This window comes from Poromitra crassiceps (assembly GCF_964638095.1).
Source record: "Poromitra crassiceps genome assembly, chromosome: 30".
Classification (NCBI taxonomy): domain Eukaryota; kingdom Metazoa; phylum Chordata; class Actinopteri; order Beryciformes; family Melamphaidae; genus Poromitra; species Poromitra crassiceps.
Window position 1 is genome coordinate 11,198,891 of NC_139652.1, and position 140,206 is coordinate 11,339,096.

A 140,206-nucleotide genomic window follows, 5' to 3' on the forward strand; every position below is an offset into this window, starting at 1 on the left:
GTTGGTTGGTTGATTGATTAATTGATTAATTGATTGATTGATGAAATTAAAGCTGCAGAGTTTTATATGAAAATACACCTAGCAATATTTCAATGATGTTCATCATGTCTTCATTTATAAATAGACGTTTGTGTTTTCTTGTGATCAGACATAGGTTTATAGATGTTATTTATTTACCTTGACAGTTTCTACGAGTCAACTCTCGTCTTCTTCAGAAGCTGAAAAGCAACTGGTTGACACACGTCATACCCAGCTGTCAGTGCGACTGCTTCTGAAGAAGACGAGAGTTGACTCGTCGAAACTGTCAAGGTAAATAAATAACATCTATAAACCTATGTCTAATCACAAGAAAACACAAACGTCTACCTAGCAATATTAATGAATGTTAAGGAATACTGCGGTAATGAAGACATCTTATCTCCCACCTAGATATACACTCTATTTGCTCTAAATAAATTCTGGTTTTGGGCAAGGAATTATCTAGGAAGAGAGGAATTGAAATTGTGAAATACAAACTGTCTCCTACTGTTTACTGACACCATTTTACATTTCTTGGTGTTGAAGTTCAAAATGTTAAAGCAGTTCTTTCCCTCCCATTTGGAGCTGTCAATGTGCAGTAATGTTGACTGGCTGTTGTTTGGAATTGTGTGTATTGCCATCTAAACATCTAATCTTTCTTATCTACTGGTCATATTGACTTTCTAATCTATTCATCTCCTCTATTAACATTCACCAGTGCCATAAATATCACAAGGGTCGTATCGTATGAGCACTCACTTCTGTAGTTGTAGGCCAAGGCTGAAACTGTCAGGATTGGATGGCTGGAAGACCTCCACTGAAGGTGCTGTGATGAGAAACATCATTTAATTTGGTGTCACATAATATACAACAAAGTGTGGAGAAGACTGATGTTGTTGCTCACCGGGTCCGTCCAGATACTGAGACAGAGAAAGGTGCAGGCGGATAACAATGGGCTCTGATTGGTTAATCTTCCAGGCTTTGGCCACTTCCTCCTTTGGACACACCCGCAAAGAGTGAAACAAGCCAAGATGTCAACATATACAATGTAGGCCTACTAGAGGAGATCTATCGTAAATGCACTTCCTGTGTGAATTGGTAACTTACATCCAGAAAGTTGACATTAATATGCAAGTCAACATCCATGCCATCAATTGTCCCGTACTCTCTAGAATAGATGAGATAAAAGCACGAGAAAATCAATTGTATAGGGAAAAGCAGAGATCTCCTCTTGACTTGTTCAGGTGGCCTGACTGTACCTGACAGAGACTGCAGTGTCTGAACAGAGAGACCTGACTGCCTCTATATCTGTGTCCAGTTGGGAGTGGCGATGCGGGTCAGTAGCACAGCTCCCCTGGCAAGGCAAACAGAAACACATGGTCCCAAGAGCTCAACACCACAGGGGGTTAATGGTTTAAGCTACTCACACACTTCTAGAACAAGAGTTGAAAAGGCCATTGTTCACATTATTAGAAGAAACCTCAAACACTCGAAGACACACTTGAAGACAACTTAATAATATAATATAATATAATATAATATAATATAATATAATATAATATAATATAATCAGACAGGCTTGAGCATATGCCATGTTACCCTGCCTTTTCTCTCCCACAAACTTAATTATACAATATGCCATTTCCATTCCAACAGCAACTGACCATTTGATAGTTTGTGTATTTGAGTCTAAAATTCATAATGCAACACATTCTCTAGTCTAGATGATTGTTTACTCAGCTATCAAGCTATATTGTATAGTGTCCTAGCAAGATAACGAAAACAAATGCTTACTTGTATTCCACACATGGACTCCTCTGTGTCACTGTCTTCATCAGTTTGGCTTTGAGTCCAGTGCTGGCACTCGATCTCCTGTTGGTTTCATGGAAAAGGACGCTCAATAAAGAGATCCTCTTATTGACACAGTTCAACTGGTCCTATTGGCTCCACCTGCCTACACACAACAGCCAAGTCACTGAGACTGGCACATATGTAAGGGATAATGTATATTGAGGCGGTGATTACGGGGGAAATAATGACCGACAGGTGGATTGAGCCCGACGCGCAGCGGAGGGCTTAATCGTTCACCTGAAGGTCATTATTTCCCAGTAATCACCGCCTCAATATACATTATCCCGCTTAGAACACGGCCTACAACTAAATCATTCAATAATCTGACAAAAATAATCATTCAAATAGATTTTTTAATAGGTTTTCAACGACAAAGCGGTTTCATTCGTAATTGGCACACAAGACACCACAGCTGCAACTGGTTGGCCTAATTAGTAGTGTCTTGCTGACAAAAGGCTCTTATCAACTGATTAATCCAGGTGTGGCAGAGCAGCGGTCGGTTGTCGAGAAATAATGACCGGTGAATATTGTTGATTGACCAATCAGAATCGAGTATTCAAGAGAGCCGTGTTCTAATTATCTACAAGGCCTTTAGGAAGCAAACAATACATCTCCACATTGAACTCTACAGTGCTTGTTGCCTATTTGTACTATGTAGTAAACGGAGTCCACAGGACAAGAATTTCACACGTGATACTTGTACCATGGAGTGACAATAAAAATCTTGAATCTTGAATCTTGAATCTTGAATCTGCTGAACATGACTGATATAATATAGTCTTTTGGCAGCCACCGTATCACATTTGATATTGGTAGTACAGAGAAGTAAATTGCCTGTTACAAATATACAGCCTTTTTTTTTTTTACATTCTACCATATCCAGACGTGTATCATGTAGAAATAACAGGGTACAAATGTGGGCTAATTGACTCACCATGTGTTCAGTTCATTGCCACCTCTTCAGAAAGAATCAACAGTCTAGTATTTCCATTCCATTGTGATTGATGATCAAATAAAAGGCTATAGGAAAAAGATGTATGATTGAAACATTAGTTTAGCTATCTCTACAATAACTTCATGTGGATGAGCATATTACTATCAATATTTTGATTCAATTCAAAAGACAGGTAAATACAAGGATGTATGGTAATGTCAATGGCACAAAACCATTCAGTTCTTACCCTTTCCTGGCTGAGAAAAACTGGAGCTTCCACATATCCCCATTGAACGAGCAAGGCACTGATAACTTGAACAAATGTCAAGAAAGAAAATCAACGGTCAACATAATAAGTTGTGAAAACAACAAACAGCTGTTAGATAGCTTGGCTGGCTGTCTGCCGCTCTTAGCTATCTCTCCCCCTCTGGATTTGAACAGCAGAAAGTCACACATGCTCAGTCTTGGACTTCGAAGTCACATGATACAGTAGGCTGCAGAGACTGAGCCAGATCAGCTGAATCTGATCCAGAGAGCACAGGAGGGATATGGGGTTTCACGGGGTTCAATAGTCCACCGGCGACAATCTTCTTCCTTACCATTTAAACTGTGGCTCCAGTGGTGTTGCTGTTGTTGTTTATTTGTGTGATATAAGAATGCCATCCCTCCACCGCTTATACAGTATTACGGGGGAGGAGGAAGGGGGGGGGGGGGTGAGCAGCCACGTGGACACTGGAGCCACAGTTCAAATGGTAACCAAAATTTAACTTTTTCTCTCTGCAATACATTTGATTAGTATCATACCATCCTGCAGCCTCTTAAAGAAGTCAGGTTAAGCAGATTCTGTTGAAGGTGGCAGGTTTGATGGATGGCGATGTGGATGGTGCTTGACGTTGGTCCCCAGTCTTCCTGTCTGTCTGGTGCGGTGCAGTCTGACCTTAATCTGCAGTTACCCTTGTTAGCTGCCGCCTGCTGCTCCACAATCTGGCCAGATTAGACCCCTCCAGGTCTGCATACATCTGTGCAAGTCTTCCCCCAACAAGTGCTTTACTCAATCTAATCTACTTAAGGCACGAGTGGCCGTAAGACGTTTCGGCCCCTACGGCCTTCTTCAAGATCAACAATAGTATTTGTCATAAGTGTTTGCCACTTGCCAGCATGAATGATTCTGAAAATCCAATTAGACTGGAGTAGAATAGAATAGAACAGAATAGAATGCAACAAACAAACGTACAAGGTAAACGAGCATCATACTGTAGGTTCTTAATATGGTGAAACCAGTCGTCTCTGTGCAGTAGGCTATCTGTTGCAGTAGCTGAGGGGATATTCAGGGAGCACAGATCCAACAGGTCACAAACTAAAAAACAAATCCCTGCTCTTGTAAAACAAACAAGTCATCGTGGTTCAGTTGTTCAGCCGGTTGTAATGTATATATCAAGCAAATATGCTTTGTATTGTAATTACAGTAACAGGAAACTTCACCTATCACCCACAAGGGAGAACTGATGTCGAAACAGAGGGAGAGATAGAGAGAGATGAAAGAGAGGAAAGACCACACACACATTGAAGTCACTTAACTGGTCTAATTCTGAGTGACTTGTGAGTGTATCCCCTCTCTCCTCTCAGGAGAGCGTTCTCATTCAGATATCTTGAGGCGAGAGATGTCACATCAAGGGACCCCTTTGAAAATGACATGGTTGGTACCAATAGATGCCTTAGGTCTTTAGTTTCTTACGATACCAGTATCTTCACTCTAGCTTATATTATTCACAATCCCGTCTTGTTCTGGTTCTGCAATCAGGATTTTTAGCGTAATGGGGCCACTGTGATTCATGTAGTACGGAGGCTTTGATCTTGTTTTCTTCTTTTCTTTCAGATCAGGGAGTGAGGTCAAATGGCGATGAATATCAGAATAATAAACACTACTAGGAGAAATGACAATTTCTAAAACACACTTCTGCAGATCCTAACATGAGGAATCTAACACTGGAACTACAATTTCTATGGTTTATCTTAGACTAAGACCATAGGGCACAAATTGTAGTTGCAATGTTAGGGACCCATGCTATGGAATGCAGAAGTGTGTGGATATGAGTCCTCTGTTTGTTCATGTGAGAGCATGCAGTAGCCTATCATTTCACCTTATTCTCTTGTGGCAAAAGTTTGAGAACAAAGATGCTGGCTGGCCTCCTGTCAATCCTTCATGCTACCAATTGTTTGCTGTGCTGTGTAAATTATCTATACATTTTCCTTTAGTTTACTTCATCTTTTTTTTTATTTCATCGATTTTATTTTCCCTATGTCCCCCCCCCCCCCCCCCCTTCCCGCGTGGTGTGCACCATACCATACCATACACTCTTACATACATTACATGCACCAGTAGGCTACATATTCCACAGAGACATTATTATTATGGACCGCAATGGAAACAAGCTATCAGCTTTTTTGCGTGAATCATTTTGTTACGGGTGGGCTGATGTGTATATGATGTTGGCATTGTATGTTCATTCTCAATACATTGGCTAATCAAGTGACGATTGTCTGAACCTTTATAGGCTGTATTCACTTGTTACCTGTCTTATGCCTGAAGAAGGTCTATGACCGAAAGCTTGCAATAAAGAAGATATTTCCTTTTTTCATTCATCTTGATACTTTTAAGCTCCAGCACCTCAGCAAAGTCTGATACCGGATGAGCGGTGGTAATTTTACTATTATGTTCATTCTCAATAAAATCTTCAATCAATCAATCAATCAATCAATCTATCAATCAATCAATCAATCTTCATTGCAGCTTTGGTAATTTATGATTACCGTCCGCGCTCGACTGCTCCATGGCCTCGCCTGCCCTATTGGCGTGTGTGTGTGTGTGTGTGTGTGTTGCTCACAAAATTGCATTGCATCAGTGATGTCACAATGCCTCCTTGTGTGTGTGTGTGTGTGTGTGTGTGTGTGTGTGTGTGTGTGTGTGTGTGTGTGTGTGTGTGTGTGTGTGTGTGTGTGTGTGTGTGTGTAGTCTGGGCACGCTTTACACCGCTTTTGGCCTTGGGGGCGTAAACCAAGGAAACGGGAACAGTACCGGAAACAAGTGTGCCAAAAAATCTTCTTTGTTGCCGTTAGCTTGACGCGGCGAGGTTCTTCCCTCGAATAATTGTCTGATGCAAAGCATCTGTATTGGCTTAAAATATGTGATATTGTGAATCCGCGATGTTTCTTCAAGAACTTCTTCAAAAACTTTGTTTAGCACGTCCATCTTTTGTTTTGTTGTTTGCCGTTTTATTTTCTTATTCTGTTTCCGCTGCTTGTTTCCTGTCTAGGGCGGGGTCTAGGCCGGAAACAGGCCGAGTGACAATATTCCTTGTAAACGGAGACCAGGCTCTTTCTCCCAGAGAAGAGCCTGGTGACAAGAGTTTAGTGTGTGTGTGCCCCATTATATCACTGATGACATCATCAGTGTGTGTGTGTGTGTGTGTGTGTGTGTGTGTGTGTGTGTGCCCCCCTATGACATCACTGATCAGTTTTGTCACAATGCCTCCTTGTGTGACATCACTGATCAGTTTTGTCACAATGCCTCCGTGTATGTCTGTGTGTGATTGTGTGTGTGCCCATATGACACCACTTTTGACATCATCACTGATGACATCACATCTTTAGCTAATTAGTGTAATTAAAAAATCCAGCTCCGCACAGATGCCCTTTACACACCCTGAAGGTTTCAGCCCGATCGCACGTAAAACAGCATAGGTGGCCGAACACCATTTGGAGATATGTAATTAGTAATTGTTAGGATTTAATTGTGGTTGGATTTAATTGTTATTTTGTTGTATTATCAATTAATTAATATACTTTATTATCTTTCTTATGTTGTCACTCACAGCAAAACCTCAGACCCTACAGAGTAAGTCACATTTTACACATAATAGAAGGCGTTGCCGCCATCTAGTGGTGACAAAATGTCAGCTCTCACTCTCTCTCATGTGGTGCGGCAAAATTGTCATTGCGATGAAAAAAGTAGCTTGCTTTTTCTTTTTTTATGTGTCAACATTTTATCCAATGGCCATTCAATCACATTTTCCCCCCAAACAGAATATTATCTGTAACACTTTTTTGTGTTACATAATAACAAAATCGATCCAAATTCCACAGGATCGATTCCAATCCTTAACGATCAATTATCGATTTTCGACAATTGATGAACATCCCTAGTACCGATATCTGGTCTGGCCCATGCACTATATACGACAAACACAGCACAGAGTTGTAATGTGAGGTTTCTTACTTCTTTGCGTCAATTCGGGCCTCGATGTCCTTACGTTCCTCTTCGAGGGCTGCAAGTAGATTCTCATATGCTTTCGTCTAGAGGGTGGGACACAATTTAACATTTTTGAACACCTAACTCGGAACTAGAATAATTAAAGAAGACATATTTGGTTTATGGGAGAATTGTTTACGGCACGTTTTCATGAATCCTGACCCCTTCGGACCATTGAGAGGACGCTCTTTTTTTCAAGGACGCCCTGATTAGTGCATACCACAATTAAAACAATTAAAATCATGAATAAGATTGCATCATATAAAACAATAAAACACTCAAATCACAGGTGCAGACAAATAAGAAGTCTATGTAAAACATCCTCAAGTAGTGCTCTGAATGAATATGGAGAACAGTCGGTCCAGTTTGAGAGTCTGAATCTTGTTTCATCATACAGCATACTGTAAAAGATGAAAGCTGTCTTTCCTGACTCACTATTCATACATGGAGTGACCAATCGAATGTGTCTGATATCCTGAAGCACTAAAACTAAAGTGAAGAAGACAAATGGAATGGAAGCTTAACACACTAGGCCTTACAAATAAATTACAATGCCGATCTCTACAAATGGTAAGAGAAGGCCAACCCACTTTTTCATATAAAATACAAGGAGCACTGTGAAATAGGCTCCTGCATCAAGAGGCTTCAGTGTGGACAGTGAAGCATAGTAGGCCTACATCACCATAATCAAAGACAGACATTATTAGAGATTGCACAATGGCCTTTCTACTAAATAGAGAAAAACAGACTTGTTTCTGTAGAGGAAACCAATCTTTCCCCTCAGCTTGTTGGTCTGAAATGAGAGCTTATTTGTAATGAGTCAGGATTGCACTGAGGCACTTTTCTCAATTATGCGCTTTAATGGGAGAACCGAACAGATACAGATTGTTGTCAGCCACAATTCACACTAAAACAAGCCCAAGAAACCTTACTCCTAATCAGTAACTAATGATTACGCACATAATTGCCAATACAATACACCTCTTTAAAATGAGGCAGAGAGTTTACTGACCTATTTTCAGATCAACTCATTCAATGAGGCAAACAATAATTGATCGCAAGTGAAGTGTCACAGTTTACCTACATAAAGGTAGCCTATGTCCACACGGCACCAACATCTGCTTGTTAAGAGGCGCTTTGATCTGCGCACTGCGCTCTAGCTCCCTCAAGTCATCTCCTCTCTGCCCCCTCCCCTCCTCTCAAATTTGGCTAGAATGCTGACTAAAATAAAGGTGTAAGATACATTTATCTGCACAAGAAGCAACTCAATCCAACTGTTTGCCATATACACGTGTAAAATCAACTAATTAACCAAATCAAAAAAGCCACACAGCATCGATAGATGCCTTGTTAACATATTGAAATCTAAACTGTCATCTCCTCAAATGCACACTCGTGAACACTATACGAGTATTAAAACAACATTATTGGGGACTTATATGACATCAGGAACGCAGACTTTCAAGAAAAAAGGGGAACATCCTCTGTCAATTAACTGCATGGACAGGCTTTTGCGTGTGCGTAATTACGCACGGTGGATCACATGTACACGTGACGTGATTGACTTTTTTACAAAAACTAATTTCGAATTTTAAAATGAAAAATTATTTTAATTAGACAATATATTAACTTTCAAAAAAAATGTTTAAGTCTCACTCAAATTACGTCTGCCTGTGATTTTTTTGTGGGTGTGCCATGCATGCGGCCTCACACCATTTCACACAAGGCCACGCACGCTGTTACAGACCTCGAGGCCACATCGGTACAGATTTTATGCATCAAAGTTGGTCACCATGAGCCAATAGGCTACAGGCCCTGGTGGTCATGTCTACCAGAAGACTCATTGTTCAACTACGTTGCCTATACATCATTGCACGTGCTCTCCATCCAGACTATAGTATCTTAGGTGAAGATACTAGTGTAGAAAGCCTGAGCCCCTTACATGATACTAACCTTCAACCGTGTACTGCGCAGCTTTACGGCGAAGAGAACTGTTTTCGGCTTTGCTCTTCCCCTCATATTTGCCGTGGGTTTTGTAGAGCAAAATGTCGGTGTACAGGGCAGGGTCCATGATGCAAATGTGTCAGGTATTGTTGCGCAGAATGCGCACTGAGAGCCACTCAATTGGGAGTACCATATATATAGTTCTTAATTGATGTGAGCTGATTGGCTGTGCCCTTAATTGATGTGAGCTGATTGGCTGTGCCAGAGGTCAGTGCACGCACTGAACGCATGCACTGAGCATGCATTCAGTGCTGGGAGGTCCATGCTGGGGCAAGCATGTCCTGCAGCAGCAACTGCTTTCTGCCATGGGCGGAGTTTGCGGGGGGCCAGAGGGACTTAAATCTACATGTCACTATCTGAAACTCCATAGTCTGAAAATGATGGATCATAAAATATAGAACCACTTCAACAAAGGCCAGCCCCCAGTGGCCACTTTAGATTTCTTTTGTACCACCATTGTTAAATCTCCATGCCACTATGAAATGTACATACATGTTTAAAGGAACAGCTCACCCTAAAATCGAAATTACATTTTTCTTCTTACCTGCAGTGCTATTTATCCATCTACATTTTGTGTTTGTTGTCTCTTGAGTTTTGGAGATATCGGCCCTGATGTCTGCCTTAATTCTCTATTCTCAATACCAATAGACCCGGATGGCACTCACACATAGATTAGAAAAACTCACCAGCAATGTCTCTTTCCAGAAATAATGACCCAATTACAAAAGATAAACCACAGACCTAGCTGTGATCAGTTTCATGCAAGAACCATAGCAGCTAGTGGCTGTAGTTCGTTCGAAAGAATATTCAGCAAAAACCACCCTGCCGAATCTCGCACCCCCTGTCGATTTTATCTGTGGGACAGTATAGGGTTAAGCCCAGTTACCATATGAGATTATAGGCTGTTTTAGAGTGACAGACTGAATTGCATAGAGTTAACAGTCTCCTGATATGTTAGGCTATTTTGACTTGGCATGGTGAATTACATACAGCTATAGGCTACTTTTTTTAGGGGACCCCATTGGAAGTCCACGTGACTCCACTTGGGGTGACCACCCCAAGGTTATAATAATAATATCGAACCAATCATAATCATAAGGAATTGCATACATATATACAGATATATATATATATATATATATATATATATACCGTATATATATATATATATATATATATATATATTATATATTATATATATATATCGGTAGATATACATACATGGGACTTGTATAACGCTTTTCAAGGACTTTTTTTTTTTTTTTTTTTTTATTAATTTTGATTTTTAAATAATAATAAATACATGCTAAAACAAGAACAGCACAAGTACAGGTGAGCTGACATCAAACAAGCATTGAGTTGGCTATAAATTAAATAATTTTCATTGTACAAATATAAATAAAGACAGATATGATAAATGAGTACATCAATTAGACTTCAGGGTTATCACATCATTGGATAATACACGCCTACAAAAAGTAGGCTGCTTGCTTTGCACCCTCCCCTTCTGCTCTCGCTCGCTGTTTCAATCAGGAGACTTGATGAATAAACAATGATTTTATTATAATGATGAATGATCTTTACAGAATATTATGATGAGAAAGTTAGTTAGTCTTTGGAGCTTGACACCACAGGGAGATATCGAGATCGAGCTGGGTCAGCTCGAACAGCACAGCCATATATACCCCCCTGTGGAGTCAGGATACTGGTGCTGGTGAAAGCTCTTGATGACTGATGGATCAAGGAACTTGGCGGAGACGGGGAGGTGGTGGGTGTGCGTCAACCAGCAGGGTTTAGACTGAGAGACTGAATGAGACACAGAAAAGCATATTTATGCACACAGCAACCATGTGATAGGCTGCCTAAAGGGGAGTGCCACAATGTGATAGGCTAGAAGTGCAGGTGAGCAAAGGTGTATGAGGTGATGTGTTGCTATGCTATTGGCTTATGGGAAACTGGGAGGCAACCACTGATTATTCAATTATCACCAGGAAGCTGACAGGTTAACAGGTGAGCAAGCAGGAGAAGTGCAGTGACTGTGGAACCGGTGAGGATCAAGATCATCCTGTCTGAACCTGCGTTAAAACTCCATAACCCGATCCCTATGTGAAACAAGCAAGCAGGCAGGCTCTGTTTAGCTTTAGTTTATTTATTTGCACTCATTTAAAACATAATATAACAAACATAAACATTTGCCTACATATTGTGCAGGTGAACATCTAAAAAACCCGAGAGGGCTTGTAAACATGATGTCACCTCTTATCAATACACAATCAATAAATTAAAAACAGAAATAAAACTAATAATAATAAAAGAAAAACATAAAAAGGTGTGGGTGTGCTGTGTGAAAGGGTATATGTGGGCGGTAGAATTAAGTTAGGTTCATCAGATAGATCTTAAATTTGTGTTTGAAATGATTGAGAGATTTGGACTGGGATACAAGATGATAAATATTGTTCCATAACTGGACACCCCTATATCTGATAGAAAACTGACAGAGTCCAGTGCGGTAAAATGGAAGAGTAGGAGGGGAGAAGTGCGCGCTCCCGCGAGGGGGTGCAGGTCCCGGCAAGGAGGCAAATCTACACCGGCCTTTCTCCCAGAGCGCGTGCATATATCGTTTGCGCTGCCACTTTCGACACAGGGGTGTACAGTGATCAATATTTGTACAGAAATGTCAATATGAGTGACCTCTGGGTGGGTTTATGAGTGACCTCTGGGTGGGTTTATTTATGAGTGACCTCTGGGTGGGTTTGACGGCCTGCCATGTTGTTTTTAGTGTGATGTGATAGGGGAGGTCTTCCTGAGCGTGTGCATATATCGTTTGTGCTGCCACTTTCGACACAGGGGTGTACTGTGTACAGTGTCCAATATTTGGACAAAAAAAAGCGAAAGAAAAAAATAAGAAAAAACATATTTTTAAGGAAGTAATCATTACTTACTGGTTCGTTAACATGGTAACTAATGGTCAGTTCTTAAGTAACTACCATTAAGGAACTACCTATTAACTATTCATGAACTAATCATTAACTATTCATGAACTAATGGTTCATTCCTGACTACTTCCTCAATAACTACCCATTTTTTGTGTTACAGTATTGTAAAGTGTTATCAAATGAAGTCTCATACGTTGATGTTGGCGACAATGGTGAGCTAAATCCCACTCATGTATAAGTGTACAGTATCATTACATTAAATAATAAATAAATCATAGTTAAAATGGGCTCAATATGTACTTTGGGGGACAAGGGGAAAAGAAGTAGCTTGCGACTAGTTTCATTTTTTGTAAGTAGCTCTCATCCTAAAAAAGTTTGGGCACACCTGCTGTAGGCTAAAGCATAGTATGCATGGCTGTTGAGCAGGCTTACCGGGTGGGGTTGGAGTGGATCTAGTTTTATGCTGTGGTACAGTATGTCCTAACTGTGTTGGCCATCATGTCATATGTGCTATCCCTACCAAGGCCATCTCCTAGTGACTCAACTCTTAAAATATACCATGAGAGAATGCAGCCATAAATTATGTCATTAACCCTTTACACATAAATCAACAGAATGTATCCAATAAACAAACAATGAAACGGAAATGCATTTATTTTATGCCCCATCAGACTCGTTTTGTTCATATATTTGTTTTATTTGAGCATGTACATAATTATGTGTACCAGTGTAGCTGATTAATTTAATTGCATCAGGTGAACATCATATCCTGACCAGGAATACGTGTTGTTATTGTGCTTAATTGCACTTATTTGCCTGCCTTCAAAATACTGTCTCAAGCTAATCTCCTCTATACAGTGTATGCATGAAGGCTGCCATACATTATGACTGCAAAAGAAATGCAGACACACCATACCTCCCCTACTGAGTTCCAAAATGGTCTGTGTGTGTGTGTGTGTGTGTGTGTGTGTGTGTGTGTGTGTGTGTGTGTGTGTGTGTGTGTGTGTGTGTGTGTGGGTGTGGGTGTGTGTGTTGGGGTCAGGGGGCTCGGGGTCTGTGTGTGTGGGGGGGTATCTGTACTTTTAAGGTCCTTGCATGCATACAGATAAGGGAAAATTCCAAAAGCGATGGCATTTGATATATTGACATTAACATTTGACATATTTCTGTTTATGGCTTTGGTTTAGAGTTGGAGGAAAAGTGAAGGTTCGATTTACGGTTAGGATTAGGTTTCTGTTAGGGTGGAGGTTGGGGTTAGAGGTCAGGGAATGAATACAGTCAGCACATGTCCTCACACGCATCTTATAATATATATAATATAAATGTATGTGTGTGTTTGATGTGTTGTGATGCACATTGGGGCCTTTTTTGATTATTATATTTGTAGGCCTATGTTTTAATCCCATAATGAACCAACCAGTGTCACACTTGGCTGTAAACCATAATTTAGTGTGAGCCACTGAAACACATTTTTCATTTTGATGACCCTGCCAGGCTCATGTTTAGACCACAGCAAAGCTCTGTGATTGGCCAGGCGAACAACACTCACATCTGTGCTGTATCCTCCCTCAATATTTGTAATAATTCTGTGGTTTATCTGGAAATTCGGGATTGAACTGTGATTCATCATGCCAAGTAAAATAAAAAACAATTTATACAAGATAAATGTGTGCTTAATTCATTGTACACATAGCGATAGTCAGAGCATGAGTGTCCCGCCCTATATCCTTATGGCGGATGCATACTGGTTGTTCAGACAGGAAAGTAGTCCCGGTTAGTTGGGGGAATAAAACCAGCGCGCAAGCGCCGACGTGGGTGCATTGGTCCCCTGCAAAGTTCCCCCAGTAGGTGAGTAGCAGCCTGGCATCAACAGGTGGACTGAACAATTGAACTTTTTGGCAGAGGAAAGGCTTTTCATGGATTGTGTAGATACTATTTGACTAATTAACTAATCTAAATTATTGACTGCATTAATTATCGAGTTCATAACAAAAACGTATTTTCAAATCACAATAAAATATTATGCTAACGTTGATTACTCAATTTACAAACTCAAGCTACGTTACCTAGACCAATAACGTTACTGCAGAATTAATTTGTCACAAAAGCGAGCAAATGTTTGTTGTGTTGCACTTTTACGTTTCTAACTTTCTCCTATACAATGAAATAAACAGTAATGAGCTAGTCCCTTTTATTGTCGGGAACACGTTGCTTCCTCTAAACGGAAAACTGGCATGCATCTATCTCTTGCAGGCAGGTAGGTGTAGCCCACTGCCTGCAAGAGATAAGTTCTGATAACTCTGTATTGTCATGTGTTGCCATTGTCATACTTGACTTTGAGCTTGCTTGCTGCCACTTTCTCTACTCTTGTCATGTGTTGCAGAATGTTTAGATTTTCAACCGGCTGCTAACATTCGTAGCGTAGGCTTTATAGATACAGTTTTCAGTAGGCTACCCCCCCCCTTCGGTTCTGAAGTTATTTTTGTGTGAATCACCTTTCTCTGTCAAAAGTGGCCGGCTCCTCTTGCTGCACAAGTCCCACTGGAATGCGTTAGTGTGCAGTCACGCAGGCAGGCAGGCAGGCAGGCAGGCAGGCAGGCAGGCAGGCAGGCAGGCAGGCAGGCAGGCAGGCAGGCACATACTGTCTTTGTTGCTCTAGTCTGCACAGGCTGTTCGGTCAGCTTGCCACATCCACTTTCCACTCTTGGCTCATAGAGGTTTAAAATAATTCACTGGGCCATCCATGGAGAGGTTGCACTTTCATCTTAAGCATTTACTTTCCCATTGAGAGAATGAATTGATCCTCATTTCATATTCCTTGGATGGACTTTCTGAACACACGATATTAATGTGTTCACAATCATTCAATATTCTGTAGCCGTTTCTGTGCTCTTTAATACTATAACTAGAGCCAATAATTCACCAGGTGTGTCACCATAAAGATGACAAACCCCAAGCATTGACCGGAAATGTAAAAACAAAACAAAAAATGTCTATGCTATTCTGTCAGAGGTGACGATTTTTCAACCAGATGCTAAATATGTCCTAACTGTAACCATTGTTTCCCTTTGTGTCTCTCCAGGACTTTTCCCGCAGACACTGATTCAATCATGATGAAATCAAAGGATTCGGGCTCTGCCATCATCCACACGCAGCAGCTGCATGCTGCCATGGCTGACACCCACCTGGAGCACATGTGCCTGCTGGACATCGACTCCGAGCCCGCGGTGTCTCGCAACACCGGCATCATCTGCACCATCGGTACAGACTCCATTCCCAAACACCACTGATTCCGTGTCTGATGTTACACTGGCACTTTATTCAAAAAGATCTCGGTATTAGTGCGTCTTTATTATCCATATATGCTTTAGTCCTGTATCTGTTGTCGGTAAAAGCTCCCTTCTTTCGCCCGTCTCCATGCAGGACCCGCCTCCCGTTCTGTGGACATGTCCAAGGAAATGATCAAGGCTGGGATGAACATTGCAAGAATGAACTTCTCTCACGGCACACACGAGGTCAGTGCAGGATGAGGAAACGACACAAAAATCATCCATTTCAATGGCGGTGCCTGAATATGATTTACTAAGCTTCCTGCATATAACGGTGCGACGGGGACAGCCCGTGTAACGTGACACTTGCACCCTTCTAACTGTCAGTGGGATGCAAGTTGATCTGTGAGCTCGTATTTGGCCCTCAGTGGGGGCACCAGTGTCTTCTATATGTTGCGGCTTGTCCAGCCAGCTGCATCATAGATCATATTCGATGTTTGAACTGACTTTTTAGACGACCTCTCTCCCCTTCACACTTTACCTTTTCCACCGAGTGTCAGAATGAATGAGCCTAGAGACCTGTCACCAGCTGTAGTATGGTTACGCACAGTTACCTTTGATATTTTAATCGTTGCCCTTCAAAGGTTAACAGCAGTGATTAGTTCATTTCGGTGCAACTCGACGCTCAGACTGACTCTTGAATGGCCTGCCTGTGCAATGGTGTGGTAGAGAATTGTAGGCACCACTTCAGGGTTGACAACGATATGAAGTAAAGCACAGCAGGAAAGAAGTCAGTCTTATAAACTATAGTGTGTCTATTTCAGCCTTTGCCCTCATATCTGTCATCGACCACATACATGAAAGTAAAAATAATAATAATCCATAACACTAAATGAATAAGCATTTTGTTATGAGAAGGGCAGATGAAATTTGACCTTTGTCTCACTGGTGTGTCAGTTGTCGCTACAGCTATAAATAGTCTTCTCTGTGTATGAGCCTCATAGCAACAGTGTCGACTGTATTCAGTGAGACCAACATGGGCAAGGCATTCGTTACTGCCTGAAGACAGTACTCAATGTTCAATAATAATATGTTTAATATGTTGCATGCCTTTAGTACACCCATGTAATGCCAGTGGATAGTATTGGATTTTTATAGAAGTTCTATTTGTATCTGGCTGTTGGTCAAACCTTATGACAACTATTCATTGAATGCCTCGTTAGTCTTTGTGAGGCTATTTATATTCACCGAGCTTTCCAAAGTGTCATGTGCCCAACATGTGTCGCAGTTGCCTAGTCAGGATTTATTGCATAGTAGTAACGTAAGCTGTACTGTCCAGTGTGTGCTACCAAGTTTGTCCCCCTCCTATCCTGCTGCTGTGGCAACTCAATGTTCCTCTTTGTTTGACACATTTACCCCCAACAACGTAACCCCCGTCTGCCTAAATTAAGAATCATTATTATTAATAATGACTTACTGTTAAAGGAACACTCTGCCCATTTTCAACCAGCTTTGTATCATTAGAACATCAGTAGTATATCAGAAAACTGTAAACTGTTTTGAAGTCTGTCATTTAATTTGACAGTTATTGAGTGTTAAAGTGTGGACCAGTGACATCACTGGTCCACACTAACTCAAATTAATAACTCATTAACTCAAATCAACTCTCAATAACTGTCAAACTAGATGAATGATGAATAGTTTGACAGTTATTGAGAGTTGATTTGAGTTAATGAGTTATTAATTTGAGTGTGGTTTAATAATTTTTTCACTTTTGATGCTATATTGGGTACAGTATATTTTAATATTCAGTACTGTTATTGTAGTATTCACTACTGTTTTTCTTTTTACCTGACTGTGTGCCGAAATGTCTTTTTTATCCCGCAATATTTTGATAACGCATCTTATTTTTTTCATGTTTATCTCATGATGTGTACCTTTTTGAACTAAATAGTATTGTGATGCTCAGGTATTTCAGATGACATGTCGGCTGCCATGTGATTACTTCATAAACGTAAGTGTAAATTAGAACACTTGTCTAATGCCTGATAATGTACCATACAGTACCATGCTGAGACCATCAAGAACGTCCGTGAGGCATGTGAGAGCTTTGGACCTGGCACTCCTGAATACAGACCAGTGGCCATCGCTCTGGACACCAAGGGACCAGAAATCAGGACTGGACTCGTCAAGGGAGTGAGTTACTGTATAGCCAAATAGAGCTAGATAAGGAAAGCTTTAAGGCCCGCTTTCTCAAGTATGAGCCTGTTTCCAATGTTATGAACTGTATTGATGATTTGGATCTTGTGCACAAATAACAACTCTCTCCTGGTCTTGTTTAGAGCGACACTGCTGAGGTTGAGCTGAAGAAGGGCGAGACCATCAAGGTCACTTATGACGACGCGTTCATGGACAAATGTGACGAGAAAACACTGTGGCTCGACTACAAAAACATCACCAAGGTCGTGGAGCTCGGAAGCCACATCTACATTGATGATGGTCTCATGTCCTTCAAGGTTAAGGAAGTTGGTAAGGAAGTTTGTTCCATCCGGTCTGTCTGTCCATGCATACAGATAGACTGGACTGTTTTGTTTTTGTTTTCATCTTTATGCTAAAATATGGTGGAAATCAAGCTTATCTTCATTCTGTACATCGTAAGGCGCCAACTTCTTGATGTGTGAGATCGAGAATGGCGGTATGCTGGGCAGCAAGAAGGGTGTCAACCTGCCCGGAGCGGCTGTGGACCTCCCCGCTGTGTCAGAGAAGGACATTCAGGACCTGCAGTTCGGTGTGGAGCAGGGCGTCGACATGGTCTTCGCCTCCTTCATCCGTAAGGCGGCTGACGTGCAGGCCGTCAGGAAGGTGCTGGGCGAGAAGGGCAAGGACATCAAGATCATCAGCAAGCTGGAGAACCACGAGGGTGTGCGCAGGTGGGTGGATGACCAACGGACCGATCTGAACCCGTCGATCATTTCTGCTGCACAGAGTTTTTTCATCCCGTGATCTCGTTGCTCTGTAGATTTGACGAGATCCTGGAGGCTAGCGACGGTATCATGGTTGCCCGCGGCGACCTGGGTATTGAGATCCCAACAGAGAAGGTCTTCCTCGCCCAGAAGATGATGACCGGCCGCTGCACCAGGATCGGCAAACCCATCACCTGTGCTACACAGGTCCGTGACATTATCAGTAAGAGGACTCGTTGACAGAATAGAATCCCTGTGGCGCGCTGTAAAAAAGTGTCTAAATGTGCCTGTGCAGTCGTTCTCTAAATGTGCCTGTGCAGTCATAGGCCTTTTTTCACAGCAGCCATTTGGTGTTTAACTCATTGAGTGCCAATGACGACAATTGTCGTCAATTCGAATACTAACGTAGAGTGCCAATGACGACGATTGTCGTCAATTGCGTTTTTTGACGGTGGGACGTGGATCAAAGCCAGATCCATCTCCTGTGAAAGTATGGTGGATGTTGAATGTGTAAAAGCTATTTTAGGGACCCATTAGGTGGCGACAGTGCTCTCCAGATTAGAGAAAGGCGAGGAAAAAAGAGAGAAGAAGTCATGGGGAAACGGAAATCGCATCGGTATGCATCGATATGCATCGATATGCATGAAGCATAACGTTAGCTGTGCCTGCAGCAGCCAATCTGCTGCCACAATTGAGCCCCTCCGTGTCCGCTGCGATAGCCCATCCGCATGATTAGTTGTGGAGTTGTTATTATTCTCAACTGGAAGCGATGGGAGCCGGTAACAAATACACGCGGAACGCTGTGAAAAAGCTGGATGTAGCGCACTTTTCAGTGCAGAGCAAACTCAGCAGAGAGCCACCAGAGACACACCCACGGACGGAGGAGGGGTTTGCAGTTGAGGGGGGGGGGGGGGGGGGGGCACGCAGGGCAGCATACAACACCGACCCAGACAGACCCAGACAGCAGGACAGGATTGGCAACACAAGCTAGAATATCTGATGCCCACCAGCAGTAAATCAAGACCAGCAAGAAGCTGCAACCAGCAGCGCACGCAGGGGCCAGCGCTGCTGGTTGCAGCTAAAAAATATTATTTTGCCAAACAAAATTCCTTTGTTTTCACTGTTTTATTGAAGGAAATTATTTTTGAGGTGTCAAATCAGAAAATATTAGCTTCAGAGTCAGTGAATATGCTTGAAATGCTTCATTTCACAAAAGGCTAATTATCTCAGCTTCTAATTTGAAACGTCTCTTTTGGCTCAAAACAACCTATCTTCTCCGGCTCATAACTAAAGAACGGAAAATGATATCAATAAACTTTTTTTTGCTAATGATAGAAGAGAGTCTCATCGTTCTTTGGGCGTGTTCGGTGTTTACATAGTAATATCACACAATATTCTGTGGGCCTCGAGAAATCACTGAAAACGCTCTGAAACTCTGGCACTGGGAGCGTCCGTTCTCCAAAAGTGGCTGGCACTCAATGAGTTAAAAGGCAGGAAGCAACACAGGTGCACCAAAACATTAATTAGGGTTCAGCAACATCACGTGACGTCTCTGAGGAAGATTGCAGGAAGCAGCAGTCGAAACTGTCAGCTATTGACAAAAAAACACAACTAGTCTTTTCATATGAACAATATCTTAATAAATTAGGGTTTCCAACTTCCAGTCCATTTAGGTGTTCCATTGCTGGGGCCCCTAATTAGTGAGATGGTTGCACCTGTCTTTACCCTGCCTTTTAGATACAAAATGGCAGCTGTGAAAAAGGCCCATTCTCTTGATGTTGTCCCCCAGATGCTGGAAAGCATGGTCAAGAAGCCCCGTCCTACTCGTGCCGAGGCCAGTGACGTCGCCAACGCTGTCCTGGACGGCAACGACTGCATCATGCTGAGCGGCGAGACCGCCAAGGGAGATTACCCCCTGGAGGCGGTGCGCACACAGCACAAGGTGAGAGCGCCCCCATCTGGTCACATGCACCCAGTGTGTCTTTATGTTCAGTCATTTTCCAGGTGCACGCCACGCATGGACAACGTACAACTGACCAACACATGAATGGAATTAACTTTGGATTCTTGACGCGAGGCAGTAAATGTCAACTCTATGAGATATTCTTTAAATCTAGTGTTGTAAGCTGTATGGTGTGAGTTATATTTTGTACATAATGCAGAATGAGTATAACACAAACAATAGCTTTCATATGTTTGGGTTTCGGCTTGGGTTCTACTAACTGCTTGTATATTATAATGTATGTTGAACTTGCTTTGTGTGTCCCTGTTTTTCCCCACCCCTCCCCCCATCCATCTGCTACCAAACCTGTCATCCATTCGTGTCTCTTGCATTTTGCTGTTAACTGTGTGATCATATCGCTCAATCAGCATGTGTCTGAGGATCTGCACTGCACAGCAACAGTCCCTGGACATCATGGCCGCGACGTCGCTGTTGTTTAGCCTCAGGTCTCAGTGTGCTCTCAGGTATGCAGACCACTGCACGTAGGGTGGAGATATACTGTCGACTATGCATTCGCGTGCGTATCCTGCGTCCGCTTGGAGCGTTGGTCATGCACGGCACGCCCTATCCAAATTGATGCACACTCCAAACGGAACACAGGATACACGAGGCCGCCATCAAGGGAACGTGTAGTTAAAAGCAAGTATATCTCCACCCTTTGGTTAACTGTGTTTTCTTACCCTTACATTCATCTTCCATTTAGCTTATACCACTTTCATACCAAGAACCAGGGTTGGACCAGGGTTAATTGACCATGTTTCGAACCCTTCTTTTGTCAATTCACACCAAGTCAGTCAACACGGGTTAATCCCTGGTCATGACAATTCAGATAGGACCCGGGTCACAACCCGGGTAGTCTCTCCCCAGACTCAAATATGACGTTGAATCGCTGCGCTCCGCATACTACATAAGTGAGTCTGTGCCAGTTAACAGCCACTGCTGGTTTTGAAGGCGGGTTGAAATGAACCCTTGTCCGAGCCTGTCGAGGTGGGCCGCCAACCCGGGCTGGGAAACCCGGGTTAAACCTTTCATACCCTAAATAAACATGGGGATAACCCTAGTAGTTGGACCATCGGTATGAAAGGGGTATAAGATTTAGTGCATCATGGTTGTCCTATAGCAGAGGTTTTCAAAGTGGGAGGCGGGCTTCCCTGGGGGGACTCCAAGCAGTTTCAGGGGAGGCTCAGTGAATGGAAGTGAAACAAATATGACATTAGTTATTAAAAGGAGATCTCATAGAATAGCCTAAATGTGTGTGATTTGGTGAAAGCGATAGTTCAGGTAGTTGTAAATTGACACATTTTCCCACTTTCCCCAGAGTCTGTATGTCAAACAGCAATACAGTATATACTGTATACTGTATATCAGGCTATCTTGGCTCAATTGTTGTGTGTCTATGGGAGTCAAACAACATAATCATGATCTCATAGGCAGGGAGGCCAAGCTCGGTCTTGCCCACAGTCTCAGACTTTGAAACCCCCTGTTCTATAGAATACAAACTAACTCCTGTAGGTATAAACAAGGTGTTTGATGCAAACCTGACACTACTCTCTCCCTCTCTTTTATTTCGTATTTGTCTTCACATGTTCAGATTGCCCGCGAGGCCGAGGCAGCCATGTTCCACAGGCAGATGTTCGAGGAGCTGCGCCGCACCTCTCACCTGACCCGCGACCCCACCGAGTCCGTGGCTATCGGTGCCGTTGAGGCTTCCTTCAAGTGCTGCGCCAGCGCCATCGTCGTGCTCACCAAGTCTGGCAGGTACGGACGGATACAATACATACATTTTTCCACAACAATTTGTAAAACAGTTGATTCCTATTCCAGAATCTTTCAATTGAAGATATTTGATAAAATGACCGCCACTAAAAACAACTTAACAGATTTAATATTGAACAATCATCACTATGCAGATTCTGTCATGAGGAAGAGGAAGACCAGATTCATTTGTTTTTTTATTGCCCATATGTGGCAAGCTTCTGGACCAAGGTCCAGGACTGGCTAAGCCAGCTCGGTATTTGTTTTGAATTTACACCCTTAAACGTTGTGTTGGGCGTTCTGGATGAAAATCCAGATAGTAAATACAGTTGTTCTGTTGGGGAAAAAGTTCATTTTTAAAGCTCGAACCCAAACAGACTTGAAATGGAAGTTTCTTTATAATGTAGCGAGAAGCCAATTTCTTTTGGAAAATACTATAGCTTGCAGGGTGCAACATGTCATGAAATGGGAGAGGGTCTGCTCCATTGAGGAGTTGGACATACACACATTTTTGTTGAAGGGATCCTACAAAACTAAATTGCATTTTGTGTGTGTGTGTGTGTATTTTATATATATACATACATACATACATACATACATACATACTGTATATAGGAAGAAATGGGTGCCACATCGTCTCTTCATTCACTGCTAACAGAACCCCCGTGCTCATAAGAAGTTTCACTGCACTCACAATCTGAGATCCACCTCTGACCTTTAGAGATCTGAACCCTGACATTTTTATCAGTTAAATTTAACTCCGTGTTCATTCCTCTCCACTTGGGAGTTCACATGTACAAGCACACAACACAGAAAACATACAATCAGAGGGTGGATTTCATAATGTGGCATTCACTTAAATCGATGATTTTCCAACATTTTGGATCCTTTTTAAGTGCTGTGTATTTACAGGAATTGTTTGATTGAACAGTGGAACATGTTCTTGCCACACCTGCAGGTCTGCTCACATGCTGTCGAGGTACAGGCCCCGTGCCCCCATCATCGCTGTGACCCGCTGTGGCCAGACCGCCCGCCAGGCCCACCTGTACCGTGGCATCTATCCCGTCCTCTACACCAAGCCCGCCAATGACGTCTGGGCGGAGGATGTTGACCTGCGTGTCAACTTTGCCATGGAAGTTGGTGAGTGGTCCATCTGATCGCTGATGGGTTTAGTTCAAATCAGTCGAATAAGGGGATTTTGCCAGGAAAGTAAAGTAAGAAGAGTGAGTGACAGAGAGCTATAGAAGAATTCCCTATGTTTACATATTAGTATGGTTTGGTAGATTCCCTGCACCACATCTATCACTAATTCTGTACTTACTCTTCTCTGTCCATAGGCAAGTACCGCAAGTTCTTCAAGTCTGGAGATGTGGTCATTGTTGTGACAGGCTGGCGCCCAGGCTCTGGTTACACCAACACCATGCGCGTTGTGCTTGTGCCTTGAACTTCACCAAAGGACATTAGCAACCAGTCCCCCTCCCCTCTCCTGTAACAGCCCTGCCCCTCTAGAGGTCATCTCCTTCCCACAAGACATTTCCTAAAGCCGTCTACACAACCAACAGAAAGATATAACACCTGGCCGCTTCTTCAAAGGGCTGTCGGGTGTTGTCGTTCATAGACTGTAACTCCATGATTCCTGTCACTGTCTAGTGATTCTTTTTTTTCCATTTACATTGCGAGTACCTAGGACGAACAGGTGCACTGGTCTTCTCCTGTGTGACATACACAACTCAACTGACATTTGGTACACGATTACACGGTGCCCATCTGGATTGTGAAGTGGTCTGGCGTGATTTTGTTTCCATCCATTAAAAGGTACACTTGGATAAAGCGTGTTTTTATTCTTCCCCGTCTTCTTCACCACAACTTCACCACACAAGAGAAGCATTTCAATTTCATTCAGTATTTCCCATCGTTGAGAAAGTTGAAAATGTATCATTGTTGTAACATTGTATCATCTGCCAACTTACCCCCCCTCATTCCAGTATTAAAGTGCAACACATTTAACATTATTGTTCATGCTGTGTACAGTATGTGACCCATGTTACAACAGAGTGCATTACATGTTACGTGCTGCTTGTCTTCCTGCTGTCTGTCTGCTATTGTGTGTACTTTAGAACAGGCATAGCAAAAATCAACTCTTGCCAACAATTTACTCTTACCCCGCCTAGCCCTATATAGATGTAACCCTACTACCTAAAGATGCAATGCGGGGGGGTTTAAAGCTTTAACTAATATACCACACACTGAATTTGTTTAATACAATGTAGATGCAAACATTTACGAAAATGTAAAGCATGGGCCACTATGCAGATTGTGTTCTCGTAGCACAAATTGCACCATCTAGTGGAGCTTTAGAGGAATACTATAGAGACATGGGGCTCTGTGTGTATAGCATGAAAATACTGTTTTTTGCATAGGGTTGGCCTGGAAGCTTCATTTCACAGTGTATCCCATATATGTGTGTGTGTGTATATATATATATATATATATATAATTATCTTTTTTATATAAAAAAGAAATCTGCCATGTACATACCTATATACATACATACATATACAGTATACCGGTATACATACATATATATATATATATATATATATAGGTACCGGTATGTACATGGCAGATTTTCTTTATTGACGAGTGAAAAGAAATGGCAGATAATAATCCTGACTATTTGAAATGCTGGCACACTGCAGTTACAAATGATTTATAATCTGGTTTCAATTCTGCGACAGCATTTGATCAGATTCTCCCTCACGTCACAATATGCGCCGCTCTTAAAAAGAAAACGGCAGTTACAAAGAGCATCTTTGACCATATGTTATTTTATTGCATTGAATTCAATAGCTAAAATAAAATACGCCTAACATACATACAGTACATGTAGGTGATGGAATAATTAAATTTGTTGGTTAAAAGGCAGCAAAATGATAAATATATGAATAGATATAATATATGAATGATGAAAACTCCCCCCGCCCCATTCCACATTAAGTAGAATGCACTCAACAACAAAAAAGTAATGTAATGTTCAACTCAAGCCAGCCTCTCTGCAGGTGCTGAGGTGGTTGGAGGAGAATAGTAATGAGGGATTGATCGAGCCGATTGGCTGTGGCTGGCTAGTGACTGGCTACTGGCTAGTGACTGATGGTATCTCTCTTCCCCAAGGTTCAGTAACCAGGCAGCTAAAGCCACTGGACAGGACCTCCATGTTGTGACCTGCTGACCAGCGAATCTCAGTCCCTGGCCGGTCAGAGGTCCGCAGAATGAATACATGAAATGATTAACAAGAAGAAGGATTCAAGATATTTCTATGTTTGTTGACTTAAAGCAATCAGTGATAGAGTTCTTATCGATTCAGCATAGCGTCACAAGCAGCAGTTGTTCAACAACAGAATGTCAAATTTTACAATCAAATAATGTACAATGAAAGAGGTAAATATGCAGCAATATGACCCTTCAGGGTTTCTCGTTAATGTGTCCAAGTAACCGCTTTTAGCCCTTTGATTGGTGCAAGAAACATTCGGATCAATCTGAGCGCATCGCTGGCTTTAGGATGTTTGATTATCCACAATTGCTTTAAAATCAACTTAGCTTTCCTTCTATTCTGATCTAACTAAAAGACCATCTCATTTATCCACTCCTCCTTATTGAAAAGGACAAGTGCTTCAATTCACAGTACCTTTGTATAGCCATAAAAAACACAGATTATTGCATACAGTGCTAATGGCACACAAACCTTGGCTCAGGTACTCGGACTGAAATGAGTCGGCATCGAGTTGTGCAGCTCTCCACACGCCAGAGCGCTTGTGGAAGGACAGGATGGAAAAGTGTGCATTGTCTCCCCGTCAACAGGCCCTTTACAGACTGTAACGTGTTATACTTCCCAATGTCGGATGAAAAGCTCCACTTGTTAAATAGCCTTCATGTTCAACACATTCACCTCCAACACAAGGATGGGTTTTTAAAGCAAATATCCCACACTTATGACAGAAGGACATTACATTACATTCTTCAGGGTTTTTTTTTTATTTTTTTTACGTGAACTGATTTGTGTTACCAAACCCGTTTGGGGGTGCAATATTGCTGAAACACTATCTTGGAAGACATACTGTGTACCATCCTCTATTTCAGTGGTTCTCAACGTGGGTTCCCGGGGACCACCAGGTGGTCCTTGAGGGTGTTCCAGCAGGGGGTCCCCAGCAAATTAACGAACTGCTACACTTTGCCAGTTTTTTATTTACAGGGAGAGCCAAAGCATATCTATGGGGGTCCATGGACCGAAATGTGCACTAAAATTAGGGGTCCTTGATATGTAAAAGGTTGAGAATCACTGATCTGCTGTACGTGATCTTTGAAAGGAGCAACGTGCACAGTCTGTTTCTCCTCGAATGCGTTAACAGTAACCTCACATTCACACAACACACTCCACGGTGAGGAAGGATAATCAAAAGGAAAGCAATTTTTGGTTTCATTCAAAACTGGATACAGTTGTTGTACAATTTTCCAACTAAACAGGTGTGGGTAAAAGGTGACACAACATTGCCTGGACAAGAGGGTTTAAACAAACAATGATAACATATAGCAAATCACAGAGTGTGGTTATAATGTAATAATACATACTGTATAACGATTGATATTCTCATGAGGTTGTGTGTGAGCACGCACACACAGGCACACACACACACACACACACACACACACACACACACACACACACACACACACACACACACACACACACACACACACATCCATCCATCATCAATAGGTTTTGGATTTTATTACTATATATTCAAAGTAGCAATGTCCTGTAGGGGAAAGAAAATCCAACATTGTCCCTTGCTACCCATGATTCATTCACTCTGAATAAAAAAGAACCCACTGATCTCCGATATGATTAGAATAACACACCCTCCTACTTCAAAATGAGCAAAGTAGTGGTCAAAAACAATGCCGATGAGGAAATGACCTCCCCATAGTTCAGGCATTAAAGGAGGGTGTGTTTTAACCTCACAAGTTGGAGGGAAGTCTGGACAGTTTGTGTTCTGTCTTTAACATTTTAGTAGGGGATCGAGGGTGGGGAGAGCGGACACCCACGGACTGGTTCTGAGGTTCAGGCCCTGACTGTGTCCGACTCACGGGGATGGCCTGTCCTGGGACAGGGCTGTAGGGTTTACTGACAGCCATGGAGGCCGTCGCCCCCGACCCCTCTGAGGAGCAGCTCATGGCCAAAGGCCGTTCCTGGTGTATGGAGCTGTGAGAGCCTGAGATAGTCTTTATTCCCTGCCTAACGAGATCCGCCGAGCACTCTGCCCTGCCTTTGAGGGCACAGGCCACCCTGGCAGGGCACAAGGTGTGAGGGGTCAGGGAGCTGTGAGAGCCCGTGGCGCCGGGGAGCTCGGCACCACGGTGCCCGGTCCTGCCCCTCACCGGGCTCTGAATGGTGGGACTGGGGACCGGAGGGGTGCAGCAGGGCGTGGCCTCACCAGAGCCATACTGGGCCAGGGAGGCGAGGGCGGAATGCTCAGGCAGAACCTGGGGCAGGAAAACTGACTGGAGGCCCGCCAGGCTGTGCTGCGCCAGAGAGGCCGAGGCCCCCAATCCGCCTCCAGCCACCGGCGCGTATCCACTGGAGGTGTGGGTGCTGCTGGTGAAAGGAAAATGGTGGAGGCTCAGAACACTGGATGTCCTGCCTGCTCTGTCATGACTGGATCCCATCTGCTGAGTGCTGGCATGAGAGGGTTGCTGCAGCTGGCTTAGGATGGGACTGACTGAGTTGGAGATCAGAGGGCTTATGGCGGAGGCCGAGGGGGCTGGGAAGCACCCGGCCAGCCTGCCGGACGCCGCCTGCTGGAGCAAAGCTGCTGGATGGAGTGAGGGGGTCAGAGCACCCTGGAGGGTCTGGGAGTGAAGCTGGGCGGTGCTGAGAGAGGAGAGGGAGGCCTGGCTAACAGGGAAGACCGAGGCCAAGCCAGACTGGAGAGGATGGGTTTGAGATTGATGTGGGAGCTGAGACAGAGCGGCCAGACTGCTGGTGAAGGCGGGCGGGGAGGGCAGTGTGGGCGACATAGTGGAGAGATGCTGCGCCCTGAGGGAGGCCAGTATAGGAGTGTCGACCCCGGTGCGAAACCTGGTGGAGTGGGCAGGAGAGCCGGGCTCTGAACCGCAGCCGCTGGACGCGTTCGCTCCGATATGGACTCGTTTTGGAAGGTCAGACGGGTCCTGGACGGAGCCAGACTCCGGGGCCAGAGGCTGGTGAAAGAGGATGGGAGGCAGCTGGGGATGGTGGGCCAAGGCCAGAGCCACCGGGGTGGTGGCAGCAGCAGCCTGCAGGGGAGCCTGGACCAGCGGGGCCCAGATGAGCGACGTGGGTGAGAGGGGAGCGGGAGCCGGGCTGGTCTGGATCAGCTGGGTGCACTGGGCCATGTAACGGTCATGCTGCACTATTCTTTGGATGATCTCGCTCTCCTGGAGATTAAGCGTGCCTGAACTTTGGTGATGTTGGACTTTATGCTGAAGAACAGAGTTCCGCTTCCCTGTTGAAAAAAGACAAATTGAAATGCAGCTTCAGACAAGAGTTAGTTGGTGGCTAGTCTCATAAAAGACACGTGTTGGCAATTTGCAAATGCTCCCACATTCTGTATTTCCTGCAGGAGGAAACTTGGTCAAAACAGAAAGGGAAACTCCGGTGGAAATAATGAGCTCTGATTGGACTAATGAGCCTTTAGACGGGACAGCCGCTCATTAGTCCAATCAGAGTCCAATAGTTCCTAACGGATATAAGGCGGGTACATCTGAAGGCCGGGCACATGCGCTAATTTCTCCAATCACCTCCCTCGGTTTTGTTTACATGTGTCGTGATTGATCGAATATCATTGAACTTCCTCTCTGGTCTGAAGTGGGTTTTTTTCTTTCTTTTCTTTCTTTGGCCAAATTTTAACCGGCTAAAGTACAAAGTGTCTCCGGGGCATTTGAAGATTGTGGAACAGACTAGCTTGAGAGACTAGTTGGTGACAATCTGGGCACCCAGAGACTATCAGTCTAAATCTCTATAAACGGCCAATGATAAGATAACTGCCTCCTGCGTTGTACACCGGAAACCCCAAAATATCTTCAGACTGAACTCTGGCTTCACAGATTGGGTTGATGGAGGATAAAACCTCACCAGTCACTGCATGAATTCATAAATAAATAAATAAATCTCATTAATATATTGTGGTAATAATGTAAATTCCAAGCCAAACACAAAGTGGTACATACTGGCCTCCTGCTCTCAGACTCCCAATGAAAACATATTTTTTAATCTCTGATGATCTAATCATGTTTTGTATTTTGAGGGCCTGTCATGACGTTCGCTCTTCCATATCTGGTAGTCTTCTTTGTCCACATAATGTAATTGATAGTGGTGGCAATCCACTTATCTGTAACCCATGAGTAAACACATGATATCTTCACTCTAATCCAACTTTTCTTCTAAATGTTAGTACAAACATTTTTTAACACAATGCCTCAACCTCAGTGCAGCGACACAGCCTTGCCTTTATTAAAAGCAGAGTATAACGGTGCTGACATGACAAATATTGTGCTCTGCATCCAAATTAATGCACACGTTTGAAATAGTATCACAATAGCTTATGGGTTGTTTTTATGTGTGAAGTACTAAACTACAATCCAATATGGCCGGCAGACTGAAGAGAGGTTTTTATCTCACCAATGCGGTCCAGGCGGTCGAGAGCCACGGTCTCGAAGGCTCTCCTCATCATGGGATACTCCTCCAGCACCTCGTTGAAGTTGTCCACCGACAGAGAGTACAGGCGGCAGTAGTTATCTGCTCTCACACTGGCTGTCCTTCTGCCACGAGTCAGCAGGCAAATCTCTGCAGGGAAGGGGGTCAAAACAAAAGCACACTCCTTATAGACCATTATGGGTACAATTTATTTTTAACATGCTGTGTGCATGTCAGATAGTAACAAAGGGACATAATATATTATGGGAAATATTATACACATGTATTTCCTGAGATGCTTAAAGAAGGCTGAACACACTGCTCAACTGACTGTTGAGCTATATGTCTATGACATCGGCCACTAATAAATAGCTGGCCCTAAAGTCAGTGATGTCACTTGAGGAATTGTGGTCATCAGTGATGTCACTCGAGCAATTGTGATGTCATCGGTGATGTCACGCAAACGATTGTGATGTCATCATCAGTGATGTCATAATTTGATGATGTCATAATGTCCACACACACACACACACACACACACACACACACACAGTCCCTTCATAAAGCCTTGCGTTTGAGTGGTACAGTGACAGAACTGAAGGAATGGATGCACGAGCAGCTGGGTATGACCACAGTCAGCTCCACAAGGCCGCCTGGGCAGGAGACCTGGACAAACTGAGGACCCTGCTGCAGGAAGACCGCTTCAGAAGGCAGATCAATGAGAAGACGCATACGGAAGGTGACGGAAGGTACTGGCGGTACAGCCCTCTGGCGTTCGCAGCCTTGCAGGGTCACGCTGCCTGTTTGTCCTACCTGATCACCCAGGGAGCTGATTTGTCAGACCACATGCCTCTCCGCTGTGCCGTGTGCTACTGTCACCTGGACTGTGTCCGGATCCTCCTGGAAGCCGGAGCCGACCCCAACAGAACCATAAACAATTGCAACCTGGTCAACTGTGCTGCCTTGAGGGGAAGGCCGGACATACTGCAGGAACTCATCAGGTTCCATGCTGCTGTTCCTGTTGACATGGACAGCGATCACCCCCTGGAGTCTCCTCTCTACAACACCAGTGCTGCCCTCCACTACCTGGACTGCTTCCAACTGCTGCTCCAGGCAGCTGGTGTTCTGACCCGTGACGTGGCTTCCCGGCTGCTGCATGAGGTGCTGGTGCACAGGTGCAACTCGGCCTTCGTCCAGCTGCTCCTGGACCACGGCGGTGACCCGGCCCTGGTGACCTTAGAGCAGGCACAGCTGGAGAAGAAGGCGGATCCAGAGGCTCTCAGGGTCTTTCTGGAGGCCAAGAGATGTCCTCGCAGTCTGTCCGACGTGTGTCGGATCCGGATCCGCCAAGTGCTGGGAAGACATCGCCTGAACCAGGTCCACTCCCTACCACTAACACAAGTGATGAAGGACTTTGTGCTCCACCGAAACTGACTTGAAGGACTGTATGGGGTGAAGGACTGTATGGGGTGATCCTTGACAACCAGCTGTCTTGCTCTGCCAACATAGCTGCTACAGCGCGCTCCTGTAGGTTCTCTCTCTACAACATCCGCAAAATCCGTCCCTTTCTCACAAGAGAAGCGACTCAACTCCTGGTCCAGTCTCTTGTCTCCTCCCGCCTGGACTACTGCAACGTGCTCCTGGCCGGCCTACCTGCCACCGACATCCGACCGCTTCAGCTCATTCAGAACGCTGCAGCCCGTCTGATATTCAACCAACCCAAATTCTCTCACGTCACTCCCCTCTTCCAGGAGCTCCACTGGCTTCCCATCTCGGCCCGCATCAAATTCAAGACACTGGTACTGGCCTACAGGGCAGTACACCAGTCAGCTCCCCGGTACCTGCAATCCATGGTCACGTTCCAAACCTCTCACCGCTCCCTTCACTCCTCCACCAGTGCAGGTCGCCTCGCCCCTCCTTCGCTACGGGGGCTCAAAAGTCGCTCATCCCGATCTCGACTCTTCTCGTCCCTGGCACCTCAATGGTGGAACGAGCTTCCACCTTCGGTCAGGACAGCTGAATCACTGCCGATCTTTCGGAAAAGACTAAAGACACACCTTTTCAGGCTCCATCTGGGCCCTTCTTGATCTAACTTCGTTCTCTCTCTTTCTTAAAAAAAAAAAAAAAAAAAACTAACCAACCTTGTACCACTAACCTAAACTTGTACCACTGTTCCTTCAGAAGTTGTAGTTGTCATAGACTGTGCTCCATAGTTGATTGCTCTATTGCTGACAAAAAATGTGTTATTGTAAGTCGCTTTGGATAAAAGCGTCTGCCAAATGACGTAATGTAATGTAATGTAATGTATGGCATTCATGGCTTTATTTACCGAAGACTGCATTGCAAATGTGGGACGTTAATAAAAGGGACATAGTCTGACAGTATTGTTTTGACAGTGTGACACACACACACACACACACACACACACACACACTACTCTGGGGTCAAAAGTGTAGCACCAGGGTCATCCAGTTATGGGTGGAATCACACCACGGTGTTCTGGGAAACGCCGGGAACCAAAGTGCTGCTGTGCTCCAGAAAACAATTCCGCTCTAATCTTGTGTTCCGCTCAGAAAACATGGGCGACGCGAGTTATCGAACTACCCAAAAAGAAAACTAACAATAAAACTAAGTAGTGTGACATCGCCGCCTGACACACCAGTCAAAACGGTAGAAAAAAGATGCGACGAGACATAAGAGGTTTGTTTTTAAGGTTTAGGTAATTGCCTTACCTTTGATCTTTTTTGTGGCCATAGGTTGACACTCACACCATGAACCACACACAGCTCGGCAAAATATCCCAGCCTTCAAATGCCCTCGTTGGAGCGGCAAATATGACGAAGAGAAAAATACTCAACCTTCTGAGAAAAAAGGCCGTCACTCTCGCTGGAATAGATTATTGGTCAACTTTATTGAAAGCACAAAAAACCCTTATATAGTCAGCCTCGCACGCAGGTCTTACTCAGGAAGTCACAGGGGCCAGCCACCCTGTTGTTCTGTGGAGGCCCTCTGCTTCCTGAGATTAAAAGACTTGTTGACAACTTCTTACCTAGAAACCATTTCAGTGTTTTATGCATCATGCGTGAATTGCAAAATCGTTAGTGTGAATTGCAAAATTCCACCACAGTTATTTGTTCATTTTCTATGGGGGAACGAAAAATACTGCGGCACACAAAGTGGAAACAGAGTCTAGTGTCTTTCAATGGTGATTTGCTTGATGTCATCAGTGATGTCACTCGAGCAACTGTTCTTCTTCAGTATATAAATGGGAGATGGGGCTCTGTTTGTTTCTCTGTTTGTTTCTCTGTCCCACTGTGATGTCATAAATCCCACTGTGACATAATCTGTGATGTCATAAATCCCACTGTGACATCATCAGTGATGTCATAAATCCTACTGTGACATCATCCATGATGTCATAAATCCCACTCTGACATAATCCGTGATGTCATAAATCCCACTGTGACATCATCAGTGATATCATAAATCCCACTGATGACATAATCAGTGATGTCGTAAATCTGACATCATCAGTGCTGCTGGTCTCATTGGCCACACAGCAGCCGAGTTGCGGGCAAGGCCGCGCAGCGGCCAAGCTGCGAATGCGAGCTGCAGGGCCAGCTTGGTGAGCTGCAGGGCCAGCTCAGCAAGCTGCAGGACGGACGGGCATCCTAGGAATCAAGAAGCACGAGATCCCTAGTTAGTTCAAATTGGTTAAGGGTAGTCTGGGCACCTTTCACCCCGCTTTTTGTCATGGGGCGTAAACCACGGAACCAGAATGAACACCGGAAGGCAGTGCGCCAAAAAACGTCTTTGTTGCCGTTAGCTTGACGTCTCTTGCCTCGATTAATTGTCTGATGTAAAGCTTCTGTATTGGCTTAAAAGATGTGTGATTGTGAATCCGCAATGTTTCTAAAAGAACTTCTTCAAAAACTTCGTTCGGTACGTCCATCTTTTGTTTTGTTGTTTGCCGTTCTGATACTTGTGTCAAATTGTCAAGTTAACGTAAAAGTTGACGAGCTAGAAACGCTGCCCTTCCTGTCTAGGGCGGGCTCTAGGCCGGAACCAGGTAGGGTGACAAAATCAATTGTGAACGGAAGCCAGGCTCTGACGCGAGGTTAGGTTAAGGGTGTATGTCTGCACCGCTTACTTCAGCACCTGGGTGTGATTTTTTTCTACACAGTATAGTCAGAGAAGTTAATCTGCTGAACGTCCAAGCAAAATAAATCAGAACAAGCACTCCTTCACACACATTCAAAGTGCCCGTCTGCCAGCTCTTCTACAGTATACTGGTGCACCCACAGCCTGTTGTGCGCGGGCATTACCTCCAAAGTACGAGCCGTCGGACAGCTTGGTGTCTTGGCTGCTCTTGGTGATGACACTGACCACCCCGTGCTGGATAAAGTACATCTTCTTGCCGATGGTTCCCTCCCTGATGATGTAATCCCCGGGCTGATAGACCTCGAAGCGCAGCTTGGTCAGCATGGAGGTCACAAAGTTGGGGTCCGCGTTGGCAAACAGAGGCATGGAGGCCACCAGTCTTCGACAGTTGAAGTTGATGATCTCCTGCAAAGACGGACACGCTCTTGACCATCAGCTGGGAGAAAAAACCTTCGCAACACAAATGGCCGATGATCATTCTACATGTGTTGTAGACTTCAGTGAAAAACAAAACCGGGTGTTTTACAGATTAGTGGACTGCAGTCTCCGGGCATTACTAATCAATCAGATAACATTAAACATGTTATCATGCACAGTGGAAATGACACATTTGACTACGCTAAAGTTCAAATGTAATACAAAAAATGCAAAACTAAAAAGAAAGAAAGGTGGACGAGGTCTGACCTCTCGCAGCGGTTCGTTCAGTTCCTCCAAGATGATTTCCTCGTCAAACATCTTGCCCTGATAGCGATGTTCATAGTAGTCGTGGATCCTCTGACGCATGCCGGCAGGGAGCTTGTGGAAGGACATGTACTGCTCCACCTGTTTATACTGCAGGGACAATGAAGATGGATGAGTCCTCCAATAATAATATAATATAATATAATATAATATAATATAATATAATATAATATAATATAATATAATATAATATAATATAATATAATAATAAGCAATAAAGTTAAACACATTTGCATCTATCCATAGGGCAAAGTCAAATGAGTGCAATGACATTAACTACTGTGTCCCTTGGAAGTGTACAAGCTATCAGCTATGGAAGCCCCCCCAAAAATGGTCTGTATGCCCAACCTGCTGCCTCTCGCTGTTTATTTTCACTTTTATTTCAGCCTCTTTATTTCCAGACCTCCTGCCTCTCATCACTGTCCGTTTCAGTTGTATTCATCAAGATTCACACTTAGCTGAAGTTCTCCATTAAAACTCTGTCATGCACACATTTCTTTGCTATGGTAGCTGCAAATGTTTCAAACTGATTCTCAAACTGAGAATTTTTCAAAAAAATCAAAAATGCTCATAAACAGCTTAAATTTTGGAAAATGGAAAAATCTGCTTCGTCAGTCCCTGCCTATACCAATGCTCAATGCCATGATTTATTTGCCAACCCATTGAGAAAAATTGACAGTTTTCCGCATTTTATAGTAAGGATTTGATAGTCTACTTCTGTAGTAGTATTATTCTATTCATTTTAGGCAGTTACAGCACCCGACACTAGTGCAATGATGAGGTCAGTGATACAGTGTTAAATAAAATGGTGCGTAAACTATAACTTCCACTGGATGATGATCATAAGGCTACAATCCTCCAATATGAACAAAAATCAATTGGATTTTCATAAAAGCATCAATTTATCCTGTTTCCCATAAAAGACCCAAGCCTGAGATATCTTACATCATTATGATGATACTACTTACTATGATGTACACACTATGAATTTAAGATGTATATCTGAAAAAGCTCCACCACATTCCTGGATGAGGTGACGTTCACGATACCATTCCCTTTTACCCAGTGGGAAGGCAACTCTGTTCCCAGGCGTTTCCCCCCCATTTCCACCACTGCTTTTACCACATACCGCACACGACATTAGTGATCACTGCTTCAATGTATCGTGTGTTTCCCACACTCCCGGTGTTGAAGAAGCGAACCTTTCTGCCACAAACAGCTGCCACACGTGGGACGAACACATACCTTTTCTTGGTACTGCCTCCTGGAGGAGTCCAGGGACTGAATGAGTGCGGTGGCGTGGCCTACGAACATGGCAAAGCAGGTGGCGCCCACAATCATGCTGAGGATGGTCAGCCACACGTCAGCCATGCCTATAGGGGGGTACAGGCCGTATCCGATGCACAACATGTGGCTCATGGCCTTGAACAGGGCATAGGAGTACTGCTGTCCCCAAGTGTCATTCTGCAGGGGACAAGCGGAAAGAGAGAATCTGTGATTATACACAATATTAATAGGCTACATGATATTATTATATATCATTAATGATATGTAATTAATACATAATATTAATGCCACAGAAGGATTTTGAAGGCTGAGATGGAGGCTAAAGGTGACCAGGCCTTTGCTGTCCAGGTCCCAAGGCTTTTAGAGCATCGAACTGAGGAGCTTAGGCTTAAATCACCCAGAAAACAGAGTACTTCTATTCTTGCTCTTGTATTACTTTGTTGTGTAACCCTATTTTAAGTACTGTCTGGCCTTTATGGCTATTTTATTACTTGTAAAATGCTGTGGTTTTGAAAGAGACATGTTGGGATGATGTCTGCCTCGTGAATTAAAAAAATAAAAATAAAAAATCCACTTACCACCATCTTGTTTCTGGTGACCCAGCAGTCGGCGGGGAAGTCCTGCAGCATGGGCACCAGGAACTGCAGACAGCCGTCCCAGTGGCACAGCAGCAGCATCATGCCAATCAGGTTCATGATGCGCACCATGGCGCTGGCCAGGTCATAGGTCATGTGGAAAACCTGTGACACAAGAGATTATCAGCATTAATGGAACCTAAACAACAAAACAGCATCTCCCTTAGTAAATAAATCTATAACATTTCAATTTGCTCTCATGCCATCAGGGGGGATTTGAAGCGTGCAGTAGGTGCCGCGCGGGCCAATGGCAATAGGAGTCCTTTACCAGACCACACTGTTCTTAATCCTCTATAGACCCACCAGACCACCAAAGGCTGTTTCAATGTTGCGTAATCATCTGCGAGCGTAATGGCTCACGGGGATGTAACCTTGGTGGGAATTATAAAAAAAAAAAAAAATCATGCAGAGAAATATCCATTTGTTCCAAAGTGAGTAGACTGTCAGTGTGTGTGTGTGTGTGTGTGTGTGTGTGTGTGTGTGTGTGTGTGTGTGTGTGTGTGTGTGTGTGTGTGTGTGTGTGTGTGAGAGAGAGAGCGCGCGCGTGTGTGCAGGGTGATATATAGTAGGACTCTCACGCAACTATGACCAATCAAAAGAGAACCGGGAAATAAAGTGTAAAAGGCTACCACACTTGTATAAAGAGTCCGTACGATTTTCCCTATGCTTAACTCTAGTTATGAAAGCAAAAAGAAATGTGATAATCCACACAAGGTTACAAAGTAATTAGCAGTCAGCTAGTGCAAGTGAAGTCTCTTATGACAACGCTCTGATACCAGGAGACTTGAGTAAATAGCATAGTATGTATTTCCCTCTGTTGGACATGTGAGGGAATGCTTTGAGTTATAGTGCTATCAGTTAGTAAGGTTGTCAAACGTATCGATAAGTATTGGTACAAAAAAATTAACGGATACAATACTCATTTGTAACAGGTATCGATAGTATCGATATGTATCTATCGATAATAAAAATTTGATACAATACTCAGTTGCAACAGTATTCAAGCAGTGATTTTCTCTTAATGAAAAATCAAACATACTACTGATTCCTCGATCCTTCCCTGTCATTGGTGGGTATCTGTTGTTTCAACAAAGCTCAAAGTATTCTGATGAGGAGAGCAGGATTAATCTGCTGTGCAAAGTTTTTAACGAGTTTTATCGGGTCTAGATTATGGAGAAGCGTGCGTCTGTCTTCGTTTATTTTTATGCATCTTGAGGTGTCGTCACCCCCCCCCCCCCCCCTCCCCGTGGTATCAAACAAGGTATGGAGTATCAATAAGTTAGAAATTCTAGTATTGTGAGAACCCTAACAGCTAGTGTGAAGTCTGATTTGATGATGCACACAGCTTTGCCCTGCAGGCTCTACAGTACCTCTTCCCACTGGTGGATGTAGCGAATGAGTCTGGAGAGGCGCAGCAGCCGCAGCAGACTGAGGATCTTGGTGAAGCGGACGATCCTCAGGGCGCGGGCCGTCTTGTAGAACTCAGAGTCGATGCGTGTCTCCACGATGAGAAAGATGTAGTCCACGGGTATGGAGGAAATGAAATCCACCATGAACCAGCCCTTCAGGTACTTGATCTTGATCTTCTGTGGGTCCAGGATGATCTCCGTGTTGTCCTCCTTGACGATGCCCGTGCGGAAGTTGAGCACCAGGTCCATGAGGAAGAAGGTGTCGGAGACCACGTTAAAGACGATCCAGGGCGGTGTGTGCTCGTCCTTGAAGAAGGTGATGCCCACGGGGATGATGACCAGGTTCCCCACCATCAGCAGCAGCATGATCAGGTCCCAGTAGAACCTGAAACAGAGCGAGTTCAGTATTTCAAGTCAGATCCGTAGCCGAATACAATACATTTAGAGTGACCGTTTCCATCCATGTCATGTAGCAGTGTGGCAGGTCATTGTTTCATTTTTTTATTATATTTTTCACCAAATGCAACATTTTATACACAACTAGTGTACGTGAGTCAAACTCAAGGGGAATAAAAGTGTGTGTGTGTGTGTGTGTGTGTGTGTGTGTGTGTGTGTGTGTGTGTGTGTGTGTGTGTGTGTGTGTGTGTGTTCGTGCGCGCACGCGCAAGCGGGTGTGTGTATATTTGGGGAATCACTTATGACTTTCCTTCAAGAGTAGGAGCTGAAAATGAAAAAATATCTCTATAAAACCTAATATAAACAAGCATGGGCTTCTAATCTAAGAGAAGAGAAAATGGCTTATTAGAATTCAGCTGAAAGTCTCATGGGGAAATACCCATTGTCACAACTACCAACTACCCACTAACCCTTAAATATCAGTACCAGCATATTCATTTTCATGTGGAATTTTATGACTTGAAGAAAAGGTTGCTTGTAGTCGTGTTTCAAATGATTAATATCTCAATATCATTTGCAAGTCAGGTAGATTACAGCCAGCTACAATAGACTACCGTATATTAGAAATGGACTGTGCAAGTCGAGCCAAATGTTGCACCTTCTCCAGTTATTTCAGCTATTCTGTTTACTATTAGTGTTATTCAATATTATAGTACTATACGGGTTCCAGATGTCTTAATTCCTTTGTTTTTGCTTAGAATTCTCAATCTAACTTCTGATAATGACGATACTACTGCAACAGAATCCATACCAGCGCACACACGCATGATAGAGATACACGTGTGTGAGATTGCATGTCCGGTCCGTTCCAGCGCTCCAACACTAATCGATGGAGCAGGAGCCTGATATACCAGCATGGCCTGCAGGGGGAGCAAAGGTCAGCGGCCTCCAGAGGCATGCATGACGCCTGTAAAGGCTCCTTATGACACGTGACACAGCAGGTCATAGCCACACTAAATGATCCAAACCCTCGTTACATTCAAGAAGGCAGAATATGAATCGACAGGAGACATGCAGTATGGAGTGTGGAGTATCTGACTGGATGAGATCAGGATGTGGCGCTGATGTCTCCGGATCTAAAAAAAAAAATCTCAGTATTAACGACCCAATAAAGCCACGGGGACATGTGGTGCCTCGACCGACCAGAGGAGGCGCTAGTGCAGCGACCAGGACACATACCCCACCGGCTTCCCACCCGCAGACACGGCCAATTGTGCAGAAGCACCGCTGCTGGGAATTGAACCCGAGCTGACCCGAAAATAATTCAATTAAAAGTTCTTGAGTCAGAGGTTCGGCATACTCGAATATATTTGATACGATTGAAGGTCTCATGAGAGGAAGAGGTGTAACAAGCATCAAGGGCACATGCATACAGTTCAGAGATTGATGTTTTTTTGATGCGGTGCAATGTGAGAGCTGACATCATAATAGATCAGTTAGCGCTGATACATTGTACAGTACAGTACAGTACAGTACAGTACAGTACAGTACAGTACAGTACGCTGTGGTACAGAGATGACATGATGTGTGATGATGAGAGTAGCTGACATGACAGGACATCAGGGCAGTTTGTGATAGATTCGGATTCCTGTGTTTGGACATGTGAGATCAAATGGTGCACAGAGTTGAAAAGTGTGTGAATGTTAAGGAGAGATGTACAGTATATATATATATATTATATATATATTATGTGTATGTATTTTAAGTGAATGATTAAGGGTCTGAAGGTTAGTTTTTCCACATCACATGTTTTTACCTCTACACTACCCAGCAGTGTTGGGCAAGTTACTTTCAAAATGTAATATACTACATATTACTAGTTACTTAATTTGAAAGCAATAAGTTACTTTACAATATTAATTTCTGTGTAGAGTAACTCGTACAATACTTATTACAATACTTTTGCATTACTTTTACCAAAACAACAGCGGCAGCCACCCCGGAACCATCCCGAAAAATAATGTCAACCGCCTTGAAGTCAGTGTAAACCATCCAAAATTCTAAATGTTATTCTTTTCCTTTGTGATTGTCATCTATAGTGGTTATTTGCATAAAAACACACAGTTTGATTAGGAAATGATTGTATTTTTTTTTTTAATATGTGCTTTGATTTAATCCAATGTAACTCAATTTGTATCTTGAGTTACTTGACAAAGTAACTGGTATAATATTACTGAAATCCTATAAGTAATAAGTTATATTACTGAGTTACTGCTAAAAGTAATATATTACATTGTAATATGTTACTTTTGTAATGAGTTACCCCCAACACTGCTACCCAGACGCCCCTGTGCTGCGTTTCGGACATGTTCTCTGTGCTCCAATAGGGCACACTGAAAAGAGCACAGGCATGTGAGAGTAGTGGTATGACAATAACCTAGAAAGAGAGATTTGAATACAGCGCGACATATTGTAATCACTTATACCTTTAGCCTCCACGGGAGAACATCACAGAAAGAGCACGGCAGTGAGGGCAGGGTGGCCATTGGTTCTGATCAGCTTTCAGTTATTCTCAGCCAAACAAAGCATTTGCATTCCTCTCTTCACCCCGTGCTTCTCTGTGCTGACACACTGGTCCTAATTGCGTTTCCCCTCTCTGGCTAAATCCACCATTATCTCCCGGGAATCCACATGTCATCTCCAGGAGTCAGCTGCCATCATCAGCCAGATGTTGAGTAGTTAGCATTACTGTTGCGCACACGTCACCGTGCTGCAGAGCACTGGAACAGCTGGGCCACACAAAAAGCACAGTGCATTATTTACCGCTGTGCCCCGGCTGCAGCCCACCCAGCTGACTGTGCATGCCGGCCGCGTTGAGCCCAGGATTGAAACGATTACCGGTTTAATGATAAACCGCGATCAAATTCCTGACGCTTAGTATTACAGTTTCAAATTGTGGTTATCATTAAAACGGTGTTACCGTGATTACTGTGTTACCGTAATTACAGCGCTTTGAAGAACACAGTAAATACTATCCATCGTCAACCAAAGTTGGCAATCGTCTCCCAGGCGTGAGTGTATCAGTACTATTTGGGTGTGAGTTTTCAATATAAAACTTGGTGAAATGATTTCAGTAGCTTTTGAACATTTTCAGCACATTTTGACAATAGCAACGATAACACCGATAACCACGATAATTGTGGTCACTATAATCGTGATATGAAATTGTCCTACCGTTTTATCTCTAGTTCAGCCTATACAAAGCATCATTCTCCAACTCTGGCCACGGAACTGGTGTGACCACCAACATAAAGCTAACTGCCCCCTAGGGGTCAGAAGTGTAGAGTAAGAGCTCCAGGAAGAGGACATTATTTGGGTCAGAGAGTTCAACTATGTCAAGGAGCATGAGAGCACAGAGGAGCTCCGAGCAAAGTGAACACAAAAAGGCTTCAAATGAAAAAGGAGCTTAGATCAGTGAGGACAGCTGAAAAGGGGATCACATTGTGTAGTAGAGATACTTATGGAAGCACAACAGCCTGCGTCCAGCTCACTGGCTTAATACACACCTGTATGGCTCCAGCTGACCAGCAATCATATTAACACTGTGTGCTGGCTGCTCTATCCAATGAAACCTTGAATAAAACAGCAGTTATGTAGCCTATGATAGAAATAACAGTTAGTGTAAATTTTTTTATAAATTTTAGTCCGCCACTGTTACAGATGCCATGGGTTAGTTGTTTAAAGGAGAAGATTGGTGGCTACACTTATTTTAATGGTATTTTATAAGCCAGGACCAAAAATAACCCTTAATGCTGACAAATGTTTATAGGTCACATGCGGGACACCTAACCTGAAATAGGATCTGTAGGCTAAACACCTTCAGCCCAAACCAGGTAGCAAATCCTGTCCCTGCTCAGATGGGAGGTGCGACCCAAACAAATGACAGCTGAAACATAGCGCAGAGTTAACAGCTGGCCGTCCTGATTCATCATAACATCATTTCCATTTCAATCTTCTCTGTGTGCGTATGTGTGTGTGTGTTTGCGAGTGTGTCCCCTCCCTAAAGTCCCCATCCACACCATCTCTGCTCCATTAGACTAATTGTGCTGTAATAATCTCCACTGATGTGTGCTTCTAATATCTTGAATGGTCATGTTACGCTGTTTTGATTACCCCATCTCCAAGCGCCTGATGCACTCTCTGTAATCCACTGCCTGCGCTAAATGATCAAAAAAAAGTGTAATTCAGATGAGTGGTAAAAAAAAGCAAAAAAAAAAGCTGCAGTGACAGACAGCGTGCAACTGTGAGCACACAGTGAGCCTCAAGGTTAAATGTTATGAAAATCTCTTTATGGTAGTGATCAACAGAACGCTGGATGGTATGCATCGTGCAATGAAATGTAGGACATGCAGATCCACACACACACATTATGCACGCGAGCACGCGAACACACACACACACACACACACACACACACACACACACACACACAGTGTGGCTGGTAAATTAGGGATTACTGTGTGGCTTAGTTTGATGCACATTAATTCACAAATAGAGCAGCTAATGTACAGACAATTTACAAAGCTTTATGTTGATTAGATCACATTCTTGTGTGGTTCACACACACACACACACACACACACACACACACAAACACACACACACACACACCTGGCTGTAATCTACTTGACTTGCAAATGACATTTAGAAATTTTGTGAAAATAATTTCAAATGATTTGACTTTAATGTAAACACGACTACAAGCAACTTTGCTCCAATTCATATAATTACATATGAAAATGCATATACCGGTCCTGATACTGATTCATACTGATTTAGCGGTTAGTTGTTGTGACAATCAAGTGATTCCCCAAACACACATCACGTACATTTCTCCAGACCTTGCAAAACTAGGAAGAGTAAATTGACTCTAAGAGGATTGTGCATGTTAGTCAAATCCTTTACCATGCATCAATCAAATGTTATCCTTTACCATGCATCAAATGTTGGCCAGTAAGAGCAGTGAAGGCATTCATTGAGTCATTTTCAACAAATAAAGGATAATAAAGAAGCTGTATCCAGATTACTCAGGCTCTGTATCCAGATTACTCAGGCTCTGTATCCAGATTACTCAGGCTCTGCATCCAGATTACTCAGGCTCATTCAACTTTTTGCACGATACACCTATTCTGCACAAACTCAGACTCCTGATTATCAAGCTGGTGTCATCATATGATCATAATGCTGTTAATGGCTAATAGTTTGTTTAACCATGAATGAAAATAACTATTAGATCTGCTGTGTCTGTGACAGCCTCAGTAGCCGATTAAGTTTAGTTTACCGGTATGTGAGTTTATCATACTTTATGGTAGGCTATACAGTACATATCTCCAGTGGTAGCCTACAACTGTCATATATAACAATTTCTATAGGATATATTATAGGCTACAAATATTCGTTTTTCTGTGCTATTTCCAATAGTAGGCTATCGCCACATGACCTACATGGCTTCTTCTAAAGGGACAAGTGCAAGCAAAGAAAGATTTTCTGCACACAAATTACCTAAAATCACTGTAAGGGTGGATAATCCAGAAGCCAGCAGACTTAACTCGCTCTCTCTCATGCTCCACGGCCCTCTCACTCCCTAACATCCGCAGGGAGAACTTGTTGACTCCCGGCTGGAGCAATGCCCCGAACTGCCGATGCATGAAGCCGGCTTGGTACAGCCTGTCGTCTTCAGGTATGATCTGCTCTGAACCTTCCAACTTGATGAAACTTGATGCTCGACCGGTCGCGTCGCCGCTCCGGCCACCCATGTCCCCTTGCTGGGCCCCGGGGCCGTGTTCACACTGGAAACTCCCGCTGACACCGGCATCTGCCTCGGGGTGGATGAGGCGCCGCTGCTCAGCCGGGTCTGACCCGAGAGGATGTCGCCCGGTGACGGAAGACACGCTGCCTCTAAACAAGCGACAGTCTCCGTTCAAGTTGGTCTTCATCACGGGAACGTCTCTGTCCAAGTGTCCGCTCCTCCTGGCCTCCTCCTCAATGCTTTTGCAACTGCTTGCCGGAGACGGAGAGGGCAAATGTTTTAGCCGAATACTTTTCCTCTTGTCCTTGTCGCCGTTTTCTCCCTCATCAATCCCAGAAGGTTTTTGCCCAATGTTTTGCGGCAAGCTGTACAGCCGTTTGCGCATGGAAGACTGAAATCTTTCCATTTTGGAGAAAGACAGGAGGAGACGCGCTGTAAAGATAACCCGTGAAAACCAGAGAGATGAATCATGAATCTACATACACTTCAGGGTGGCACTGGAGGCAAAACAGTGTCGGTACATCCGCAGGACAGGTCGTATCTTATTTGACACTTGGGACGTGCGCCTCTCTCCCCGACCGGTTCAAACATTGAGATGCGTCAACAATACGTGGCCGCTTCAATCCGACGGTCATGTGAAAAATCCCCAAACAGTGTAGATGATGATGAGAGCGCATCAGGATGCAGCATGCTGCTGAGCGTCGGACGTGCCGGAGTGGGAGAAGGATGCTGATGCTGAGGACCTCAATGACAAAGCATGATCTCCTCCTCCTGCCCAAAATATAGGAGCTCTCTGTCACTGGAACATGGTAACAACACACACGGTACCAACATTCAAAGAGCGCTGACATCACTGATCCATCATCATCCTGCCTTCTGATAGCGTGAATATGAATGGGGCTAATCTATCTGGTTGCCATAGGAGCCGGTATGGCACATGATGCGCTCACCCCACCCAGTCAGGACACCGAGGGGGATGATTCAAGGATAAGACCCTCGTGTGGAGTTGGTGATTAAAGACTGTAGTTTAGCGAGAACATTCACTGTCACTTCTTAGTGCATCAATTAGGTGGCAACGCGACGGGCTCTGCAGATGCATATTCATTCACTAGTTAGATAAATTGATGGCAATTAGATGTCGGTGAATCCCATTTGCATGTTTGTAGGCTACAGTTGGTTTGACATTGAGGTCTGACTGAGCACATAATAACATTAATAACATTAATAATAACATTAATAATAACATCATCATCATCATCATCATCATCATCAACAACAACAACAACAACAACAACAACAACAACAACGACAATAATAATCATAATAATAATCATAATCATAATCATAATCATCATCATAATAATAATAGGGTCATTCCTGGCTATTGCTGACTTTTTCATCCCCATGAAGTAAATCTTAACATTTTAATGAAAATAATATGTGTATACTGTATGTATGTGTGTATATGTGTGTGTATATATATATGCGCCTCCTCTCTGGTCTGCGTGCTATACATCCTGCCGGTGAAACTCCTCGCTGTCAGATGAAAAGAAGGGGCTGGTGACTGCACATGTATCGGAAGAAGCAGGTGCTAGTCTCTAGTCTAGCTACAACTTCCCCCAGATCAGCAGGGGGGATGGAGCCATGACCGGGACGGCAGGGGGAATTGGCCAAGTAAATTGGGGGAGAAGGGGGGAACGGGATGGAACATTTTGATTAAAAGAAAACAGGGATAGAGGGCTGGTCCTCTCCACTCTCTGCCTCCTGCCTCCCCACACCATCGCACAACTGACCTCACTCTTTCCACATGGCATGCTGTAGGAAAAGTAGCATTGGTCCACAAATGAGACTGTAGGGAAAGAAGACTTTGGGGAAATATTGTTGGCGTGTATTTCCCCAAAAGTTGGGGGTTTGTTGTTAATATTACATTTGGAAACAAACGGAAGATTATTCTGAAGATGTCATTTAGGATAGTCTATAGTCAAAAGAACAAACTGAAGCTCAAACTGTTCATGGCTTTAACCAGTTTTTGTGACCACGTCACCACAATGCTGGACATGGTTCTCGGCAGACAGACACCCACAGCTGCAAAAGCATTTCCCCTGCATATGAGCGGTGTTGACGGTGTCAGACTTTCACTGTGGTGAAAGATAAGACTGAAATCTTGTGAAATAGAGCTCTGCATACCAAGGACTGCTGTGCCACTGACTGATAGAACAAAAATACTGTAACAACTACAACCAAATCTTCAAAGTAAGGAATGATCAAGGACAAACCTATAAAACATACAAACAGGACTTAATATCTCAGTGACATTCTTTGTAGAGTTAACGTAACCCTAAGAATGTCACTGAGATATCTTTATTGTTAAATGCAGCCCATTTAATATGACATATCTAATCCTGATAGTGATATGTGGACATTTCCTTTTTTCTCTTCTCTAAAACTTGCCCTGCTGCTGGCTAATGAATCTCTTGTGTAGATCTTTACTGACTGAAACTGGACCACCACAGTGCAGTGAAATAAACGAGTGTAATTCTTGCAGTGGGTGTTGCTTAAATAGTGGCATGACCACTGAGTGAGAGACCTCTCACCCTTAAGTGTGTTTGCCACAGTCAGGCTTTTCTTCGTCCTTTCCGTTGATCACTGTACACATGTTGGTTTCACGTGTCACAGGCTTTGCCCCCATTGTCACAAAAACTTTTTATGTCCGTGGATTATGCTACATTTGATGAATATGTACACATAAAAATGTATCGCCACTCGAAGGGTAAATGTTAGGCTATAGGGTGAAACCTTAAAAATTAAAGCTGTAAATTAAAATTATTTTAGGAAGAGTTGTGATCTTTCTTGTTTACAGAGCTTTTGTTTTGCCAGAGAACACAGACATGGGTTTGTCTTTGTTCTAGCAACAGGTTCAGTGAACACCCTCTACTGCTATAGATTCCTCTTCTGATATATTCATGTAAGACAGGATATTTAGGTAGGCTACATCATGGAAATGGACAACAGATGGCATCGGAGGCCCATATCATCATCAGTCTATTCTAAAGAAACACATTACAAGCTGTCATTATTCTAATTCACTTATCAAACAAATAAGTTGTGGGAAATGTTGCCCAATCCCTGAATCACTGAAAGAGCTTGGCCTGCATAAATGAACCAAGTCCTGATTTTAAATTGTACCGGTCAACGGTGCCGCCGGCCGGCAGGCCCCCGATAGACACTGCCCCCCTTTGGTGCACTGCTGCAATTTATTTGGCAGCAATTATCTGTTGTGTGCTGCCACTGCTGTTGATGGCTTCATTGTTAGGATGATGTCATCATTCCTACTGTGATGTCATAGATCACTCACTGATGATGTCATAACACAAGTTGATGTCATGTCCGGGACCTATAAAGGTTCGGTTCTGCAGGTCCTCTGCAGTTGTTCATAGACTAATCTCAAGACAACCTTCTGCAACAGTTCCCATCTTTCGAACCTTGCAGACTCAGCTATCAAGTGCTACAGCGTTCCTAGTTATCGAGATTCCAATTTACCAAGTGTGTCTTGGCCATCAAGTATCCGCACCTAAATCCACATGTCTCACAGCAACCCTAACATTCATTGAGGCAGAACCAGACTGGATAATGTCTGGAGCAGTTATTTCATAACTTACAGTATGCTATGCCTGTGTAAAACTATAAAATGGCTAAAAATCTATGTAAGATCATCAGTAAGTGTCGATATTGTCATTGCTTCGCAAGTAGAGCTTGAAAATGGTTTACTGTCCAAATGGACCAAGGTCAATTATGAACACTGTGAACCTAATTTCATATTGGACTGTGTGCAGGTGATACTTACACCACAATCACACATGTAGCGACTAGATGTGATGACTGATGGATGTTTAACCCTTCACAAACACTTAACTGTTATTTTGTGGTATTCCTATTTGTTCTGAAGCAGAAAATGCAGCTACCTGCAGGAAATAACCCTGGGTTTCTTTCACAGTCACCTTTTCACATTTTTCACATGTAATCTCACTGGAGGCGCACAGTAACATCACAGATATTCTATGTGGGCGGAAGTTGTTAAATTCATCAGCAGAGCTACTTTTTACCATAGGGTCTCCATTGTGAACTAGTCAAAATCCCACTAGATGGTGCTGTTTTCCTTACACAATATTTCTTATAATCATTGATGTCTGTGTGCGTGCATGCGCGCAGTTTCGTTCATGCAGAGACACTCAACTTGACCAATAAACGTTGTTTTTGAGATATTTATTCTTAAAAATGACTTGGGATCTTAGGATTGCTTTACATGTGTCAGTCCTGACGTGAGCTGTCTCTTGATGCGTCCCACGTCAGCTATAGAGAATTCATGCAGCTGTGTAGTATGTCGTCAACGCTCTAAGGTGATCCTATACTAGTTTAAAGCTTTGTCACAGAGAAATCAAAAGCTGCTATGTTTTTCAATATATGATATGAATAATAATTGCATAGGATAATAGCCATGCTATACAATACACATAATTTAAAAAACAATGTTAGAATGATTTGAGTACAGATTTCCTAAAGTAGGTTTATACAATTTTCCCCCCACTTTTCTCAACAATTAAGTGCATCATACAGCATGAATATATTCTTTATATTAATGGTGATTTCATACAGTTAATAGTGATTTAATACATACAGTACATACATACAGTAAAATAAACCTCAATCAAATGTAGAGGGACATTGCAAAGCCCTTAAAATTTAATAATATATATATAATCTGATAAAATGATAAAGTACCAACTTATAAAACGGTATGCAGCAGAATGATAAAACTGTACACAACTGTCATACCAGATTATGGTGGCATTTTCTTTTACATTGCCAAGTTTTGTTTTCCCCTAGAACACACGGCACAGATTATCTACATGAAGCCACTCTCTGAGAAAAATAACAAAAAGCCATTTCTGTATCAAACAGAAGGTCAAGATCTTGCATGCATTACTTCAGAATTAGTAAAAAAAAAAAAAAAAAAAAAAAAGTTAAATTAGCAGATAAGAGGGAGGAGGAAATCATGAATGTCAACAATTGCATGCAGCAACAATGGTTATAATGTGAATATTTCCATAATGGTTTGAGTCTCTCTTGACCTCTCACCCTCACACAATAAAGTCATAAGGCATGCCTCACACAGTACAGCCATTTAGCTCCTCCACAACCATACTTTAATGGCAGATGAATCTTATTAAGAATAGCTAGGAATTCCCTTCTTGTTTACCTTCATATGGTCAAAACATATGTAATGTTACCTGCAAATACAGACAAATCAACTCATTAGGGCAGTTAATACTGTAACAACTCATTGGTTATTTTGAGCTTTCAGTGGTAATCTTTTCTTTCTTTCTGATTCCCCCCCATTTATTCCCCAATTGTACTTCGCCAATTCCCCCTGCTGCTCCGGTCGCTGCCCCACCCCCTCTGCTGATCTGGGGAGAGCTGTGGACACACACATGCTTCCTCCGATACATGTGCAGTTGCCAGCCGTTTCTTTTCACCTGACAGCGGGGAGCTTCATCGGCAGGAGGTACCACGTGGGAGGATCACGGCGCTATTCCCACCAGTTCCCTTCCGCCCCGAAACAGGCGCCCTGACCGACCAGAGGAGGCGCTAGTGCAGCGACCAGGACACATACCCTCATTCCCGGCTTCCCACCCGCAGACACAGCCAATCGTGCCTGTATGGACGCCCGACCAAGCCGGAGGTAACACGGGGTCGCAAACCTGCGACCCTCATGTTGGTATAGGCAGGGAATCTACCGCTACAGTACCCGGACGCCCACTGGTAATTTCATATTTAGTACATAATCTCTTCATTTGTGGCCAAAGGCTATTAACAAAATATTCAGCATAAACTTGACACTGGATTCACAGTTCATTTGTTTTTCCCAGAAGAGGGATTAAACACTCACTTAGTAGACAGTCAACTCAGTTTGTGTTCCTCTGGCGGAGGTTCTTGTCTTTGTGGTTGTTGGTTGAATTGGTTTTCCTTTAAGAAGTAAAAGATAAAATCAGGTCTAGTCTCGAGTGAAAGATTTGTATACTCAGTAGCTGAGCACATGAACATACAGTGAGTTCTACTTTTCACAGTGGTGGACAACACCATACCTGGGTCGAATTAGTATTTGCAAATAATTTCTCCGTTTTTTGTTCTAACCTACTTAGAGAATCATGGTGGGGGTTTACCTCATTAGGTCCATTTAGATGGTAGGAGGCAAGTTCATCACAGGGAAGAATATTGATTCATCACTATCGTTCCATGTGAAAAATCAGCCAGAGCCATTGTCACATGGCTCTTCGAGGATTTTGTCTTTATCAATTGTTTTCATTTCAAAGAAGAAAAGCAATAGTCATCATTGCAATGACAGACACATAGTAGTATCATATGGCTCTCCAAGGATTGTAGTTATTTGCGAATGCTGCGCGACCCAGATTTGGATTCTACATTGAGCTATAGACTCTATAGACTGTCGAGAGTAGATATATGTTTATGGGCTAGAAGAAAACACACACGACCAAGCTAAGCAGCGATAAGGTGGTGACTGTAATGTATTTGTACTTACACTGGTCCTGGTGGTTCATCATCTGAGGCAACAAGGGAAGATATGGAGAAATGAAGACCAAAAAATAAACCGCAGGAAAGTTGCACACGTTGATGAATTGAAGTTTTTTTTTTTGTTAACAGAGAGAGCATGAGGAATGTCAACATGTTACAGTGGCTGTGCGGCTGAGACATGGAGCACTTGACCTCCAGGCGTTTCTAGGATGACTTTAATTCAACTCTACTGTCGTTGGTGTGGGCATCTGCGGAAGAGCATGACTATGTGCAGATTGTAGACATGGGATGGAGAGACATGGGTGAGAAGGCCGAACAGTGAGTAGGCCATATGGTGTTGCATTTGGCACGAGGTCGCTCAACAGACACACAGAAGGCAGTCAAAACCAGCACAACACCACATTAAAACGCATGAGTGAGGAGACAATCGTGTAACAGGCAAAGGTTCAGTTTCAAAAGACTTTGTGCATGCAGAGACAAGCACCGCACACAAAAGATCTGTTCACTCAAACAGATGACTGAAAAGCAGCTCTATCGATATCAGCCTTCTAGCTCTAGAATAGTAAAGTCCTTGACTCTGTGTAGAAATAGTGACAGTAGAAATGATTGGTCAACACGGTACTTTAAATTCATTCTAGTAACATGCAAGCCACTTGAGAACTGCAGAAATGCTGTTTTGATGCAACTATATGGAACAGTGTTGTAGTCAAGTCACTATATTTCGAGTCCAAGTCGACTCTCGAGTCCCGAGTCAGTCCGAGTCACCGAAGAAGAGTCCGAGTCGATTCCACATTATCTGAGTCCGGAGATGACAGAACATGAACATGAATCCACATGTAGGTGGAACACACGTGCCTGCCCTTTTTACGAAATTGAATAATGGCACAGTATTAATATAGCTATCAGCTATCAATATCTTATACCAAATGATTAGGGCCTATTACAAAAGAAATGAACAAAAAACAAAAAAAAACAGTCTTTATCAATTAACAAGTCCTTGTCCAAGTCCTTTTCAACTTCCGAGTCCAGATGCGTGAATGCTCGAGTCCAAGTTCAAGTCCGGGTCATCAGTGCTCAAGTCCAAGTCGAGTCACAAGTCTTGAAAATGAGTCCACGACTCGGACTCGACTACAACTCTGATATGGAACCAATATTGGTGGTGAGGGGGAGGAGGAGGGATCTAAAACCTAGCAAAAATAGTTGCTCAACATGTTGAATTGCATGTGACACTCAGGTAAAACATAGGTGAGAGAAGTTTGTGCGTGTGGGTAATGTGCTGTGAACTGGAAGGAGATGAGACTGGATGCTTACTGAAATTCATGAGGCATGCAAAGTCTCTCACTTACCACAAACATGGTTTAGGTTATGCGATTTGGGAAAGGGGGGGGAGATGGGACATATCACAACAATCTGTTAAAATATTCAATACCAATGCTAACCTGATTTCAAGAATTATAACCATATGTTGAGTAAGGATTCTGGTGTATAACTGCTCTACAACTGCAATACTGCACCATGCTACTGAAAGGCTATGAGGACTCCCCCCCCCTGATTTCCCCCCCATTTTTCTCCCCAATTGTACTTGGCCAATTGATCCCCTGTTGCCCTGGTCTCTGCAGCCCCTCTGCTGATCTGGGCAGAGCCATGCTTCTGATCTGGGCAGAGCCATGCTTCTGATCTGGGCAGAGCCATGCTTCCTCCGACACATGCGCAGTTGCCAGCCGCTTCTTTTCACCTGACAGCGTGGAGCTTCACCCGCAGGACGTAGCACATGGGAGGATCACGCTATTCCCACCGGTTCTCTTCCGTCCCGAACAGGCGCCCCGACTGACCAGAGGAGGCGCTAGTGCAGCGGCCAGGACACATACCCGTAATCAGGCTTCCCACCCGCAGACACAGCCAATTGTGCCTGTATGGACGCCCGACTGGGCCAGCGGGAACACGGGGGTGCGAACCCGCGACCCTCGTGTTGGTAGGTTAGGGAATCTACCGCTACACAGCCCAGACGCCCGGCTATTTTTACTAGGATTTTTACTGTAAGATTGGTTATAATAATAGTGATAATAATGAGTAATATTTCACTTTGGTGTAATATACTGTAGACCTACAAGTAGCTTATGTCGTATATCAAAATAAACAGATAGCCTACCTTTTATTCAGAATTGTGTACTGTATTCCATTGAAATGCTTACTACTCTAGTTAGTTTATACTGCAGAACTACTATTTTAACTGTGGCCCCGAAGTGAATTAAGACCCCGGAAACCCACTTTACATGTGGGAAAGGCTTGCTGAAAACTATTTATGTTATGTTATTACAATGTGACATAGCTCATTAAAGCCTACCAATTCAGCAAGATTCTACGTTTCACCATGGGATGAATAGCAATGACAGTTTATTCCACCTATATTTAACATCAGTAGTTTATAATAGTCATCACCGCTGCTGGCCATTTGGGTGCCCTAAGCGCAATTTGTTTCGTGGTGCCCCCCTCGTCCAGAGAAAAACTCACAAATGCAATCATATCAATGCAATCAATTGCAATGTATACTGGTTGCCACCTGTGGTGAGGGGTAGGGGTTAATAGTTGTGTTTTTGTTATTTATGTGTTTGTTTCCATGTCAAAGCAATAAAAAAAATTATAACAAAAAAACAAATGCAATCATATATACATATATATATATGTATATATATATAGTTATTTAGTTAGTTATTTATATTAATTATCAGCATTGATGTTACTGTACTGTGTTTAAATTTAAGTTCACTACTTACTAGTTTAAGTAAATTTTTAGTTTATTAAGTGTGTGTAAAAAAAGTGAGTGATTTGCAGGTTCGGGAAACTCAGACAGAGTGAGAGCTCTTCCCGGTGCACAATCTTTGGTTTTGGAATCTGCGGCAGAGTGAGAGGTCTGTCTGCTCTCCGCTCCTGCTGTTCTGTGAGATCTTTGGCTGCTCTCTTTCCTCAGTCTAGCGGCATCACATGTCGTTTTAAATGAGGAGATCCACAACTTTCTTTTAAGGGGGCACCGTGGCCAGTTCAAAACAGGGGATGCCAAACTGTCCATGTGGAGAGTTCATTTTAGAAGGGGCATTACAGCGAAACTGCGGGGCATCCACATCACTGGCAGTTGTGAACCTGCTGCTGCACAGTTGAATCCAAACCGGCAACATGTCACATGTGACAACATCAAAATTGCGCTTGAGAGGAAAGGTCACCATAAATACAAGTAATGCATAATTTATGATATAGCCGGACTCTTGGAAATGAAGTAGTTAGCATTATTAGATCATCCCTGGATAGCATAGGCAGCTTGTATACCTAACGATGTCTCTCATGGCTATGTTTGCGGGGAGCTCGGGGACAGGGCAAAGTCCCTTGAAACCCATAAGTAATTGAAAACCGACCATCTCTTGCAACGCTGCTGTATCATATTTCCCATGAATATTAAATGGGTGAAATTGTCCTGACAAGGTGTGACCTACTGCAACAGCGTCTGCCTGTTGGGTCAATGTCGTCACACTGAATTATTGAGTGCCCGGCACATCATAGTGTCAGGTGACCGAGTTAGTGTCGCCTGCAAAGGAATGACATAAGCAGACACCGAAAAAAACCGACACAGTCCCTCACTACCCAAAGCAGCACTCACTAGGCTCTGGATGCAAAATTCACAGGAGAGAGATCCATACTCTTTAAGTAATGTCTAACTGATTGGAAGACAAAAACAAGGATGAAACGCCACTGCCGGGACTCACCGTCTCCTATATCCTCTGGCTTCTTGCGCTTCTCGTAAACGACGATGATGACGATCAGGGTGATGATCTCGGCCAAAACCCCCAGGAGAGGCCAGAGGGGCGCCAAGTAGCTGCGCACCCTCAGCACGGAGACCACGGAGGAGGTGCCGATAATGTTGGTGGCGTTGCACTGGTACTCGCCAGGATCCGAACCCAGGTCCAGGTTGGCAATATGGAGCTCGGTGTAGTTGTCTTTGTTAGTGATGAAGAAGCGCCCGGATGAGTTATCAATATCCTGTAAAGGAAAAAGGAAATCCACAGAGGAGAAGGAGGTTGATGGTGGACGCGTCATGTAGGAATATGACTATGTCTAAAAGGACAGTGGTTACAGTATGTTTACATTAGTGTCCTCTAGAGAGAGAGAGTGGCGTCAGCGGAGGACCAAAATGCGAGACTCATTGGCTAATGAGACTCATTAGCCAATGAACAGCCAGGAATGGGTCTCGCGCTACTTTTGCATGCTAAAATAAAGCTGATAATGTACAATTTGATTCAAGCGATGAAAAACCCTTTCAGAGTACAACACAAACTGTCTATTTTGCTGCAACTCGACAGTGCTGCTTAATCCAGGACCTTGCTTCCTGGAACTCTTGAGAGTAAAAAACTGGTCCATTGGAGTGAATGGAGATGTCGGGACTCTTCTATCTACGCGGCTCTGGTTTACATGTACAACTAACCCGGTTACTGGCCATACTCCAGTTAAAGTCTTATTTGAGTTCAGCGGTTTACATGCATCCATTGGTATCCTGCGATGGAAAGTCCCTGTTGCCATCAATAAACCAATTTTAGAAATATTCCTGTCCACCTGCGATTGATATAATGGTCTGTCAGCAAGTTTGTGTGAACAAGCGCAAAGCATGGTGCTTTTCCCCCCTCCCCCCGCAAATCCCCCTAGCCACTAATCCTGCCCACCCCTCGAATCCCGAATCTCTAGCACCTTCCAATCTCTATCTATCCCTATCCCTATCTATCCCTATCTATCCCTATCTACAGCCCTTTAACCAATAAACCCACTAAACGTCCATGACTGAGTGACTGTCCTGACTTTTCCACCTTATGAAGATGTGACTGCCAGCTACCCGCTTTGACTGGGCGATAGGTTACTGCTAATGCAGGGGAAAGACATGATCATTCCAATAGTTATAATGAGGTACAGCTCACGGCCATGTTTTCTGTGGTCATCAAAATGTACCCGCTGTGTCCGAGTTTGTGCAAAAACCAAAAGTGAATTCTCAAAATTGAAGCATCAGCTTATACCTAGGTTATTCTAATTGAATTAGGACGTTCATATGCATCAACTCAAAGCCAGGTTGAGTAAGAACAGAATTCTCTGCGTACGTTTTCCAATCTTGTTCTAATAAGCGTTACTTGTTTATTGACCACAGTGAAGCAAAGAACGAAGGGTTCGGTGTTTTGAACCATCTCCATACAGTACAGTACAGTACAGTACATGGCTTCCACACGTATACGATATCACTGCATCCCGCCAATTTAAACAGCACCCAAATCTGCATAAAGCCTTTTCCCAAAAAGCCCGTGGATGTTGGGCGATGGGAGTGAGAACATACCATGGAAACACCGCTGTCCAGCTTGCGCCAGGTCCAAAGGGGGTAAGGATAGCCCACAGACTTACAGTAGAGTACAGCGCGCTGGCCCTCATTCTTATTCTCACTGCGCTTGTGGCCTGTGATGTCAGGAGCAGCTAAAACAAGGAAGCAACGTTATTACATGTTAACCAGAATACAGTGCCACAGGTTTACTGCGTGTGCAATAATGTATGTATGTATGTATGTGTGTGTGTGTGTGTGTGTGTGTGTGTGTGTGTGTGTGTGTGTGTGTGTGTGTGTATGTATCTATGTATGTATGTATGTATGTATTAGGGCATTCACGACTAGTGAATTTTACTAGTCGACTAGTCGTCGCTAAAGGTAGTCGACTAGTCGTTTTTATTTATTTTTTTAATTAAAAAAAAATATATCTTTAAGAAAGAACATGAGGTATTTACACGACATACATGGACTATCATATCCCATATCCCCCACAAAGAACATCAAAACACAACAAAACAAAACAAGAAAACTGCATAAGATACACAATAATCCAAGAACAAACAAGACTATTGGACAAACAACCAAACAAAAACAATGCATTCAGCTCCTATCCTGATAAGCCTAATGACACTGGGGTAAAAAGTTCTTAAAGTCAAACTCTGTATGTGGTTGCCATATTTTGGGGATGTCTAAGAATCTGCCTTTGCTCTTGTAGTAAATGTTATCCAACGTATGGTAGCTTGAGAGTTCATTCCACCAGTGAACTACAGCTGGGGGATTGGATGCTTTCCAATTGAAAGCTATGCATTTCCTAGCTGCCAACAGGGCAAGATCTATGTATTTACTTTGAATGCATTGTTTTTGTTTGGTTGTTTGTCCAATAGTCAATAGTCTTGTTTGTTCTTGGATTATTGTGTATCTTATGCAGTTTTCTTGTTTTGTTTTGTTGTGTTTTGATGTTCTTTGTGGGGGATATGGGATATGATAGTCCATGTATGTCATGTAAATACCTCATGTTCTTTCTTAAAGATTAAAAAAATATATATATATATATATATATATATATATATATATATATATATATATATTTTTTTTTTAGACTAGTCGACTACTAAGCACAGTGTCGACTAGTGGTTTTACTAGTCGACTAGTCGACTAGTCTGTGAATGCCCTAGTATGTATGTATGTATGTATGTATGTATGTATGTATGTACTATGTATGCATGCACCAATGCATATATTATGTTGAATGCAGGGAAAATATATACTGTATGTGTAATTTGTACTTTGAATTCATCTTGTCAAGAAGAATCTGATCATAAACTATAGCCACTCACATTTATTGCAATCGATCTATTTTTTTTTTTATCTTTTTCTTTTTTACTTTACTTAAAAGGCAATGCTGGTGGAAAAAGTGCTGTGTCAGCGTTTGCAGGCACTGAACAGCTGCGGTGCATCAGTGAGATCATAAATGCTCTGCATTTCCGCTCATCCACTAAATGAAGGTAATTCCAGCTAAGTCTTTTAGGCACGATCAGAGGGGAAGCCTGACTAACTACTGTGTGAACAGAACAGCAGGAGGAAGATGATGGAATCAACATTCATCTGGCTAACATCACTCAGCCACTGGCAGGAGATGCTCACACTACTGCAATTATACAAATAGAAAATCCAATGTTGTATATTAGTACATGTAATATTCCATTCATTCGTCATCTCGTCATCCGAAAGTATACAGTATAAGGAACAGGTGGCAGAATACAGTATTCATTGTCAGGCATCAATACTGCATGTAAACGGAATAGACTACCGTACTTGCACAACTCCACTACTTCCTGAAATGAGTAGGGCACACTGGTTTCCTGTCCTACACTATAGACCAAATCAGCGGGGATGTTTACATTTACTTCCGGTTACCCCTGGCGTCCACACATCATAATGGCGGTGAACGGCACAAACTGACGTGTTGAAGACAAAAACAGACAAAGAAGACAAAAATGGTTCGTTCGTGTTGTGTTGTTGGTTAATATCATTCATAACAACACTTTCACTAACAGTGGAGACCAGACTAGCTAATTTACCTGTTGGACCAGACCAGACCAGAGTAGACTTGAAGCTAAATTAAATTAACGTGGCGTCAGTGGCTCTGTAGCTAACGAGTCTGCAAAAAAACTGCGAGTTTGACAGTTGTAAACAAACGTTATTAGCTAGCTAACACTACATAAAACAAACACAGAAGAAAGGCTAGATACGTCGGACAAGCATGTTTACCAACCGTTTGAAGATTTAAATTGAAAGTAGTTGGCCGAAAACAACGAGAGGGTTTGACAGCATTTATTTGACAACACGCAAATTTAAACCTGCCGCCTTCCCCAAGTGGTACGCGGAAGTAATGTTGTTTACATGGTGACGTCACGCTGATTTGGTCTATTGGATGAACTGATTCATGTCAGGTGTGCCTGATTGCTGCAGTCACAACAACAGTGATCAGGCACACCTGACATTAATCAGTTCATCCAATAGTGTAGGACAGGAAACCAGCATGCCCTACTCATTTCAGGAAGTAGTGGAGTTGTGCAAGTAGTCTATTGGATCCAATTCTGGACAATTCCGGACACCCACGTCATTTCCGGTCCGAACCGCAGAAGCCTTAAATCCCACTTTGGGCGACAGTCACTTTGTGCAGATTAAGTATATGAATATAAACGACACGGACGAAAGTAAGTGTCAAGCAATTGCGTACGTATTTTTTATCTGAAAAATAGGTGCGCTATGAGTCATTTACTGTACAGGGGCTGTAAGAACATCAAGTTACAATTGAAGGTAAAAACGATATTCAACTTGAAAAAAGACAGATGGAGGATCGTTCATTTATGAGAAACTTAAGCGAAAACAATACATGATGAAATATATCGGTACACGATTGTAATTCCTTGGTCGTTGCTGTCCGGAATTGGATATAATTGGAGAGTACTGTAAATCCGCTTGGTTGTAAATCTTTCTGCCCGACAGAAGTGCCCTATAAAATAAAAGCAAGCACTACCAAAATCCAATTTCCTCCATAGCATGTGTGGCAACAAAAAAGGCTGGGGCCAGGTTTTACCATGGAGACATAATCCCTGGCCATCGGACAGAGAAGACACCATCTGCTGCCACTGAGCTGGGCCAGTGGATAGATGGAGGTGTCAAGGACGGTCGGGTTGTCCCTGAGCAGCCAGTAGAGCCGTTTCAAACCACAGGTCGTCACATGACAGGGCTGCTGGTCATTCTTACTAGTGACATCTCTAATATGGCCTTGAAACCGAGAGAAAAGGAGGAAAGGGCCAGTAGCTTACAAATCAACACATACCTTTAATTTCTATGGTGGCGTTGGCTGGGGGAGTGTTGTCGAAGGTGTAGACACACATGTACGACGCGGCGTCGTCTCCTCTTGGTTTGTTCAGCCTGAAACGGCAACAAACACACCTCAAGTAAACCCATGCACGCCTCTGAACAACCAGTTATTCCCAATTTCATTTGATGATATATTTTCTCTCTGACCCAAGTCTGAGAACATTTTTTATTGTTATATTATGATTTTGTAACCTTGCAAGGGGACTGGGATTCGCAAGATCACGATCATACGAGAAATCCATCCTGCCACACTGCCAGATATGCGTTTGAATCTGTTCCTGCAGTGGTGCCGGACCAATCGGTGTCGAGGCAAATACGGGCGGGATTTAGTTGTGACGACAGGGAGAAGTGACCAAGTCTGTGATAGACAGATGGTTCATCCAATCACCTGCCAGGTATTTTTTGAAAGCGTCTGCCCTTTTAAAAACAGTTTCCGAAGACGAGTTCCCAGACGTTGTAACAAACCATCTGGCGTGTCAGGTGAAAGACTTTGTCCAGAATGCTACGACTATCTCTCTATTGTGCAGTAGGTAGAGCGATAACGGTGACATTATGTTCAAAATAGTCATTCTTCCACATTTCCTATTTTGTTAACTTCTCGTAAATTAAATAAATGGTGAAGTTTAATAAGTCATCACTTTGCTAGGGAGCCACCAGAACCCCCCCCCCCCCCCTCAAGGACCCCTAGTGGTCCCCAGACCCCACATTGAGAACCACTGCTCTAAACCCCTCTCACAGACATACGAGGTTTCCCCGATGACTCCAACCTGTACTCGGTGTTCGTGTTCTTGTTCTTGGTGCGCGTGTCCACGATCTCCTCCCCGTTCTTCATCCAGTAGCTCTCGTCGAGGCCGCTGTGAGCGCTGGTTAGGTTGCACTGCAGGGTGAAGGGGGCGCTGTGGGAGTCCGAGGGCAGGGTGACGTGGTCGGAGGAGGTGATGGACGGCTCTGCAAGACACGCATAGATCAGCTGTGAAAGATATATAATGTGTGCTACAACAACCCACAAAGGGTTCATACAGAAACCAAGGCCAACCGTACTTTACACACTATAGAAAAGGAATACAATAAATGTATACGATTAGTAGTAGTGGCATAAAGAGAAGTCTTACCAAACATCTTATCGTTCTACCACTGAAAATAAAGTGATGGCTGATGGCAATAGTACAGCTGAAAAATATGAATCTTCAAATACGAATTGCATAGTTGCTTCAACTGTTTCAGAATGTATACAACAAATCTGGCACCTGGTCAAGGTCCATCTGCCTCTGCTCTGAGCTGAAATTTAGAGCTGAGATTTAACCGCATAGTAAAACCACAATGAAGCTCAAATACTCTACAGTTACATACTCTATAGTCTCGCTGGCCAGCCTCCTCTCCCTTCTGTCCGAGGAGTCTGGCGCCACGGAAACAGGCAACAGGGATAAACCCTCCCCTGCTCTACAGCTGCTCTCCCATTGGAGCGACTGTTTCGGTGGCACCCGGATGTCCGCTCCCGGCTTATTACAAGCTCTGTCATTGGCTCAGGACCATGTCAATCAGAGCGGCTTCCGCTCCCTCCTCCCTGTGTGTCGCTGTAAACAGTGCCCTGCCGCCTCAGTGAAAACAACAACGCTAACTAGCTAGCAAGCTAACGGCAGAAACCTACACGCTAGCTCGTTGCTACACGCTGAAAACGGCAAGTTGGATTGTTGAAAACTATTTTCCAAGGGCACTGCCGCTAAGCGCCGCCCATCGCAATCCCACTGTGGAGACCTGCGTCGCCAGACTCCTCGGATGGAAGGGAGAGGAGGCTGGCCAGCGAGACTACATACTCTACAGTTACATGCACTCCCATCCCATTAAAACACAACAGACTGTCTGAAATCCTCTACTGCAGGAGTTTTCAAAGTCTGAGACTGTGGGCCTCCCCCAGGCAAAGCTTGGATAAAGGAGCCCCCTCGCTCAATACCTGGATGCCTATATAGGGATCGTAATTATTAGTTTGACCCCCATAGACAATCAACAAGCCAAGATAGCCTGATATTGCTGTTTGACATATATTCAGACTACTACACCAAATAGATTAAAATGTCTGTCTGAGTCTTTATTATTTTATTATTTATTATTATTTATTTTACTCTGGGAAAGTGGGGAAAAACTGTCAAATTCCCCCAAACTACTGTATCTCTGAAGTATCTCGTTAACTAAATCACACACATTTAGCCAACGAGATCACCTTTGGCTTTTAATAATTAATGTCATATTTTTTTCACTTCCATTCACTGAGCCTCCCCTGAAACTGCTTGGAGCCCCGCCTCCCACGTTGAAAACATGTGCTCTACTGGATTAGCTTACTTCAATAAAGGCCTCAATTGGTCAATCGCAGTGTTCACGAGCTGCAACACTGCTCGCCAAACACACGCAGTCTGTTGAGTTGTCAATGTTTTGTTTGTTTTTTTGTTTTTGTAAATAAAGTTTTTATTTATTGAGTTGTCAATGTTTACACCTACTCTTTATTTCCATCTAGGCGTTGTGCTTCTCCAATCTTGGCAATCTTGAGAAATGCTTATATAATACATTGATTGCGTACTGTAGGCGGATGAGCAACTGACACATTTTGATCATTAACAGGAGTTCTTAGTCAGATGTGCTATGAACGAGAGTTGGCGAATAAATAACGGCATTATTTTGTGCCTCTAAGTGTTAGTTCGACATTTTCGACATTTCAAAATGCAGAAATAAAAGGAGAATAGACTACATTTCAATGAGATGTAACACATAGTGGTGCACATAACACACAAGACAGGGAGGATAAGGAAAGAAACACTAAATACGATGATATTAAAATCAAGGAAATTAAAAACATGAAAGAAAAAAGGAAACTAATATGTTGAACAGCCTACAGATGAGATAGAGGGAAAATAGATGAGACTAGATGACGGTATAGTTCTTCATTTTCCAGGTCTGTGGGGGAGGACGGCGTCTAAGGAGGACACTAGTGGACTGCTGGACACTGTGGAGGGAGGTCTGTGGGGGAGGATGGCGTCTAAGGAGGACACTAGTGGACTGCTGGAGACTGTGGAGGGAGGTCTGTGGGGGAGGACGGTGTTTAAGGAGGACACTAGTGGACTGCTGGAGACTGTGGAGGGAGGTCTGTGGGGGAGGATGGCGTTTAAGGAGGACACTAGTGGACTGCTGGACACTGTGGAGGGAGGTCTGTGGGGGAGGACGGCGTTTAAGGAGGACACTAGTGGACTGCTGGACACTGTGGAGGGAGGTCTGTGGGGGAGGACGGCGTTTAAGGAGGACACTAGTGGACTGCTGGACACTGTGGAGGGAGGTCTGTGGGGGAGGACGGCGTTTAAGGAGGACACTAGTGGACTGCTGGACACTGTGGAGGGAGGTCTGTGGGGGAGGATGGCATTTAAGGAGGACACTAGTGGACTGCTGGACACTGTGGAGGGAGGCTGAATCACACAGGGACTGGAGGTCTGCTTGCTATGCCGGGGGATGTCCCTCCACACGGACCACTCACTCTGCAGCACCATCACAGTGGCCTGAGCACGGATCCAGGTGGTGGCTGGATTCTGGTGCGGGTCGTTGCGTCGCGGGTCATTGCTGGCTCGACATTCGTAGGTGCCGGTGTCGTCCAGGGCCAGACGAGTGACGCCCAGCACGCCCACGGCGTTGGCGCCGTAGGCCGCGTTGATGGACACCCGCTGCTTCCGGGCGCCATCCCACAGCTGCCGGAAGGAGTCGGCTCGGTTGATGTCAGAGTACCACCACTGGATCTCCGGCGTGGGGTTGCCCACCACGTCGCAGTACAGCTCAAAGGTGTCTCCCGTCAGCTTTGTCTCAGACAGAGGAGACCTCACGAAGCCCGCCGGTGTGGCTAACAGACGGTGTGCTAACAGACGAGCCCCAAAGAGGAGAACAGGGAACAGGTGTCGGATGGAAAGGCAAGAAAATAAAAGGAGAAATAAAATAAAATAAACAGTTAGGGAAACAAAAGGAAATAAAAGATTAGTTCAAATAAAATGATAAAGACAGACAAATTATATTAAAATGGAAGCAAAGTAAAGCAAAATAAAGATGAGAAAAAGAAATTAAAATATTCTTTCGCACTAGTTTATACATCATGAAATAGGCTTGCGTTGCATGATGTCAAACAGAATACTGTCGATACCAATTGTCAACAACTGTCAGATCAACAGTTTGGTTAGAGGAGAGAAATGACCTCAACTCTTTATTCTTATTCTTCTGCAGGGACGACCCCGTCAGGACGCCCCCTGCAGGCACGACCCTGTCACGACGCCCTCACTCACTTTTGTCTAATTAAGTCGACACCATATCAAATTTGGATCTGGCCTACGCAGTGCTCACATGCAAAAGTCCTCCAACTGACCTTGTCATTTTCATGGCAATTCATGATCACGTACCGAGTAAAAACATCACCACCAGTGCTCAGAACTGCTCGTTTATATGATTACTCAACGACTGAACACAGTTGCGTTTCATTCAGTGGGAAAAGTCTACCGTTACTGGACTGAAAATGTCTATTGCAAGTAAGAAAAGTGCAACACTTGAACGCAGCTCTCGAGAGAAGGGGGGGATGTAGCCGTTAAGCCTGGTCTATAGGCTCTGTGGAGCCGCCCGTGAGTCTGAGAGGAGATTTATAGAAGCTGCAGCTCTGGGTCTCTGGGGGGAGCGTGTGGGCGCACGGCGAGAGCCCCCCATCGGTTTCCATAGAAGCACTCAACGCCGGCAACCATGAGGGAGAGCCAAGCAGCCACACCACCAGACAAATCACCACAAGAAGAAAAACACATTTAACTGACATCACCCTCCTGCTTTCATCAGGTCTGGCCATACTGTGCCAACAGCAGTTGCCTTCATGTAGGTTGCCTTTTCTGCAAAGGAAGCAACTGGAAGTGAAAACATCACTCTCAACACCTACGCTGTCAACATCAACGTGCTGCGAGACAGACGATCCCACCACACACTGATGTGTCAAAACACTCCCAGCAGGCCCCTCCACATGTCGGAGAAACGTCTCGCACCTCGAGTAGATGACACGTGGGTTTTTCTATGTTGTTATGTGTTATGTAAGGGGTTTTGTGGGTTGAAGAGGCCATTCAAAAAGATTTGAAAGTTCTACCTCAGAAATTGGTACTAGAAGGAGCCAATCGCCAACTTCAATGTTTCAGTTTCAGTTACTTTCAATTGAAATCCACCTTTCAGATGCATCCGGCCAGAGGTTAGCTAACGTAGCCTGGAAGAGTAGTAGCCTAATAATGGTGTTCAAGCTAGAAAATAGGAGCATTTTTAAAGTTAATGATAATATCACTCAGGATAATAATGAAAGGTAAGTTAGGCTTTTCAGGTTCACAAAGGCAAATCACTGGTTCACCAACTAAATATATTGCCGTACTTTCTGATGTAGGTACAAGTCTAGCTAACGTCAGATACCGGTAACCTACAATAATCATGATTGTTTCCTAACAGATTATTCTGTTATTTCTCTTTATCTACTGATGAATCTGTGGATGAAGTGTTCACTGGTCACCATCTGACCCAAAACTGTTGTGGCACACGAGTTAGCCGATTGAACGTTGAATGAATATTCCATCAGAAGCCGTGTGCAACCAAGTTGTGCGGCTTCGCCTTTCTATTTAATTAGTATTTTTAATGACAGATTAAGAGCAGCAGAGACACAGAACAGCAGAGATCAGGAACGAGCCAGATGAACAGAGGAGAACGTTGTGTAGAAAATAGAGACAGGAGGAGAAACAGACAATGAGGGTTGAGAGAAGAAAGGAAGCTGTCCAATCCATCGTCCTGCATGTACATGTGTAGGATGTAAACTACTACTACACAAACACGTGTAGAGAAATATGCAATTTCCAATTTCCCATTCCAATCCCAATATCCAATTTCCCATTGAAACTGGGGTTAGACCATTGTAAACAGTCAGATAGACTAAACCTTTTTTTTTTATCCTATTTCTATTTGTCCTAGGGTTTTGATATTTTGCATTCAAAGGACCATGAGGCTGTGGACTTGTTTAACTATAAAAATCGATTTCACTTGATAACCAGCTGGGATGTCAAATAAAAAATTGAGGACTGTTATTGATTATTTATTTAAAAATGCCACAGGACCCTGCTCTCCCAACAGGCGGCACCTTTTGAACGGTACAGGCACATCATAGGATAAAACCATCTCTACTTGTATTTTTCCTATTCACTCACAAATAATCTTTTATACCGTTCTAACCAACCAACCAGGAACTCAATTCTCCCATATATAAATGTCTCCTCCCATGTGTTTGGTTGCTCGGTACACACATCGATATCTTGCATTGTGACCAAATAACATCCCTCATACATTGCATTTGCATTCATTGCGGTGTCTAAACTTTCCACTTTATTCAACCCGTCACAAAAGTGGTGAAAAGTTTGAGGACACTTGAAGAGGGCCAGTGTGCCTGCCTGTCTAACCCTATCTGTATTAAAGTGTGGCACATACACGGTTGGTTTGCCATTTGAAAGAAGGCTTGAAAACCAGTGGAGCGGAAAAGAAAAGATCCCGCTGTCTTAGCTATCTGTCAGATACAAAGAGATACAATTTAACCACTACTGCTCCTTTCTTCCACCTGAGCACTGAGTGAGGAAGAGGTGCTATAGTGGGTGTGCAATACGTGGAGGACACTTCTTATGCATTTCTATAGGGTCAATTCTAACTTGGGACAAAAATGAATGAATTGTCACTCACTCCCACACACAAACAACGATAATAAATAGTTGCAAAGTGATGCATGCAAGCTGATCTGCATACACACAGCTAACAGGAGGGATAGGCAGCTCACACCAGTGTGCTGCCTCACTATGCTTGGTAGAGATGAGGTTCATGAGCAGAGGGTCCTTTGGGCCAAGTAGAATCGTGGTGACGAATCAATGTCCTTCTGCGCTGCAGTTACATCTCAGCAAAGAGTGAACACGTTCACTCTTGCAAGAGGACATTATAGCCGTGGATCCCAGCGCAGCATCTCTTGGCTGCTCTAAAAATAGAAGCATGCAGCAAAATGGACTGGTGCTATTTCCAGTGCTGCACATCTAAGGTCTTCCATCTAATTGTGTTATGCTCGGTTAAAAGGGTCTGGCTTGGCTTGATGCTGCAGAGCATTATCTCGCCCTGTAGGAGTTATAGAGACTGATACACTGCTGGCCTGCTGAATTCCTCTCATATTATTGCACTGCATGGACTACCAAGCAGGACAGGTTGACTGTGTGTGTGTGTGTGTGTGTGTGTGTGTGTGTGTGTGTGTGTGTGTGTGTGTGTGTGTGTGTGTGTGCGTGTGTGCGTGTGCGTGTGTGCGTGTGCGTGTGTGCGTGTGCGTGTGTGTGTTCTGGTCAACATAAAGAATTTGAACTTCAGATTACACACGATAGGCTACACGATTTTCCACCACCCTTTCCAATATGAGCAGAACTTGTCCTTGCTGAATGAACCGCTCATGTGTCTAGTCTAGTCGGTATTCAGCTCCACACTTCAAAGGACGTTTTAGGGACATCACACAGTAGCCTACAGGCCTCCGTGTATAAGCCCATTTCAGCCAAACGAATACCGATTCTACACTGTTGTTGATGATGTATTAACCCTTATTTTTAAGCGTGCCGTCCTATAAGCAAAACGACTATTCGGTTGATAGGCTACCCGGCATGTAACGTTATTTATTTTAGAGTAGCGCTATTCCATGCTGGATAGGATATTTACTAGGCTATCACTATCAGGCTCGAGTGCTGGGGATATTATGGATAGCCTTATAAATATAGAGGAAGCTTAAAATGACCAGTTTGAGAAAACACACACACCTAAATGAAATACCCTTACGGCGGAAATTCAAGAGATCCCCAAAACGCATCATGTATTTAGCGTGTATTTCTTTCTACAAGGCGTGCACATTCCTACCGTTCTGGGACGAAACGGACTGCAGCATCAGTGCTCCAAATATCGCCACCGACAAGGACATTATTGCAGTTCTTCGCTTGCCAGGTATCATCTTGGATTGGAAGATGGAAGATGCGCCGGTGAAAGTGCTAAGGTGACCTGAGCGGGTTGTGGTGCGGGCCGGGGTGGGACTGCGAGCGAGCAGCCGATCGAGGCTGGCACTCCAATCGGGTCAGGCGGAAAGCGTCGCTAGGTAGACTGGGGACTAGCTGGCTACCTGTGCAGCTCTCTGCTGTCTGTCAGCCCGGTGCAGCAGCAGCAGGGAAGGAAGGAACCACCTTTTTTCCTCCATCTAATCTTAAATCCCGCGAGATCTTAGAAGAGCGCAGAGACCAGAAGATAGACAGTCCTCCTGACTAAAGTGGGGCACTATGCGAATGTGGAATGGTCAAGTGGATATCATGCCAGCCATACTACACTGTCTGTGCTGAATGCTTAACCGGCCGTAAAGGCCAAACTGTGTTGTAGGTCAAGTTAGACGGGCAGCTGACTAAGCCCTGGCCCCTGACCCCAACAGACCTTGGCCTGGGGCTTTAAGCAGACTTTTAATCCTATTTCAGGTTGACATGCCTACAGTAGTGTGACACCTGCGACACTGTGCTAGGGTCTCTTGCCAAAGGACCTGAATAATGTTACTGTGTCACCCAAAGTCACAATGAGTGGCCCCGTAACAGCTATGTGCTGGTGTGGATGACTAATATTAGGTCTTTTGGCTTTGTAATTGATGTCAGGCTGCCAGCTGATCTCCAGGTTTCTGTGTCGTCGTGACATGAGCCACTATCACACATAGTTCCCAGTAGGCATAACTTACTGTTGCAGCTGTGGATGTGATGCATTTGGATGACTGTGTACTTGTGCGGTCAATGTTGTGCCTTTTGTCACAATCGTCATCATCATAAGTAAAAGGGAGCAAGTGGGCAATCTCTGCAATTTTTGTCCCGGAGGTGATGTCACCCAACTGGAAGTACACTGATGATGTCATAGGCATTGGTGACATCAATTATGTCACAATGTGACATCACTGATGTCATAAGAACAATTGTGATGTCATGATGAGTGATGCAAAGTTGTGATGTCATAAGAACAAGGGAGTCCGCACAGCGGTCGAGCTGCAGGGCGGGCAAGGCCGGGCAGCAGCCGAGCCTAGGAATTAGCCGAGCCTAGGAATCCCAACATAAATGGGAACTTGGGCTCTGTTTCTCTCTCTCTGTCCCACTGCGACGTCATAAATCCCACTGTCACATCATCCATGATCTCATAAATCCACTGTGACATCATCAGTGATGTCATAAATCCCACTGTGACATCATCAGTGATGTCATAAATCCTACTGTGACATCATCCGTGATATCATAAATCCCACTGTGACATCATCAGTGATGTCATAAATCCCTGATCCCACTGTGACATCATCAGTGATGTCCTAAATCCCACTGATGACATAAATTTGACATCATCAGTGATGCTGGTCTCATAGGCCACACAGCAGCCGAGTTGCGGGCAAGGCCGCGCAGCGGCCGAGCTGCAAATGCAAGCTGCAGGGCCAGCTTGGCGAGCTGCAGGGGCCTGGGAATCGCGCGCGAGATTCCGTTATATAAAAGGGAGCAAGTGGGCAGTTTCTTTCAAGTGGGCACTGTTTGTTTACATTTTTGTCATTGCATGACTGATGATGTCATAGGCACTGATGATGTCATAGGCATTGTGACATCATCGGTAATGTCACTCGAGCAATTGTGGTTTTTCGTTACACACTTGTGCATTGTGACATCACTGATGATGTCATAGACATTGACATCATTGTGATGTCATCAGTGATGCAAAGTTGATCAACTGTGCACTGCGCATGCCAATAGAGCAGGTGAGGCCATGCAGCAGCCAAGCTACAGAGCTCGAGCTGCATAAGCAAGCTGCAGGGCCAGCTCGGCGAGCCGCAGGGAGTGCGAGGCCACGCAGTTGCCGAGCTAGCGAGCCCGCACCGCGGCGAGCCTAGAAATCCAGTGCCCGTAGCGCGCGATATGCCGTGTTTAATATTCTCATATTTTTGACTGTAGTAGCCTAGGCTGTGCGGCACACAAAAAATGCACAAGGTCACGGCGTTGTGCAATTTCTTTCTCGCTGTAATTACTCTATTTCGATCCCCCATTGCATTGCCTAAAATCGCATATGAAGGGACGTGTTAATAAAGCCTGTTATTATCATTAGATCATCATCATCAACCTTTATTTTACCAGGCAAGTTAGTTAAGAACAAATTCTTATTTACAATAACGACTTGGCAGCAGGCAAGAGGCACATTACCTTCTGCTTCCGCTGCACAGACAGAGGTGTGAGTTTCATATCACACGGTGCACATGCAAACCTGATGCAAGCGTAGAAAATGTATCTCTCCTCGTGACGTGAGATAAAACTGATGTTGTTTTACAAACTATTGCCCAATATGTCTTCTACCATGTTTTAAAAAAAAAATTGAGAAACTTTAAAATAATTTTGAATCATCTAAATAACCATAATATTCTATGTATGCACATCAATATGGATTCCACAAGAATCAATCAACAGATACAGCACTACTAAATCTGGTTGATAAAATCTATTCTGCCTTAAATAACAATTGTGCTCTGGGCATCTTCTTAGATTTATCCAAAGCTTTCGATATAGTGAACCATGACATATTAGCCAACTTGCTAAATTATCCAAATATGGTTTTCTTTAATGTGCAAATTGTGCATACAAATGGTTATTAAATTCTAATCATAATAAGAATGTGAGTGTGTGTGTGTGTGTGTGTGTGTGTGTGTGTGTGTGTGTGTGTGTGTGTGTGTGTGTGTGTGTGTGTGTGTGTGTGTGTGTGTGTGTGTGTGTGTGTGAGAGAGAGAGAGAGAGAGAGAGAAAGAGATAATTTTGATATTCACATTCATAAGTTCTCACATCATATTCTACAAGTTCCTTCATATATAGGACTATGTATAATACTGTATGTCTAAGCAGGTGTGTCTAGCCTATATTGTGTAGGCTATATGTAGCCTATGTAGCCCATAGGCTATTGTAGCCAGGCCTACTACATATACTGTATATCTGTGTATTTACATGCTTTTAGTTGCTTCTGGATGGTAAAGCACTTTCTTTTAACTTGACTTGACTTGACATGACATGACTTGTGGTCGAAGTGCTTGCTTCAGTAGCCTATCAAGAATTTGAATGTTGAGACCCTGATAAAGAAATAGGTATTCTGCTTGGTATAACTTCCAGTCTTAAACTAATATTTTGCTCTGTGCTTTAGTGGAAGAAATAAATTAGAATAGGCCTATATGTCACAAAATGATACAGGAACTGGTGGACTGGTGAAGCTGGCACACATTTCCAGAAGGTTTACCTTAAAAGGTAAAGTTGCTAAATGTAATGTCTAGTCGGAAGGAAGCCCATAAAGAATGAATATGCATATTGTAGACTATACAAATATCGACAGAAAGAAAGAAAAAGAGCAGGCAGGAAGGAGAGCGCTTCCTTTCAAAGAATCTCTCACGCCTTCAAGTACATTTCCCCCCACACCAGATACTTTTGGTTCCATTTCTAATTCTGGTGAGTAGCCTATGAATTGTATTAATTACATGGAGCATGAAAGGGTGTTTAATAAGGGTGTTTAATATATGGTTTGTCTAATCACTGTAGCAGACTTGAGTTTTTTCTAATAGCGTACTCTTTAAACTATATATAAGATATTTTATTTAATCTGCAGGCCAGAGTGAGAGATTGAGGTTGAGGCTGCAGTTGTAACTGATGTTTGTAAGCATTCAACATTGTTAAAACGGAGAAAAAGATTTGTTACAAGATTAGACCATAGGGCAAATATTATGAAACCTATAATATGCGCTCCTTTCTAGCATCCCTCGCTGCCTCACACGCTGCGCGTGCTCACCCGTTCAATTGGCAGCGCTCATTTCTACGTATCGTGCTCACGCAGATTCTGCAGTGCTTGACACAAATATGATTTCTACTTCTCATATCTCAGTGATGAATAACCACTAATAACTTGTTATATTTAAAAAAAAACATCAACACCTGCAGCTATGGATGAGTATAGTGTAAGTTAATTGAAAATGAAATTGTAATCCCATTTCCCCCCCCCCACTTAAGCATGCATTATTTTGGTCAAAAAATATATCAGTAATCTAATTGGTATTTTCATGTACTCAATTAGTTTTGCCACTTTGCTGCGGTACTGCTGCAGTACTGCCACATCGGTAAAAGTGGGGGCTTTTAAACTAGGGTATTGGCGCCTTCAGGGCCAAAACCCTAGGCTCGCCTGCTGCGCGGGCGTGGCCTCGCCTGCTCTATTGGCATGCGCAGTGCATAGTAGCTCAACTTCGCATCACTGATGACATCACTGTCGCTGATGATGTCACAATGCCCATGACATCATCAGCGCCTATGACATGTCATAAGATGCTTTTGGTCAATAATGATGTCACCGATGACATCACTGATGATGTCATAGACATTGTGACATCATCAGTGGGACACAAATTTAAACAAACATTGCCCACTTGCTTTGAAACAAATGTTGCCCACTTGTTCCCTTCTTTATATAAAGGATCTTTTCTTTGTTGTTTACAAAAGGACACCCTCACTGCTGCCACAGCAGAAAATGTGGCAGTAAGATGGTCAAATTAGATGAGTAACATCTGTAGCCTACTGGTCTGCAGAATTCACACCCACTATAGGGGTGCCATGGCACTAGTCCGATACCTCACGAGTCCGACACCTCACGAGTCCGAAAAAAGAGGCATTGGACAGGGGATCATGTCTATGTTCCCCGGGTTCTATATTCCCCGTTTTTCACTAACCCTAAACCTAACCTCCCCCAGACCCTAACCCAAAACCTAACCTCTCCCACCCCCACGCCTAAACCTAACCTCCCCCAGACCCTAACCCAAAACCTAACCTCTCCCACCCCCACGAACCCAAAACCTAACCTCTCCCACCCCCACGCCTAAACCTAACCTCCCCCAGACCCTAACCCAAAACCATGAGCTGTCGGTCTCGTGAGGTGTCGGACTAGGGGGCAGTCCCCACTATAGGTCCATCTACACAGCCAATACTAATTAAATTGTTATTGAAAAAGCCATTTGAACTTCTATTTCAAACATGCCTCACCATGGTCAGTAGGCCTATTCAAATGTTCATTCAAAATCGAAAATTGAAATGTGATAAAAACGATTGCAAATTTATATTTTTGCAAATGTGTGCAACATTTTAGTCATTTAAATTCAATTAAATTCCAGTGCATTAACATTTTCAAGTTAAACTATATATGATCGCTGTCTGTAACTAACACTAAGGTCTATAGTGTCAGTTCTAACATTATTTATGGGCAATATCTTTCAACACCATACAGAGCATTCTGCTGCCACCTGTTGTACAAAGCTGCAAGGTTGACTGCAAGGTTGACCCGTGGAAGAAATTACAGTATGTTCTCTCTAGTAGCCCACTCTTCTTCTTATTAGTATGTTTAGTAGTATGTTTTTGTGGTTTCTGTAGCAAGTGTGTTTTTTTATGAGGTGGGGTTGCTAGCATGGCCGTAACTAGCTATGAGGACGGGGAGGTCCGGACCTCCCCTAATATTTCAGAGGAAAAAAAATATATATATATATTTTTTTTTATAAAACAATCTGCATGGAAAAGCATGAAAAACACGGGATCGCTTTTATTTTGAAACGAAAGGCAGGTCAGGCAGGAAGTCATCTGACGCCGCGTCCGCGGTAACTTGATTCCGAGAGAGCAGCAGCATGGTGGTGAGTGATGACTGTCTGTCTGCCTGGCGAGATAATTGAAGGTGAGCGAGCTGCGAGACAGTGAGCGAGTGAACGACAGACAGTGAGTGACACTGACAGATTTTTTAGCAACAACCAAGAAAGTAAGTGTCTAGTCTGTCTCTTAAGTAATGTTACCTGTGTGACACGTTGGGATGCTACTGGCTAATCATGCATGATGCCAATTGCCAAGCTCCCGAAGTCAGGTATGCAGGTGGCTATGCATGGTTTCAGTTTCATGACCCAATAAGTAACAAAAAGAGGTGGTGTAAAGTTAAAAACAACATAATATATTTTATTTGATTTTTCAATCGTTCCTATTAGGAATAAATAAATGTCCCTCTGTATGTTTTTTTTATTATCGATGATGACTTTGTGTGTTGTGTACGGCTTGGGTTGTGTACCTGTGTTTGTAGGTGTCATTTTGATATGAATTTGGCTAAAACAGTTTGTGTTTGTTAGTTACAATTATGTTGACAGGAGAGCTGAGCAGGTGGTGACATGAAAGAGAATATACTGAATAATGACATCACAACAGTATAATCATAATGTTGATTTAAAATGATATATTACTCTAAATATGGCTAAAAAAGGGGGGAAAAAACCCTCAAATTTTTTTCGGCGGCGCCCTTGCGGGCGCCACCGAATGCACCTCCCCTTGCTGGACCTCCCCTATTTCAGAACTCTGGTTACGGCCCTGGTTGCTAGCCCCACGCTTATTAGCTAACATGTCTTTGATGGTGGGAGGAGGAAACCGAGTACCAGTAGGAAACTCTCTATTCTAGTGAATTGTATTGTTCTGTTACAGTCACTGGATATTCTGTTTAAAATGCAAATACACAATAGCATGTCATCACTTTGTTTTATGTGCTGACTATGCATTGAATAGCCAGAGGAGCGCCACAATATGGCCCTCTGACTGCAGGGCAAACATCCCCACACAAAAAAAGTATATGAATTCATCACTGCTTTTTCATAAATGTGCACATTCTCTCTGAATTTTCATCTGCAGTTTTCTCTTTTGATAGGGTTAGAATTTAGAATGGGAAACATACAACAATGCTTCATGAGCAACAACCCTGTTGTGACAAAAGTGGCTTTTGGATTCATCCTCCTGGGCTTGCAGAAGATAACGGAGGCAGAGTTTGAGTGTCCCTGCAGCAGTGACCGCAGATGGAACGGCCTGTTTTCGTCTGCATTCTTTGTCATTCCCGCCGTTTTGATTTTTACACTGATGTTGATCATACAAAGATTCTGGGACAGTACACGTAAAGGAAGAATATGTATCTCCTGCTCCGTGCCGCCCATAATGTGGATGATCCTGCTGTTCCTTAACGGCACATACTTTGCCTGTGCAATGACAGACTGGCAGGGCACATTTGTGTTTGTTCACAAGGATACTCCTGAGAAATGGTGTGAGCCAACCATGAAGCTCACCAACAGAACACGAGAGGAACTCCTGATTCGCATCCAGGGATTCTTTGTTGCGTCTCAGGTGAGGAAAATCTAATGTCGTTCAAAATGTTTGGTTTGGCATCTGTCCAGAATTGATGTGTGAAAAGAGAGCAGCAACTTTCTTCAAAATGTGGTCTCATTCTGTTGTTTGTTTATGGTCCATAGGGTATTGCAATGGTTCTGCTCATACTCATCTGCGTGGTACTCGCAATGTATGTGTGCAAAGAGAGCCGCCAGGCATCCAACAAATCCAACACTTCAGGTCAAGAGAACGTGGAGAGCGGAAAGGAGGAGGAGAAAGAGGAGTTGAAGGGAGGAGGAGACGACGTCACCACCACCATTGGTGACGACGTCACCACCACCATTCAAATGAATGCAATCTGACATCATATCGCTTTTAACTTGACAATGGAAATTTTACTTTGAGAAAGATGTTAGGCTACTTTTCTGTGGTGTTCTTTATTTGGAGATTGATCGGTCTAGCTTTAGAAATCTTCCCAGTCAGTCTCAAGTGCAATTTTTTTTAATGTTCAATGTTTTGTTTTAGTGTTGACTGGAATTTCTCTTCTTTGTCAAATATGCTTGAGAAGTCAAATGAAAGAAATGAATATTGGAATAGCCATTTTTATCCTCATAGTTCATGAATGACTCATTCTAAATATCTATGCAAAAATGTCATCTTTGCACAATGAGTAGCCTAAGTAAATCTCACTCATTATTTTTTACATTTCCTGAAACCTTATCATATCTTGAAACATGAGAATAGAAATTGTTTTTAATCTGATCCAATCAAGAACTTTACACATTTTCTATTACATGTAAAACTGCTTTTCACCACAAAACAGATGGAATTAAGAATTAGACCTACTCTCTGGACTACAACACTTCCTGATACTATCAAAGGCTCTAAAAACATAGAGCTGTGAGGTGATGCTTATGGAATTAAAAAATTTGTTTTCTTCTCGCTCCTTCAATTGGATGTCTGAGCTTCACTGTGCAGAATGTCTGTGCAAAGTTTGTCACTATAAAGCTGTTTTCACAATTGTCTGCTGAAAGTGGAAACCTCTCTGAGCTCACCTAAAAGGCCGTTTATAACGAGCATGATTGTGACATCACGAATCCTGGAGCCAATCCTTGTCCAGTATTCAGCAGTTAAAGGCCCAACAGTGTTGGGCCTTTTAAGTTTAAGTTTAAAATAAGTTTAAATAAGTTGGGAGCGAGAATGTGTTGGGCCAACACATTCTCACTCCCAACTTATTTTAACTTATTTTAAACTTTAAACTTTTTTGTATTTTATTTAAAGAGGCTGTGAAGAGGATTTCAAACAATAATGTTATGTGTTATATGACCTATAATGTAAGTGAAGATGCGTGCAGCGCAGGTTTCAGAGCACCGGAGGGCGGATATTTCACTCAGCAGCTCGGGCATGGCACCTAAATGAGGCACCAAAATCTGCATTGCAATTCGGTACCGGTAGTATTGGTTGTAAAAGTACCGTATTAGTACCAGGTTTCGGTACCCAACCCTATGCTACTGTATTTATTCACTGTTTGTTCACTATCATGTGTGAACAGATCATGAATATCATGTAAAATGAAAGGAAAAGGGCGAGGGAAGTGAGCTGAGAGCTCAAGGCTCTAGCAGGTCTTCTCCCAAACATCATGGCACAGACATGATGCAGTAATTATGTTTAGGGGATGTCTCTGTTACACCCTGACTCTGTACTACTGTACTGATCAGGAGGCTTTTCAGTGTTCACATATATTGATCCAATATCCAGATGCAAAAAAATCACATATTGTTGCTGATGTTATAATTATTTTTGCAATTAAGTCAAGTCAAGTCAAGTTTATTTGTATAGCACATTTCATACACAGGCAATTCAAAGTGCTTCACATAAAATGGTTGACAGGAAAATAAAAGAATAAAAGAAGGGAATAAAATGGACATTTAAAAGCATTTAGTGAGTATACTATATTGGAGGAAATACTGAAATACTGAAATGGTGCAGTTTCATCCAAAATGATGTGCACTAAATAGTCAAGGCAGAATTCCCAAATCACAGAGCTACAACATGGAGTTTTGCATGCTGAGTGCTGACTGTCAACGCATCCAGTATAATGTGAGTACTGTGGCTAGAACACATCCAGTATAATGTGAGTACTGTGGCTAGAACAGGGGTTCCCAAACTTTTTCAACTTGGGACCCAAAAGATATATTTTGTGACTCCCTGGGACCCAGACTCACAAAAAACATACAGTAATGAGTTGCCATGACATCTAAATTAGTATCAATACAGTCAAAGAACACAAAGAACAATTAATTGAAATATTAATATGGACATTTATTTAAATAATTATAAATTCACAGAAAAGTAATTCACGGAGATTTAAAGATTTCAGCTGATGAGGTTTAGCATTATAATTTATATAATGCCATTGTCACAGTTCATGATTTTTCTGTATAGAAATGTTAGAACGATATACATCTCCAAGTAGTCTACTTTAGTAACATCGCAGTGGTGTTACTGTACAATTGTTGATGTTCTGCGAAGGCTTTGTTTTAAGCCAAAAGCAAAAACATTGAATTGATCAAAGCACATCATTCATTTTTTACCTTGTCCCCACTAAAAATCTTCCTCCACAAAAATCGTACAATTAAAATGCAAGTAAGCATCATAAGCAACACAGCTGCTAACAAAGTTGCGATCACATCAAACGAGTGGTAAACAAACCAGGACATTTTGTAGGACTGTGTCTGCAGATGAGGAGCTCCTTTATGTCTTATGACATATTCTATCCAGAACATGGCCCGGTCCAGTGGTTTGATGGGCTGATCTCTGTGCAGCCTGGAGAGCCTCTGCATGTTTTCCCGGTAAGAGGAATTGTAAATGACTTCCGTCAGCGCGTCTGCAAAGATGTCTCGATTGAGCACAGCAATGTCCACAATCTTAGCCCCTCCCTTTGCTCGGATTCTGGAGAGGTTATCAGCTTGATCAAAAATTAAGGGAAGTCCAACTATCGGAACCCCATGGTAAATTGCCTCCTGAACTCCATTGGTGCCTCCATGGGCTACAAACACTCTGGTTTTGGGGTGTCCTAAGAGGTCGTTCTGTGGCAGCCAGTTGACCAGTAAGGTGTTATTGCCAAGGTTGGTTGGCCTTTGTCCAGTGTGCCTCCATAAAACCTTGTGAGGCAGCTGGGCGAAAGCTGCAGCAATCTCTTCAGTGATGTCCTGAGGAAGCTTCCCCACTAAAGTTCCTAAGGTCATCACAATGATGCCATGCTCTCCAGAGCTCTGGACAAACTCCTCCAGGTCATTAGGGAGGGGCTTAGAAGGCGTGCACTGAAATCCACCCATGTAGACTATATTTGGCATCGTAGGACGGGGAAATTCAAAGACGAAATCGTTTCTCATAAGCCAGATATCAGCTTTCTGGAAAAACACTGCATAATCTACCTCAGGACCAAAGTAATGCCTAACTATTGGTTTGTAATGAGGCTCTGTGATGGACGCTCCTCCGTATGTCCCAAAGATATAAGATACAACATTCCCGATCCTTTGAGGGAAAGTCATCTTATCTGTCAACTCCGTTGCAGTGAATGGAATATATGACAGAGGTGAGGGTGCAATGACCAAATGAGCTTCACCTAGAATTGTCCACCTGACATTTAAAACAAGTGGAAGTTGGAGCCGATGTGCCAGCATTGTCCCTCCTGCAATTCCAGGGTCAGTCAGAACCAAGTCATATTTGGCATCGTGGAAAGACTGCATTAGGTTCTCATCTTCAAACATCTCAACAATCATTTCAGCCATTTTCTTGTGGAACTGAGCGAACTGGCCCAGGACCTCCAACTCCATTTGGATGCGAGACCAGACGCGAGACCAAAAAGGTGTACCCTGCTGAGCTGAGTGAATTTTCATTTCCAGCTGCTGAGTCACCAACCTTTCAAAGAAGTCCTTTACAAATCCACCAGTGCCGGGAAGGGTGACTGAGGTGTAGAAGGGAGACATTTCTTCGATGTACCAGCTATCGGATGCCCGAACCACAGTGATATCATGGCCTCTTAAATGCAACTCTTCAATGAGTATTTTCATGTTTACCCAATGGCTGCCATCCAAAGGGTATACCAAAATGTTACCACCAGATACACTGGATAGTGTGAGCAACAGTAGAGCAAAGGTGATCCTAGATGAATGAGCCACCTTCATGCTGAATCCTCTGATAGACCTTAAAATTATACAAAGAACAAGTAAATATAACAGATCACTGCCTTTCTTGTTTGCCAGTGTGGCTTGTTGTGTTGATGTCTCTGTATAGAACTCAATAAAGTCATAGTACTGTATAACATGAAATAGCATGGCATTGTAAACCTTGTATAAACTATATGAAATATGTTTTGTTTGATAACAAAAAGACAATTTTGGTAAAAATACTATTGCAAAGTGTAAGTTGATTACATTACAGATACCCATACCCATTGTCGAACTTCACACTTTATTAGCACGAGGGAAATAATAAGATCAAAATGATACTGCAATTATAATACCTGTATGCAAACGTGTACTGTTTTAACACCATGACTCAATTACATTGCTACATGTTACATAACAGTGATTATGTAATCGGTGCCATTGAGAGATATGTTGTTCACCAGAGGCAAAGGGCAGATTTCCTGCAACAACTTCAATAAATCATTTTGTTACATCTCAAAACGTAACACTTACCAAAATCCACATGCACAGGTAAGGTAATCCAACTCCAAAGTGTTGATTCTACTATATATCAATTGAAATACAGTAGTGATAATGAATTGTGTGCACTGTCGGTGAGAGAACGCTGTACAAAGAAGAGGTGAAAGTGCGCACCACTTACAATGACAAACAAGCCAAAACAAGTCCACTATGCATGGACGTAGCGTTGATTTCAAAGGTGGGGGGGACACATTTTGTACAGGCCCACATTCTCACTTAGTAAGAGATGTGATTGGGCCAGCCCAGACACAGAGGGGGAGAGCTCGGCCTTGTAAGAGATGTGATTGGGCCAGCCCAGACACAGAGGGGGAGAGTTGGGCCTTGTAAGAGATGTGATTGGGCCAGCCCAGACACAGAGGGGGAGAGCTCGGCCTTGTAAGAGATGTGATTGGGCCAGCCCAGACACAGAGGGGGAGAGCTCGGCCTTGTAAGAGATGTGATTGGGCCAGCCCAGACACAGAGGGGGAGAGTTGGGCCTTGTAAGAGATGTGATTGCCCAGCCCAGACACAGAGGGGGAGAGCTCGGCCTTGTAAGAGATGTGATTAGGCTGCCCCAGTGTCACTCAGTATACTTCTACTGGGCCGGTCGCTGGAAGATGGGGCAGCCACATGGTCCGTTTCTCAGTTTTTTAACATAACTTTAGTTTTTGGACTTCAAAAATGGCAGGGGTCGGTCACAAGCTCGCTTCTCTAACCGTTGGGCCACCAAAATTGGGGGGGGGGGGGACATGTCCCCTGTGTCCCCCCTTTTCCTACGTCCCTGACATTATGGCTGATCGGTATGCTGTTAATGTTCCGGGTTCAGTGAAGTGAACTCTCTTGTAGGGTGTGTGCACTGCTGCACATAAGGAAACGTTTAGGTCGGCGATCCTCAAAGTCCGGACTCCGGACCGAGCCCTATAACCTACAAATCATTGATAACTTACATTTTCACGGAGCGTTTCTATTTTAACTGGCACATGCTTTTATAGTATTTATGGTACTACTGGTTTATCTGCCAGGAAGCTCACAGACCAATGCACGCGCTGTAAATCATCACACGTGTTGCTACTCGGCCAATCAAATAAGCGAATCGTTTCTCTCTGTTGCTTCGAGTGGTGCTGCGAGAGCACACGGACGGAGGGGACGCGACGCGAGGAGAGAGATAGTAATTACGGTGTGCTCAAAAGAAACCACTCTTACATGTCCATTCATTGTTCTTACGGGCAGATTAAAACCAGTATGTCTCGTGTGAAGTGCGGTGCGATCCTGACCGGTCTATGGAAGCGCCACACATGAGCAAACACACATACACACACCAGGGCACACTCACTGCCCAACGCAACAGCATGCAAGGTTGATCGACAGACAGACAGACAGACAGACAGACAGACAGACAGACAGACAGACAGACAGATAGATAGATAGATAGGGAGCTCACTTCTCTCAAGAGAAAAGGTTGTTTGTTGGCTGAGAGTGTTAAATGTGAAATGGAGTGAAGAAAAGGGGAAACTTATTTCTCTTAAATTTAAGCACTTCATTTTAAGATGCACATTTTTCCAAAGCACTCTGTTGTATGTTATTTTTAAATGCATTATTTTACTTGAAATGAGAAAAGATAATTTATTTATTATAGTAGGCTAGTTATGTATAATTAATCCAGTTAAATATGACAACTGTAAATAAGCATTGTTGATGTTTATTTTGATTTAACAGTCAGTTGTTGACTACATACAGACATTGTACCATTAGGCTACTTCAATCATTGAGTTCAATGGCACTGAATCATAGCGTAAGCTACGTTACAATGTTCCCGACCTTTGCTTGAGGAAATTTTCTCTAACTGGACCTCTTTGAATTTTAATTGAGTACCCCTGGTTTAGGTGTATCGCATAAGATACATCTATTGTGCCACCTAGTGTCAAGTCAATGCACATGAGGTTGAAGGACTCATGATTGTTTGCCTGAACTGAGCATCAAGCATAGCTAAGAAATGGATGTAGGGGGAAGTTGAGATCAGACTGATAAGATTCCAGGTAGGGTAGGCAGGAGGCTGCTGCTGATGTAATAGCATGCACCACCATGGTGCATTGTGAACTATTTACTATGAACTACTGGGCTATATGAGCTATAGCCTATGTCAGGGGCTATATAAGCTATGGGCTACAGGCTAGGGCCTATGGGCAACAGGCAACATCAAATAATTTCTCATAAGCTTCTTGGAGCAACCATACATAATCTACCGTACCTCAGGACCAAAGTTATGCCTACTGGTTTGTAATGAGGCTGTTTGATGGACGCTCCTGCGTATGTCTCCATAAGATAACATTCCTGATCCATTCCTGAACACACAAACACACACACGCGCGCACGCACACACACACACACACACAAACAAACACACACACACACACATGCGCGCACATGCACACACAAACACACACACACACACACACACACACACACACACACACACACACACACACACACACAGTCACACACACACACACACACACACACACACACACACACACACACACACACACACACACACACACACACACTTGCTATGTGTAATGCTTTTGAATTTGATTATGCCCCACTTTTTACAGTTTAATTGTGTTGTCTTATTTTATAGCCTTGTTCTATTCATGCATGGCTTTTTTTAATTTGACTCTTTCATACTTGATCGATTGTTTTAGTTTTATATAATGCCTTTCAGGTTCTGGTTTTAGTTAAGTGCCATATAAATAAATAAATAAATAAATGTCATACAATAGTAATTGGAATACTTATTATACACCAGAATATTCTTGTGATTATTATTATTATTGTTGTTGTTATTATCAGTGTTGTTATTATTATTAATAATATAGTATTATTGTCGTTATCATTATTATTATTATTATTATTATTATTATTATTATTATTATTATTATTATTATTATGTATTGGTAGTGTCTGTGTCTGTAGCGTAGCCATGGTTTTGTACTACAGACCATTATTACAGACAGTCGAAAACCAACCTTCCAGCTCTTTGTTGTTGCTCTCACGCTAATGTGCGAGATCCATGACCGAACTGCGCGGTCGCATTCCGCCCCAACTTCCCCTCTCCCAGCGGCCTGGTTTGGTTTGTTTGAGATGAGTGGAAGATGTCGGTTTCGGGGCTGAAGGCCGAATTGAAGTTTTTGGAATCAATCTTTGACCCAAACCACGAACGATTCAGAATAATAGACTGGAAGCCCGATGAGCTTAGCTGCCAATTCAATGTAACGGGAGAAAAGCTGCTGATCATTCACTGCAACATCACGGTAAGGATAGGCCAGTGTCGCGCACAAGCTAATGTCTGACACAGACTATTCACTGAAACGAAAACATTCCGCGGAGTGTTCCGTGTTTACAAATGAAGAACTACCTAAAGTGTTTTGGTTTTTATCTTTATTTTACTTTGTTGCCATCCAGATTCAAGTAAACCATATGATTCTATAAAAAATGATGCAACCCCAAATCTCAAGTTCACTTTCAGAAAGTATATTATGATAAAACATGGATTGTTGTTAGCGATCGTATTTTATCACAACAGTTAGCCTTTGCTAGCTAACTGAAAGTAACGCTAGCTTGTGTCGTCAGCCACAAATATCTCCATTGCAGTGCCTAGCTTTACGACAGCTAACTTTTCAACTAGGATACTTACGTTAGTTAACTGCGTCAACCCAATGGTCTACCCGTATCTTATCTACGCTAACGTTTCGTGAAACTTTTAACCTGATCACATCTATTTAACTAACGTTAGCTAAAAATGCGTTCAAATCATGTATCCACAGAAACATCCGAACACCTCATTCACAACTTTAGAGAGGGAGAGTTTATCGGAATGTTATCATACAATGTATATTTCCATTTCAGTAAATAGACTGATCCCAGGGGCGAGTTTGGTAACGTTACACTAGTAGTTCGATAGTAACGTTCCCTTGGTCGGGACTAGGAGCATGATTTGAGATTTAGCTACTCAACCAACGGAGTAGCGTTTCCATCGCAGTTTGTTGAATAACATTTAGTTGGGCCTACATTTTAATGTATTCCAACACTAATGGGTTTGCACATTGCTATGATGACAGTTGAATATCCTCTTGTGTCATGACATGCTGCAGTATTTTCATGGTTTGACGTTGGTGGCACAGATATTTCACTTTTCCTTCCTAACCATAATAACCTCTCCATCAAGATTTGAATGGAAATGGCATACCACTGAAATTGTTGGCTAAAATATGCCATCATCTCTGTTCATTTTCTGGGACACATGCACTGCCATTACAATATTTTGATAGCAATGTCATGGTGGGATTCAGAATTGTCCTGTAATACATTTTACGTTACAACCCCAAGAAGCCAGAGTGTATCAAGCAATACACTCAGTTCATTTGAGAATGTATTTGTAAAGATAAAGTTTGTTTGGGAGATTATCCAGTGTGAGTTTTTGCAAATTAATCTTAACTACATTTTCAGTTGTGGAGTGGTTTTCACTCGTGTAAAAGAGGCTTGCATGGGTGTAAACAAACATTTCACGAGTCCACAAAGTCAGTCAGTGGAGCAGCCCCAGGTTCTACATCTTTGACCTTGCAGAATAGAAAGCAGGGTTGGCACGATGGGCCGACACCCATCTACCTCTGAGCCTTCTACGTCGGACCATCGTGATTAATTATCTGTTTGAAGGGACGCACGGGTGGCATTAAACAAGCGTACCCTGTCCCCAGTTCAGAGAAGCGGTAGAGCCACTGATAGAGTGGAGAGGAGATGGGGGAGGGGAGGATAAGCAGAAGTCGGTTGTGTTGTGAAAATGTTAAGACGAAGAAACGTCACATTCTTTCCTGTTTTCAACCCAATGTGAGTAATGTTACAAGTCTTGAACTGTGAATTCAACTCGCCTGTTTCCATGAAGTCGCTTCATTACATACTGTAGGCTGCTGTGTTTCTATCTCTCCTTAAGTTCAAAACTGAGCCCACACCAATCTAACATTTCCGCCAATAATTCTGCCCGTCTTCTGCCAGCTAGTGAAATTCAACACACACGTTGTTGGTCAGGATCTGTAACGTTATTTGTTTTGGACCTTTCAATATAGCCTACTGTCTCAGTCCCCTGGCTCTGTGCTGTAGTAGGAGCCTATCCAAGCCCGCTGGTCTCTCATGACATGTAGAGCTCAGCCGTCCTGTTGTAAACGTGAAAGTGCGGCACAGCCGCGCAGGAAAACGGCACCGCAACGACTTCACAAATCATTAATTAATCCCGCCCCCCGCTACGATGCCATCGGTCCATCGCAATCTTTCACTGTGGAACCATCGCAATGGCTATTTGGTTGACATCGCACAACCCTACTAGAAAGTCTTTATAACCCTTCTGTCACTTGACACCTGATCAAGTGGCCACTTATTTGAATGCTTGAAAATGGTTAGGGTTACTAATGTCTGCTGCAGATGAGTTTGCTAAATGCAGATATCTGCACTTCTTTTTTGCTCTCAAAAATGCATTTGTCTCACTAATCAACATAGTTCTATAATGAATCATGTTGCTTACAATGATGAACTAGTGAAGTGGCTGAGGGACTATCAGCGGGTCACTCAGCTTCAGGGCTAATTTAAGGTCCAGTGGAGCACTCAACCACTTATCAACCAGTGCCTGACATAGGCTACTATTGTCATTCTACAGCTGGTTATGAATGCACAAATCATCTAGTTAAGTGAGTGGCTAAGTTGGCAGAGGGGTTTGGTTTGAAATTTGTTCTATCAGTTATACTAGAGCTTTGGAATATACTTTTTAACATGGTCACACACATACGTCTGTTGTCCTATGTCAGAGGGGAGGCACTTTTGATTTCTTAAAAGAAGTAGTATTCTCTGTTAAATACTCGAATATAATCTAGACCATGTAGCCATCTACTGAAACAGACCAGCTGAATTGGTCAAATTTCTATGTCTTTTGGGCCCTCTGTTGCAGGAGTCTTATCCCTCAACATCCCCAATATGGTTTGTTGACTCTGATGACCCGAGTCTGGCTGAAGTGTTGGAGCGCTTAGAGGACGTGAGAAAAGGCAGCACATTGGTAAGTGGGCTGATGTGGATCCAGCTTAACACAGGCTTTCTGGCATCATCATTACATACAATTGCCAAAGTGGGATCTGTCTGTCTGTGTTTTTGGTCACATTTTTGGTCCCACATTGTGAGATTTGTGATGATTTTGGTCAGCAATGATGTCACTGATGAGTCACAATGTCTATGCCATCATCAGAGATGTCACTCGAGCACTCGATGTCATCAGTCGTGATCACTTGAGAAATTGTGATGTCACCGAATTTCATTCTTGGTGTTCATTTTTGCTGAATTCGCAGCTTCTTCAGCAGCTGAAGCGTCTCATTTGTGATCTCTGCCGGCTTTACAACCTCCCCCAACATCCAGATGTGGAAATGCTCGACCAGCCTCTTCCTACTGGCCCAATTACCCAAGAGCGAAAGGTAGGCATTGCAACAAGAATATCATCCAACATCTTTTCATAACGTCTGAAAAGCCTACATGTAGCCTGTCAACTCACACAATGTCTCACACACCGCAGCACGGACCAGTGGATGAGGTGACATCTGAAGAGGAAGAGGAGGAAGAAATGGGAGAGGTGTCTATGTATATTCTTGACATTTTTGTGTCTCCAGTGTGCATGCAATCCTGTGTTCTGTGTTTTAACATGTTTGATACATTGTCTCCAGTGTGCATGTAATCCTGTGTTCTGTGTCATGTTTGATACATTGTCTCCAGTGTGCATGTAATCCTTTGTTCTGTGTCATGTTTGATACATTGTCTCCAGTGTGCATGTAATCCTGTGTTCTGTCTTAACATGTTTGCTACATTGTCTCCAGTGTGCATGTAATCCTGTGTTCTGTCTTAACATGTTTGATACATTGTCTCCAGTGTGCATGTAATCCTGTGTTCTGTCTTAACATGTTTGATACATTAACTCCAGTGTGCATGTAATCCTGTGTTCTGTGTCATGTTTGATACATTGTCTCTAGTGTGCATGTAATCCTTTGTTCTGTGTCATGTTTGATACATTGTCTCCAGTGTGCATGTCATCCTGTGTTCTGTCTTATAACATGTCTGATGCATTGTCTCCAGTGTGCATGTAATCCTGTGTTCTGTCTTATAACATGTTTGATACATTGTCTCCAGTGTGCATGTAATCCTGTGTTCTGTCTTAACATGTTTGATACATTGTCTCCAGTGTGCATGTAATCATGTGTTCTGTGTCTTATCGTGCATTCCTTTATAACTGGGACCTGGTAATCTTACGACTTCAAAGGTCATGAGCTGGGACGGTGACGTCACCAGAGCTGGTATTTCCCAATCCAAACTCGTAGGAGCCTCAGCAGCCCTGACCTCAAAAATCCAAGATGGCTGCGCCTCGCAACAACAGTAGTTATAATCGTAGTAATGTTGTTTAGCACTTCTGTCTTGTTTGTGTCTCATTAGATCAGCTGTACACACAGCACTGCCTAACTTCTATCTGGGTGGACATGAGGCTGCAGTGTTTGTATCCGCAAAATGCCATGTTATCAACTGTTATTGCTAACAATGGCTAGCCTGGCTAGCAACTGGATCTGACCAATGAACAGTGAACTTCGCCAGCTCAAGTTTTCTGCAAATGGAACGCTAACAAAACGGATGTGACGTCATTTAGCCTCCACATCCCAGTTATTTTGCGATAAAGGAACGCACGATTATAACATGTTTGATACATTGTCTCCAGTGTGCATGCAATTCTGTGTCTTAACATGTTTGATACATTGTCTCCAGTGTGCATGCAATTCTGTGTCTTAACATGTTTGATACATTGTCTCCAGTGTGCATGCAATCCTGTGTTCTGTCTTAACATGTTTGATACATTGTCTCCAGTGTGCATGTAATCCTGTGTTCTGTGTCTTAACATGTTTGATACATTGTCTCCAGTGTGCATGTAATCCTGTGTTCTGTGTCTCAACATGTTTGATACATTGTCTCCAGTGTGCATGTAATCCTGTGTTCTGTGTCTCAACATGTTTGATACATTGTCTCCAGTGTGCATGCAATCCTGTGTTCTGTGTCTCAACATGTTTGATACATTGTCTCCAGTGTGCATGCAATCCTGTGTTCTGTGTCTCAACATGTTTGATACATTTGTGGTAGCAGGACATTGAAGACCTGGACCATTATGAAATGAAAGAGGAGCCGGCAGAAGCAAAAAAATCGGAAGATGACGGGATAGAAAAGGAAAATCTGGTCATCTTGGAGAAAATACGCAAAAACCAGAGACAGGATCACCTGAACGTAAGTCCTCATGCATTGTTGCTTGTCGGTGGCTGTAATAATATATCTTATAATTTGTAATTTGTACAGTGTCCAGGTGTCTGTCCCCCTGACCACCTTTGTCATTTGTGTTGCAGGGTGCAGTCTCTGGCTCAGTGCAAGCCTCGGACCGCCTAATGAAGGAACTCAGGGAGATCTACAGATCACAGAGTTATAAGACAGGTAGGTGATTGCTATGTCGTTACTGGTGTTTTCTGATGTATTTACTTGTAGTTTTAGTTTGTAAACTCTCTCAGACTGAAGACGAGTCCTTTTGTCATACTTATTTCACAGGTATTTATTCAGTGGAACTAGTCAATGACAGCCTTTATGAATGGCATGTCAAAATAAGGACGTAAGTTCTTCTCACATTCAGTTGTTTGCATATTGTCCAGCTTGCCTGAAGTTCTTGTTCCGTCAGGTTTGACTTGTGTTGTGGCTCTTTGTTGCAGGGTAGACCCAGATAGCCCGCTACATAGTGACTTGCAGGTCTTGAAGGAAAAGGAAGGGGTGGACTACATTCTGCTCAATTTCTCTTATAAAGTGAGTTATAAAAGTGATCACATTTCTAGAATGTTTCCTGAGGGGAAAATATCTCGAGACTTAAGATTTCCCTCTTTTTTTTTATATGACAGGATAATTTTCCTTTTGACCCACCTTTTGCACGGGTAGTTTCACCTGTGCTCTCCGGAGGGTGAGTGTGTGTCGTGATTCCCCCCCTGCTCCACTTGCTTATGAACGGCTCATAAGAAAGTATTCACTTCCTCTGACTTGGCCCACATTTGTTGTGCCGCACAATTTTCAGTTGCATTTTGGACTTTCTTCCGATTTACTCGCAGTACTTATTTCAATTGTCTCAAAATAGAAGGGAACCACAAATCTGAAGTACCCATCCTCTTGCTTTAAGTGGGGATGAATTTCTTTGAGAGCAACATTTGAAAATCATTTGTTTTTCTTGAGTGTAGTCAGTGCAAATGTGTTGATACTTGCTTGCTCATGAAATTGACATCAGATCCCATGATGAATCGTTCTAGGCTTTTAGGTGCTGATTGGACTCTATTTCATATACATAGTACATGTGTATATGAAATATATATATATAGTATACTATGTAGTACACTGTACTACATAGTACAGTGTACGTGGCTCACTTTTGACTGGCTACAAAGTATCAAGCCTGAGACTTGAAAACAGTCACCCTTGCGCCACTATGATCAGCCGTATGAAATAATTTGAATGAACACATTTTTGTTGCCAACCACATATTGCACACACTGTGATATAATTACTACATCTTGGACCGAAAATCCTACAGTGATTCTTTGAAGGGTCCTGATGGTAGAAAAAAAAGGCATCAACAAATTTGCCAGGAAATTACGTCACGATTCAAAATGTATTGCTGCATCCGAAAGTTGCATTCACAACAGTTTCTGGAATTTAATTTCCTCCTTTGAGAAAATGGAAAATGTACATCTCTCACAGAAATGCCAAAGAAGTACATGGTGGAATCCCGTTAAAGCACAACAAATTTGCAATAAGTCAAGTGAATACTTTCTTGAACATTTGTGCATACAGTACCAGGCAGCTTTCAAACATTAAACACTCATTCCTGACATTCCATTTGTTTTATCATTTCAGTTATGTTCTAGGAGGAGGCGCCTTGTGCATGGAACTTCTCACAAAACAGGTATCAAAAATCTGTTTGATGTGGCTTATAACGCACTTCCTCCTTGACTCAAATAGAAGTTTGAATTATGTTTGTCTTTTTGTCTTTTGTCTTTTGTCAGGGCTGGAGCAGTGCCTATTCCATAGAATCTGTTATTATGCAGATAAATGCCACCCTTGTCAAAGGGAAAGCCAGGGTGCAGTTTGGAGCCAATAAGGTAAATGTATGTATGCATTTTTTGTCACCATGCATTATATAGCACACGCTCAGAAGTCAAGTGAAGAGAAAACTCTGTTTGAGCTGAATCATACTGGAATTTTATTTTGCAATTGTCATAGGAATGCTTGCATAATTGTTAGCGTCTCCTCCCTCAATGCATCTAACAACACATTTGTTTCCTAGAACCAGTACAATCTTGCCAGAGCACAACAGTCATACAAATCCCTTGTGCAGATTCACGAAAAGAATGGTAAGTAACTTTTTCCATACTTTATTTTTATTATTTTAATGGGTTTATAAACAAAAGTCAGTAACATATAAACACACACACACATAGACACACACACATATATATATATATATTAGGGCTGTCAGCGTTAACGCGTTAATCGCGCGTTAACGCGTGCCGCCCATAACGCGTTTTTTTTTTAATCACGTTAATCGCATGCCGCTATTTTGTCCCTTCGTCGCACCCGTACTTGTAGTCAAGCCGTTCACAGCCGTTTCCTGTCTTCTGCCTGTGGAGGCATGGAAGACTTAAAGACAGCAATGCGCTTCTAAATGGCTCGTTTTACTTTAAATAACACCCAAATGGCACAGTGGACAAGTCGAGAGCAGTAGTTTGCACCTTGTGTAAAACGGAATTAAAATATCACCGAAGTACATCGAGTTTGAGCTATCACCTAAAAGCTAAGCATACCAGAGCAGCTAGCGGCCAGCTAGCTAGCGCGAGACTCATTCATCACTCATTCTTCCTTCAGAGTCTCGGATGCGCGGGTCCTCTAACCACTGGGAGGTCGGCTCCAATGGCTTCACGCGATATACACGTTATCAATACACAGTTTCCAATACCGAGCCATTATTCACATGGAATTGCCAAAGTTTTTAGCTCAGATACAGCCTTCTTCGGCTGTGTCATTTTGGGTTTCGACTGCTCCACAGCACCGCCGCCGGAAGTATCGGTTCTGGAGCGTTCTGGAGTGTTTACAATTATTGTGCATTTATTTTCTATTCAAAATGCATTTGGTAGACATTTTGTGACCTCCTGTCTACATTGCACTTCTATTGAATTGAAAATAAATCTAAAATTCAAGATCAAAAACTACATTTATTTGCATTGATTTGATTCCCAATCACGACACACTGGTAAGAATTATTAATATCTAATTAAAAATGCTTTGCAATGCAAAATAATGGCATTTTAAACATGCGATACAAAGATGCGATTAATCGCGATTAACTATAGTTAATCGCACGATTAATAGCGATTAAGAAAATTAATCGTTTGACAGCCCTAATATATATATGTATATATATATATATATCCAATCAAATATATTCTAAGTAAGTGTGTCTGAATACTTGGGGCTCATGATATAAACTATTACAATGGTATAGATCCATTTGCTTTTGTTGTTGCAGGCTGGTACACACCTCCCAAAGAGGATGGATAAGGAGCTGCTATGCACTGGGAACACGTCTTTGGGTCAAAATATCTTGTTTTCTTTGGAATATCCCCCCCCCCCCCCCTCTGACTTACTGGGAATGTATCATCTTTTTCATGGAAACCGACTGTCAAAATCTTCCATCTTGTTGGCTCGACGGACACGTATTCCCCCGCCCACTGTGGGGCAAGACTTTGCTCTGGTATGACTTTGCTTCTCGCCTCGGTGTGCTGCTGAGGAGAGTGGTGCGAGGGTATCGGTCCTCCTGTTTCTCTTTAAAGATGCTACATTTGTCCTTTCAAAAACCTCACCTTTACATGTAGGGAAATGCTTTGTCCCCCCCCTTTAAGCTGCTTTGACAAAGTGGGCTTGACAAACAATCAGCTCCCCCCCTCTTAAGTGGGAATTTTAAATGAAAATGGATACTGAAGCTGTTGAAGTGGCACCTCGCTCGCTGCAACCGTGATTTGATTGACGCTTGGTTTTTAAGTTTACTCGTACACAATGCAGATACTGTTAAAGAAATATTGTTCAGCAAAATTATTTTTATGGTTTGATGAACAGCCCAGATGATTTTCATGTTTAGGGGGCGTGTCTTTAAACGGAGGTGGCTTACTACTCGGCATCTCCTAGCGCCTACTTTTTAGCATAAAGCTCAAAGCAACAGATAATACTGGGCCAAGCAAAATCAAAATGCTATGTTGAACTGAGATCAATGGTAGATCATGTACAAATCCACTTGTGTAACAGGACTGATGGCTATGGACCGTCTCACAAGTAGAAGTTAGCATAGCTTGACAAGAGGGCATCGAAAAGGAAAACATGCACATTATGGCATCTGTTGGACAGTCAAACAGACCAATGTTGAAAGTTGATGAGTTTCTACCTTTATTAACACACATACCCTGCAAGTACTCAGTTTAGCTACATATCTGCCTATTGATATCTATACAGAGCATTGTCTTCCTATTGATATTTATATAGAGAGCATTGTCTTACTATTGATATTTATATAGAGAGCATTGTCTTCCTATTGATATTTATATAGAGAGCATTGTCTTCCTATTGATATCTATACAGAGCAGTGTCTTCCTATTGATATCTATAGAGAGCATTGTCTTCCTATTGATATTTATATAGAGAGCATTGTCTTCCTATTGATATCTATACAGAGCAGTGTCTTCCTATTGATATCTATACAGAGCAGTGTCTTCCTATTGATATCTATAGAGAGCATTGTCTTCCTATTGATATCTATAGAGAGTCTTCCTATTGATATCTATAGAGAGCAGTGTCTTCCTATTGATATCTATACAGAGCAGTGTCTTCCTATTGATATTTATATAGAGAGCAGTGTCTTCCTATTGATATCTATAGAGAGCAGTGTCTTCCTATTGATATCTATACAGAGCAGTGTCTTCCTATTGATATCTATAGAGAGCAGTGTCTTCCTATTGATATCTATAGAGAGTCTTCCTATTGATATCTATAGAGAGCAGTGTCTTCCTATTGATATCTATAGAGAGCAGTGTCTTCCTATTGATATCTATAGAGAGCAGTGTCTTCCTATTGATATATATAGAGAGCAGTGTCTTCCTATTGATATCTATAGAGAGCAGTGTCTTCCTATTGATATCTATACAGAGCAGTGTCTTCCTATTGATATATATAGAGAGCATTGTCTTCCTATTGATATCTATAGAGAGCAGTGTCTTCCTATTGATATCTATAGAGAGCAGTGTCTTCCTATTGATATCTATACAGAGCAGTGTCTTCCTATTGATATCTATAGAGAGCAGTGTCTTCCTATTGATATCTATAGAGAGCAGTGTCTTCCTATTGATATCTATAGAGAGTCTTCCTATTGATATCTATACAGAGCAGTGTCTTCCTATTGATATCTATAGAGAGCAGTGTCTTCCTATTGATATTTATATATAGAGCAGTGTCTTCCTATTGATATTTATATAGAGAGCAGTGTCTTCCTATTGATATCTATACAGAGCAGTGTCTTCCTATTGATATCTATAGAGAGTCTTCCTATTGATATCTATAGAGAGCATTGTCTTCCTATTGATATTTATATAGAGAGCAGTGTCTTCCTATTGATATCTATAGAGAGTCTTCCTATTGATATCTATAGAGAGCAGTGTCTTCCTATTGATATCTATAGAGAGCAGTGTCTTCCTATTGATATCTATAGAGAGCAGTGTCTTCCTATTGATATCTATACAGAGCAGTGTCTTCCTATTGATATCTATAGAGAGCATTGTCTTCCTATTGATATTTATATAGAGAGCATTGTCTTCCTATTGATATCTATACAGAGCAGTGTCTTCCTATTGATATCTATAGAGAGCAGTGTCTTCCTATTGATATCTATAGAGAGCAGTGTCTTCCTATTGATATCTATAGAGAACAGTGTATTCCTATTGATATCTATACAGAGCAGTGTCTTCCTATTGATATCTATAGAGAGCATTGTCTTCCTATTGATATCTATAGAGAGCAGTGTCTTCCTAGTGAAGATATCTATAGAGAACAGTGGCAGATTTGATGCTGAGAATGGTGTACACACAGAGATGTGAACACCTTGCACAGCGGCAGCCTGCTCATGCCCACTGCTGTATCATCAACATTTGGAATATTCTTGGATTCGGTGACAAAGTCAATCTGTTAAACAGAACCATGCAAGAAAGGGCTTTTAAAGATGGCAATGAAAAAATGTTTAGGCTGTGTGATTTTTCCATTCTACCCATTCCTGCAGCAAATTATTACTCTAAAAGCTTAGAACGCCCTTATTAAACTGTTTAAAGTTGAATTTTGACCATGCAATATAGTACAGCAGTACATACACTGTATCTACCAATCAGATCTTTTGCAGTTTATTTCTTAACACTGTCTGCAAAAGTGGGTTTGAATGATAACTCAGGTAACAAACAATACTTAGGAGGGGAATATGTAGATGAAAATACTCAGTTATGGTTTATGTTATGGACGAATTCATGCTCTGTACATCCCTCGCATTCACTGAACTGATCGTTGTCCACACACACACACACACACCTGTAATGAGCTTTACAATGTTATGGGTTACATTCTGAGGTTTCCTTTCATATTTAGACTTGAACGATCACATTTTAACAGGATTCTATTAGTATGATTTCCACCTCATGCTATGGCTCATCAATACCTGCTATATTATTTTGTCTTTACCCGCCCCCCCAGGCAGACAATGTTTGTTTTTCAGAGTGTGAGCGGTCCTAAGACTGTCCTGATCGTGAACATTTTCGCAAAAAAATGGCGCGATTGTGCCTAGAGAGGTCAACACATTAACAGATTAGTTCTGCTCTAAATATTTTAAAATCAGTTGTTACATGTCTGAAATAATTATGTGGGAGAATAGTTACTGGGTGTCATTCATTGAAATGGGGTGTTATTGTTGAGTACGGCACAGAAAAGATGGACCATAAACTTGTGCATCCTGTAAGGTTCAAATAGAAAACCCCTCCAGAGCCTTTATACACCTGTGTGTAATTGCCTCCCTCCAAAAATGCCAAAAGTCTGGTCAGAGGGAATGTGGAGAGGTTGGAGTTTGATAGTCGGGTCATGCCGTGGTGAATAGATTTGCACGCTTCTCTTTAACTGCACAGTGTATTGAAAAGGTTCATCTATCTCAATTGTGAATTCATTTTCTGGCACCAACAGATTGTTGGCAGATTTATCGAGTCTGGCACCGTTGGCATGCTTTGCGTTTCTTTTGTTTTTCATTTTCCTTAAAGACATTTTGACCATGTACAGTAATTTGTAAACTTGCATCAAGTTTATGAATAAAGAATTTTAAGATTATTGCCGTGTTGCCCGTTTCACTCTGTTTATTATTTGAGATGCATGATTACTAAATCGATCATGGTTGACTACAGATACTAAATGGCCTATGTGTTGATTGGTTTGAGCTGAAAATTGGCCTTAAAGGTACACTGATAGAGGTTTTGAAATCCACTTGTAAAACACAAATAAATTGGATGCCTTCAAATTTGGGCTGGATTGATATATTGGGCTGATATTTGGCTTGCATATCAGCCAGTCATGTCGTCCTGTGGTGATATAACAGCGGTTCCTCCCTGACGTGACAAAAGCAGCCTGTAAAATGTACAATAAGATTTTGTTTTATTTAATTGTTCAACTCGTTATGCAAATGAATGCTTTATGGGAATCATGTATTGCCGTTTCATCTACAATTGAATATGTGCAGTGGGTCACCCTGCCTCATGGAGCAATAAACCCTCCTGAAATAGTTGAATTATGAATAGGTTCAAATGGAGCGTTTTATGACTGTCTGAAAACGGTTCCAGAGGCTTTTCCACCTGCCTAGAATAAAATAATAAATACTGGTACTTTTTGGCATGAAAATGGTATTGGGAATATCAGCTATTGGTGACTTCAACATAAAAAAAAATCTTTATCAATATTGGCCTCCAAAAACCCACATTGGTTGAACCCTACTTGCATGGTGGTGAAAGACTATTGACCGATTCCTGAATTTGTTCAGTGGTCCATGTGACTGTTGCCAGTTTGATTATAAGAAAGGTCTACTACAGCAATCAACATATAAGTTCATTACTGACCTACAGAGCAGGTTAACTTAACTGCATGAGTAGTGAAACTTAGGAAAATGTCTTAAGCAGTCGTTCTCAAGTTGGGGTACGGGGGACCCCAGGGGTTCCCCAGCAAAAAGGGGCACAATTTATTTTCACTATAATTCCATCCATAAGTAACACAATGACAGAATGTATGACTATTTTGGTCATGAGTTTCATACTTGGATCTGTAATAAAACATCTAAAAGCAGAGATTGTATCAGATGGGGGTCCCTGGGACAAAATTCTATCCGTGGTCTCGTTTAGGGCTCCTTGACATGAAAATGTTTGTGCTTAAAAGTATTTCTCCTGTCTCTACAAAAGCATTGTAGCTACAGAAATGGACTATCCATCATTTAATAGCAATTATAAGTGTCATCTTTGTTGATACAATATTAATTGATAACCATAGGCATGACCTTTGACCTTTCAGATGCACAAAAGGTAGTTAACTGTTTGCCATGGGCAGACTGGCTCTCGGTAATAACTTACAGTATGTGGGAGCCCTGGATGGTAACCTGAGACAACTCCCCGAATAACTCTTGACAACAGGATGCAACAAGAACTGTTTAATATCTATTAGGGTAAGACCAAATAATACAAAAGTAATACACAAAAATGTATTCCTCATTTACTTCACTCATCATGGAGACACAGCCTCCTCAAATGTTTTGCACTATCCACCTAATTAGAGCATGTCCCTACTGAATGTGTTTATCCATGGCAAAAATGTACCTCAAGTAATTATACAGTTATAATATATCTGCTTTTATGTTATAGTACATGATAATACATATCAAACATACAGTACATGAGGGAACAGGGGGGGGGGGGGGGTATGGCCGTCAGAAGCTTTGATACAGCATGGCCGACAACAGGATGCAGAGTATAGCTGTCCAATGCACTGCAGTTGCTGCCGATAAAACTATACACTCAAATAATCACATTGACCTTGCCTCCTATGTACACATGGCAAAATGTTCGGATTGATCCAAAACTCACTAAGACCATAGTTCACTTGACTACATACACACTGAAAAAGTAGCTTACTTGTTCAGACTTTACACTAGAACAGCAGATGAGTATGTGAAGGGCAAGGTGAACAGGATTACATTTCATAATGTGCTTCTGCTGGTGACCATGTCATGATGTGATTGTAACATATTTGTGGCGTCCAACTTGGAAAACAGGCCTGTTCTCAATGCATAACATAAAAGCTTATGTTTGTTTCCATGTTCATTTATGTATTGTATATGCAAAGCCTGCACAATAGGACCCCACTCGATGATGATTTACGCTTCTATTGCTCCAGTATATTTGAGTCACTATGAATTTGATTGGCACTGAGGTTCACTATATGAAAAGTTCCCTCAGTGTGAACATTGTTTAAACTTTTCAAAATAAAAATAATAATAATTAAAAACATTTTCAACATTTGTTACCCATAGCCATGGAAAGACACAAAGAACATGTGCTTCAAACTCATCCACACATCATCCAAAATACACACACACACACACACACACACACACACACACACACACACACACACACACACACACAAATATTGGTCGATACAAAACAACTGAAAAGTAAAAGAAAAATAGCCTATTGAATATCACATCATCACAATCAGACAAGACAACTCACAGGTTTTAAAATAACTAGCATTCAGATACATATCATCACGTGTTTCAAGTCTAATACTGTATTACTGTAATCTATCGATTGAAGATTTTTTTTCAAAAGCCGACTTGTTAGTCAAGTGACACGAGGTGAAATCTTCTCACTGAAGTACGAAATCAAGATGACATTTGTCATTTGCGAGAAGTAAATATTCTCTTCCAATTTCAGGTCATGATTTTGCTTGAATTTATATTCAATATTTTTGTTTTGTTTTTTAATTTTATAAATACCATATTACATCTACTCATGGAATAACAACAGCCACACAATGACACACTGAGGCCTGAAATTGAGAGCTTCAGAAAGAAGTATTAATTGAAGCATTTACATGTAGGGGTTAGTGGGAGAACTTGCCGAGGGGAATAACATCCATTACTTCATACAATGCTATGACCACCTACAACACTGAATATTATTAGTATTAGTATTATTATTCATGTCCTACTGCCTATCTGACAGAAGTATTTTAGTATTCTTTACCTTTTAACCTGTACAACATTGACTTGGAATGTTTTATCCAATGAACTGTCTGCGATCCTCGATACTGTATGTGCTTCACTTTAAGATGTAATAGTTCTTCGGCTGATGGCAGCAGTGCAACATGGCCGCTCTGAACACATTTCCAGTGCATCATCACAAACTAATGGTTGATGACGGTGGTAATAGGAGATAAAGCCCAGTGTTTTTATTTCAGGGCTTTATAGGCGGGATCCAACACAAACTATCCCACCTTTCCTGAGAATGTAAAATTGAAAGGCTTGCTGACAGGGCAACTTCTCCTTGATACAAAGATCATGTATCCAGAATATCAACAGTAATAGTTTTGACGGACTGTAAAAGTTTTGAAGCATCGTGCTCTCTATTTAGGACCCTATTTAACATTTAAATGTTTTAACTCTAGAAATGCAATGGGCCAAGTACCTGCCTGATCATATAAAACCAGACTACTTTTTAACAAATGGCTGTATTTTTTTTTTTTACTTTATACATCTTCAATATATTTTCCCCCCTAATGCTGATTATTTTGTTTGATTTTTGGCCAATTTACAGCTTTTTACCAAGAAAAATAGGAACTAAGTTTACATACAAAGTAGGAAAAACTTAAAAGTTGGCTTGGCTAATATTAAAGGGATAACGAACTCAAAAACACATGCTTATGATTTTGACCTTACCCTGTCCTTCCTGGGAAATCATTTTTCTTTCAAATGTTCTTGCAATTTTGTATTAAAGACTTTTCCCACTGTGAATTGTGGCCGACTTTTACAAAAGGGACCTCTGACAAATCATTACGTTTATAAGCAACCATGTACAGTACGATCGGGCACAGCAACTGGGTTGTATTTTTAGGGGCAAAGTGCCTTCAAGGCTAAACGAAAGTAAACATTACTTTAAAAACAACAAAGGTACGTTTTTTTTTAAAGTGTGACACATAGCGGCAGAGAATTAAATTGTACGCACTGTGTTGACCCAGGTCAACCTAACTGAATGAACTGATGAACCATAGGGGATTGATTTGATCTATATTATGTGTCTTTGATGGAAAGCAACACACAGTTACATTGACCGTAATTAACAGCAGAGTGGTGAAAACTAATGTGCATCATTTTGGTGGCTTCAACAGCTTTTTTTTTTAATAACCAGCTGTTCATGTACATGTTAACTTACTTAAATTATACACTCCTATGTATGTCCAAATTCAGTAAAAGTACCTTTCCACCAAAACAATACATTGCTCTACATTTCTCTTTTAGAATTCAGCTTGTACAGTGTTATGATGAAGGGCACCTAATTGTGAATGGTGTTCTTAACCGATCCCTTGTTAGTGTCTCCCACTCCCCTGCCCGACCCCTTCGCCCTACATGGGGTCGTCGTAGTTGTAGGTGGGAGCTGCCGAGTACTGGTTCTGCTGCTGCTGGGCGGCTCCCTGGGCGGCTCCCATGGCCGCCTGCTGCGCCGCCTGCTGGACGTGGGGGTTCTTCCAGGCCCCGGTGGTCCACTCCTCCTGGGCCTTCCCCATGCTGCCGCCGCTGCCGCGGTACAGGTTGTGGACCTGTACAAAGTCAGAGAAGACGGCGTATGAAAGTCACAAACCACATAAACCGTCGGTTCTGTGTGTTGTAGAGTTTGTTATTGGTCACACTCTTAGTCCAGGGGTGGCCAACCAGTCAGAAGGGTTACGAAAAAAGAGGATCTGCAGCACTGACATTTTGAAGAACAGGCTTCTGAACGATCTGTTCACGATTCAGAGCTAAGGGTTACAGTACCACTGACCTTGATAACAGCCTCCAGAAAGTTAGAAATACGAAGCGACACGACTTGTTGGCACCTAAAAGTCCCTCTCATGCTTTTAATATTGTTTGTGCTACACCCTTCTCTCCTGTTTCCCAGGAAATCAAAAAGTGTGTCTTGAAACATTGGCACATCTTGTGTAGTGACCCCCAAGTAGGCCATATGTCTACACTAAGCATCCCATTTTTGCTGATAAACGAGCCAGGAACTTAAGGGACATGTTAGTCAGTCTATAGATATTCAGTATATAGGGTCAGGGTTCGAGTTAGCATAGTCTGTACTAGCGATGAAGCAAATAGGGTGACACTTTGTTGAACACCTATGCTTTTTGTCACCTGATACTATAGTTGAGTTATCAACACTGGACTATGCAAATAAAATGTTACCAAGCCACAAAGTCTTTTGAACAAAACAAAACGCCCCCCGTTTCTTCTGTGCAATACAACTGGTTTGGTATGTTTCAGTTATCAGACTTTAGAGAAGTATACATCTTCACGGCACCTTTGTGAGGGAGATGAAGGAGAGCACGGCCACAGCAGTAAACATGATGGTGGGAATCAGCATGACCACAGCTGAGCCGATGTTGGTGCTGAAGAAGGTGATGGTAGCCAGCCAGCCGCTGATAGGAAGAAACAAAGAGATTAGAAGTAGGTTAGTGTGCAAAATCCCAAACTGGGAGCTGGTATTCAGGACTCAATTTCCTAAAATCCATCACTTCTTCTTCTCTTCTTCTTTAGTGTTTCATGGCGGTTGGCATCCATATGTTGCATTACCGCCACCTACTGTATTGTAACAGCTTTACAACCTAAACCACTATAAGAGTCAATTGGATTAGTGCCCACCCCAAATTGCTCCCATCCTCCCAGTAGTCCATTCTGTGACCCAGCATCCAACGCCATCTTAATTCTCTCAGATTTCCCCTCCATCTCCAGAGCACAATTAATCACAAAAGCCATGAACGCCAAAAAGGCTTTTTTTGTCCACACTTATGTTTTGTCCAGTTCTACTCCTCTCCGGTTCCTTTTCGAATGAATGAATGAATGAAGTATTTATTTGTCCGTTAGGAAAATTGTTCTGTACATCATCGTCTGTGGTAAAAAGCAAGAACAAAAACATCAACAACAAGACAACAAGCATTGGCGACACCACTATCACATCACAAGACAGAAAACATGAGCGGAGTAGGAGGTTGGGGGTATCAGAGCCTGTTAATTAGTCCAATAGATGTAGGGACGAATGTTTTGTTTGTCCTTGTTGTTCTGTGGAGTGGGGTTCGAAACCTACGTGCTGAAGGGAGTAGTTCATATTGGCTGTTGAGTGGGTGAGTAATGTCTGCTATAATCCGGTTGGCTTTTTGTATTGCACGTGATTTGAGGAGTGATGTAATGTCTCCACTTCCCTCTCTACCTTTCTATCCATACGTTTGACAGCCTCAGCATAAGATACTCCTTTCTCCTTTCTTACATTGATCACTTTCCCTTCCCTAATCCCTTTAGGACACCTGTGCTGATCCTACATGATGACTCCCCTCGCAGTCCAAATCCAGGATCAGATGGTACATTGAGATTCAGTCTCTCCTAGAACACAGTGTATAGGAGAATGTTATGGTATTAAATATACTTTCATAAGACATCTTCCTGGACTCCTGGCTTCAATTCATTTGGTTTAGATAGGCTGTTATAATTATCACATTAAGCGGATGAAGAGTGGAAATTCCATTCTCTAACAATAACGTACTCCAGTTTCCGGTTTATAATTCGGGGTCTGCAGCTGAGTATAACAAAGGAAATGGCAAGCTGCAACAATAGGTCACGTTAAACCGGACCTTGTACCCACAATTATTTTTTACAGCGGGGCATTCAAAAATAAGGTGGATAGGTCAGATGTTTGTGCTCTGAGCTCTTACCACACTCCCCAACCTGGGATGCCAACTGTCTGGATAATACTGATCACAACCTGGGCCATGAAGACGAAGAAGAAAGCCATAAAGTTGAAAGAGCTGTCAGTCCTGGGGGAAGGAAAAGGAAAGCCCACTCAGTATTAACAGACATGATCTGATTCAGCAGAAACAAATGCAGTGTATGCACAGAGCATACAGTAAGCCACTCACTTGAAGGCCTTGTAGATGGGCCTGAACCAGCACACATAGGAGCAGGGTGTGAAGAGGATGAGCCACAGGATGGCCATGCCAAAGTTGGTGGCTCCGCCCCCGCCACACATCCAGGCCAGACAGCCAATTAGATTAACCGCCAATGTGGCACTATTCACTGTGAACATCACAGAGAGGGAGCAGGGATGACAAACATTGAGGCGAGCAAAACCGGAAGACTGAACACGAACCTCTCCAGCTAAATCTAAAATGGCAGCATTTTCCAAAATTTAATATGAAACGATCACTATTAATCTCAATAGCTAATCTAGAACTAAAATACATTCTAGACTAAAAATACAATAATTAATTGTAGATTAGATCTCAAATCTATTTAGCACACGCAACATACATTGTCTACTCTACAGAAACAAAACTTGGATAAGCAATTTTCTTCTGTTTCTCTTTTTTTAAATAAGACTTACATTTAAGTTTTCACTGGCAGAACCTACGTGATGATGAAAAAGACACCATACTCGTGAATCTTACAGTAACACTTCTGTCATATACTGTTATCACATAGTTCAGGAAAAGAGCAATAGTATGGTCATTAATATGGTCAAAATTCAAATAAATTGCCCACCCCCTAATTCTATTATAAAAGTAGCCTTTCACTCTGAAGTTTGTGTTAAGTGACATTTCGGTGCTCAAAACAAAGAGCAAATGACTGTTGTTAGACCAATTTAGACACAAATATTGCAAAAAATACACACAGGAAGAGATACACCAGGAGGGGGAGGGGGGGGGGGGATACATGCATTTGTCTGGCTTGGTGCCAGGATCTGACACAGTAAACCTTGCCATACCGGACTGTCTTGTGTTTGACCAGCATATTTTGGGTAAAACAAAGCGACAACCACATGACACAACAGAAGCAGCGGAGTGAACAGTTTATGTCACGATGCAAGAAGCAATATGAATGCTGCAAAAACTGAAGTTGTTGTAGCCCTCTGCAAAGCAATATTGAAAACTGACTGTATTGCAAACAGCCGACACCTACAGCCTGTGCTGCAGACGCTGCCTCCTCTCCAAACATCACACTCACAGATCCACAAGTAATAGATCCTCTTGCACATGGTGCGATGATGGTCTGGGATCTCGTTGAAGTCCTGGTAGAAACACGGCTTCAGACGGATGAATCGAGGCAGGGGGGGGAAGTTGTTTTCTAGGATACAAAAACACACAGTTCCACATGGCTCAGAAGAAACTAATAACAAACCTAATTCGTTTTTTTTTTTTTTTTTTAATCAAGAAGTCAAGACAGAATGAAGATGCTAATGACTGAGCTTTATAGTGGCCTTGATTTGACATCAACAGCCAATTTTGCCCATATTCTTCACAATCAAATGCACCTTGTTGGTTAATTGGAAACGGGACCAGGCCTATATTTTTTTGGCTAGATAGCTTACCTGCCATGGTGACCACTCAGTTTGTTCCTCCACTTCTGCAAATAGAACCACAGAGCCCAATCTCAACTGCTTTGAAGATGAAACTGCAAAGAGTAGAGCTTGTATCAGTGTCTGTCAGTTCATGTGCACAATCACCCCAGTCATTCCTTGAAATGATTTCCTAGACCTAGCCAGCTCGCCATAAGCCTCCACTATCGATCAGCAGCACATACACACACAATACACTGTCCTTAATTGCAATAAAAGGGGCTTTTATCCCCAACGCCTTTAACTGGAAGCGGCACCCAGCCCTATACAGAAGCCTACACATCAACCTAAATGTAGCATCCCTTAATAGAAAAGCAGCAGTCATTACAGTGACGGGGCACGGGGGGAGAAAATGTTTTGTCACATCATTCTTCACCATGTATCCAGGCAGCAGCTGTGTAGGAAACACTGTGGCCTTGTTGCTGCGACCAAGAGCAGATTCCTCGAATATTTTCAATAATATAATGAATTTAGTCGGCCTGTATACCGTTCATTAGCCTGCTGCCATACTATCCTCAACGGATCTAACGTTAGCGGTTTGTAAACCACACATTAAGCATGAGGCTAGAAGAAGGGGTGGAGGAGAGCATGATGAAGGGCCCAGTAAAAATGAAGCAATCAGGAGATCTCCATAAGAAGACCCGACGAGAGACGGATCGCGGTTGTTTTTATTTCTTTGTGATCAAAACGCTGCTTGTTGTGTGTGTTATGTTCGCGCGGATGGCCGTGATGCTGCAAATAGGAGCCAGCAGCACATCGTGATCGCTGTCAATGGAGAAGCGTCCTTCAGCCTACGACACACGGTGGTGATGCTGCTTCATCTCAGCAGCGGGTCAAGCCCCTCGCTAATATTTTTTAACGAGGTACCCCCGCTTCGAAGCCAATCCGATTTCTTCTTTTGCAATTAATCGTCTCGTTCAGCTGAATAGAATAGGAATGAATGAAATGAATTGCAATGGTTTAAACGCCTTACCTCCTTAAACCCGAGGATGCTCCTAGATGTCCTCTGTTCGTTTGAATTGCATTCTATGAACTAATCCGCGTTAAGTACATTTGTGAAAACAAACCACATCAATCGTCAATCTGACATAGGACAAATCTGTATTCCTGCACCGAGAGGGTTTGGGAGTAAAGACAGTCACGTGACGTCAGGTTCTTTACGCACATACCTCCGCTGGTTTTACCCGCCTGGGGAGGACTGGGATTTGTTGCTGGCCTAAACCGACCAACTAAACTCCGCCCCTTCCTGCCCGCCTGACGCTCTCCACAGTGCTGAAAAGTCACGGCAACCTCCTTGACACACAACCCCCAGCATTTTTATTTGATAGCTTATGATGACTATGATGATGATGATTATGAGACACAGAAATACCATAAAATAGATTAAAATCACTAAAAATGCCCATTGAGTGCCACATACACACTAACCCCTGTAGGATTATTATGGGAATATTATAGATAGAATAGGAGATCATAGAATGTATGTAAAATAAGGACATTATCAGGTATTACAGTATGATTAAATCTCTTCATTATCAGGTATTACAGTATGGGTCTCTTACAGTATGATACTGTAACGGCACAGCAGGGCTGCGGGAAGGGGGGTGCTGCAGGTGCTGCAGCACCCTCTGCTGTTTTGTATTGGAATTGCAGTCTCAATAAAAAAAATATATATATAATTAACTGTGTTTTATATGTTTTATACTGCGATATTTAGGGTTTATGAGAAAAGCAAAGAGGGCGGAGATGTTGTTTTTGATGTTTGGTTTATATTATAATAATAAGATAATAAAATATAATAATAAGCTCAGTGTTTCTGCCTGTGTTGCTGCCTGTTGTAGTGTAAAACGACCTAAAGGGAGAGAAGGTGGTGACATGAAAGTGAGTGAGTAAAGGAGAAAATACTATACACAACAGTATAATCCTAAAGTTAATTTAAAATGAGATCTTCCTCTAAATATGGCTAAAAAACATCCAAACGTCCAAATAACATCAATTTTCCCCCCGGCGTCCCTTCCTTGCAGCACCCCCTACTTAAAGTGACTCCCAGCGGCCCTGCGGCACAGGCGAGGCTGGGTTCGAACCCGAGGTCTCCAACTTACAAGCCCAAGACGTTAACCATCCGACCAAAGGGACAATCCCCTTGGCCAAGGACCAACGTGCTCACTTTATCCACCCAGGCCCCGGATCGCTACACTACCTCCACCTGTGGGAAGCGCAGCCCCTGCCGCCCAGGGACTACGCCTCTGATGACTGCGCGGCCATCCCAACATCCCACTTCTGACACCAATGTAACGGCACAGGCGAGGCTGGTTTCGAACCCGAGGTCTCCAACTTGGCATGCCCACCGCCGCCATATTGTTGACATAGCGCTGCAGCTTTAAGTGACAACCTATGTGAGAGCAGCGTTTATAGGAAGCTAGCCGCCGTTAGCGTTACCTGTATCGTTCCAATTGTGTTCGGATGGTGACCTGCGTTACACGTGTCTGTAGTAATGACAGCAATAAAGTCCCCGTGGTTTGTTTCTATCTCTACCGTCCACAGACATGAAGGGAGCGAGACGGAGTATACGTCAGCACACAGGAGAGGTGTGGATAGTTGGGAGAGAGACAGGTGAAACTTTCTGACAGCTCCTCACAGCAAAGTCTGTTCACCTCGTTTTTTCTTTTGTTTATTATTACAGGCATTAACGGTAGCATACAAACAACAACTCTGGGGTTTTTATTGCTGTCATCACTATCGCTATTTTGTAATGGAACAGAAATGACAATAAGGCCGTTACTATAGTTGTCAGCTGCAGGACGGTATGTCAACAATATGGCGCTGTCCGGGGTTAGCGAATAAGGTCTATAGTCTACTGTAAATATTGTGTTGCGTGCTATTTATCGCATGCTTCGCGTGCTCGCGCAGCTCGTGAGCAATTGTGTGCCACCACACAGAACCACCACCGGTTGCCTTATTATAATAGTGAGATTATTCATTAGGGAGGATCAGGGTGAATTGATTTGTTGCTGGTTTAAACCAGTGGTTCTCAAAGCCGGGGTCCTTGAGGGGGTTCCAGGGGGTCCCCAGCAAAAAGGGTAATCATTTATTTTCACTAGAATTCCAACAGAATGTTTGACTATTTTGGTCATGGGCTTCATACACTTTCTGTAATCAAACATCTAAAAGTGTGATGACCCTCCCACTCTCCTGGCCCTGTCAGTAGCCTGATGATGTTGTTGTTTTAACTTTTACTTTGGGATGACTCCTCATATGTTGAAACTGACATTTCTGACAATCTTCCAATTTTCCAGCTAACATTGTCTATTGTAAAGTGTCAGGAAGGGTCTGTCAAAAATGAGAAATACAGAATATTCAACAAAAAAACACTGTACTCTTTAAAACGTTGATTGATGGTATTTCATGGGATGCTGTTTATAAACAAACATGCAAGAGAGCATCTGGAAACAGCTATAAGGTTTACTCCTGGTCTCTCAAAATCTTCTGATCAAAAGTAAACTATACAAATCTTTGTTTATCAAATCAAACAGCTTTTAATTCAAACACGCTGGCTGCACCAAGGTAAATACAGCATTGTTGTCTCTATGATATAAGGATATGAGCCACTGCATGTCAGAAAATAAGCCATTTACAGGATGTAAATACACGCATTACACATGCCCCTATTTCTTCTGTTGCAGGCCGCTGCTCGGCGTGTTATAGCGTTGTAGTGCCTCGATTAAAAAAGATCAGGGTGAGTTCAAAATAATAATTAAAGCTGAACATAAGGTCCAGTAAACCAGGCGACCTCATGCAACTCAAGTCCATTCGAGGGAACTACATCTTTCAACAGCCCAAGTTTGGCACTGATGACATCACTGGTAACATCATCATTGATGACATCACTGATGTCATCACCGTTTTTTTTTTTTTTTTTTTTCCAGCTAGTATCAGCTGTCTTTATTGTAAATACATGGGAGTTACAGAATGCTCTTTTTTTAATGTTCCACAACATCGCTGGGTTGTGAATGCAGCCCTGTATGTACAGGCTGGGTGACAGAATGTAATGCACTGTTTTGTCTCAACATTCCCACACACTGCTGGCTGTTGATTGCAGCCCAGCATGTATAATAGGCTGAATGTTACACAATGTTAAGCAGTTTATTTGTTTATCTTTTAACATCTCCACACACTGCTGGCCGTTGAACGCAGCCCCAGGCCAGCCGCTCAATGGACCCTTTTCACGGGGGCCACCCCGCCTCGAAAAGGCAGAATTAAACACAGGTGCGAGCAAAACACCAATGAGGGCCCCCAAACTCCAACCAACCCTGCCCCCCCCCGACACAAAATGGCCCCCGTGAGAAGGGCCCACCGGTTGCATTTAAGATATATGTCAAGACTGACTGTTACACAACGCCTATGCAGAACATTCCCGGGCGGGGAAGGCAGCCCCAGGGTGTAGCAGGAAGTTGTAGTCGGTCAGACAGGAAGTCCGCCTAGTCGTCCAGGAAGAAGTAGTTGCCGCTCTTCTTCTGTTCTGTGTCCTTGATGGAGTTGTGTTTGTTGATGCGCGGTCTGAAGTTGTTGGGGTCCCGTCTGAACGTGATTTCCAGCAGAGAGAGAAACCTGTTCATCCCTGCTAACAGACTCTGAGGAGTGTTAGCGGCGGTCTTGGTGGAGGGCGTGCCGTCGAACACGATGACTCTGTCGGCCAGGTAGGTGGCCATGATGAAGTCGTGCTCCACCACAAACGCTGTCTTCTTAGCATGGAGGATGTACCTCTTGATGACCCTGGCAGCCATCAGACGCTGTTCAGAGTCCAGGTAGGCTGAAGGCTCGTCGATCAGATAAACGTCAGCTGGTTTCCCCAAACACAGAGTCAGAGCTACCCTCTGCAACTCTCCACCAGACAGGTTCTGCACGTCCTGGTCGATGATGCTCTCTATCTGCATGGGCTTCATGACGTCGGTGATGAACTGAGGGTGTGTGTAGGCGTCCCGGATCTTCTCATGCAGCAGAGCCCTGACACTGCCCTTGAACTTGGGGCTGATGGTCTGAGGCTTGTAGCTGACGTTCAGGATGGGAATGTCACCTCCTCCATCAGGTTTGAGTCCTCCAGCCAGCATTCTGATGAAGGTTGTCTTCCCTGTGCCGTTCTCTCCCAGCATGACCATGATCTCAGAGTCGGTGAACTCTCCCTCTCTGATGTCCAGGGTGAAGTCTCCCAACGTCTTCTTCATGTCTGGATATTGGTAGTGCCTGAGCCTCTTCACCTCCTCCTCATTGGCCGTCTCTGCCACCTTGAACACTAGTGAGGTTTCTCTAAACCTCAGGTTCTCTGTGGGAACGTAGCCATCCAGGAAGATGTTGATACCTTCCCGCACGCTGAAGGGCATGGTGACGACTCCGTAGGCGCTGGGCACGCCGTACAGACAGCAGATGAAGTCTGACAGGTAGTCCAGCACACTGAGGTCATGCTCCACCACGATGATGTACCTGTCTGGTGTGATGAGGGAGCGGATGGTGATGGCAGCCTTCAGCCTCTGCTTCACATCCAGGTAACTGGATGGCTCGTCAAACATGAAAATGTCAGCCCTCTGGATGCAGACCACGGCGCAGGCGAACCTCTGCAGCTCTCCTCCTGACAGGTCCTCCACATTCCTCTCCCTCAGGTGGGTCAGATCTAGCTGTTTACAGACCAGGGTCTGTGAGTCTGTGTCATCCTTCCTGCTTAGGATGGCCCCTACTGACCCCTTGACGGTCTTGGGGATCTGGTCGACGTACTGCGGCTTGACGATGGCCCGCAGGTCGTCCTCCAGGATCTTAGTGAAGTAGTTCTGCAGCTCCGAGCCTCGGAAGTAGGTCAGGATCTCCTGCCAGTCTGGAGGGTTATCATACTTGCCCAGGTTGGGCTTCTGTTTGCCGGCCAGGATCTTCAGAGCCGTGGACTTCCCGATACCGTTGGTACCGACCAGACCCAGGACCTCACCCGGCCGGGGAATGGGCAGCCGGTGCAGTTTGAAGGAGTTGGCACAGTATCTGTGGGTCGTCTCCTTCTCCAGGTTGCTGGGCAGGTTGACGATGGACAACGCCCCGAACGGACATTTCTTGATGCAGATGCCACAGCCTATACAGAGAGATTCTGAGATCCACACTATCTTAATCTGTGGGGTCACCTCGATACACAGCTTGCCCATGCGGACGACCGGGCAGCTCTTCTTACACTCCTGACGGCATTTCTTGGGTTTGCAGTTGTCGTGGTTGACGATGGCTATCCTGGTGTTTTTATCGGCCATGATGGAACGGGAGGAGGGGGGCTAGGAGCGCTCGCTGGCTCCTGTGGGCCTGGTGGAATGAGGACAGGTGGAACGCGGTTAATATAAGCTGTTAATTCAGAATCAAACTCCAGTTTTCCAGCAAAGTGTTCTTCTTGGACGCCGGCTGGAAAGATGGCAGGACGCACGCCATGTCATCACCGTTTCAACAGCCCAAGTTTGGTACTGATGACATCACTGATGACATCATCACTGATGACATCATCACCGTTATCCATTCCTGACTGACTGCCAAAACACTGTCTCTTGACCACACGCTGTGCAGGCTGCGCACGTGGTAAAAACCAGAATCCAATGAGTGCACCGGGCCCAGGTGCACCCAATCACCCTAACGATCCCAACACCAGGCTCCTGCAAGACCCCGGTCTAGACAGGGGTCTTGCAGGAGCCTGGTTTTGGGGAGGATAGTGGGAGGGTCGTTACAAAAGCTAAAATCTTATCAGATGGGGGACCCGGGGACAAAATCTTATCAAATGGTGGTTTGTGGTCTTTGTGTCACTTTAGGGGTACTTGATGTGAAACAGTTTTAGAAGCACTGGTTTAAACCACCCTAAAAGAAAACAGCTAGCCTACATTTTCTTGAACTCCATCTGTAGAAAAGGGTCCATAATGGCCCACCATCAGGCCTGTTCTTGGGGCAATTGACGCCCACGAACCAAGGCTCCAACGACGTAATGATGATGACACCGCCGTGACATCATCAAGGATGATGTCAGAGTTCACCTGTGAGGTCATCAGCGATGTCAGACGGTCTAGGCTGACTGTGATGGCAGACGGGACTTTATGAGGTCAACGATGATGTCATACCTCCCCGGACGTTGTGACATCACCAACGATGTCATACACCAAATGTGGGGGGGTATATAACAAGGTGTTCGGTTATGGTATTGTATTCTTGGTCCTATGTTTCCCTTCCTGTATACGACGTATACTGCTTCTGCCTGATACTCAATAAAGATAGCCTGAAAAGACATCTCTGTGGTTCTAACCGATCACTGCCCGTGAGCCCTCACCTACGATCCAGCACACTTCACCCAAGGCAAGCACATAAACTTCCTTACACCATCCGTGTCTGCCTCACTGATGCTGTCCGTGGTGCTGAAAAGGCTGGGCTTCCTCTTTTACTGCCAAAAATATATACATATCCAGAACAAGTCAGTTCATTAAATTCAGGGTGGGGCAAGATGCCCACTTTAACAGTCTCCATTTACTGTCATTATTAAAAATACAATATTTGGATGTCAATAACATACACATTAGACGCATGCTTAAGTCAACACTTAATTAAGAGGACATTTAGAGGACAATTGAATCAGAACAGTCTACAACGTTGTTACTGTGATACATAAATACAATCTATTTTCTATCGGCTACACTTGACATTGTGCATTGTCTCCTGTTCTCTGCGACAGCACTTGAAGGCAGCGCAGTAGCTACCCGGCGGAGCTAGCCATAGCAGGACCTAGCGTTAGCTGGCTCTTCCTTCCTTCCTTCCTTCCTTCAATGCTATGACTCGAGCAAAGACATAAGGTATGCAACATGTAAATGTAAAATAGGTTCAAAGTACTTCAGGCTCCCACAGCAGACAACGCTGCCTTTGTCATCGCAGTCGAAGATAACTTAATGTTAGCAGCGGCTATAACTTCACTTGTTGTAGTTAGCGTTAGCTAGTTAGCTCAACAGGTTAGCTAGGTAAACATAACAGGTAACGCTACCTCACAAATACAAGGATTTCGCAATAGCTTCTACAAAATTGTCAGCAGTTTCCACGCAGGCAAATTAATTGTATTGGCTTTTCGAAGGGGGAGTGTCACTTTTTATTTTTTCTTTGCGTTGAACATGTTTTGTTGTGTAGCTTGCTTAGTTAAGTAGCTAGCTAACTGTTAGCTAAATGGGCAGATTAGCCTCTTTGGATGAGCTAAGCTAACTTTAACTGTTGGGTCCCCTTTAAATTGCTATGCTAAGTTGTTGTATGTTTGTGACAGACGTCTTTGAGTCACGTGAATCCATTCAGTTGTAGCTCTCGTACCTTGTAATCTGGTAATTATTTGGTGTTCTGTAAACAAGTATTCTTTTGTCTGTGCACTGCTCACCACTGTGTTATCTTATCACATTTGTTTTCAGTGTTGGGAATGCAGCCACCTCTTCCACCTGACGCGGTCAGAGAGCTGGTGTGCTCCTGTCTACACAGGGATCCAGTAGCTGCTGATCTGCGCTGCAGCCTGTTTGTGGCAGCTGCACAGAGCTACAAGAGGGACTCTTTGCTGAGACCCTTCCCACCGAGATACATAAGTAGTGAGAATAAGGATTTTGAGGAGATGGTGAGATATTGTTTTTAACTACCACTTGACATCTTAGTTTCTGTGGGCATGGCCAAAATCTAGAATATCTGAACATCTCCAAGCGCAAGACAGGAATTTGTCATGGTGACATTAGTGGAGAAACGTGCACTTATGTACAAGAACAGCATGTGTTGATTTGGCATTGTGATGAAAAATGTCTGTTTTGTTCTCTAGTTGACAGATGTGAGCTCCTTGCCTGGAGTGAGAGAGTTGGTGAGGCTGAGACCTGGGGAGGGAGAACATCATCTGGCTCTTACACATTGGGTTCTTTCTTCTAAAAGCTTTGCTGTGAAGACGCTGCAGAAAGAGGAGGTAGATTACTGCGTCAGTAACAGGGATGGGCAAGACTACTTGAGTACTTGTGTTCATAACGTTACTATTCGAATAATGTTTCTACCGTTCGGGTACTCGCACTTGAACAACGCAAGGGGATATCCCCGGTGCAAACGAGGCAGACGCACGCTTTTCCTTAACACCCAGGCCTGATAAAACTCATTCAAACCTTTGCACTAGTTTACTAGTTGAGTTCACTGACGTTTCCCATAATGTTAACAACAACAAACATGGGGGGCAGGGGGATATATTTTTGGCAGACCAGACACTTTTTATCAGCTAACGTTAATCGATTTTTTTTTTGCAGTTACTGTAACAGTGATCATAAAGCAGTATGGATTATACCGAAATGTATTGGAAATGTTTTGTAAGCCTTTGCTTGTTCCACAACACTATAGAGCTCAACAGTCAGGTGACGTCGCAACCCTGGAAGATAATTCCCTATTCATTTTCTCCATAGACATTTCGAAAACACGACCGTAACTGACCGAGGCTAGCGGCTGCTAAGCTAACGTCAGATTTATGTTTCCATGTGTACGTCCGCTTATTTCTCCTCACAAAAAGTGCTCCAGGCAGTGCTTTTTCCATGCAAAAATGCTATTTGTGAACAGCCCCTACACAGCAGGTTACCCCTGCTCTATCTTTCTCATAGTAATAGATATTCTTACAGGCATATAGCCTACAAAATTAACTGTTTACTGTAGCCAAACATAGGCTCCGCTTTTGTGTTTCCACACGGACCCCCGTTTTTCTTCTTTTTCTTTTTTGCGAGTACCCAGTTACTCGTTCATAATGGAAGGAGAGTTTTCAAATATTGAAATTACTTAAAATGCCTAACCCTAGTAATTAAACAATTAACCCAGTCTCTTTTACCATTTACTGTTTTGTTTACACTTGTTTCTCTGCTTTCTTTTTTATTATTATTTTTCACACATAACAAACACTACAACATTATGCTCTGGTTTCTTCCAGTATGCCAAACTTTGTAACCTGACAGAAAATGAAGGGATTTCTACACCTGTCCCAGACTTCTTGTTTGAGCTGGAGTATTGTGACCAGATGAATGCCAGGTTTGAGAAAATGCGGGCGGGCAGAGACCTCTTCTACGCTTTCCATGGGAGCCGCCTGGAGAACTTTCACTCTATCATTCACAATGGGTTACACTGTCACCTCAACAAGGTTGGTGCAGTCATCCCAGCTTCATCTGTAATAACAATAGGACAATAGGCATTTTATTTTATTTTTATGAGGGAATTTCTTCAAATTTGGCTCAAACATCCACTTGGACTTGGATGAACTGATTCGATTTTTGTGGTCAAAGGTCAAACTTCAAGGTCACTGTGACCTCACGACCGCCCGTTCCATGCTCGTTAGCACAATATCTCAGGAACGTCTTGTGGGAATTTTTTCAATGTGGCTCAACCATCCACTTGGACTCAAGGATGAACTGATTTGAGTGTGGTGGTCAAAGTTCAAGGTCACTGTGACCTCACATCCATCTGTTGCATCAAGGAAGGGGGGCGAGGCTAGGTAAAAGGCGCCATAGCTAGAGATAGGAAGGTTGTAGTAGTCTGGGGCCAAAAGCGTTGCAGCACAGTCTTCTGGTGGAAACGGCCTGTGTGTTTGTCTAGTTTAAAGTTGAGCTGAACCCAAAAATGACTTTTCTTTTCTTTTAGTTCAAATACCTGGGTATGCAGTGCACCTATTTAATAATGTATGCAAAACAAATCACAAAAATCGAATTTATTAAGTTTTTCACACTTTTTCACATCAAAAGTTCATTTTTCAAGATTTCATTGATAACAGTAATTTACAGTTTGCTGACGTCACCTAGTACTATCAAATTTCTACCCTATTTCAACCAGACATGCAGCTGTCAATCAAATCTTCATTTCAGGATCATTTTCTCTTCCAAATGAAGGGGAAAATGGCGCCTAGTGCCTGTCATCTGGCAGAGTTTCTAGCCCATAAACTAACTACTAACCTGAGCAATTATGCAAACTAAATCAATGCAAAGAAATTTAACTAGCTCGTTAAAACACGCATTCCAGGAATATTATTTACATTTATAACGATAATGACGCGCGCCTCCGATCCTGACAGCCTCCCTGGCTGTCAGGGGTCGTCTCTCGGAGATTCCAGGCGGGCGGGGAGCACCCATGCATCAGATTGTCCGCTCGTTCCGCACGAAGCCGGTGGCTGCCTGGTACTCCGCGGATCCCACTCGCGTAACACGACAACACGCTGAATCCCACCCGAATTTGGGGGTGGAACACGCCAGGATTGGCCAATGCCAAAGCCAGTCCTCAGAATTGTCAAATCAAATCATCGACACGTATATGGTCCGCCTCTCAATTTGTTTTCAGTCTGAAACGGACTCAGATGCACGTGACGAACGGGTTCACCTCGACTTTAACATTACTTTTTAAGTTTGTTTGGCGGCCTTTATTATAATACTTTGGAAAGGATTCAAACTCAGGACGTCGCTGTTACATGATATGTGCAGGGGTTAAAGTTCTCAGTCGCTATGAAGGATTTTAGTCAATTGGGAGTCAGATATGAAATGTGAAAAGTCCAAAAATTAAAGCCCCTATGTATATTATTTTATTTCAATTTGTGTATTGTACTGCGTTTGAATGAAAGCGTTTATTTTGAAAAATTCTGTTTGACTTTATCAAAACAACAACAACAACATATATTATTGTGATTTATTATAGCCACTAATTTGCAATTGTCTATGTTGGAACCTATAACATACTGACTCAACTTGAAACACAATTCATGCATCATTACTGGGTGTTTGGGAACTTTAGAGTGAAATGAATGTGATATGTACACACTGTCCACCTTTTTGTTTTACATGAAAACCTATGGGAAGCGACCACACACTGGGGAAAAACTGACACTTATATAGTATATAGGCCTGGCCCTAGGTTATAGGCCTGGAAAACTTTTCAGCCACCAGTACACCAATAATAAGGCTTTTGCATACATTGTGAAAATATTGAAATAGTCACTTGTAGACTTGTATTACTACAATACAGTACTATGTACTGTGATCTCATACAGATGTGTACTGTTAAAGTGCACCGTGAGACTGTCCAGGAATGAGTCTAATCCAATTATTTCTGCAATGATTCAGGACTGTAGAGTAGAGTAGAAAAGTGTATTTATGTGTCACTCCTCAATACAACAACAGCATAAAAACAATTCGGTACGTACAACAAGTATTGCGGACCACTCACAAGGAGTTTTGAGACACAGAGTTTAAAAATACAAAAAAGAAAAACACACAGTAGTGTACAATAAATCACATCAGATAAAATAAAAAGAAAGAAAAAGTAACAGCATACAGTGATCAGCTAATTAGATGCATGTCACTCGCCCCCCCCTCCCCCCCACGCACGCACACACGCACACAAACGCGCACAGTCATCATACACAGAAGGATAACAAAAAGAAGAGGGAATAAAATAAAATCATGACCAGAATGAAAAAAGGAATATGTCGATATTCCATTTAGTCAATGGGTCTTATCTTTTGCATGGTGCTTGTAGACTTCGGTGTTTGGAGAGGGGACCTACCTTACCAGCGACCTCAGCATGGCTGTCTTGTACAGCCCCCACAGCAGCGGCTGGCGGGAAAGTCTCCTGGGTCCGCTGCTAAGCTGTGTTGCCCTGTGTGAAGTCATTGATCACCCAGATGTTAAGTGCCAGGTGAAGAAAAAAGGTATGTTCACTGCAACATAGTGAGAAAAAAATGTGAATCCCATAACACTGATATGATTGGCTATACCCTTTGAAACCACACACTAATTTCCTGAACTTATTTCAGACTCTGAAATCATCGACCGTAAGCGCTCAAGGGCAAAGAATAGTGAAGGAGGGGAAGTACCACAGAAGTACTTTATCGTCACCAACAATCAGCTGGTGCGAGTCAAGTACCTGCTTGTGTACTCTCAGAGAAGGCACCTGTCGAGGTAAGGAACACCTGGGTTGCTGCACAAATCACAGATGTATAAACGATGCGCACACGAAATGTATGTATACACCACTTTTCAGTTCAAAATTGGACTTCATAAAAAAGAATATGCCGATAAAATGCGTGTGCCTTCACGCTTCACAGACAGACCTTTAGGAGTCAGTTGGGCTGAGTGTAATGTGGAGAAATGGGAGAAATTTTATTTGAGGAGTAGAGCTGCAATGATTAATCGATCATTAGATCGACAGAAAATTAATCGGCAACTATTTTTTATAATCGACTAATCGTTTAGACACATTTTTAAGATAAAAAATACTAAAATTATCTGGTTCTAGGTTCTTAAATGTGAATCTTTTCTTCTATGACAGTAAAATGATTATCTTTGGATTGTGGACTGTTGGCCAAGACAACAGGTCAAGAATTTTGAGGACGTGATCTTAGGCTGACTGCTATGTCATTATCCGTTGTCCCGTTTTATTCATTTTTTTTTACCCGGTCATGGGTTATGGTTTCCACCTCCAGAGTAAATGTAAATGGTCTGCATTTATATAGCGCTTTTATCCAAAGCGCTTTACAATGTGCCTACATTCACCCATTCACACACCAATGGCTGCAAGCTACCACGCAGGGTGCTGGCGCAGCCATCGGGAGCAATTTGGAGTTCAGCATCTTGCCCAAGGACACTTCGACATGTGGAGCAGAGGAGCCGGGAAATTCGGGAATTGAACCACCAATTTATCCAAAGTGATTAGTGGTCAACCCGCTCTACCTCCTGAGCCACAGCCGCCCCCAGTCTACAGCCTGCATCCCCCTCCCCCCCAATCAATTAATTCTGCTTCATCAATAATAGCTGAACATTATTGCCTACATCTTCACAAGATAAACCTTCACTATTATAAATATTACATACAACTTCAGACAAACATCAATGATAACACTGTAGCATCGATGTGTACAAGCCGAGAATATCATAGTATTCCCATGATGTCACAAGGCCTTTTCCTACCAATATGGCGCTACAATACACACAGCCCATTGGCTGTAAGTGTCACTTGATTGTTAACACCTGTTAATTGATCACAATCACCTGTTGTTTTCCTACCAAAATGGCAGTGTGGTGATGTAACAGAATACTATCAATAGACTGCTGGAGATAATAAATAGTATTTATCATTCAATTACACTGGCTCCCTATCCCCCAACGAATCAAATTTAAAGTCCTACTGCTAACATTTAAAGCTCTCCATAATCTATCCCCCACTTACCTCACAGACCTCCTTCAGCCCTACACTCCCGCCCGTTCCCTCCGGTCTTCATCAGCAGCTCTATTAGAAATACCCCCCGTCAAGCTCAGCACAATGGGTGCCAGGTCCTTCTCACATGCCGCACCTACACTCTGGAATTCCCTTCCCCCCCATATTCGCACACTAGACTCCATCACAGAATTTAAGACTGCTATAAAGACCCATCTATTTCAACTTTCTTACTCCCTCTAATTCCATTTATTTAACTCTGTCATAACCTCTGTCCGCCAAACTGTTATTATTATGTTTATTGTACTATATTCTAACTGTGTACTTATTGTGTTTTTGTTGTACGGTGACCTTGAGTGTCAGGAAAGGCGCCTTCAAATAAAATGTATTATTATTATTATTATTATTATTATTATTATTTACTATTGCTCTTTAATAAAGCAAAAGTATTTCTTCACTTAGCTTTAATCTTTTCATGACATCTTGTTAAAACTAAGTTGATTTCTGTCATGTTACATGTGGCTTGTAATTAACAAATTTACCACGAGAGGAAGGGGGTTGTGGGCACATTTACCCACAACCACAACCCTGTACCAGTGGTAAATGTGCCCACAACCCCCGACCTCGAGTGGTAAATTTGTTTTCTACAACAGCTACCAAATAATATAAAAAATACACAATTGTAACATCCAATTCATTTATTTATAATCATTACTGGTTTCAGAATACATTTATCCTTCCGCCACAGAATATAGTTCCATACACAAGATCAATGATTGCACTAAACATTTAGTTGCCTTTGAGCCAAAAAACAACTACCGTAAATTCCGGACTATAAGCCGCGGCTTTTCCCCCGTTTTTTGGCCTTTTTTGCCCCCTGCGGCTTATATAACGGTGCGGCTTATCTATGGATTTTTCCAGCAAACGGCCACTCGGGAACCTCCAAAATCTATGGATGTTGGTATGAGGCAGAACGAGAGCAAGACAGACATTATGAGAGCGAGACCCTGATTGGATGATGTTGCAAAAAATGTGCCTCGCGACCTGATTGGAGCACTGTGCCACTACTCTCTCTCAGCCACTACGGTAAAACACCCTCCCTCCCTCCTCCCTCGCTCCGGGGGGAAAAAGGCAGCGATTGAGCCTGAAAGACAGTCTGAATGAAATTGAATGTAACATTCCCAATTCTATGTATTACATTCTAAAAAACTAACAGCAACATTTTGGAAGGCTAAGCCACACAACTAGCTCGTTGTAATCTAACATCATGCTTCAAAAGATGGAGAACTGGCTGTGTTACGACGATGGCGGCGATTGAGCCTGAAAGCCATGTCTGAGACAGTAGCGAGACAGGAACAACAACAGCAGCAGCAGCAAAGGATCATGCACAAACCCGAGACGAAAGGGACTGTCCGTCAGGGCGCGGACGACTGTGTGTCAGCAACTCCCTCCCGACTACCAGGAGAAAATTACAAACTTCGGCGAATTCACACAAAGAAAGATCAAGGAATATTCCATCGGACCGGAGCAGATCATAAATATGGATGAAGTGCCTTTGACGTTCGACCTGCCTCTCACTAGGACTGTTAACAAGAAAGGTGAATCGTCCATCACGTTGAGAACCACAGGTCACGAGAGAACGAATTTCACTTGTGTTCTTGGCTGCACAGCAGCTCCCGCCGATGGTGATTTTTAAGCATCTCACAATGTGTGATTTTGTCTGGGGATTAGTGACCTGACTTTTGTTTTGTTGAAATGTTAATAAATGGGAGCTTCCCCAAACAGCCATCTCTTTCCCGACAATCCCCTCTGTGCACGAAGCCTTACATATGGTAATTAAACATCAAAACACCCGCGGCTTATAGACCGGTGCGGCTTATATAAGAAAAAAATAGTCACCTTTGAAGGTGCGGCTTATAGACCGGTGCGCCTTATAGTCCGGAATTTACGGTAACCTATTCCTTAACGGGATTCACAGTTATTGATACATTGCCTGTAAAAGTACAGTTATTTAAACAGTTATCTAAAGCAGCCCGTTTTGGTGGTGGTGTGTTGATATCTGGTGACGGCAGAGGGCGTTTGTTTGTTTGACAGTCCCAGGTTCGGGGTCTGGGCGCTAGTCCGACCTCCCGCTAGTCCGACCTCCCGCTAGTCCGAACTCGTGACAACTCAAGCTCAGCCAGTTCTCTCACCCCAATTTCACCATGTCGTTCTTTGTTCACTTCACCTTCATCTTCATCTAACCACTGCTCAAAACTCAATCCACCCAGTAAATCAAACGTTACTACGAAATCGGACATTTCCTTGTTAGAGATCGGCCATTTCCTTGTTAAAGATTTGCAGACTGACAGGCTAACAGTGGGCGGAGTCAGCACAGGGAGCGGAGTCAGCATCAGGGAGCGGAGTGATACTGCGGTTGGAGCCGAACTGTAGATTGTTGGCGTATTTACCACTGTTGCTAGCCAGTCAGAATCCAGTATTCACTCATGCTGTTGTAGAACACTGGATTTTTAATATTTATGTAATTCTCCAATACTGTTATCCTGTTTCAGCCTGGAATTAGTCTGATATTCAACATACTAGTGCATCCCCAGTTTTTCCCTATAGTCACCTTTTGATGTTTGATATTTCATATTTGAGGGTAATGTCTTTATAATGTGATGTGTGTGTGTGTAGCCTCAAAACGACAAAGCAATAGGCCTATATCTTATGACTCCCAACATAAGGAATCCACAGTCGCCACCTCTGCTTATTTGAAAGCGTAACTCAGTGGCTGAAACATGTTTCTAATAAGTAAAGAATTGTTTTGCTAGAAAGCGTGCCATCACTGAGCTTTGATTGGCTTTCCTTTTGTAACGAGGCTGTTTTTGCTTGTTTGTCTCATGTTGCTCCAGACATTCCCGCGGCACATCCTGGCTCGTCCGACACCACTTTGCTCTCATGATGAGCCTCTACCTTCTGCTGCTCATAGTTATCGGTGCCTTCAACTCCGCCGCCTTCTTCTCCTTTTGGAACAGACTATTTCGGTGACGGGACAGATGGCCGGCATGCTTGTCCACAGTGCCTTCCTGATCAGAGACAGACTGAAAACCTGGGCAAAGACGATCTTTTATGCACCTTCAATTCAATCCAGTTTTCTCTTGACTATCATTTTTCTGTTTATTTGTCCAAATGCTTATGATTAACACTATGACAAGGTAACACATCTTTCCAAATTGCTATGGGGATCCTCCTATTGTGTTCATGCTTTTAAATGTGTTATCGGACCGTTCTAGGCCAAATGATGTTATGCAACATTTCAGCTGTAATTTGTATGATTTGGTAAACAATCCGTTCTTTCCAACCCAAGGGGGGGGAAGTGCTGTGCATTAAAATAATAATAACAACAATAAGAAGAAGAAGAATTGGACAGCTAGACTATGACAAGGCTTGAGACAGCTGTTTTTTGGTTAAAAATAAATAAATAAAATAATGTTAGATACTCTAAAGGATTGCTGAGGCCATGAAGAATGAGGATTTTACTACATTAACATACTGTACTGACACATTGCTGTCTGCGTCAGATGCAGTCTGCTCATGCAGTGATGAGACTTTTTTTTTATTACTCTATTGTTTATTGTTTTTATGTCATTGACTAAGTGAGGAATTTGTATAAATCAGATATGATTTAGGAGTAACTTTATGAAATTGCGCATAATGCTTAGGAGTCTTTGATGAATGGGAATTATATGAGTTGGGTGTTGTATTTGTGCTTCGATTAATGGGATACTGAATAGATCCTAGGAAGGCCAGTGACAACCTCATTCATAATAGTACTTCAAATGTGCTGTTGTATCTTTATTACCATACAGGGCTAAAGCTGTACATCCTCATCAATGCAACAGGAACTTTAAGATTTCTTACAAATGGTTGGCATACTGTATACTAACACAATAAAAACAGAAAGAATACATTTGATTTTGATTTGAGTTTGATTGAAATGATTTCAAGGGTTCGAATTAGGTACACTCCTTTTGAAAGTGACTTAAAAATTCCCAGATGGGTTGTATATACAGTACTATCATTGGTTGGCTCTGTAAGAGTTTCCAGAATGCAAGATGCTTGTACGGCTCACTTACTAATCACTAAGATTGTAGATTATCTCCATAACATCATGCACTGTGCTCAGCTTGTGCAGAAATGCAGGATAAAGAATAGAGATTAAACATTTAGGAATGACTGGAATGCTGCCAAAGCTGCTTCCTGTTGCTACATCAAAATCAATGACTATTTTAAGGACGCCCCCTTCACCGTAATCTCATGCACTTTTCTATTGTTCCTGGGTTTTGTTTACTTTGTTAACTTTAACATGAGGTGCATCAGACAGGGGCACATTTATTACAGCTGGCACCCTGACAGTCCTTTGTGTTATCCATTGCTTTTATCAGTAGAAAAGTGAGACAGATATATGGGATTGATAACAGAGGCGGTCTGCTTTGGTGGCAGATCCAGTCACCCTGATATGTATGTCCGCAGTGGGAAACACAAATGTAAAAACCAAATGAAATTTGGATCAACTTTGCAAGCCAAGTACTGTCAGACTTAAAAGACACATTCATATATATATACAGTATATAGCACTGGGTTTGGAAGCTGTGAAACAGGAAAGCTGTTTACCTTAAACGAGGATATTTACTGGTGCTTATTGTAGCAAGCTATTAGTATTAATTACAAGTAATTAAATTATGCATTGTCCAAAGCAGGTGAATAGTTTAATTTGTTCAGGCAAAATTGTGTAAAATTCGGACAGCACAGGTACTGTTATTTCTCGTTACTGATCTGTTTGTATTTTCCTCAGTCTGGCAGTTTGTACCTATTCCTTTAGGGAGCTGCACATGTTTCCTTTCTGATGAAAGCCTAGATATTCTTTACCTACAGCACTTAGAATGGCAGTGATGCTGCTGCTGGCAGGTTAGACAAACATTGACGTAGGCCTTTGTTTTAGTGTAAAAACTGCAATTCAGTCTTGCGAAACACCACAGAGGTGTTTTTCCCTGATAAACTATTTCTTCTCCAGAAACGACTCACATTTGAAGGACAGAGAACAAACTGCCCATTGTTGGTAGACTCTTTATTCCTGCTCGCTACCTGCTTCATTATTGCTGCCTCATAAACCATATCTGTTATTCAATAACCATCACTTGTCAGGGGGGCCGCACTGTGGAGGGGACGCAGACACTTCAGAGGACTCACCGGATGTGAAACATTCAAACAGAACAGACAACAAATAGTGGGAGATTATTTTGACCGTTTAATTTACAATATTGTTATATCTGTATTATTATTATTATTATTGTATTCATTAGTATTCTACCACATTGCTCTACCTCCACGTTATTTTTCTACTTGCTCCAATGCAGGTTTACTACAAATAGTGCATGATTATTTATATTCTCTTGAGTGTTTCTTTTTTACAGTTAACCTGTTATGATGATGGAAATTACTAGATATAGTTACTATGTAGTTATATTAGTTCAGGGATGCAAACTAGTCACCTTTTTATCCCAAAATAGGACACTTAAGTGAAGGATTTCTGAGTGTTTTTTTGTCTGCTCTGGTATCTGTCACCTTTTCACTACCCATGAGCAGTGTTGGGCAGTAACGTGTTACTGTAATCTGATTACGTTTTCAGTAACTAAGTAATGTAAGGCCTTACAATTTCCAAAACAGTATTCAGATTACAGTTACTAATCCAAGGAACGCTGAGTTACTTTTTTCTGTTTTGGCCTTATTTTTACAGAAAATCTAAAGAAAAACTCAGGAGAGACCATTGCTATATATATATATACTGTATATACACACACACACACACACACACACACACACACACACACACACACTGGATTGAAGGTGCACTGTATCCCATCACTTCAGGTTTGAGAGGCTGCAATGTTTACAGTTATGCAGTTTGGCCGATTGTGGACTCCTGTATTTCATTCCAATAAAGTGGATTCACTTGTAAAAGGAGCTGGCTTGGTTGTATGTCACTTTTTGGGGGGTAAAAAACAAAAGAAAAAGTAACTAGTAATGTAACTAATTACTTTTGAAAAAGTAATCAGTAAAGTAACTTTTATTACTTTTTAAGGAGTAATCACTAATCAGTAACTAATTACATTTCCCAAGTAACTTGCCCAACACTGCCCATGAGTCTGTTATTACTAACTAGTTATGAGTTATATTAATGTAAATAACATTTTAAAGCAAATGGATTCATTCCACTATACTGGTCATATGAATTTTATGAAAGACACAATGCAATTTATAAAATGACATTTTAATTATCGTGATTCAAAATGCATTTCATTTGAACATTCTATATTTACACATTACAGAAAATGTAATTGATGGTACAATTATTTTCAAGTTTTACAGAAAGTTTGGATAGCTGCCGTTTTCCATTTTGCTACTGTACATTTGCTAGTCAAAATTCTTCCAGCGACTGATCACTTCAATGCATTTGGACAAGCTGGTACCAAACACACGAAATACCCCTCAGGATTACTCTGTAGAGGAAGGAATGAGACATGATTACTGTCATTTAAATCTGTCGACTTTTGTACTTCATGCCAGTATATTGAATTGGAAAAACCTAAAATTGGAGCCTCACACATCTCAGGCAGTATAGTATGTGCAATACATATACGCTCTGCATACCTGCAGGTTCTGGTGGCAGACAGGATGCTGAGGCAGGGACAGGTGATTGTGCACACACCTCCCAAATCGGTGCAGACAGGATGGATCAGAGGGAGCGCAGGTGTGAGGGCACGATGGAGGTTTGAGCAGCAGACAACTCTGACAGGAGGTATGCTGACAGGAGCCTTGGCAATCCTGCTTCTCCAATGACACAGACCTGCAGAGAGAAATGAGGGGTTCTGTTAAAAATGGAGACAGCGTAAAAGAGATAATAGGAAAAGGAAAGGAGGGGGTGAGTTGTTTCACCTGGCAGAGCAGATTTCAGACGGGTTGGCCTGGCAGTATTCCCTCGTACAGTCGGGCCGACAGTTCTCCACATCCAGGGATTCGAGCACTGCACAAACAAAGGTTAAGTCAAACGCCAAATTTCTACCTTATCCAGAGCCTAAAGAAACAATGAAAATCTCTTAATTTAATCCCAAACTACTACTGATATATCAATGAGAATGACAACTCTTCTCACCCGGGGCAGATAACAGGTGTAATTATGGCTTAACTGTTAGGGAGAAACCTTTGAATCAAAGGAAGCCTTGACCACGCTATCGCACTTCACAGCTCATAAACAAGATTTACCACATTGGCGCCATTCCCTTGACACTGTCTCATATCAGGGCTCAAAATGAATTTTGGGTCCCATATGACTGATTTCTGTTATGCAAAATGCAGCATTTACTTGTTGCTGAAATGTCTATCAGTGATGTATCAGTGCACTAGTGAGGAAAAGAGCAAAACGATCTTGTGCATACTTTCTAACAGTAAATGTAATGTTCGAGATGAAAGAGCACTATCTAAGCACTATTGTACTGTTCGTGATACAAGGTCAACCCAGGCATTCAATGCACATCATAGGATACCTGAAATACCTCCCCTCCTCATATTCACTATAATACAGGTAAATAAAAGATGTTCTTGCCTCCTTTACAGATCCCTCTGTTCTCTGCATTTGGTCTGGCAGTGGAGGTGTCCTGGTACTCACACACCAGCCCCTCACCACACTTGCCCAGGTAGTCCCACGTCCCTCCACAGCTCTCCCCGGTGACCCTGGCACACGCCGGGCAGCAGCCGCAGACGCCGGTGGTGACGCCTCCTTTGCACTGGAGCCTGAGCGCCCGGCGGGAGGGGCAGTGGATCCGCTCGCACGGCGGGCAGTGCAGGGCCTGGAGCTGAGGCGGGCCTGACACCGTGTCTTCTGACCCCACCGCCCCCACGACCGCGCTCACCACTAACAACAGCCACATGATCCTCATGTTTTTATCAGCCTGATGGTTTCCTGGAGGTGAGAGGAGTCCTGACACCACCTTTTATACATGTCAGTCCAGCAAGACCTCAGAGTTTACGAGCTACAACCTCCACCCCCACTGACAGCCAATAGTTGAGGGCAGGGGGATTTCACTGGGTGGATTTAGTGGGAAATGCACTGTTAATTATCCCCACGGTCTTATCTTTACAATTGTCATGGCACACATTCTGTGGCCTTCAAATTCATATTTTAGCACCACCTTGTGGCAGTTTGTTGTAAAACAGTGATAACTGTAGAGTGTTTTCTTAGTGGTCAGTTCAGACCATGTGACTCATAGGTTAGAGGTCAACCAGGAAAAGACTGTAGTCTGCCAGAGTTTCTCCATGCCATGCGGTCAGACAGAAAGCTCCTCTTCACTTCCCCTTTACGTTTGTGCCTTAGAGAGCCTTTGCTTGGAAGTTTTGTTACTTTTTCTGTGTTCTGTGCAAATGTGCATATAAATAATTTGGAATTCATGTTTGGATTAAAAACAAACTATTATGTGATAATTTAATTTGCTAATGTTAAAAATGCTAAGCTAGGCTAAATGTAGCTTCTTGTCATATCATGCTAACCCGAAGGTAGCTGATTGTCATAGCATGTTAGTTGGTATGTTAGCTTCTTGTTGTAGCATGCAAGGCTAACGTAGCTTATTGCTATACTGCAGCATGTCTCCGCCTGAAGTTTCATCCTCGACGACTGTGCCATAGGAAGCACCATCTTTGAAAGGTCAGAGAATGAGGACAAAGTTGGACCATCTATTGAAGACAGGCTGTTCCTGGAAATCATGGATAGAGAGAAGGAACACGAATGGAACACATGGAGGAAATCACTGCATGATCTCAAGCAGTTGGAGATTCCCAGACCATATGCTGCCGCCACCCTCTCTACAGCCCTGAGAAAGGAACTTCACATTTTCTCTGGTGCTTCCGTCCAGGCGATTGCAGCAGCGTCATACCTTTGTGTCATTGACAGGGGAGGAGCATGCCACATTGGATTTGTCCTTGGTAAGGCAAAGCTAGCTGCACGAGTTGCTCATACAATTCCCAGACTGGAACTGGGAGCTGCTGTTCTAGCTGCAGAGATAGCAGAGATGGTCACAAGTGAACTAGACTTCACGCCAGATGCCGTGGAGTTCTACACGGATAGCAGAGTTGTTCTGGGATATATCTGTAACCAGACAAGACGTTTCTACCTGTACGTCAGCAACAGAGTGCAGCGTATCAGAAAGGTCTCAAGCCCAACACAATGGCATTACGTCTCTACAAAGCATAACCCTGCAGACCATGCCACTCGCTCTGTACCAGCAGCTCTGTTGAACACCACCACCTGGCTCACAGGACCCGCCTTCCTGTCACAAACCGCAAAAGAACCATCTCTAGAAGAGGAGAGGTTTGACCTCATCGATCCAGATACAGATGCCGAAGTTCGTTCTCTCGCTACCACTCTATCTACTGAGAGCTCCTGTCTGGGATCCCAGCGCTTTGAACGATTCTCTTCATGGAGGTCACTAGGGACAGCCACAGCTTCCCTCATACACATCGTCCAGTCTCGTAAGACCACAGATGGTCAGGACGGAACCTGCAGATCTGCGCACAGCCTCGCACAGTGGAGGAACTGCTGCAAGCAGAAGCAGTCATAATCAAGACTGTGCAGAGAGAAGGCTACAAAGAAGAGCTCGCCTGCATCGCCAAGGGAAGAGACATTCCAAGGAACAGTGCTCTGAAAAAACTGAACCCTTATCTGGATGACGAAGGACTTCTAAGGATAGGAGGTCGGCTTAAGCATGCCGCTCTGGACTTCAAAGAGAAGTTCCCTGTGATCGTTCCAGGCTGCAGCCATGCCGCAAAACTTTGCAGGCGCAATGCAAGAGATGGGCCACGCTCTTCACTTGTATGAGCACTCGTGCCATACACATCGAGCTGATCGACTGCATGGATTCATCCACTTTCATAAATGCCTTGAGAAGGTTTTTTGCTCTGCGACGACCTGTAAAGCAGATTCGCTTGGATTGTGGGACCAACTTCATAGGGGCCTGTAAAGAGCTGGAAATCCTGCTGACTGATCCCCATGAATCCAGAGTGAGGAAGTACCTTAGCAGAGAGGGCTGTTCGTGGGTCTTCAATCCGCCGCATGCATCCCACATGGGAGGAGCCTGGGAGCGGATGATAGGTGTCTCCAGACGCATCCTTGATTCCATGCTGCACCAGACTAGCCCCTCGCGCTTGACACATGATGTGCTGTCTACCCTGATCAAAGCAGATATAGCTGGGGAGCTATCAGCCCGCACACTCACCGGATAAAAAGTTTTAGCAAGTACGTTGTACCTTGAAACAGGAATAAAAACCCTCAAAAGGACATCATCGAGTGCTGGCTCCTTCTCTACTACTGTCTACCCTGATCGCAGAGGTCACAGGAATCGTCAATTCACTGCCTCTTACTCCCATTTCGACAGACCCAGACTCACCTTTCTTGTTGACTCCAGCCATGCTCCTCACGCAAAAGGTCTGCACTCTCCTTCCACCTCCAGGTGACTTCAAGGAAGCTGACCTCCATAGACAACAATGGAGGCAGGTGCAGCATCTTGCCAGCGCCTTCTGGAGCAGATGGAGGCGTAAATACCTGACAACGCTTCAGAGCCGATGCAAATGGCAAGAAAACCAGCAAAACCTGAAGGAAGGTGATGTGGTCCTTCTTAAAGATGCTCAATGCCCATGGCTCTTGTGACCAAGGCAATAGCTTCCAGTGATGGACGAGTCAGAAAGGTCGAGCTCAGGGTTGCAAGGCACGGGACAATCAAGACATTCCTCAGACTCAGACCTCAGGTTTGTTAGTTAGTGGTATCTAAATAATACAAGGCGGGGAGTGTCATGGCACACATTCTGTGGCCTTCAAATTCATATTTTAGCACCACCTTCTGGCAGTTTGTTGTAAAACAGTGATAACTGTAGAGTGTTTTCTTAGTGGTCAGTTCAGACCATGTGACTCATAGGTTAGAGGTCAACCAGGAAAAGACTGTAGTCTGCCAGAGTTTCTCCATGCCATGCGGTCAGACAGAAAGCTCCTCTTCATTTCCCCTTTACGTTTGTGCCTTAGACTAGAGCCTTTGCTTGTGTTTTGTTACTTTTTCTGTGTTCTGTGCAAATGTGCATATAAATAATTTGGAATTCATGTTTGGATTAAAAACAAACTATTATGTGATAATTTAATTCGCTAATGTTAAAAATGCTAAGCTAAGCTAAATGTAGCTTCTTGTCATATCATGCTAACCCGAAGGTAGCTGATTGTCATAGCATGTTAGTTGGTATGTTAGCTTCTTGTTATAGCATGCTAGGCTAACGTAGCTTATTGCTATACTGCAGCATGTCCATGAAGGCTGCTTGTAGGCTAAGCAATGTACATTATTTTGTGCTGTATTTTAAGAACAGTCTGTAAACAAAGCATTGTATCTTTTATTTATTTCAATTTCACAAAAAAGACAAGAAACAGAAGAGAAAAAAGAACTCAGTAAAACATCTCAACTTTACACCCGTGTTCGACTTTCTCTGCATCTTGTGTGTTAGCTATCTGTCAGTTTGGCCGTATATGGAACACGCTCAAGGGACGGAATTACAATATCAACACTGTTTTTCTTTTTTCAAATAATTTCTCCTTCTGAACAGATAAGTTTGATGCCGGAGGTGAAAGACTGGCCCACTTTGTATTTGGAGTCACATGACCACTGAGTGGCCAGCAGATCAGACTGTGGTTGTACTGGTCAGCTTCCAGGTGTGAATGTGTGTTTGAATGTGAACAGGGCAGTCCAACCCGATCTCCAAAAAAAACGTAAAATAGGAACGTTTGTGGACAAACGTTGCTATTTTACGATGTCGGCTAAGAAATTGTAAAATGGGAACGTATGCGTCTACAGCGGTGGGCGGGGTTTGGGCGTGTTTTATGGAGATTTTCTGTTTCTAACCCCTCCCCCTACTCTAATCCTCACCCTAACCACTCGGAACGTTAATATTTTACGTTTTTCGAGCCGAAATTGTAAAATAGCAACGTTGGTCCACATCGTTGGTATTATACGTTTTTCTAAGAGACTGTGTTGCGTTGGGCAGTCCTGAAAAAGAGAGCATTGCTCTCAGTGAGACTCCCCCTGTATAAATAAAGATAAAAAAAGGGGGGGGGGGGTAAACATACATACCTCATATTTATAACATTATTTTTGTCCATGTTTGTCCTGTGGTTTGTTGAATGCTGAGAATACCTCATTAGGCTACATAAAGTAATGGTAACGCTTTAGAATACAGCCCGCAAATAAGCATGTAGTTATAGTATAACTACGGGGTACAAGGAGTGTAGTTATAGTATAACTACGGGGTACAAGGAGTGAATTTAGACTTTAACTAGAGGGTAACAAGATCTGTAGTTATAGTATAACTACGGGGTATAAGGAGTGTAATTATAGTATAACTACGGGGTACAAGGACTGTAGTTATAGTATGACTACGGGGTACAAGGAGTGTAATTATAGTATAACTACGGGGTACAACTAAGGAGTGTAGTTATAGTATAACCACGGGGGACAAGGACTGTAGTTATACTATAACTACGGGGTACAAGGACTGTAGTTATAGTATAACTACGGGGTACAAGGATTGTAGTTATAGTATAACTCCGGGGTACAAGGACTGTAGTTATAGTATAACTACGGGGTACAGGGAGTGTAGTTATAGTATAACTATGGGGTGCAAGGAGTGTAGTTATAGTATAACTACGGGGTACAAGGGGTGTAGTTATAGTATAACTACAGGGTACAAGGACTGTAGTTATAGTATAACTACGGGGTACAAGGTGTGTAGTTATAGTATAACTACAGGGTACAAGACTGTAGTTATAGTATAACTACGGGGTACAAGGTGTGTAGTTATAGTATAACTACAGGGTACAAGGACTGTAGTTATAGTATAACTACGGGGTACAAGGTGTGTAGTTATAGTATAACTACGGGGTACAAGGAGTGAATTTAGACTTTAACTAGAGGGTAACAAGATCTGTAGTTATAGTATAACTACGGGGTACAAGGACTGTAGTTATAGTACGGGGTACAATGAGTGTAGTTATAGTATAAATATGGGGTACAAGGAGTGAATTTAGACTTTAACTAGAGGGTAACAAGATCTGTACTTATAGTATAACTACGTGGTACAAGGAGTGTAGTTATAGTATAACTACGGGGTACAAGGAGTGAATTTAGACTGTAACTAGAGGGTAACAAGATCTGTACTTATAGTATAAGTACGGGGTACCACACTGTAGTTATAGTATAACTACGGGGTAAAAGGAGTGAATTCACTCCTTGTACCCCGTAGTTATACTATAACTACAGTCCTTGTACCCCGTAGTTATACTACAGCTACACTCCTATATATATATATATATATATATAAAAATTATATATATTTTATTTTTTTATTGACAAATGAAGACTGTCCTACCTCTTTCCGACATTTTTGATTTCTCCATGTAGGCCAATCAGCACACAGCATATAAACACACTTCCTTGGCTCTATTCTCTTTATGCTGTCTTTATGGATTTTTTTTGCTATGCTTTGCATCTGTGCAATAATAACACAAATCACAGCAGTGGTGGGGGTATAACACAGTAGTAGACTAATCATATTAAAATGTGTCTTTTGGCAGTTTGCATACTGCATAACATTTGGCACATGTCCTGCTGGCCTCTTGGCTCAGTCCTGGAAGTCTCAACAATAACCTGGACTACTGGCAGTGACTGAAAAAATAATAATAATAATAATGATCTGCAGCAGCAAATGAGATTCTTACAGAGCATGACATAGCCTACTCTAGATCAGTGCTTCTCACCCTTTTTGAGCCGCGACGCCCAAAAAACTTGAGGCTGGAGTTCGCGACCCCCCCCCCTCCTCCTCCCACTACCCAACCCAACGACACTGTGCACTCACACACTGATTTCACTCACTCACTGAAATCTTTTTTACAGTTTATATAGCTTCATAATACATTATTAAGCCATTGGTATGAAGGACCTCAGCCTTCTGAGAAAGTAGAGACAGTTTTGGCCCTTCTTGTAGAGGGCTTCAGTGTGCTTTGCCCAGTCCAGTTTATTGTCAATGTACACTCCCAGGTATTTGTAATCCTCCACCATGTTCCACACTGACCCTGTGGATGGAAACAGGTGTCACCAGTGACCTGGCCCCCCTCAGATCCACAACTAGTTCCTTTGTCTTTTCGTGCATTCCTTTATAACTGGGAACTGGTAATCTTACCGGTTCAAAGTTCATGAGCTGGGACGTGACGTCACTAGAGCTGGTATTTCCCATGCCAAACTGGTAGGAGCCTCAGCAGCCCCGATGTAAAAAATCCAAGATGGCTGATCCGCGCAACAACAGTAGTTATAATCGTATAAATGCTATTTAGCACTTCTGTCTTGTTTGTGTCTCATTAAATCAGCTGTACACACAGCACGGCCTACTTCTATCTGTGTGGACATGAGGCTGCAGTGTTTGTATGCGCAAAATGCCACGAAATGCCTTGTTATAAACTGTTATTGCTAACAATGGCTAGCCTGGCTAGCGAGTGGATCTGACCAGTGAACAAACAGTGAACTTCCCAGCTCAACTTTTCTGCAAATGGAATGCTAACAAAACGGATGTGACGTAATTTAGCCTCCACATCCCAGTTCTTTGCGATAAAGGAATGCACGATTAGTCACATTGGTTGAGCTGCAACCTGCTCGCACCATGTGACAAAGTTTCCCACCACCGCCCGATATTCAACTTCATCACCATACATCCAAATATAGCCGAGTCATCAGAGAACTTCTGAAGGCGGCAAGACTCTCTGTCTGATAGGTGAAGTGCGTGGTGTAGATGGTGAAGAAGAAGGGAGAGAAGACTGTCCCCTGCGGTGCCCCAGTGTTGCAGGCTCATGTTGAAGCACTCCACACAGCTGGGGCTGAAGCTTTGAGCACCCTGCTGGGGCTGACATCATCAGGGCCTGCAGCCTTGCCTGTGAGTGGAGTTTCAACAGTTGCCTTCTCACCCGAGCTGCTGTGAAGGACATTGTGGGTGGGGGAGGGGGGGGGAGTCACCAGTCTAGGAGCCACTGGGGGGGAGGGAGTGGCACCTTCACTGGAGGTCGAGGGGCTGTAGGGAGGGGGAGGGGTAGGACAATCAGACTGGGAGCTGGTAGGTGGGAGAGTCTGGCCTTTACTGTAGGCTGGAGGGCTGTTAAGGAGGGGGAGGGCAGGGGAGTGATGGGTGTTAGCAGGCTGCAAACATGAGCCAGGGGGGGGGGGGGGGGTGGCTGTGCAGGGCCAACTGTATCAAATCTATTGAAAAACAGATGAAATTCATTGGTTACTCATGTCGTTTTGCTGGAGCTTCCGCTCCAGCTTCCTCCTGTACTTCTCCTTGGCCTCTCTTCTGATCTTGACTTTCAGGTCCATCAGAATAGCTCTCACCTCCTCCTCCTCAAACTAAAAGCCATAACAGTAAAAGTGTGGGTTTCCTTGCTGACAAAGGGGCGTCACTGCACTTACACACTTACGCCCTTTTGACACCAACAACCACAACTGCCACTTTTGACACTGAACAAGCATTGTGAGTAGAGGATTCTAACAGCACTTAGGTCAGCTCAAAATACATGCAGATGTAAGTAATACTGGTGGTGGTGGCAACATGCTAGGAGTGTGAACTGGTCAAGATGAGCTCTGATAGTGCTAGCTGAAGTTATTGGCCAGTGTTATGAGGAGTGTTCCAGCTCTCTGATTCTGATCAATGAGTGATCTGTCCTGGGACATACATTATACTAGCCCACTACCACAGCCTGATGTTGGCAGGTATGCATCTGGGACTACTACGCACAGCCTTGTAACACATAACACACTAATCATTGTTGTTGACGGGGTGCACCCCCACTCATTTCAGATGCATCATGCATGCACCTATGCTATGGATGCACCCCAGTCATTTTGTTCTAGAACCGGCCTGGCCCCTGGTGGTCGGTATACAAAATCACACGCTTCACTCCCCACCCCCCATGGAAGGGGTGTGCGTGATGCTCTGGTCATGTGACTCAGCCCTGCCTGAGCATCTAGCAGCAGCAGCAGATAACGCTGTCTGCCTGCCTGCCTGCATGTCTGCCTGCCTGCCTGCCTGTGTCCGTCTGTCTGTGCGCCTTTAAGAGAAATCCTGCTCTGTCTCTCTCCGCGCTGCTAAATCTTCTCCATCGCTGCTGCGAGAAGAAAGCCACCACGACAATGTCCGCCAGCTCCGCTTTCAACGACGAGAAGGGAGGGGGGTCCTCCAGCGTCGAGCCTGAATATGGGCACGACCCGGCCAGCGGAGGGATCTTCTCCTCCGACTACAAAAGGTAGGTACCTGCCCTTATCATTCGTCACATTGGAATATTATGGTGGCGGCTTATGGCGGGGGGGAGGAGGTGCAATGTGGATGTAATTTCCTGCCTGCTAAGAAGATGCATAGGAAGTGCATCGGGGTGTTTATTGTACTGTCCTGAATCTCCTAAATGTCTATAAACTGAACTGAAGTTTGTTTGGCTCGTGGTTAATGTTTCATTATGCTCCCTCTTGACTCGGCTTATACTTCAAACTAACCGTTAGCTTGAACACCACCTAGAATAATGTTAACGTTAGCTTTTCCTGTCGTGAATCCCACCGTGATTTGGCTGCTCAGGCAGCGGCTGACATGACGGCGGCAGTGATGTTATCGCCTGTAGGGTCTGTTCACTCGTCGTCCCTGATGGCTGAATAATGCCTCGTTTTGTTTTATTTGGCTTGTTTGTGGGCTGTTATTGCCGTTATTGGGGGTTTGTGAATTGAAACACGGTGGAGCAGGCCTGCGGGTTGCCAGGCCTCGGCTCCGGCTTCCAGCTTTCAGCACCACCCCATGTTGGACAGCGCAGCAACGCCAACGGCATTTGACAATGTACAGCCCTACACAAATAGGCATATATATACTTGACTTGACTAAGTAATAAGGAGTGTTACTATTCACTATAGAGGTTATGTCCAAAATCAGTATATCAACATAAACTACCTTTCTCCCCAATTTGTATCATTTCATAGAAATGTCTTTTCAGTGACCAGTGACTTGGGATTTACTAAGAGTTCCCACAGTGTTGTCGAGGTGGGACAGCCAAGGCCACACACCAGTAAAAAAACCAAACAGTTATAGCTGTAACTTTTTTGTTTGTTGTTTGTTTGTTTACAATATGCTATTGATTATATATATTACATATTATTGTCTTTTATTGGTACTACTCATGTGGTGGAGCTAAAGACAAATTGTCCACATTGAGGACAATAAAAGTTTTCATATTTGTATTATGTCAGTATTCATAGGCTAATAGATATTTCATTTTCTTCTTCTTCTGTTTGGTTTTACGGCGGTTGGCAGATATTTCACTTTGGAGTGAAGCTCTTCATTTAGGCAGTGCAGTGAAGTTGTGAGTCCTCCTTGTGGACAGTTTGTGGAACATGTTGTGGTTAAACACATGGTGTGTTTTGTCTTGTCAGAAAACAGATTGCCCCTCCAATACTCACTAAGTAGCTCTCTCAATAATACAACTGTCATAAAGCACAAGGCCAATGTCTTCTGGATTTGTAGAAGGACTTTGTAAAGAGTCAGTAGGTAAACATGATATTTACATTATAATTTTAAACAATTATCTGATACTCTTATCGAGGGGCTTATTGTGAATGAGCAGATTCCAGACTCATGGCTGTTGATCGACCCACACTGGCTGTTTTGGGAGGGATTGATCCTGTGATGTTTTGTGCACAGGACAACACAACATGACATGTTGGAGATACAAGGTTTAAGGTGACCACAATATGTATCACTCACAATGTCAAAAATCTGTACATGTATGTTAAACGTATGCAGTATTTTAATTCCCATTGCTTAATCTCACATTATGCCACTGCATGTTTATGGTTGTTGAATTCAAAGCATGTAGGTTTCTCAAATAATATTCATCCTACCAAAACCAACAAGCACATCGTAGATCTTTTCTTCTGACTAATAATTCATCCATATACATGTAGGCTATGACTCATGTGTTCAGCTATATGCTTGCATAGATGTATGTCACCCTCTTTAGATATTGTGCAGTTCATAATCTTCACTCTAAAATTATTTAAATCCATTGAGAGAAAACAAATGCTACTTGAAATGTATTACTCAATAATTCGAAAACAGATGAGTCCTTCTAAATAAAGGCCTGAAAACACATAATAACTAAAACATGACGAAAATAATTTTCCCCAAATGGTAGACTCTGAGTTTATATCAATTTACTTTACAGAATTTTATCCTGCTGTAGGTGTCGTGGGCCTAATTCAGCAAAAAATATCATCTACTTGATAAACCCAACACCATATTTTCTGTCATCTAGCCTAACCCATTTCTTCTGGCATATTTCTATGCATGGGCCTCCCCCTCTTTAAGAGATACAGGTTGAGAGAGAGAAGAGAGTAAAAAGACAAATTAACATTGCAACTGAAAATTTAGCAAGAATGAAAATATGCTTTGGAAAATGATAGTGTACCTCAGTTTTGTTAAGGCTGAAATCATACATTGTAGACAGTCAACACTGGATTACATAATATTGTTCTCACTGTTGCTTCACTTACACTGCAATATAACCTAGAACATGTGGGTCAAATCACCTATAGCCAGGACCAACTGTCTGAAAAAGATTATTTTATAAATGCTACTGACTGACTGCTATTCTGTATGAGCTGGGAGGGTTTTCTCTTAAATAATAAAGCTCCGTTGCTAAAGTATTAATTAGCTGATTTTAGAATGAAAAGCAATGAGAAAATGTATTCATGCAGCCCTCTTGGTGGAGATGTTAACCATTGGTAGAAGGCACCAAGGCGGTCTATAGAATTTGGCATTATACATGATATTTAATTCTGGCTAATGTTGAATCTAGCCTGAATTCCATCAAAGCGCAAACCGGAGTCAAATTCCTTGTGTGTGTACACACTTCGCCAATAAAGCTGATTCTGATTCTGAACATTTCTCTACATGCCTTGAGTGAACTGAAGCTTTTCCACCAGCAGAGGGCACCCAGCCTTCAGAAATGGTATAGAATTCCAGTCTGTGAACTGTGACCAAACTGGAATAGGAGGATAGCCCTAAGCTGTTTCTAAGGCTGTTTGTGAAATATGAATGAGTTGTGCAACTTGTGGGCCTCCTGACCTGCAGTCAGGTCTGTGTTCATTCATTGAGTGGAGTGTGGGCTCGAGCTCCACCTCGTTGTTAAGCAGATGTGTGTTTGCGGCGGTGGGTGGGTCACAGTAGATGAACTGGTTTCTCTGTAAACATGATACAAGGAACGTTTGCACTGGCTTACCGAGGAGTGGGCCAGGTGCCAAGGCCAGTATGAGAGTCCAATGAAAGCAGGAAACTCACTGCTCACCAGCACACTGACAATAATTGAGGAGACTCTCTGGATGCAAAAAAAAAGTATATTGGCAATGTGGGCTCTCTCTGTTTCTCTGTTAAAAATGTTGTCCCACTGATGATGTCATAAAATCACTGATGTCATCAGTGATGTCATAACATGCAAAGTTGTGACATCATCAGTGATGCCATAAGAGCAAGTGAGCCCGCACAGCGGTCGAGCTGCAGGGCGGGCTCGGCCGTGGCATTGTGACATCAGTGATGTCATAATTAATAATAACAATAATCATTGTTTGTTAATTTGAGTATATACTGTATTCTAACTAAAACTGTCGGCTGTGTTTTTTATATATGCATTGCTTTGCTGCTTGTTTTTTCAATTATTTCTTTGTAAAGCACCTTGAATTGCCTTTGTGTATGAAAGGTGCTATATAAATAAATTTGACTTGACTTGACTTGTCATCAGTGATGTCATAACATGCGAAGCTGTGACATCATCAGTGATGCCATAAGAGCAAGTGAGCCCGCACAGCGGTTGAGCTGCAGGGCGGGCTCGGCCGTGGCATTGTGACATCAGTGATGTCATAACATGCGAAGTTGTGACATCATCAGTGATGCCATAAGAGCATGTGAGCCCGCACAGCGGTTGAGCTGCAGGGCGGGCTCGGCCGTGGCATTGTGTCATCAGTGATGTCATAACATGTGAAGTTGTGACATCATCAGTGATGCCATAAGAGCATGTGAGCCCGCACAGCGGTTGAGCTGCAGGGCGGGCTCGGCCGTGGCATTGTGTCATCAGTGATGTCATAACATGCGAAGTTGTGACATCATCAGTGATGCCATAAGAGCACGTGAGCCCGCACAGCGGTTGAGCTGCAGGGCGGGCTCGGCCGTGGCATTGTGTCATCAGTGATGCGAAGTTCTGACATCATCGGTGATCATCAGTGATGTCATAAGAGCAAAGTGAGCCCGCAGGGTGGGCTGGGCCGCTCAGCAGCCGAGCTGCGTATGCGAGCTGCAGGGCTGGCGAGGCCCGAGGAATTGAGCGCACGAGATGCCTAGTATATATTAGGGATGGGCGCGAGTACTCGGGTACTCGAGTACTCGTTCATAACGTCAGTACTCGAGTAACGTTTCCGCTGTTCGGGTACTCGCCCCACTCCCCACCCCTTTAAAAATGGTCTAAATCTACGCATGCATCGTTATGTGGATCTGGCAGCATGAACTGCACGGGCGTCTAGTCAGCCAGAATGTACAAGTACGTCATCCGCTTTGTTGATTTCAAAATAAAATGCTTATTGTAACGTAAGTTGTAACCTTATTTATTTTGAGTAATGCATTACAGCCATAGTTTCACGCCATATAACATCACAACGAGTATTTTGATACAAGGTTTGCTGCTTCGTTCGTTGAAATACCCTTTTCTCCTCCAACGTGCATAAATAAGCTATTTACTTTTGTTTAAGTAACATTATTTTGAAAGTTTTCCAGCTCATCCCGAAAATGGTGGCTGAAGATATGCTCCCGAAGGAGACAGCTGCACGCTTCTTCATAGCGCACGCCCGATGTGGAGAAAGAATCGCTTTTTGGGACACAATCGTTTCATGGTGATCACTATTTAGCTGCAGCTGTAACGTTAATCACACTGGTCACTGTGGTCAGTTTTCACTTTTTGGCAGAACACCGGACCTTGTAATCCGTGGATTTACGTTAGTGTAACAGTGATCATGAAGTAAAATGGATGATACTGGACAATGCACATGTATTGGAATTGAGCCTTCGCTTGTTTCACAACAATATTGTCCGCTCCGAAGCGCTAATGCCATCCATCCAACCATCGGAGATGCTGTCTGAGGTAGGCTTTAGACGTTAGCTTAGCGTCACCTCACCTAATATCACAGTCAGTCAGTCCCTCTCCTCACATGCTCCAGGTAACGCTTTCTCCATGCAAAAATGCAAATCCCACACACAGCAGATTACCCTGCTCCGTCATTACCATAGTAATCACACAGACCCCCCCCCCCCCGCACGAGTACTCGAGTACTCGTTCATAATAGAAGGAGAGTACTTGAGTATTTAAATTGCTTAAAATGCCCATCCCTAGTATATATATTTACATAATGAAAATAAAAGTGATAAAGTGATAGCAGAAGGGTAAACGTTTCGCTCCTCTCTGTAAACCTTCACTGATGATGTAGAATGTTCCTCAAACATGTCAGTAAAACTGTTTCCATTACACTTTTGTGATAAACTGCTATATCGACACGTCTGAAAAACCACCTCATGAGAGCGCAAAAACGTTTTGCGATATTTGCGAGGTTTTTCGAAATTTACGTGTTTCCATTACCCAATTTCTATTGCGATATTTAGATTTTGCGCATTTGTGAGGGTAATGGAAACACGACTAGTGACACTATTCAATCTAAGCAGGATGTGGGAGTGGTATTACTGAGAGCAAACTGCAGCTCCAACAGGCTTTACAGGTGATTTTCTTTTCTTTATTCAGTTTATTGTTCCTTAGCCTAACGTATCTGTAATGGGTTGATAATAGGATTGTCGATCAACACTAATGATCAGCAGGTTTTCAGATTTCTGGCTTTCCTAAACTCACTTTCTGGCCTGTTCTCTCTGTTTTGGAACCAAACCTCTCTCCTCCGTTGCGTTTTGTGCACAGATGGAGGTCGGTGTTATGAGCGAGCGACAAAACACTCTAAAGCTGCGTTCACACCGACCTATTCAAGTTTGTCGCTGGCGTCGAGTTTACATACAAAGTCAATGCAAACGAGCGATTGAGTGTATATTTGCCCAGGAGAAAAATCGCTGGGCGTCCGAGCGGCAGAGACAGAGCGATAGGGAGAAAATTCGCTCGTCGTTCGAGATGAAATATCCCAACTCGAGCAAAAATACGCTGGCATCAGTCGCTCGCCGCTCAACGCTGATTGGCTGCCGTGTGAGAGCGAGTCAAGGATCACACTGGCTTGGAACAAACCGCTGGTTTATTGTGTGGCAACAAACCACATTGACAGCCTGACAGCTGACATGAAGTGAAGTCTGTACTACCGGTATGGAGCTCGCATTAGGAGCACG

The 140,206-nt window shown here is 43.0% G+C and overlaps 9 protein-coding genes and 1 pseudogene across 13 annotated transcripts in view; 3 read left to right on the forward strand and 7 right to left on the reverse strand.

Annotated features, from left to right (window-relative positions):
• Positions 1–3,822, reverse strand: part of LOC310800389 (protein mono-ADP-ribosyltransferase PARP6-like) — a gene marked incomplete at both ends in the record, with an annotated part of 9,287 nt that extends 5,465 nt beyond the window's left edge. The window contains 6 exons of the mRNA XM_083662989.1: positions 778–844; positions 923–1,013; positions 1,126–1,186; positions 1,278–1,372; positions 1,813–1,890; positions 3,757–3,822. Coding sequence (XP_083519115.1) covers positions 778–844; positions 923–1,013; positions 1,126–1,186; positions 1,278–1,372; positions 1,813–1,890; positions 3,757–3,822 — 458 coding nt within the window. The remainder of the gene's footprint in view (positions 1–777; positions 845–922; positions 1,014–1,125; positions 1,187–1,277; positions 1,373–1,812; positions 1,891–3,756) is intronic.
• A 10,065-nt stretch (positions 3,823–13,887) lies between these two features.
• On the forward strand, positions 13,888–23,845 carry LOC310800583 (pyruvate kinase PKM-like). Its single transcript, XM_083663204.1, has 11 exons — positions 13,888–13,900; positions 15,135–15,313; positions 15,476–15,567; positions 17,386–17,517; positions 17,664–17,850; positions 17,981–18,251; positions 18,341–18,491; positions 20,074–20,226; positions 21,878–22,044; positions 23,000–23,181; positions 23,379–23,845. The coding sequence occupies exons 2-11, from the start codon at positions 15,163–15,165 to the stop codon at positions 23,483–23,485; spliced, it is 1,593 nt and encodes a 530-aa protein (XP_083519330.1). The 5' UTR covers positions 13,888–13,900; positions 15,135–15,162; the 3' UTR covers positions 23,486–23,845.
• Positions 23,846–27,057: 3,212 nt separating this feature from the next.
• Positions 27,058–44,617, reverse strand: LOC310800574 (potassium/sodium hyperpolarization-activated cyclic nucleotide-gated channel 3-like; the record flags this gene model as incomplete). The annotated part of the gene is made up of 8 exons (XM_083663190.1): positions 27,058–28,583; positions 29,759–29,923; positions 34,099–34,339; positions 34,619–34,765; positions 35,921–36,139; positions 36,541–36,702; positions 37,968–38,391; positions 43,965–44,617. 8 exons carry the CDS (start codon positions 44,615–44,617, stop codon positions 27,058–27,060), a joined length of 3,537 nt encoding a protein of 1,178 aa, XP_083519316.1.
• Positions 44,618–49,399: 4,782 nt separating this feature from the next.
• LOC310800590 (neuroplastin-like) lies at positions 49,400–67,583 on the reverse strand (the record flags this gene model as incomplete). The annotated part of the gene is made up of 9 exons (XM_083663213.1): positions 49,400–49,499; positions 50,159–50,235; positions 50,810–50,831; positions 54,558–54,831; positions 56,165–56,298; positions 59,496–59,590; positions 60,313–60,487; positions 63,057–63,413; positions 67,493–67,583. The coding sequence occupies 8 exons, from the start codon at positions 67,581–67,583 to the stop codon at positions 50,175–50,177; spliced, it is 1,209 nt and encodes a 402-aa protein (XP_083519339.1). The 3' UTR covers positions 49,400–49,499; positions 50,159–50,174.
• A 9,078-nt stretch (positions 67,584–76,661) lies between these two features.
• On the reverse strand, positions 76,662–79,631 carry LOC310800582 (UDP-glucuronosyltransferase 2C1 pseudogene; annotated as a pseudogene). Its single transcript, XR_014554004.1, has 2 exons — positions 79,524–79,631; positions 76,662–79,026 (listed from the first exon to the last, which is right to left on the reverse strand). The product of XR_014554004.1 is annotated as a UDP-glucuronosyltransferase 2C1 pseudogene (transcript).
• A 3,038-nt stretch (positions 79,632–82,669) lies between these two features.
• Positions 82,670–92,242, forward strand: LOC310800589 (ubiquitin-conjugating enzyme E2 Q2-like). 4 transcript variants are annotated; one of them, XM_083663209.1, is made up of 13 exons: positions 82,670–82,840; positions 85,522–85,626; positions 85,913–86,035; positions 86,134–86,190; positions 87,735–87,875; positions 87,992–88,076; positions 88,188–88,248; positions 88,346–88,436; positions 88,529–88,587; positions 89,532–89,580; positions 89,681–89,782; positions 89,962–90,028; positions 91,201–92,242. In XM_083663209.1, the coding sequence occupies exons 1-13, from the start codon at positions 82,682–82,684 to the stop codon at positions 91,230–91,232; spliced, it is 1,131 nt and encodes a 376-aa protein (XP_083519335.1). In that variant the 5' UTR covers positions 82,670–82,681; the 3' UTR covers positions 91,233–92,242. The 4 variants fall into 4 exon arrangements, with proteins under 4 accessions (XP_083519335.1, XP_083519337.1, XP_083519336.1 ...); XM_083663211.1 differs by having other exon boundaries at positions 89,681–89,776; XM_083663210.1 differs by having other exon boundaries at positions 87,738–87,875.
• A 7,162-nt stretch (positions 92,243–99,404) lies between these two features.
• Positions 99,405–104,526, reverse strand: scamp5a (secretory carrier membrane protein 5a; the record flags this gene model as incomplete). Its single annotated transcript, XM_083663219.1, has 7 exons — positions 104,397–104,526; positions 103,397–103,479; positions 103,033–103,152; positions 101,949–102,105; positions 101,745–101,846; positions 100,340–100,457; positions 99,405–99,599 (listed from the first exon to the last, which is right to left on the reverse strand). Exons 2-7 carry the CDS (start codon positions 103,401–103,403, stop codon positions 99,405–99,407), a joined length of 699 nt encoding a protein of 232 aa, XP_083519345.1. The 5' UTR covers positions 103,404–103,479; positions 104,397–104,526.
• A 3,259-nt stretch (positions 104,527–107,785) lies between these two features.
• LOC310800581 (ATP-binding cassette sub-family E member 1) lies at positions 107,786–109,829 on the reverse strand. The gene has a single exon (XM_083663203.1). It carries the CDS (start codon positions 109,699–109,701, stop codon positions 107,902–107,904), a length of 1,800 nt encoding a protein of 599 aa, XP_083519329.1. The 5' UTR covers positions 109,702–109,829; the 3' UTR covers positions 107,786–107,901.
• A 1,355-nt stretch (positions 109,830–111,184) lies between these two features.
• Positions 111,185–121,612, forward strand: parp16 (poly (ADP-ribose) polymerase family, member 16). The gene is made up of 7 exons (XM_083663217.1): positions 111,185–111,270; positions 111,865–112,061; positions 112,257–112,394; positions 113,388–113,594; positions 115,973–116,144; positions 116,250–116,394; positions 120,544–121,612. Exons 2-7 carry the CDS (start codon positions 111,873–111,875, stop codon positions 120,677–120,679), a joined length of 987 nt encoding a protein of 328 aa, XP_083519343.1. The 5' UTR covers positions 111,185–111,270; positions 111,865–111,872; the 3' UTR covers positions 120,680–121,612.
• A 1,213-nt stretch (positions 121,613–122,825) lies between these two features.
• On the reverse strand, positions 122,826–125,628 carry LOC310800390 (uncharacterized protein; the record flags this gene model as incomplete). The annotated part of the gene is made up of 4 exons (XM_083662990.1): positions 122,826–122,846; positions 124,343–124,538; positions 124,628–124,715; positions 125,295–125,628. 4 exons carry the CDS (start codon positions 125,626–125,628, stop codon positions 122,826–122,828), a joined length of 639 nt encoding a protein of 212 aa, XP_083519116.1.
• Positions 125,629–140,206: the final 14,578 nt, after the last annotated feature.

Excerpts from the sequence above, each read along its gene's own strand:
- LOC310800583 (XM_083663204.1), top strand. The coding sequence starts at position 15,163 with ATGATGAAATCAAAGGATTCGGGCTCTGCCATCATCCACACGCAGCAG. Across the intron at positions 18,252-18,340 it reads AACCACGAGGGTGTGCGCAG|ATTTGACGAGATCCTGGAGG; the intron begins GTGGGTGGATGA and ends GTTGCTCTGTAG. Across the intron at positions 23,182-23,378 it reads CAACTTTGCCATGGAAGTTG|GCAAGTACCGCAAGTTCTTC; the intron begins GTGAGTGGTCCA and ends CTCTGTCCATAG.
- LOC310800589 (XM_083663209.1), top strand. The coding sequence starts at position 82,682 with ATGTCGGTTTCGGGGCTGAAGGCCGAATTGAAGTTTTTGGAATCAATC. Across the intron at positions 88,077-88,187 it reads ATCACAGAGTTATAAGACAG|GTATTTATTCAGTGGAACTA; the intron begins GTAGGTGATTGC and ends CTTATTTCACAG. Across the intron at positions 89,581-89,680 it reads TGGAACTTCTCACAAAACAG|GGCTGGAGCAGTGCCTATTC; the intron begins GTATCAAAAATC and ends GTCTTTTGTCAG.
- LOC310800581 (XM_083663203.1), bottom strand. The coding sequence starts at position 109,701 with ATGGCCGATAAAAACACCAGGATAGCCATCGTCAACCACGACAACTGC.
- parp16 (XM_083663217.1), top strand. The coding sequence starts at position 111,873 with ATGCAGCCACCTCTTCCACCTGACGCGGTCAGAGAGCTGGTGTGCTCC. Across the intron at positions 112,395-113,387 it reads AGACGCTGCAGAAAGAGGAG|TATGCCAAACTTTGTAACCT; the intron begins GTAGATTACTGC and ends GGTTTCTTCCAG. Across the intron at positions 116,145-116,249 it reads GTGCCAGGTGAAGAAAAAAG|ACTCTGAAATCATCGACCGT; the intron begins GTATGTTCACTG and ends AACTTATTTCAG.